Raw genomic sequence first — 144,179 nt, 5'->3', positions numbered from 1 at the left:
GATTACCTATTCATGCTCAACCAAAAAGAGTACCTTCGGGCAGCCACAGTTCTAACGCTTTTCTAATACAAATTGCGCGGTTTTACTCAAGTGTCTTCTCTTTTCTTTCTTTCTTCCTTTTTTCTTTTTTACAAGGCATCGGAGCGAAGATATCAATGCTCAACTTTCTGATTGTTGTCAGCAATCATTGTTTCAGTCAAATCATAATAAAGGAAGAGTTCCGCAAAGGCTAGAATACCAGAAACCAAATCCGTAAAACTTCTCGCTCGTAATTGAGCTTTGTCATCGGCCGGCCACCTTCGGTAATGTCTAGCATCGGGATTGGCAGGTATTTTTTCTTATGAACAATTCTTAAAATGAGATGCAAGCGAACGCCGGTAGGGTCGTAAAGGATGCCGGCAATAAAATGAAACGATATCAGCTTAAGGGCTGACTTTTGGCGCGCAAGATGTCAAACAAACTCTTTAAATTCAACTCATTCGCGTGTCGATACATGCGCGTCTGTGAAATAGAAGATTCCAGGACAGGCGACCTCGCAAACTCAGGCAAGCTGCCTAAATATGCGTCGTCGCACCCATCCACACACAAAAGAAAAGGGGAAAAACTAGTTCCAAATGAGGAAGTGGGAGCGGTATAGGTTTACAATCAAAGCAGCGAAAAGTCTAACATTTAGGCAAGAGGAGTGTCAGGCATCGACCGACGTCTGATGGCGGCAAGGAAGTAGGAATAAAAAAAAAGGAACTAGACTCGTTATAAAAACACCAACAAGCATAAGCTCATGAAGAGGGACAGAAAGAAAAGAAACGAAAACATTAGGAAAGGAAGGAATCGGGGAAGCCAGCCGGCGCCCCTGTTTTTCTTGGCCTTCCGAGGCCTCTCTTCACCGCGCGTCTCCGGAGAGAGTTTATTGCCTGACGTGTTTGCAGACTGTCGGCGTGATTCTTCGCCCTGCGTCTGGGATTTCAGTAGATGTGGTCGGAAACGGTGAATTCGCCGAGTGACGGTCTGACGTTATCCCTGCTTTCGCCCGACCCGTTCGCCATTCCTTTAGCACGAGCCAGTGGTTCGAGTGAAGGGGACTGTCAGTCCAGAGAGTGCTTGAGAGTGGCAAGGGTACCGGGGGCCACGTAAAATCGAGCCGGAAGGTGAGCAGAAGCGTCAGTCACTCAACGAAAAGAGCACTCGGCACCACTGGCAGCCCGTCTCCACTTGCCCCAAAGCCTGCCTGTATATTGGCGGTTGAGCTCCTTGGCGTCCAGGTGCACGATGGAAGGGGCGGATGCACTCAGCTCTCAAATATTCTGCGTGGTTTTCTACGTCACCTGGCTGAAAATAAAAAAGCACTTACATTTGTACAACACGAACTGAAACATCTGGTGCAAGGAGCATTCTCATATTAAAGCGAAGCTGTCTTTGCCGACCTGCCGGGCTTTCGCGTGTCGTTACATGCCTTGCTGGGGCGAAGAAGACAAACACGCTCCATAGAAGAGTACGGACGCTCTCAAACATGTAGTTCATTACGTGGACAAGCAGCTACTGTGCATAAAAGGCTTGACTACGCTTCATTGTTTTTACGAATAGGGTATTACCTTACATTCACGCCAATCTATCAGCTTTTCATTGTGCCTGTCATTATGCCTGTCAGTGAATGGGTAGAACTAAGGTAGAAAACATCTTGGCTACGACATATTTGCTAGTGTTTTTCTTAATTAAAATTAATTAATTATTTCCGCTGCAGAGCAGCTCTTTTTGTATAATAAACGTATCTCGCTCTCTCCCTGTTTGTCTCGCACGCTCACAAATGCAGGGCGAGCAGGAAATGTCAATATTTCTTGCGGTAACAGGCACCTTTTTACGATGACAAAGAGAGAGAGAGAGAGGGAGATCACTTTACTGAAATGCTGAGAGAGAGAGAAAAGATAAACGAAGAGGGAAAGTAGGGAGGTTAACGAAGGACGTGAGCTACCCGGCACTGGGGTGGGGGAAATGATAAGAATTCTGCGACGTATATGCAGGTGCCTACATGCTACTCTGCATAGGAAAAGGGATTGGGGACAGATAGGCCCTAGGAGGAGGGTGGGTGAAAAACATAAGAAAATGTATGATCATGGTATATACAGGAAGACAAAGGTGATGGTGTTGATGTAAACAGGCTGGGGCTTGTCAGTTAAGCCAATGTATTGAAGGAATATGAAAATAAATTTTAAGCTTGACGTTGCTTTCAATGAGAAGGTATTGTACCTTGTATTCTTCCTAGACCACTGATTCTTAGGAAGCAGATCTCATTCTGTGGAAACAAGTTATCTCGTCTCTCGAAGACCAACTCTGGGCCGTCCAGCGGGCCGAGGAAGCCGCCAGAGCTCAAGGGTTCCTGGCGGACACCTAGGCAGGGGTATTCGCACAAATCCCCGAATAACTCGCCGGATTATAAATAAAGTTATCATTCATTCATTTTCTGTTACCTAAACATTAAAAAATTCGTTCCACAGTTTCTAATGCACTACAGTTATTACATTACGGCTTTATGGGCTGTCCATTGAGACCGCGACGCGGCGGAGGGGCAAGGCCTCTCTGTCCCGACGTGGGAGCGGCCCGCTGCGCGCTGATCGCGCGCACCGAAGGACCTCAATAAAGTTATTCATCCCTACATTCATCCAAGACGGCACAGGTAGGAGGTATTGGTGAATACGGCGTTACGACGAAGTCGTGGATAAATTGTGTCAAGGTGAGTGGAGAAAGTGACGTTTAAACAACAAACTTCTCAAGCCCTTTCTTTACGCGTGGGCGTATGTTTCTGCCATTGCTGATGCGTAGCATTTTGAAAAATAAGGTAGCCAGAAATATCCGAAATGTAGGTCTCTGCGGACATCTAGATGCGCTTTTAAAGCGCTCAGCTTTCTTTGCCTTTTTCGGCCATTTTCTGGATCAGACATGCCATACGTAGGCGCCGATGGCAAGAGTGCGTGCCCTTGCGTATCCTGGTTGTGAAGAGGGCGAGGGGCAGGGGAAGTGCATGGAGCGAGGGGGGACTGTCGCGCGCGAGCTCTCCCGCAGAAAAGTTGTGAGGAGGGGTGGGAAGTAGGGGGAGAAAGGGGAAGGCAAGGGACTGTCGCGTGAGAGCTTTGTGCAGTGCTCGGCAAGAAAAACGTTCGTTCGTTCGTTCGTTCGTTCGTTCGTTCGTTCGTTCGTTCGTTCGTTCGTTCGTTCGTTCGTTCGTTCGTTCGTTCGTTCGTTCGTTCGTTCGTTCGTTCGTTCGTTCGTTCGTTCGTTCGTTCGGTCGTTCGTTCGTTCGTTCGTTCGTTCGTTCGTTCGTTCGTTCGGTCGTTCGTTCGTTCGTTCGTTCGTTCGTTCGTTCGTTCGTTCGTTCGTTCGTTTTGTGCTATTTCCTTACATTTACAAACACTGTCATTGGTTTCTGCACGTTTTTTTTTCTATCCCATAATACGTAGTGCCCAAGAATTCATTGGAATATGATAGCGTGACCAGCGACAGTGGTCATTTAATGAATGTCAGCAATGTCTCGGGTCATTCGATATTGTTTCACACTCCTTAAATTATTGACCAGGATACATGCCGATTTGTTACTAAAGCGAAAGCATTATATGGCTCATGAAGCGGGAAATCTGGTGGCGTAACCAGATATGGTACAAGTCACGTGGTCACAGCCGATCAACGGGAGGCGCGCGCCGCGTGGGCGCTGGGTTTCTTGAAGCACCACCAGGTGGCGCTCACCTCCGCGCATCCGCAGAGGTGAACGCTAGGTGACCATTTGCCACCGCATCGTTTCAAAGGGGAAGCCATTAAATCATCATCATCATCACCGTGGCTGTGGTGGCGCCAGCGAGGGAGAAAGAAAGAAAAAAGAACCAGAAAGCTTGCCTTCGCGCACAGCGTACGCCGTAAACCTTTCACTGCTAAGTCAGTAGCTGCGCCCGGCTCCTTTGGACGCCCACGCAAGTACGCGAACGAGACCGAGGCGTCATCGGAGAGACGTCGTTTCGCATTTGTCCACCCGCCGTGGTTGCTCAGTGGCTATGGTGTTGGGCTGCTGAGCACGAGGTCGCGGGATCGAATCCCGGCCACGGCGGCCGAGTGTGCCTGAATTTTTCACTAAAGGCTATTAGGGAAGACGGGAACGAGGGCACTGCTTTGCTTTGATTAGGTTGACAAGCACGAGAGTCAACGCTCAGCGCTTGTTTCGGTACATCTACCTTAGCTTGATAAGAGATGTGCGCGTCTATCTTCATGGCAATCCGTTCAAGGATAGTGCACAGTAAATGACCACAATGTTTTGTGCAAAAAGCGCTGTGCAAGACACGTTTTCCTTTTCTGTTTATTTCTTATATTTAGATGAATGAATAAAGAGATATATTCACCAAGATATGACGCCGGCTACTCTCTTTCGAGCGAGAAACGTGAAAATGTAGCGCAAGTCATTCAACATCGAAGAAATAAAAGGGGCGCGTTATAAAATGACATTTTGTGACCTCGAGCCTCCCAGAGCTGCTGCACATTCAGCCCCACTTACGACTAGTTCATTCTGAGAACTCTCGTCGCGAAACGTCAGTATGACGACTCGTGATGAAGAACTTGCTCATCGAGGAGCCCTCATAATAAATGACGTAAAACAGAAGCCCCGAGGGCAAACAGCTAAAATGTCTGCAAGGCCCTTAATGTCGTCTTCTGGCTACCGTCAGGCCCCCCTTTCCCTCACTTCTTTTTATTTTTTTCCTGCGCACTGGGTAGCCTTCAATAAGCTGACCATATAGGTGGGAATGGGCATCGACAATATCGTAATGCGAACCACCGATACGTGTGAAAAACAAATAAAGTGACTGCTGGATCCATACGTGCTCTTCTCGACGAAATGAAGTCCGAACTCAGTCGGGTGTAATAACGGCATAGTAGCAGCAAAACGGAGAGTCAATGTCACGGGTAGGTTCAAGGAAATTTCCTAGCTCCCTCAAATAGATTGCCAGGCTGAAGCAACGATGAAGCTGGCCAGGCATTCTTGTTATCAGCAGCACCCGTGTGGGATCCGGAGAAGACGGTTCGCGCAGTGCAATCCTTCTCATCAAGTCTTCTAGCTCCGCTCAAGCGGAAGGCACGGTGAGGCGTGAACCTGATTTGTGGGGCGAAGCAACATTCTTCGCTTTTCTTTACTCTCCCGACTCCTTTACACAGGGGAAAAATTGCTGAAGAACAATATACGTGGAGGTCGACGAGGGCTCTCCGAGAGGAGGATTATGAAGGTCTGCTGGGCTCCCTCTGCTGCTGTACAGCTGCTTTCGCTGTCGCCCATATCCTCCTGAAACCCGAAGAGTGCTCATAGACATGCACGCAAACGCCTTTATAACAAAGTGCTTGGGGCCTTCGATATAATTCGTTATACAGTTCACTTAGTTGTAAAGATCGCGCGCCGCACAGCTCACAATGGAGGTTATACATGTCATTTCGTTGTAGAGGCGTCCGTTGTAGAGGCTGTCGACTATAATAGCTTTTGAAGTCGGTTTTCATTGCCTGTCGACATGTATGTTAATAAGCGCGTCCTGGTAGCCTATGTGTGATTCATGCATTAATTTAAATAGAAAGAGTACAGCGGAAAAAAAAGAAAACTAATTCAGATATACTGAAATTACGATATAGTTTTTTTTTTCAGAATGGTTTCCAATGGTCTATAAAGCGTAAATAGCGTGGCTCAAATATAAAGGGTAGCTGAAGCCGTCTGGCATTACTGCCACTGTGAAGGCCAAACATTAATTTTAATTGTGTGGTGTTGACATGGCGAGAACTATGTGCCTTTGGGAGCCGGACACGTCAAAAACCGCGCAACTATGGGGCAACAATATTGCTTGGTAATTTCTGCAAGATTTTATGCTCCACACAGACTTTAAAGAGCGGGATGTCAGTGTGATTAGGAGCCTGCAACGCATTACAATATAGGAGACGACATTAATGTGCGCGCATTGTATTAAAGTTGTTATAGGGGAGATGACAGTTTGTTGTTGCGACGTTTTCTTCGCCATTGTGGTCGCGAAAACAGCGTCGATGGCATGAATGAGGCGCACATGACAATGACGAGCCTTAAACATGACACATGCTCAGAATGTAGGATGTAATTAGATTCAGGTAGTCGGTGGCAAGCGACGCCGTCACAATAAATTACGGAGTCGTAACGACAATGCAACAGTTCTTTTTTTTTCGTTTTGTGCGTGCGTGCGCGTGCGCGTGTGCGTGTGCGCGTGTGCGTGTGTGTGTGTGCGTGTGTGTGTGCGTGTGTGTGTGTGTGTGTGTGTGTGTGTGTGTGTGTGTGTGTGTGTGTGTGTGTGTGTGTGTGTGTGTGTGCGTGCGTGCGTGCGTGCGTGCGTGCGTGCGTGCGTGTGCGTGTGCGTGTGTGTGTGTGTGTGTGTGTGTGTGTGTGTGTGTGTGTGTGTGTGTGTGTGTGTGTGTGTGTGTGTGTGTGTGTGTGTGTGTGTGTGTGTGTTTTGCATATTGGCTCACACAATTCAGAGCGGCAAAGAGCCCGCATATCACCACTGCAAATCTATAGAAAAAGAACGTTCACTCTTTTGCGCAAGTCTCGTAGGTTGCCCCAAACCCCAACCATGACTTCAAAAACGACTCATCGAGGATGAAAAACGAGAAGGCTTTAACGCAGAAGCTTGTGGAAAGGTGTGAGCTTGCTGGTCACGCCAATCATACCTAATTTCAAGTGCAATATATTTCTTCCAAACGGACCTCCGCCACCCCCCTAAAGCACTCTATAAGGCTATATAAAGAGCTGCGCCAGGACCGCTCGTCAAACTGTCCTGGCACAGCTTTCTTCTACAACCCCTCCATCTGTACTGTAAGATGGGAAATAAAATGAAAATGAAAATGAAAACCATTGAATTATAGGCCGTTCACCCTTAGGGATAGAGCGAGATTATTTAAAAACAGGCAACCAAACAAGATGGTGGTCTCCATGAATGTGACAGAACATTTTTATCCCAGTAAATGAGTTCGGAGCCGAAAGAATCGCCGAAACCTCCTATTTCTTATATATTGTTTTGTGTGTTTTTGTTTTGTTTTTTTGTTGTTGTTTTTTGTTTTTGTTACGCCGATAGGTTCTAAAGAAGTAACTGCCGCAGCACATCATCAAAACCATAGAATAATATAGCCGACGAAGACACGCTCCCACCTCAAGGCGCTTAGTACACGACCTGCAAATAAAATACAGCACTTTTTTAAATTTTTTTTTCGTTCACAATGATACACACGTTCTTCTTCTACCCAGGCAACTGTCGACGCTTTCATGTCAAGCGAACCACTGAATATACCGCCGCGTTTGCAGTAGTATACTCGCAGACAACTTTGTCGATGAAGCGAAAGTTGCGCTTAGAGACGGAACCTCTGTGCGTGTGTTACTGTTCCAAGTAGTCCGGCCGAGTTTGACAGCACTTTCGGTTTCTTAGAACAAATACTGAATCGGCGTAGCTTACACGTGCGATGGTTTCGCATTTACCCTAACGCAGAAGAAAAACGCAGAAAGTTTGTGAAATCGAACCCTCAGTGGTGTACTTTGTCTCTATATTTTTTTCTTCTTCTTCTTTTGCAGATAACATGCTTAGGCTGTCTGTTCCCGAGCTTAAACTCTTGCAAATTTGAATCGGGGACCTTCTTTTAGGAGCGCTTTATCTTCTGCGCGTTTTAGTCCTCCAAACAGCTTTCTCTTCATTGTCAGTGAAGGTTTCCCGCGAAGCCACCCGTCTCGCGCGCTGGTCCTGGTCGTTAACCTTGGCTGGAGGACGTGAAAATATAACGGGCAGTCTAGTGAGACGATGCGATTAACTGCGGGCTTCCTTGCGAGATATGGGATCAGGTAGTGTACCGGACGTGCGCCAGTCATCTCTCTCGGCGGAAGAACGCTTTGTCATCGCTAGACAAAAAAAAAAGAAAAAGCGTTCTACGGAATAAACTTCACGTCTGAGTCAACAGCTTTGCTATTAGAGCTCCCGGTGTTACGCGTGAGGAGACGTGAAAGCACGTTTAAGATTCCTTGCCGGAACAGAATCTCTACAGCGATTAGCAGTAAATCCTTTCAGCAAACCCAGGTATAGCAAACACTTAGAACGCCTTCGTCCTATGTAAACACAGCTTAGATAATGTTGAACCAGCCATATACGTTGGGGGAAAAAAGAGAAAAACAGCGATGTAAGCGTTTTTTATCTGCTTGCCCCTATTACCATACGGAGACCGTTGTACCTTCGGTCAACACTCTGCATAATTTGACTGAGAGCTCCGTCGTATAGTTCAAGCGATTCATATAAAGATTGCATAGGGGAAATAAAGAAGCTAATTTTCAGGCAAAGCACCGGTGGGCATCAGAAGTTCTAAAACGGCCGCTGATTATCGCCCTAATTAACTAACAATGAACGCCACTGCAATTCTTGTCAAACTTTGGGGATGAATATTTCGAAATATTTTTGTAGTCGCAAGATTCGTGCCAAGTAAGCGTTCCTTTAGCGCGGACGGACTTCAATTCTGGGATTTCATCGTGTGCCCAAACGTATTCGAGTTTAAGATTCAGCTATGTGAAGTGTAGTGGCTAAGGAGCTAACGAGCGATTACACCCCAACCATGTTTTTCTTTATTTTTATTTTTTTACGGCTAGGCATTTTTCATGTGCATAAGTAAAAATCTGGGCCGATCCTGGTGATAGTGCATAAAGGGTCCAAGCGCAATGGCACATACCCCTGTGGACTCCCGATGGTGGGCTGCGGTTCCTGTAACGCGCCGTTAAACTACCCTTGCCCCACCTGGGAGCAGGGTAAGAACAGAGGTTCCAAGTGCTTGCGTATATAGTTTAATTTCCTTCCGCTCTCCCGTGGTAGCGGTGCCGTCCAAACGTCACGCGTGTATGCTTTCCTCCGGCTCCTAAGAGCGGCGGTCTTGTCGTCCACGGGAATCTGTATAAAAAACCAGAAAGACAAGTTGCCGTTCTCCATTTTGAATTTCAGTTCTCTTATGTCGTCGTAATGGGGAGGTGCCGTATAGTCCGGACTCACGAGGAGCAACGCGCCAACGTATAGAGCGACGTCCCGTATGCGCTTGGCGTTTTGTCACTACTTTCATCGGTGGTGTTTGCCGCCCGCCGGCGACGATTGTATTCTCGTCTCTGTTCCTGCCGTCGTTCTTCGTGGGCGCGTTGCTCCTCGGGAGTCCGCACTATACGCGAATATGATGGAATTAATATAATAATAACAGAGGTTATACGAGAATGTCTGTGCCTACCTATCATCACGATGATCACCGATCAAGACAATAAATGTGTTCGTATCTTTGTTCAAATTTCTGTGTCACCTCTGTGTCCTGTGCTAAACAGCTTCGCCGGTCATCCACCTTTACAGAGTGGAATATGGCTCACGATGTTTTGACATCCGCCCAGCAGGTATTGGGAAGTCACCTCGCCGAAACAGTAACCGCTTTAATTGCCTCTACTGCATTTATGTTTTTCTACGAAGACGTATAGGGAAGTTCGACAACAGATTTCGTGCGCTGGAGACGTGTTGCGGCGTAGTCGACCAGGAGTCTCACCAAGGGAACATCCAGGAGCGCAGCCTCCAAGCGGCCGTACACGCAGCCGGAGGCCGGCGTTGGTACAGCCAGAGCAGCTTACTGGAACATAAGTTGGATATATCGGAGAGTATAAGGACTACTCAGCGCGCAAATAGAGAATCGTTTGCAAAGTATTGGGCGGATTTCCGGCCTTGGCAACACAGCCCCGTGGTACTCGGAAAAATGTGATAATTCCCCTCATCGATGCCATTGGTTCTAACAATGCGCGGGGGTTAAATGTTGGCGGCACGCAGCACGCAAGCGTATAACTATACTGCTGCGTATAAGGGAAATAGCCTTGTCATGCTAACAGGCGTCTAACAACGCTGTAAGGGAAGCGCCGGCAGCGGCATTGCAGGCGTCGCGCCTCGATAGGCGCACAAGATGAGACCAGCGGAAAACTGTCACCGTTTGTCAGCGCCATGTGAAACGATGAGCTTTTGCTTGGCGTGCACTGTCCGTTCCGCTCGGACGAGTGTACGGACACAGCCTCTCAGCAGCAACACCACAGTTAGTGAGCACAACGTTCAAGCCAGCAGCTGAAGACGGAATGCTGAGCCGATTGAGTGGAATGTGATGGTGCGGCTACTTGGCTGCGTCGTTCTCGCCACCGACCAGACTGTGAGTCGTTTTCATCTCTGGAGACCTAGCCATCATCACGTGGGCCTCGCATGCGCAGTCTATGCCGAAACAGCGCCCAACGGGGAGGGCGGAGCCACCGATGGCGTGAATGCTCCCCCATTGTCCATGTAATTGCAAATAATTATCTGTAAATATTCTCGCGAAATGTTTCGTGGAGCGATTTCTGCGGTTTTCCGAGAAGATGGCTCACAAGGTTTTTTGCGGAAGTCTGTGGTTCGTCACGCGAGTGTCTCGCGGGGAATTATGGAATTCCCAGAAAAAAAAAAACTCTCGTGAATTGGATGATTTCTCAAACTTACGGTCTCACGTGTGAATGAATGAATTCTGGGGTTTTACGTGCCAATACCACGATATTATTATGAGGCACGCCGTAGTGGGGAACGCTGGATTAATTTTGACCACCACGAGATCTTGAACGTATCGCCCAAGCACGGGACACCGGCGTTTTTGCATTTCGCCCCCCATCGATATGCGGCCGCTGCGCGACCGGGATTCGATCCCGCGACCTCGTGCTTAGCAACCCAACACCATAGCCTTAGCTAAGCCACCGCGGCGGGTAGTCTCACGTGTGTCTCATGAAAATCAGAGGATGCGATGGATGCCATAGGGCTGCATGCGCTGGTATACCCGGCTCCACAGAACACCATCATAAATAAATATTACATTCCTATGGCTCCAGGAGGGCATGATGGCTTCCTTACACACAGCTTCAATGTCCTTAACTGTGCAAATTTGCTCTCGAGGAAAGCTTCTCGTAGGTTTTCCAGCTCGTCTATTGCACATTACTTTGTCGTTGCCCTTGATTCACGGCTTCTGGTGTACCCTTAGGGAAGCCGAACTGCTCAAAGTTAATCCGGAGCCACACACTTTGGCAGCCATTCCTTGCATCGTTGCGGAAACACTGAAAAACGTTTTCTTTTTTTTCTCTTTTCAGAAATGGCTTAAGTGGCTCGTTCGTGCTCTATATCGCGATCAAAGAGTTTTTATGAGTGCACATCGCCAAAATAAAACATTTTTATGTGTTTCCAGACATGCTAACTGTAGCACTAGGCCTTCTGGAAGTTGAGTCTCGCGAAATCTGCGAAGCAGAAGAGAGCTGAAGTGGCGCTTCTTGGTTATTGAAGAAAGATACGTTGCGCTGCATGGTACAGATGCAAGACAGTACAAAAAGAACATGGACAGTTAACCCTTCCGGTTGTTTTTGCAATGTTGGCTTTTGTAAGGAAGGGTTAACCCTTCCTATACCTGTTCCCAAACTCAAGCATATTCGAATATCCCAGAAGTAGCCAAGAAATAGACCGATTAGGCAATAGGTGTAGAAAAAGACAGAGAGAATAGGCATCAAGGTATCCTATCTGTGTCCAAGGGGCCACCGAAAGAACGCATACTCCGCAATACTCATAATGGATAATATAAACACGTTTGATAGCTTCTTGCTGAAACAGCGCTAGAAAAACCCTGACGAGAGATGAATACAAGGACGTACGCGCGTCTGTGTTTTTATGGCGCTGTTTCACCATGACGATATCGCAACTGGTAGCTCGCGCCCACACCCTATTAAGTTGCCTACGATAGACAACTTCATTAAAATCACCGAAGGCATAAACATGAAATGTCGCTTTGTTCATGACATTCTTATTGTGCAGAACATGAACTCTTATGCAAATTCCAATTAATACCGGAATTTTTTGGCACTAGTATGATAACTGATACTGAGTTTCGGAGTAACCAAGTATAAGAAATCCCGAATTTCTTTTCTTCAACTCTGCCTCAATTCTTCCGCTTTGCGCCAAGTAATAAAATCACGAAACTCTTGCCGCGAACTTCACGTTTGCGAGAACTTGACGTTCTTAGTTGGGCACACCATCTTACAGTCGTTTGTTTCAGCGCTTCTAACACTGTCATGTGTTTATTATGCCATCGAGCATTTTGAGCGCCGAGTAAGAAACGTGTACCCTTAATGCCATGCGGAGTTGCGCTGTGGTGCGTAGTGGTCAGTGGCATGCCAAGTAGTCGTTAGGCGTTATTAAAGGCGCGTGTCAACAAGCCACCCGCCCTCTTTACGCCAGCCCGTTCTCATCTCGAATTAGCATTGTATACTTAGACCAGCCATCTCCGACTTTCACGACAGCCTTTCTTCCGCGGTTCTCGTCTCCTTTCATAACTGCCGCCTTCTTTGTCCGAATAACTCATGTAGATGCAAAGCTATGCGTTGTATAACAACTAACCTTATATTTTCTCAGCCGTCCTTTTATCGTCTTTCTTCGGCTTCAATTTCAACTGTTACATTGTTCCATGATGAAATCTTATCTCGTATGCAATCACCATGACGAATTACTTGTTGTTAGGGAAGGGGAGTGGCAGTTGGAGCTAATTGATTTTAAGGGAAACGGTAAGGTGAACTGATATAATGTACAGGTTAGACTTTAGCTTCATTCTACGGAAAGATCAGTCAAATAATTGCAAACATGCAAGCGCGCAACTGCTACCGTCGCTTGTCATAGAATCGCAAGGTGAACTTCAAAATAATAATGATCATAGTGTATCTTGTCCTCGTCTTGTGAACAATCGAAACCGAGAGCGCCGCGAGCAGTTGAGCGTAATTTAGAATAAAATTTTATACGTACTGAACTGGACGCAACTCTCAGTTGCATTATCTGAAGAAATGAAGTCAGAATATATTGGTCATCTGACCGGAGGGGGGCACACAATATGATATATTCTTACTAACGCAGCACTTCTATCCCCGTATTCATAAAAAAAGCACTTACGCTCGACTGTCCCTAAGCACAATTGCCAGCCAATCGTAATGTTAGACACATCATTAGCGAAGGCGAGCGGACAATAGCAAGAAGCACTTACAAACGAATACTTTCTGAATTCAGCACCGATGTGTAAACACCGATGTTACGCTTTCGAATTGTGTGCACTGATGGATACTTATTCATGTACGCAGAGTATGTGCGCAGAAATTTCCATATTTATTTATGGTTCATTGTTCTCTTTTGCGATTTCCGAGTCCGTTTCGCAATGCGCGCAAAATTCCGTATTTGGTAGCGCCAGTGTCCACCAGTTCTTTAACGTGCACCTAAATCCAAGTACACTAGCGTTTTGTCATTCCACTCTCATCAAAATGCGGCTGCCGGGGCTGGTATTGAACCCGCGAGCTCTAGCTCTGCATGGAGAGCAACGTCATCAGGAAACATCAGGAATATTTACTGGCGTCTTGCGGTTCTTTATAGAGAACATTCACATAGATTCGCTTGAAGCGTTTGACCATCAACTCTCAAGCCAACTGGCCTGTCATATGAAGTCGGGAGCGCTACGTATTTTGCCTCCATCATACTATACCAACAAGCCCAACCTGCAACTTTGGTTGTTGAAAGTTAGCGCCAAATGTTTGTGCAGTCTGTGTCTTCTTTTGTCCTGTTTGGATTGCGCTACGCCTTTTGCCTCAATCACGCCTGTCATAGTTTGATTTAACCCTGCTCTGCGGCGTTCATCAACATAGATCCTGATATTAAATGCAGACTATTTTACATAGAGTAAATCCTGGGGTTTGTCAACTGTTCGGTATATAACACCGGCCGTTTACTTGAACAGGGAAGTGGCCATACACACTGTAGATGATTGCCTGACTGTTTGTCTATTGCTATTGCTATTTTTGTCTATCGCTGTTTTTGTCTATGTTTATACTTGTTTGTCTATGCAATACTATTGATGAGGATGGAACGACACGAACTGGCACGTACAGTCGTGAGCAAAAGTCTGGAGACCACAACTGCCAATATATATATATATATATATATATATATATATATATATATATATATATATATATATATATATATTACTTAAGTAATCCAGGCTGAAACCAAGTGGTCCAGCCTTCGTGCTCTACCACTTCGATCCATGTAATACATTAGATTAAGTCCACTTGCGTGGCTGTGCTAGAACAAATTAAATTTGGGGTAGGTGCCGTGGGGTCTCCAGACTTTTGCTCACAACTTTACACCAGCACAAACTCTGGAAACAACCTCTAGACAGCAATAGCCCTGGCAATCTCAAACTGCGTGGCGGGAACAATATTACTCACTGATTCTCAAGCGGCTTGCCGAAACTTTCAAAAGGGGGAGAATCTCCAGGCAAGCCCCACAAATCATCACAACCACGGCAAGGAAGCATCGACCAGATGTATGCATCGTTTGGACTCCGGGCCACGAGTCCCTGCTGGGGAATGAGGCAGCCGGCGCCTCTGCCCAAGCTCACGTTCATCGGGCTTTCTAACAAGACGCGCCAAGGAGGACGGATCAACAGCACTGCAACACTACATGCTAAACAGAAGAACTTACCCGCCACCTCATCCCAGCCTAACTAGGGAAGAGGCCGTAACCCTCACAAAATTGCAAACCAATGTCTACGTCCAGAAACTTGGAAGTTAACAAAGAAGCTCGAGAAGAAGTTAAGGCCCGCACAAAGAGCGATGGAACGAAAAATGTTAGGCCTAACGTTAAAATACAGGAAGAGAGCGGTGTGGATCAGAGAGCAAACGGGGTTAGCCGATATTCTAGTTGAAATTAATTGGAAAAAATGGAGCTGGGCAGGCCATGTAATGCGCAGGATGAATAACCGGTGGACTATTAGAGTTACAGAATGGATACCAAGAGAAGGGAAGCGCAGTCGAGGACGGCAGAAAACTAGGTGGGTTGGGAAACTTGCAGGCGCAAATTGGAATCAGCTAGCGCAAGACAGGGGAAATTGGAGACCACAGGGAGAAGCCTTCTTCGTGCAGTGGACATAAATATAGGCTGCTGCTGATGATGATGATGATGATGTACGTCCACGGTATCTTTTTGCACCGAATCTCCCCCACTGAGCACCCATATATCTGCACGTACTGTTATGGTCCAAACACCCTACGCCATATAAATGGGGATGTGTACGAGAACATGCACCGTAGACACCCAAACACTAACCAAGGAGCACTGTGAGGCCAAGCTAACAGACCCGCAACCGAAGAAACAGCGCAGCCTGATCTAATGGGCACGGGAGATTGCCATGGCCCGCGGCTACATGGAATAAGGAGGCCGCCCACCTAGGGCGCGAAATGCGCTAGCTCAGGATTAAAATTTTACTCTCTCTCTCTCCATCTCCACATTCTGTCTCGCGCTCTCGCGTATTACATTTTAAGTGCGCCAGCACGAAGGCTCCATAGCTGTTCCTGAGCACTACAATAAACACTTGATTGATTGATTGATTGATTGATTGATTGATTGATTGATTGATTGATTGATTGATTGATTGATTGATTGCTAATTATAGTAATAATAATCACAAATTGTCGGCCCTTCCACTCCGTTAAGATGAATGATATGCGAAACTTCTCCCTTTGTATAGTTAACCGTCCCCTTTGCCATAAGCTTTATGTTTACTGGTATGTGCCTTTGTGATTACCGAGATGTGCATTGTGTGTATAATGGTGACATCGATGAAAACAAGTTGGCAGTGAAACCACATGTTTATTGAACATCGGCAACTTCACAGGTCAATTTTTTGCAAGTTAGCAGAGTAGTCTTGTGATCGCTGTGGTATACTGCAAAGGGTTCGGTCATCTCGGTGCGACATCAACACTTCCAAGGCACTGTGTCGCTATTTGTCGGAGCGGATCACACTGATGAGGGACAAGTTGCTGTCGAACCACAAACGCTCAACGCGTTCGATGTCTCGAGTTTGCTCAGCGGCGTGGTTAGCAGCATCCGCCCGCCATTGCCGCTTGCGATTCTTCAAAATTAAATTGCTTCGAAATTAAATCTGTCCGTCACGTAAGATAATGAATGGCTCATACCCCTTAAGCAATGGCTCATACATTACGACGAAGGAAGGGAAATTCTACGCTGGAATGATGAGCGGCAACGGAGCCAGTTGGGGGAAAAGACGACGCTCGAGCCTTTGCTGATGATGACAGTTTCTGCGAACCGACACGGACCTTCAGGCTAGACATAGACAAGCTTCGCTTGTAATAATCACAGGTCAAAAGGAACATACTCCACTTGAAATTGTACGAAACTCTATAAATTGCAGTTGATTAGGAGACAAGCGTTAGCCCGATCAAAGGAACTGCCGATACTCCTTTGCTATTATAATGTAAGTGCAGGGTAGCCGTTACAAAGCGCGGAGTCTTTTACCGCAGCTTGCGTCGTCTCACTGCCCGGTGCCTTCCTTCCTTTCGTTATTCCATGGCGCCCTGTCGCCATGGTAACGCAAGGACATGGCTCATTACGTAAGGCATAACAGCAGTGCTGGTTTTCGCCAGTGGTGCTTAGATAAGCCTTTGCGAGTTTCGGAGAAACCCTGAGTGATCGACGCAGAAGCGGAGGAAAGATCAAAGAGAAACGTATAACGAACCAGAAACTGACGAAGCCGTTCTTGCTGGGCTAACAAAGTGCATCACTTCTCTTGTCTTTTGTCTGTATTTTTGTTATGTCTTGATGTTCACGCTCTGAATTACTGACATGGCGGGCTATCGACTTCCGAATAATGCTGCTGTAACTCATCGAACGAAACAGCTTGGCTCTCACCATCTATTCTGTGTTTCTCAGAAAATTACGCGGCGAGCATTGAAAGTTATGATGAAAAAGAGTGTTCTGCAAATTCCAAATATGTCACGAGGTGGAATTGACGTAGAGGGCCAAATTTTTATCAAAACTTTTTGTAACAACACAAGTAGTCATTCTTAACTTGGAAATGTAAGCCACTGCTACTCACCGACATTTATCAAGTATGCAGCTATTTCATAATCTCTCAGTGGTAAAATCTCTAATACTGCAGACAAACATTCTTTAACAAACGTTTGCTTCGCATTATATTTCTCTTTACGTCCTGTAGTGAGTGCTGGTAAGTGTTGAATAAGTTTGCATTTCGTTTTACGCCATTGATCCTTTCCTTAGAAGAAAACGGACGTAAAAAGCATAGAAAGCAGCATATGTCTTGCACACATTCAACGTGCTGTATTACTGCGTCCCCCCAGTACTGAACGAATGTTCTATAATGTGTGTTTGATTTGCTTATAGCGCCGGTTTTATATCCCGGGGTTGCCCAGATAAGTTGCACGAAACCCCATAAAAAATGAAAATGCCGATAGTGCAAGAAATTAAGCAAGAAAGAAGAGTTTCTCTTTCTGGATATTTCCCATTTGCAAAGCCTTTGCAAAGCCATTTGCAAAGCCATTTGCAAAGCCATTTGCAAAGCCATTTGCAAGGAAAGAAGGATCACCGGCTTCAAACAGTCAAGTACATTCCCACCTAAGCGAAACCTTCTCCATGTAGCGCAAACAGCGATGGGTACAAGACACGCGTTTAAGAATAAGGACAGCAGAGGGCTTTCCAAAAGTGAGAAAATTGGTGCTGCACAAGATAAGTACGTCGACAGAGCCAACTGCCCAACCAAATAAAGCAGAAGATCTGTTTTACCGAGGCCCAGTCACGGAAGTTTTTTACCACATCGTACAATACATGCTTGGGTGCTTTTTTGAGCTTGTACCCGGGAGTGAAAAGTTTTAACTTCTCTAGCTTTACAGACTACTCGCCTAAACTGCTGCCAGTCCTCTTTATCTTCAGGGAATTTCAAGAAACGCTTTTCACTGACTTCTAAAGAAAGTTAGGGTTGTACTCAACAGCAATAACGCTAACCGTCGTCACAAAACATCACAGGGCTGCCTTCTGATCCGTCATGTAGTCATGCCGGAGCATCTAATCCGTGGATTAAATTGAGTAAAGCGCATGCTATAGGGTTCTCTTAGCATGAGGCAGGACAAAACGCTTCGCTTACTTCGCTGTAGATCGATCGCACCTAATGACGCCTGTTGTGCGCTGCTCTCAAAGACGGCTGTCCGGACCACTGATCAGCAGCGCGTCGTTTGCCCGCTCAGTCCTATTATTTGGCTCTAACCGTGGTGAAGGCGCCGTTTACGAGGAATCAGCAGAATAAAAAGGAATAGGATCGGCGTGCATCCAACCGCGGAGAGCGCCAGGAAAAAGTTTTATCTTCGGCCTGCAGAAACTTTCGAGCAAAAGCGAGTTGGAGCTGTAATGGGTACGGACAGCCGCCACTCCGCAGGGATCGCGGAAGTTCCTGGCGTGAGACTCAAACGACTCCAGAGACCGTCGTAACGCACTTACACTTGACTTGAGTGCGCTGCCTCCCTATACGTAAGCGCTGGTATTCCCAGTACCGTCCTCCTTGTTAGTTTTTCTCAGCGATTCCGTAGTGCTAATTCGCAATTATTGTTCGAAATTTTTATCTTAGTCTGCACTTCATTAATCTTTCACACGGGCTCCAAACCTCAGCACAGGCAGCACGTCTTCCGTAAAGTGTAGTTAGCAGTTGTTTTTGCTACGCGCTTTACAATGCACCTGCATAGAAAAAAAATATAAAAAACTGTTCAAGATGGTGAAAACGGCCTAACTTCTATAAATAGTAAATCAAAACTTCCTCAGAAAGAGAAAGAAACAGACACCCGTTGTTTTACAACTTGTCGAAAAGACTGGCTCAGCGAGACACCCGCGCCAGACACCAACATGAACTGTATACGCCGCTTATTTTCGTGCGAGCCGTCAATGTCTTGTGACTACTAGGTCGCGTTCATGTACAAAGGTACACACAGCTGGCATGCAAGAAGCTATAGAAAGGATGGTACTGACAGTACACTGTGGTCCACTGACAACTGATTATCATCTCCGCTCCGTCAGCTTGCTTTATGCTACAGGAATCGTCGTAATCATCCTGTATGTAGCTTTTAACGATACCGTAACCAATGTTTTGATATCCTGTACTCTAAGCACGAAAGGAGTGCTGGCAACTCCTTTTGAGTTTAGTTTCTTTTCAATAATTCTGTTTCTCAATGGCTTGCGTTCATTGTCATTGACATGTGGAGAGGGCGGCGGTAGAAGAGGCGGGCTGCCCTTCCCGAGTGCTCCACCGCAGCCACCTAAACCTTCAGACGCTCCAAAGCACTGGCGCGACATCCCGTGCGTCTCAAAGAGCATTCAGCCATGAACGCGCGCCCTCAACTCTGCTGCACCTTTGCATCGGCGGTTAAAGACCGACCACCACCCACCACTACGAAAACGGGTGAAAGAGGTCAAGAAACCTCTTCGCTTTAATAGCTTCAGAAATTCTTTCTGTACTGCGCGAGAGTGCAACGTTTCGAACGTTACAGTGAACGACAAAATATTCGTGGTATACAACAGCCCCATCGGCTCAAAAATGGTTGAACCCATACAGGAAAGCGAAATGCCGTTGCATCACGAAGACATTTCTAGCGAAGCGTGTTACAGCATGCTCGTAAGCGCATGTGAACGGGTATACAATCGATGGACGCGTTCCTTAGAAACGGTAAATTGATTTTGCTGAATGGATGCGTAATACGATGTGCTTCAGTGTGAATCTTATTTCTGAAGAAAAAGAAAACATTCCCAGATATATGCAAATCTGAGAAACTCCTACATACTTTTTCAAGGCGTGGACAGAAGTGCTTTTCTCGATAATTGACAGTGCATTTGAGTTTTTGTGTAAGAAATCTGCTATTAAGTAACCAAGTTTCTGGGTGCCGTAGTTTGTGCGCAGCTTTTCCTTTTTATAAAACGTATGTCGCAAGTCGTGGTAGTGTTCTCTCCGGAAGTATTTATTTACGAAATCAGACGGATAAGTTCTCTTTGGTTATATGTTAGAGTCAAAAAGAGCGAAGCTATTTAAGGTAGTTAACACACCCTTCGAAAGCCCTATGGGTATGCTTTGCCGCAGCCCAAAATCTGCCTAAGAATTCGCGAACGTTTCACTCGTTTCGTGGCTGCGTCAGTTCTACCCTCCTCTCCTTACCTCCTGTCTACGATTCTATCTACCTCCTCTCTGGACTGTTGCACGTTAGTATGAAGGTAAGCGCTGTAGTTTCTGCAATGCTTCTGCGGAGGGTCACGGATCTATAGCTGTCAAGATGGCATTGTGGCGCCCTCACGCCGAAATCGGCACGTCGAAGACGAGCCCTTTCCCAAGCGAGTTCGCAGCGTCGTTGCTCAAACGCAGCCTGCTCCTCGGTGGAACGCACCAGGCGAGGCCTTCACATCCGGACGCCAAAACTGATCTGAAGCGATGGAAGCCTGGCGGAGCGTGCGCCAACCCCCTTTCCTACCCTTTCTCTCCCCTAGACCCGCATATATCCAATGCGGGTATGCGCCAAACGTGATTTTATTATTGTTAATCGTGACGTAACTGACGTTCAGGTCATGTTATTGATGTTACGACCTATCAGTCATGTTAGCCATACATTCGAACCCTTCCATGCTAATTTTGGTATATACCAAGTGAACGAGACGCGATTTTTCGACAGGTAGAGTTTTAGCGTTACACCATCACCTTGTAAGGCCATACAAGCTTCGCTTGAAAAGTGCTACACGCGCTTATTCTGGTTGTGCTGGCGTTAGGCAGCCGCAACAATCGCAGGAACGGAACGAGGCAATGTATTCCACACAAAAGTCATTGCAGAAATTTTGTTGTGTTTCCTTTGACTTGGTATGTCTTCAACAGACACTGCTGAGATGCAATTGAAAAATTAGTCAAGCTTGCACTGGAGGCACAATGCTGAAGAGGCAGCGGAGGTGATGGGCACCTAGCTAGTTCTGGCTTTTGGGCTAGGCTAAGCACTGCCAAGTCACCCCAGCATTTTCCGGAATGTATTGATTATTCATCGATTATGAACTAGCTACTGATTGGCTATCAATTGGCTATCGCAAGGTATTGGCCGCGTATTTGCGCTAGGCTAAGCACTACGAAGTCATCCCCAGTATTTCCCGGAATGTATTGATTATTTGTCAATTATCGATTTGCTGTTGATTGGCTATCGATTGGCTATCGCAAGGTATTGGCCACGTATTTAAGCTAGGCTAAGCACTACTAAATTATCCCCTACATTTCCCGGAATTTTCCGGATTAGCCATTGATTGGCTATCGATTGGTTATCGACGACTGACTTAGCTTAAGTAGCCCCAACCATGCTTAGCTAGACTTAGCCAGGCTCAGCTTTGCTAGTTCACAGGGGTATGTGCCATTGCACTTGGACCCTTTCTGCACTACCGCCAGGATCGGCCCACATTTTTGGATTCAGCAGAGACATTACGCCCGGCTTAAACAGCTCCGCTGTTAATAGCGTACAAAAATGTTGCAAGGGTATCACGACGCCATAATGCATCCGACTCCTGGGTACCTAAACTGAAAATGGAGAAGAAGTCATACATTTTTTCGATCATATGTGGTGTTTGCCATTGGCATGCCGGCTTCGATAAGGCTAAGAGCTTTCTTGGAGTTTTAGCGTAAAATCTTTCTTACGTATGCGGGCCATGGTAAGTAGAAACAAGTATTGTAGGAATCTTTTTCTTTAGGGCACTCAGTAATCACCAGTATTCTCTTTATGGGTTTACACCTTCATTCAATGCAAAAAATACAACTCATAAATGTCATGTCAATATTTGATTAGGTGATAAACTAGAAATCACGATACATTATTGTCTTAATCACGTATACGCGGCTTGTGAAAGGATAGCGCACACCGATGCCTCTTTAGGTTTTTCGAGAGGCGATAAGTTCAAGGCCAAGTTAAGATTTATCGTTCTCCGGTAAGCACTCAGGAGTTTCGCAGTTGCCGCAAATGCGGAAATGCGAATGTACCAGTGCCATTTCGTGCCCCGAGCCGAGAGCACGGAAAAAAAGGCCTCTCGACAAGCTGCTTCCAGCTAGACCGAGAAAAGGTAGATGAGGCTGACAAAAAAAAGAGCAACACTAAAAGAAATAAATAAAAAGAAACAGTTCAGCCAAGCGGAAGAGAGTGGGAGCGACGACAGAGCAAACGGCGAGAAAATTAGGCAGACTGCTCGACAAGGGCGCGGAGGCCATTACCGCCAGTGGCAGCCAATTCTTTTCGGGGGACCTTCGGTGGTACTCGCTCATGCACGTGTAGCGGGAATGGGCGTGAACGTCGCCTTTTCGCGCGCCAGCAGAAAGCAAGCAAGCAGGCATTGTGTTGGTCCAACCGAGGACAAAGGAGTGCGACAGGTGCAAGTGAGGGCGGAGCCGGAAGAGCGTGCGGCAATCCGTCAACGTCGAGAACTTCCTGTTCGCACTGTGAGTTCCCAGCCGACACTCCTGTGCTCTTTGTTCTGGCCACACGAAAAAAATGCGATGACATGCCGAATCTGGAACGCAGAATGCGGCTTGGAAGGGCCCGGAGTTGGGATATTGTCGGAAAGGCGCGAAGTTCTCCGTGAGAGTTGCGGCATTATTAACACTTGTAGAAGAGAGGCATGACAGATGCACAAAGCAGTCGTGAGTACGTTTCTTCGGGTGTGCTCGAAATAAAACAAGCACTCACCCAAGGTTGAAAGAAAACGAACATAGTATGTTGACGTTTCGGGGCCGCTAAGGGTCCCATTGTTGACAATGAAAGAGGAGCGCGTGAGGGAACGATTATTTATGTGTTAGGACGCACAGAGTGCGTGTGTATATTGAAGTGCACATCTCGAGAAGATTACACCACGCCTTTCATGTGCGTGTGTGTATGTGTTTGTTTAAGTGTGTTTGTGTGTGTGTGTGCGCACGTGGTGTCCAGGCGTGTATTTGCGAGCACGCCTTTTATAATTCCTAGTTAGCGTCACGCGCGATATTTCAAGTAATGTTACGTCACGAGCCTCGCTATTTGCTACCTAGTGGACGACGCCTTTTTTTTTTGTGTGTGTGCTCCCAGCACTAAGCGCAAATTTATCTGCCAAAGCTTTATGAAAACCTGAAATGGGGAGACTCATTGTTGTCCTCCTTTATTTGTTCATTTGAACGGCTTCGACAGGTAAATAAAAGAAGCTTCGACTTCTGACTGTCAAAGGAAAATGCAGCCCACACTGCATTCTCGTTCTTTCAACCCAGCAATGAGGATGGTAAACGCTATACCCAGCGACGACAGAGAAATTATGAACGAGCGAATGGTAAAAAGGAAGCTCTGGAATAAATGATGAGGTAAGCTAAGGCAATAGAGTGATGTACAATTGATACTTTGCTTTTTATACACTTAAGGCTGCTACAAAACGTGGATAGCATCTATAGCCTTGGTTCCAACTTCTAGATACCGCCCAATCACTCATAACCCGCGCGAGCGTACATAAAAGAAAGGCAGTGGTAAAAAGTAGAAAGCTCTCTTCTTTTCGCAGGGTGACTCCAACAGAGCCAACACCCACAAAAAAAAGAAGAAAGAGATAAGATAATAAGGGACAGGGGCGCTCGCTCTTGCGAAGCTTGCCCACCCCGCCACTGGCATCGGAGCAACTGCCAGACACACTTCCAGGAAACAATCTTGGGAACAGCGCACACCGAGGTCTGACCATCTGGATATGTCAGTTCTTCGAAGACAGTCACGCTGCGGAGCTCTCCGAAACGCTCTACGTGCCAGTGACAGGCGGGGAAGCCACGCATGCGAAGCAGCAAGCGCCAGGATGGCAACAAAAAAGTGAAATAATAATAAACAACCCCCCCCCCCCCCCGCCTCTCGCCAGGACGGCAATATACCCCCTATGACAGCAACACCCGTAACCAGCCGCTGAACCAGCCGCCATTCGGTTTTATAAGACGATGCAAGCTCTGCTGTGAAGTCAGGTTTTCCCGCTAGTTTTCAGGCTGGCTTGTGACCGCACAATATTTAATCCAGCCGAAGGGTAGCAATGGTAGGTGCAGGTTGCAATATCAGTTCACTGCCTTTCAGCAGTACCGTGAGTAACAGCTCACGGGATTGCAGTCCAACCGAACGTGTCATACTCGAAAAAAAAATCGAATAAAGACAATGTTGTCGTCATCAACCGCCTTTTGAGTTCTGCCTAATAATTTTTTTGTCTTCGTTTTTTTTTTCACAACTGACGCCAGTTTATACGAGGTCACAAAATTACATGATGTCGATTTTGTGCTCCTGCGTTCGTCACCGCACTGCAATGCGCCTCTCGGTAACGGCTTCAGAGCGTAAGGAAACACGCTTACATATGCGCACATGAACTCACACACAACAAAATCTAAGAAATGACCCTCCTCCCCCTCCCCCCACCTTTCCCTCTTATCACACAAGCGCGCATGGTATCACATAAGCGTTTAGGGTACGGACGTAGTGGTATCGGTACCAATAAGTCCCAATTCAGTCCTTTTATTCAACTTTCTCAGTGTGACTTTATTACTTTCAATGTACTCGTACTTTCTCGTATTTCGGCCATGGTGGCGCCGTAAGAGTTGTCGAAGCTTGCTAACTAGTTCACCACATTTTATTGTAATGCAAGAAAGACCGAGCAGAACTAGAGCAAGGCGTTAAACACGGGCTTCTGGCCAGAAGCTGGCCAGAAGTTTCTGGCCAGCTTTTCAGAGCCTTCGTACATGTCATCCCGTCTTGATCATCGATTTAATGTTCTCATTCCTTTCTGGCATATAGAGGTTTCTTTGATATATGCTAGCGCTCCGTCCTTTTGCGCCAGTTAAATACTGTCAACATAAACCAACTAGCCCAATTTTCTGTTTTGATGAAGTACATCGTTAAATATTGTATTTGGCTCCATTAGAATACAGTGTAGTCCAACTTTATCGAAGAAAAAAATTAATTGGGGTCCGAGCAGGGACCGTCAATATCTTTGACATCACGGCGAGTTGGTGCCGGATATTCAAGGCGGCGTTTCATTTCCTTTCATCTTAACTTTCATTTTCGCTTTCTTTTTTTTTTGTATCAAGCCTCGTCTCAAGATAAATATTGTTACGCAAAAGCTACGGCAAGGACAGAGGAAGAGGAGAACGAAGTGCGCGTGTCTTGGTAGCGGCTCGGTGTCGGCGCGGCCCCGTATCATTAATTCATCTGTTAAATAAACGCACCCCATCGTAACAGTTTTGGTGGACGGTGCTGGGTACAACAACGGCGGCCCCGAACCGTGGCCGACGTAGTCGAAGAGCTGTTGCGTCTCTGAGCTTGCCAGTTTCACCACGCGACCCCGTATCACCCACAGACAAATGGTCTCGTCGAGCGCACTAACAGAACTTTGACCAACATGCTTTCGATGTACGTGGATTCCAGGCACAAAAATTGGGATGACATCTTGCCTTTTATCACATACGCCTACAACACCGCAAAGCATGAAACTACAGGCTACAGCCCTTTCTATCTGCTTTATGTTAGACCACCCCGCAACTTCCTTGACACCATTCTACCTTTTACTCCTCATGCGGACTCTTCTATTGCCCAGACTCTCTGCCGCGCTGAGGAAGCACGCCGCATAGCTCAGCTCCGTACGTTGGCATCCCAGGACCACTCCAAGATCCGCTACGATTCAAGACATAAGAATGTGTCATACGACAAAGGGGACATTGTATGGCTTTGGACACTACTTCGCAAGCGCGGCCTGTGCCAGAAGTTTCTGGCTCGTTACACCGGGCCTTTCGTCATCACCGATCGCCTAAGTGATGTAACCTACTCGATTGCTCGTCTCGTGTCCAATGGCTACCGGTCTAAGAAGACGCAGCTTGTTCATGTCGCTCGCCTGAAACGCTGTCATCCACGTGACTCCGAGTGGACGTAACAGTTACTCGCCCAGCGGGCTTCGTCTGTGAAGGGAGGAGTGTTACGCAAAAGCTACGGCAAGGACAGAGGAAGAGGAGAACGAAGTGCGCTTGTCTTGGTAGCGGCTCGGTGTCGGCGCGGCCCCGTATCATTAATTCATCTGTTAAATAAACGCACCCCATCGTAACAATATGGATCTTATCTGGTATTGTAGAAGCACAATTTATTAATACAGCTCAATGTATTTTCTCCCTTTAATATCCCTCTCAACGCTATTTTCTGTTATCCATATCGGGATACTTCTTGCCTTTTCCTTTTATTCCTCCTTCCCCCATATTCCTCGTTCCTTCCTTTCAAATAATTCTCGCACCGTTTGCGTTTCCTTAATGAAGTCAGACCTTGGCCTTATTAATTTGCAGCATCGAAAAAAAAAAGATTTCTCGTCTCTACCTCTTTCACAAGTTCATTTACCAAAACAACTCCCTTAAACAAGAATTCCTTTCAGAGCCTTCGTACATGTCATCCCGTCTTGATCATCGATTTAATGTTCTCATTCCTTTCTGCCATATAGAGGTTTGTTTGATTCTTTTCTGCCCAAGACCAGCGCGTAGTGGAACCGCCTTCGCCCCTCCAGAGTCTGCATCCAAGATGCATCATCCTTCATGTTTAACCTTACTGATTATGCCTTGAGTTCTTCTCCTTGAATACTCCTGCACAACTAGTTGTTTGAATGTATGTATTTCTGATCTATTGTTACCACCCTCTCCGTAACGCCCTCTAGGGCCCTGAGGGTACTGAATAAATGAATAAGGTAAATAATCAATTATTATATTAATAAACAAAATGTTCAGGGTGGCACACTAGGTGAAACCTCGGTAGCCTGCCTGTGTTTGTTAACCTCCCCTTAACCTCCGAAGACGAACGTAGCGTACGCCGTGTCACCTTTCTTTTGTCCGTCTTGTCAATGCTAGGTGATACCTTCAAGCGACACCAGTGAAACTCGTGGCCCGGGTTGACTTTCTTTGATTCAGGGATTCAGGGCGGAACCGCTGCGCAAAGTGTAAGTGACTATAAGCCAAGGTCAAGTTCTGCTAAGTCGTACTGGTTCCCTTGAAATGGTTGTTATAGCACTTTTACTTTCTTTTATTATTTTCAAACTTCTCTTCACAGGGCAGTATTGAGCCGAAAGATGACAATGAGGTGAAAGAAACACTCTATCCTCCTTGTGCCACCGTCTTGTAGCACCGAAAGCGATATGCTTCAGCCTTGATTGAGTCGGTGCTTCTGAACTGTTGCTCTGCTGGAATTTGTTGTTCGTCGTCTGTCCCAGATGCCTTGACAGAGGACGAGAGAGATGGTCTGGTACCGCTTTGCATAACTACGTGTGCAAGCAACAAGTCATATAGCCTGGGATGCACAGGTACATAACATGACAAGCTGTGCGGCCAGAATATGTGAATATTACCATGGCCGGAGATAAGGAAAACGCTAATAGGAAAGCTTCGGCAGGCTGCGATCACTTATGCAAAAGGTGACGGGATTTATTCATAGGACGCCTCGAACATGATGAATAACTGCAGCGATGACGTTGACAGCGGTGGCGAGACGCTGCACCGTAGCGGGGCAGGGAGCTGGAGAAACTATTTTATTCATGTGCCAATGTATTGCGTCTTTGCTTATTGGGTGATGCCTGAGGGTCTTCGTCTATGCAGCGCGGTGGTTGACATCCGAGACCTTACACGCGTGGGTACTGCCTGGTTTAGTTAACCCCTTCAGTTACGGAATATCGTGGATTGCCGATAAGCGTGTTAGAGTTACGTAATCTTACTCAAAAACGGTACACTTTTGCGTTTTGCGCGCGTTCGGTACGAACGGGGGCAAAACGCAAAAGTGTACCGTTTTTGAGTAAGATTACGTAACTCTAACATGCTTATCGGCAATCGTGGAACGCGGGCAAAACGCCGACAGCATCGAGAACAGTTGCGCGTTGCTGGTGCTGCTGCATGTCCAAGTTTATGCAGCTGGTAAAACTACTATCCTTACTCCGTATAGCTATCTACTAATTTGCTATCTCAAACGATGCTTCGCCTTTCGGGTGAAACTGCGACATTTTTTCTAACTTAACCACTCAACGCATGTTATGAAGGCCAAGTTGCAAAGAATAAGAGCCAAGCAGTCGCGCTAGACCTTGTGGTATCTCGCCAGCTTAGTGGCACTGCTCATAGCACGGAAATGCTGGAGAAAGAGCACCAAGTGCACGCCACATCCCTGTAAGGTTTTATTTATTTATTTATTTATTTATTTATTTATTTATTTATTTATTTATTTATTTATTTATTTATTTATTTATTTATTTATTTATTTATTTATTTATTTATTTATGCGAACAATTGTCGTTTTTGTCATCCTACACAACGTGTAATCTTTTGCAATGCTTACGTTTCTGCTGCAAACGGTCCACAGGCTATGCTGATTAGCAAACAGCAGTTCATGCAGATACACGCCGCGAGAACTAGATGCTGCGAAGTTACGAGGACGAAGAAAATGTCTGATGTTTCCCGATGGAAGAATGGGGAGGAGAGGCATGTGGCGGAGACGATTCTCACTTTTCTTATTACCAGCTAGAGGACGTCACAAAGGCGTTTTCGCATCTCCTTCACCTTCTTGTTCTTCATTTTCTTTACGTCGCACCTAGTTTCACGACGAGGCGCAGAAATTACTGTGGCAGCTCAAGCCGAAGTTCAATTGGCCATGGTCGTCACTGCGCGGCCTTCGGGCTCTCACCTTTACGGCCCACCTAGAGCTTTCACGTGAGACACGTGGATGCCATTCGGCTATGTTCCTGCAAAGGAGCTACACGGAACTGCACTCTTGGGCCAAAGTGCTGAGAAGACAGGCAGGCACTCTCGGGAGTTGTTCCGTCGCTACCTTCGCCACTGTTGCAGCCATTACTCGCAAAAGAATAGCTGCGTCTCCCGACCTCCGTCTATAGAGAAGCCTCTTAATGTTGCACAGGCAACGCGACTCTCGCTGAACATAGATGTGGGACTCGATTAACATGCCCTCTGATAGGTGTGTACCGCGTACTCGTTGTCTTCAGCGGCAGCGCTTGATACACTGTTTACTCCTTCCAAATGATCACTTCATTCGTCACTTTCTTCTCTTGTATTTTAGGAAACGTAAAAACAAATGAGAACACTTAAGCTTCGCCTTTAAGAGTGGAACGTGGTAGCATTATCGCGCCCCGTTCAAATTGCATTTTTGCTTTATGAGTAGGGTTCACTGCAACACCAGTGTGGGGAAGCCCACTTAAAAGACTAAGCTTAGACCGATCCCCTTAAAGTCGGCTTCACTTTTACATAAATGCATTGCTTGGAATACATTCTTCCAGGGGCAATGTAAGCCGTCTTCTATTTTTTATAATTTTATTGTTTGTTGTAGCCCCGAGACGCGCGCGTGTTCAAAACGCATTAGATAGGCTAAGTCCGAGTTTGACTTTGGCTGAGCTTGAAGGTCAGATTTACTGAACCAGGCGTTTTCTGGGTTTGTACCTGAAGTAGTAGAGGTATCGCTCTAATATTTCAGTTCGAGCTGTTGCATATCACGCTGCGGATGTTCTTCCTTCCTATTGCTGTTTAATACAGTAAAGTTCTTCAAATCATAAACCCGCAATCTGGTCTGCTCTTGTTTTTTTCCTCCAGTAAGATATCGACCTCCTACTTCCATACGTATCTACGTGAGTAAGAGATCAAAATAGCTTCACTATTCTCGCATACTTTTCTAAATGGTATACTAATAATTTATTATTCGTGATATCCACATTCGGCAGTTCTATGCAGGCAGCCCGTTCTCAGTCTTGTAGCTCTTCAGTGCATGGATGGATCGCTGGATGGACACACGGACGGACGGATGATGAAACAATAAGTGAAAATTGGTTTTCGCTGAAAAAAATGGACCCACGAACATGTCGTCGCCAGCTATGTCCACTCACCACCTCTCTATAAAGCCCTGGTTTGGCACATACCTCACATGAGCATGTCTATGCACGAGCTCTCGTCGATTAACAGCATGAAAAAACGCATAGGTTAAAATTGGCTTTCTCTGAAAAAATGACAAGCCCACGAAAATGTCGTCACCAGCGGGGTTCACTCACCTCTCTATAAAGCGCTGGTTCGACGCATACATTCCTCCCCATGCTAATGCAGGAGCTCTCGTCGATTAACAGCATGTATAAAGGCATACTTGAGGTTGGCTCGTCAACCTAAAGTTTGCCCGCGCAGCACCAGCGCCGAATGCTCCCCTTGCGCACCGAAGGAAGTGTCGAAGGTTGTCGCAGTGCCAGCGCGCGCCCGCGTTCTGTACGGCGCGAGCGCGCGTGCGCGTTGTTTTCGCGATGGCGAGCGCGACCTCATCAACCAGTAAATGTGGCACCCAACACTGTTGTGCTTTAGAATGCCACAACAGCCTCGAAAACACGAAAAGTCGAAAGCTGCCCGTGAAGTTCTACAGATTTCCGGGGAGGTGGTACGAGGACAGACGACAAGCATGGATAACTGCAGTGCGTCGAGTCAAGTAAGTCACAAACTTTCGCATTCGCATGCAATATCACGGTCGATCGATGAAAACGCAATATGCCTGTGTTTAGCGCACGGCCGTTTGTTTTAGTTATGTCACGTAGTTGAATCGTACAGAGACATCCGCCGTGCTAGCTTAGCGGTAAATGCATACGTGCTGCGCCGCTATATATATAGGCTCGACGACGCGAGCTCGATTCCCGGCTACGGCGGCCGCATTTCGATGGGGGCGAAATGCAAGAACACCCTTGTTACCGTGTACTTTGATTTTTGATGCACGTTAAAGAACCCCCGTTGGTCAAAATTATTCCTGAGACCCCCCTTTAGAAGCGTGCCTCATAATTTCTGGTTTTGGCACGTAATACCCGCGAATTTAATTGATTACTCTGCATTCACTCGCGATCGGCAAGGGCGAGCTCAAGCGAATTATTTCCCTTTTCCAAACGCTGCAACTTGAATTACTAGTTGTGCAGGTAACGAAAGGGGCCGCGCGCTACTTGTCTTTTGTATGGTAGCAATCCGTATTTAATGCAAGCCGCGGTCGTCGCGTGCGTCTGTAAGCAGCAGATCGTAACGCAACCGCTAGATATGTGTGCGTTGTTCGTTGTTTGGCCATGCTTTCTAGGTTCGCAATATCCAAGCATGATTTAAGGTAATGGCCACCTTGCACATTCTTCCTGCTTCACTCTTCCTGCCACGAATCTTCGTTTCGTGTAGTAGCCGGCCGTCGGTGCGAGCTTACTTTATTTGCGGCGGGGGCATTCACCCGACGAGCAGCTAGATTTGCTTTAATAATGCCTGTATCGCTAATGCTTGTGCTCGTGCTGCTGGTCCCAAGAAAATCGCTGGTTACCGTGGTCTGGGTTCATTTCGTGGAGCATTCTGTACGAGCCATTTCTCATGAGCAGTGAAAAGATACCTTGCTCACTAATGCGATGAGTTGCAATGACTCAAACATCTGCATCGAATGTGGCATGATATACATTAAATATTTATACAGCATCGTATAAGGCATTATGCGCATATGTAGTACTTACATTGTTAATTTTGCAGGATGCGTGTTTTGGCTGGTGCGCTTTGGGCTTTTGTGTGCTCTGGCAAGGAAACTGATTTAGCGTTATATTAATACAGTTCTGTTCGTGCAATGCAGTGATGTTATGTGACAAGTAGGCAGCACAAGTTACAGGCACTAGCATCTCCTAATCACAGTAGATTAAAGTGGTGTATAGTTTGCCAAAAACATCTTAATTTGTGATTTGCCTGAACCTAAGGCTGATAGGGTATAATGAGTTGTAAGCTAGGCCGCGTTGCTGAAGATGGGAAGAGGGTCTGTCTCGTTAGTATAGTGCCATGCTTATTGGTGTCTAATGCATATGTTCTTTCTGTGCTTCACAGTGCTGATGACACTCCCTGGGAGCCAAAATGAGAGCAGCCGTGTGTGCGCGGCAAGCTACCAACGAAACCAACGGCAATCTTCCCCGTCTCTGTACATCTCTGCAAGCGCACATTACCACTTTGTGACTGCATCATAGACAAATAAAAGCTGACTAAATTACTGAACTCGGTGTATATCTCTAACTCGACGTCGTATACGATCTTGTCGGGTAGCTGCGACACGCACTTGGCTTTCTCTGTCGCATCACCGTCCACAATTTCTTCAACGCCATCACGTGTGCAACCAGACGCTCCCCTTTCCTGAGGTTGCCGCCACGAAAGAAGCTGTCGGCGTCGGCAACATTCTTGAAACCGCATTGCAATCTTTGCATTGCTGTTCCGCAAGCAGGTGATCTGCCGCCGTCGAAAACGGAGCGCCGTGAGCACGAGCAGCGAAGGAAAGTGCGGGCGAAACAATGTAAACAAAGCGGAGACTGCGTCACGGCGCGACCGCGCTGCTCGACATTTACACATTGGGGGAGCTGTCAGGAGCCGCATTATATCACCGTCTGGTGATGGTTTTCTCGTCTCTGCACGCCTCATAGCGCACCGCATAGCGTCGATACGTACACATTTTGCATTGTAGTTGCATACTGCTGCACCGGGTGGCCCACCATGTGGCAGTGGCATAGGTAGCAGTAGGCGGTAGACAGAAAAGTGTTTAGGAAGATAAAGAAGATTAAGGAGATGCATGCAAAAATGCTAGAATGAAAAACATCTATAGCATACCTGATTAAGTGAAGCAGGTTAGGTGACTATATTTGTGACCGCCCCGTTTCAAAAGGGATGCCAATAAAGCAGCAGCAGCAGTAGCAGCACAATCGTATCGTGCCACTTGTCACGCAATGTGAGATGCGCGCATGCGTTGATACGTGCACAATTTGCAGTGCAGTTGCGTTGTATTGCATCAGGTGTCACGACACGTAGCAGTTGCCTGGTATCGTGCCACGAGTCAAGGAATGTGACATGTACTCCACGTAGTCTTGATACCTTTGTTTACTCTTCGGTACCGTTATGGCGCCTCCTCGCAAGGTATACGAACCGCTGCTGAAGAAGCGAATCGTAGATCTACGCGCGCGTCTGCAACCAAGCAACGTCGGGCTCAATAGACCGTTGTGCAGAGACCAGCGCAAGCCGCAGCTTGCCGTCGACCCAGGGCGGGCAGTTCAGTGCGTTCTCGTAAAAATGATGCAAAGAGACTTTGCCGTGAAGACCCTCTAGTGCGTGCTGCCGAAAATGGAGCTCCCTTTGAGCCGCTCCTCCAGCTTACGCTGTGACTGTGCTGCGTGTGCCGTGCAGGCCCTGTGACTTTTACAGCGAAGCTGCTTATGGCTAAGGTTCCGTGGATTTTTCGTGTGCGTAAGCAAAACCTCAGGTCCCGCGCGATCTCGCTCGTGTCACTGCTCGCTGCGTTCAGTCATCTTTTGTAGCGTGAGCTACACTGGCCGCGAGGTTGAGCAGTTTCGCGTGGCTCCTGAAGAGCCGTGCTGCGCATGCGCGAGGAGCAGTGACGTCATACGGCGCACAGCTGGCGCGCCGGGCGTTTTCGCTGGGCGTTTGATCGTTTGCGCTGGGCGTTTGCCAGTGTGGTATAGTCATGTAGAAGGAGAGCGAAATAGCTGCTCAGCGGCGCAGAAGAGCGGAGAAGCTTAACTCATCGGATCCCGAAGTAGTTGCCTGGCAATTAGCGGTTTGGCGTAGGAAGAACGAACAGAAGAAGGCTAAACGTGCTGCGACGACACCGGAGCAAAGGGAGGAACGTCTAGAAAAGCGGCGTCACCAGGAGGCTGAGCGACGTGCCCGACCATCTCAGCAGCAGCAACAACAAGACGCCGTCGATGACGTTAAGGTTCGCCGATTGACTGACTATACGGTGAAACTTAACGAAAGCGTCATTGCGACTCGGACCTTCGAGAAGGACTTCGTAAACAATCCGTTTGGATATGTGTGAGACGTGTGTGAAAGACTGTGGCGCATGAAAGACTTGACGCCGGTAAGTAGTGCCATGCGTGAAACGTTGAGTTTAGCGGCGCCGCCTGAGTGGGGTGAAACCATGACGTGGGTTTGTACAACGCGCAAGAACTTTCTCGTTAAGCAAAAGATTCCACTCTTTAGGGTTACCAATGGGTATCGTTACCCGCCCACGCCACCAGGTCTAGCGGTTCTGAACGATGTGGCCGAACGCTTACTTTCGCCACGGATTCCCTTCGTTTAGATCCGTATTGCTGCCAGTGAACTGCCAAACGTAGCGGTGCCCAAGGATGAAGTGTGTGACGTTCAGCTTGACGAAAGTGGTGTGGTCATCGAAGCCGTGTACGTGTCGCCGAACAATTCAGCTAAAGACACTATAGACGTAGTGGCTACGTCTATACCTTGTCGTGCGGCAAGTGAACTGTGTGTGGTGGCTGGTGACTTCAATCGTGCTCCAGACTCTCTTGGTGTTCCTTTGAAGAACACGTTTAACCTGGACTTAGCAAGTGTTCCAACTGTATACAGACGACCCAATGGGGAACCACCATTGATCTTGTGTATCACAGACAGACAATCAATTCAAAATACTGCGTTGGGGCCATAGAGACGGCAGCTGGTTACTACACTGACCACCGAGCCGTCTTTGTGGCTATAGAGAAGCAACCCGACGTTGAGCAACAAAAAAATGTGCATGTGTCACATAATGCGTATACCGTGTGTGTGCCATTGAAGCAGCAGTAAGCATGATAAGCAAGCTAATCCTAGACTACCAGGAAAGCTAAGGATAACCAGCTGAACCTTCGCTCACGCTACGTATATCCTGGCATAGCCGAGCTAAGCCACTGCTAATTCTTTTCCACAGCTGGCTCCTCGGCGTGAACGCACTTGTGCCACTGCTAGCGCGTTCGTCGTCGCCTTCTTCCACAGTTGGATCGTCGGCGTCCTTCGGAAATGCATGTGGAGTAGATTAGTTATCAATAGGCACCATTTTCAAGACCAGTAGACTCCCAGGTAGATAATAAAGGTTTCTCACAGATTTACCGCTGTGCGACCTGCGTCGGCAATGTCTACGTTCGCACCACCCTCTCTTTGTCGGCGTTCCAAGCGCTTGCGTATCAAGTTTCCTTTCCTTCCGCTCTCGCGTGGTGGCGGTATATAAACAAACCAGAAAGACAAGTTGCTGTTCTCCATTTTGAATTTCACTTCTCTTCTGTCGTCGTAATGGGGAAGCCGCGTATATATAGGCCGGACTCCCGAGTAGTAACACGCCTATAAATAGAGACGGCGAGTACAGATGCGAGAGTATATAGGATCGGCCCCGGCGGGCCGCGAACAGCAACTGTTCGCAGATCAAGGCAAATAATGACCATCGATCAAGATAGTAAATGTGTTCGCACCTTCGTTCAAAATTTTGTGTCACGTCTGTGTCGTGTGCTAAACAGCTTTGCTGGTCATCCATCTTCAGAAAGTGGAATGACTCATGATTTTTATTTCTTCTTTCTTTCGTGAAACTCCCTTTCATGTATCTCGCTGCAGTAATTGAAGGCAACGGAGTTTAGTGCCTGATTATAGGCACGTTACGCCTTGTCTAAACACCTGCTGGTTCTCTATTTCTGGTTTTCACTCCCTGATCTCCCTCCCGATGTGTAGGACAGCAAACCGAATAAAGCTTCTCAACCTCCCCCGCATTTACTTTCTTCCTCGTTACCTCTCTCTTTCCTTATCTCTCTATCAGAGATATGAGGCACTCAGACGCCTTTGCGTCCCGAAATTCCATTCTCAAGATAGGCATTCAAAGAGTGAATAATCAATATTTCTTCCAAAACTTTCATAGGATTGGAGCTTTCTTCTCGGATGCAGTTTGTAATGTTTCATTTCTGCAACAACTATTCACTCGCGCCCACTGTCAGGGCGAGAAGACATCTATAGCTATACATCAACCTGTTAAATTAACCCCGTAATGGCGGCGCTATAGATGGAACGCTGACCTTACCAAGTTTAGGTTTTTGACAACCCGTGGAACTGTTCCATAAAAAGACGACTTCGAGTTCCGTCTTAATGAAGTAGGTAGGTGGTCGGCGTTATTTGGAGACGCATTCATCCCAAGTTCATTCATACAGCCACATTCATATCCGCCAACTCCCGCCCCCAGCGCAAGCTGAAACGCGCGAGCACGTACGTGGGACTGTGTTCAAACAATGAGGGCAGTATACCCAAGTAGACTACAGCTGTTGTCGGTGTCAGCACGCGAAACGAGAGGAGCGGCAGTTTTCGAATGTGCCAACAGCTTGCGCCGCTTATATCTCTGCCAGATCTATAAAGTTGTTTTAAAAAATGAGCCCTACTTAAGTATATTGAAATCTCAAGAATTTTTTTAATATATATGCGCGTAAGTTGCATGATAACTTTTGCTATGCTATATGTCTTTTTATGACTAAAAATGGCTTGGTCGGTTCAAGACACGCTACTGGCGGACAAAATTTCAGGGGCCGCATTTACAAAGCTGTTCGCTCGCAACTTGTCTTTGCCATTTGCCAGCCGCATATCGCTAATACACGTTATGTCCAGCGTCAGGATTGGCTAGAATGTTCTCTTACGAACAATTATAGCGTCAGAGCTTCTTTATGAATACGGGGCTCAGCTTATTTCGTTACATAGTACAGTTACAAATTGAAAATGGAATGTAAAGGGCAAAATTTCTCATCTAAATAATGCAATTCTTCTTTTTATTTTAGTCGAAAAAAGAAACGGTGCATGCTATGTGCTTATTGCGGCACCTGGGTGAACGGCTTTAATTGGTGGCAATGAATCAGTTTTTATATTATTTTTATTCGGATCATGTCTTTTTGTTAACACATAATAAAAGCAGTGCTATGCTTGCCACAGTTCTTTCAATTTATTAATTTGAAAGTCCGTTAAACTGAGCTGATGTGAATTCCTTCCCCTAAATTGCAAGCTAAATTCACAATGCTTTCGTCTTCGATGATGTGCTGACAAACCTTCTCTTTGCTTTACGGCTCCGCACCAGCTCGAAGGTGTCGTCACCAGATTCTTCACTGCTGACATAGTACTGCATGGTGTCGTCGCTGTCAGTGTCGCTCTCGGTGCCGTTGCGCTTCCTGGAGGCAGCCGCCGCGGGCACTACCGAGTCCGGCGGACGCGCGTGAGAGTGCATCTCCACCGCAACTAAGCAGGAAACAGCAGTTCACCGGCAAAGTCCAAGAAAATTCACAAAAGAAGTAGAGCTCGAAGACTCGGCGTTCTGCCTGAAAGGCACTTCGTCTTGAAAACTTATATAGCGGAACCATGGCTCGTCGACAGCAGCAGCGATCGTTCCGGGATGATGTCAGAAGCGCCTCCATATTTCAGTGGAATGCGAGAGGCCTGAGGTCACGTATTTCGGATTTCCGGCAGTTCGTGTTTGAAAACCGCTTTCCTGTGCTGGTCATCTGTGAACCGAATTTATCAACTACCTTGAGACTATCAGGATATGAACCTTTCGTTTCAACCACTTGTGCCCGAAGTAGTAAGGTTCTGGTTTACATTCGCAAGGACCTTACGTATTTCGCCCAGCCCGTACCTCCACACGACGATAACCAATATGTCTGTGTTACTGTGAAAAAGAAGAGGCTGTCTTTTACACTTATTGGCGTTTACCTTTCCCCAACAAGTCAATTCGATAGCAAAAGACTAAAAGATCTTATGGCTGCGACTCACGGTCCTTGGATAATAACAGGAGACTTCAACGCTCACCACCAGATATGGGGAAGCTCCAGGATAAATTCAAGAGGCAGGTCACTCATATCCTTTGCATCAGGCAACAATCTGCGTCTTCTAAATGACGGAAGCCCGACATTTCTGCGAGGAACAACGTACAGCAGCTGCCTAGACTTAACACTGGTGTCACGTTGCCTAACTTCGAGAGTGCAGTGGTTCACTGATATCGAAACCCATGGAAGTGATCATATTCCGACCTATGTGAGAATCGATGGACTAGAAGCTACATTACCCAATATATCTCGCCAAATTGACTGGTCAGTGTTTGAAGATCTTGTGGAAGACGCATGCAAGAAACCAATCGCACGCAGGCTAGAAGACATCATTGCAGACGCAATGCACGATTGTACGCGTAGCTTCACACATTCATCAAAGCGTACAGAGTATGACATTGAATTGGAAAGACTTCGTGCACTACGTCGTCGAGCTGAAAGGAGGTACAGGCGCACGAAGTCAATTCTTGACCTCAGAGTAGCTCGGCGAATGCAAAAGAAGATACAGCGCCGGATGGATAAACTAGAAGATCAAAGATGGAAATGCTTTTGTGAGTCACTGGACCCCCGAAAGCCACTGTCCCGTGTGTGGCGTACCCTAAGGGGTCTTCGCTCATGTCCCCAGCAACGACACCCATTTAACGCCCTTGCTCTCCATCAAAACCGCCGTGAGATAGACGTTGCAGAAGAGTTTTGTGCGAAAGTCGCCGGCGGAACAGTTCTACTCCCTGACATGGTTTTAGGCGACATTCCTGGCCCACGAGATACAAGTATGGATGCTCCTTTTTCTATGGAAGAGTTAGAGGCTGCTATGGCGCTATGTCGGTGTTCGTCTTCGCCAGGGCCCGACGGAATCACATATAATGCTATGCGCCACCTACGTCGAGAAGCGCGACGAGAACTGCTCAACCTTTTTAATAGGTCATGGCATGATGGCGTCGTTCCACAGGAATGGAAACGCAGCCGCTTGGTACCGTTGCTAAAAGCAGGAAAGTCACCGCTAGAACTGTCATCATATCGGCCTATAGCACTCGCCAGCTGCGTCGGAAAACTCATGGAGCGCATGATCCTCATGCGTCTCGAATGGTATCTTGAACACCACAATATTTACCCCGACTCTATGGCGGGATTTCGACGAGGCCGTTCATCGATTGACAATGTCATCGATCTAGTGTCATCTGTTGAGCAGCAAAAGTCTTGGAAACGCTTATCAGTAGCACTCTTTCTTGACGTGAAAGGCGCCTACGACAACGTTTCCCATCAAGCCATCCTAGACGCACTTTTGACATTGGCACTAGGAGGGCGAGTATTTCGATGGATCCAAAGCTACTTGACACAAAGGTACTTGTTTCTACGCACAGAAGATGGTCCGACTACTGACCACTACACATGCCGTGGCGTTCCTCAAGGCGGTGTTCTAAGCCCTATTCTTTTTAACCTCACACTTCTTGGGCTGGCCGATTTCCTACCGGAAACAGTGAGTGTTTCGATCTACGCCGACGACAACTGCATCTGGGCATCAGCGGTGACTCGCCCGCAGGTTCGGGCAAGGTTACAGAAGGCAGCAACGCAGGCAACTGACTATCTTTGCACACAAGGCCTAACCATCTCGACAGAAAAATGTGCGCTAGTCGCTTTTACGCGAAAAGCGATGTCTGGTTATCCAGTGTGCATCAATGGCCAGCGTATCTCCTACAAAAGAAATCATCGGTTTTTGGGTGTCTTTGTTGACCGAGACCTCTCCTGGAGCCCTCAGGTTGCCCACTTGAAGAAGAAGCTCACATCTATGGTTCACGTTTTCAAATTCATCGCCGGTAAAGCGTGGGGATCATCAGTGAGCTCTATGCTACAGTTGTACCGAGCGCTTTTTATCGGCTTCCTACGCTATAGCTCTCCCGTGCTTGCTAAAACATGCAAATCAAATCTTCGAGCCCTTCAGAGCGTGCAAGCACAGGCATTACGTGTTTGCCTCGGCCTTCCGCGGAGCGCCTCAACAGCAGGAACAGTTATCACGGCTCAAGACCATCCGATCACGACTTACATGACCATCGACACGCTTAGGGCCCATATTCGCCACGTTTCACGGATGCAGATGCAATCAAGCTCTCTTGCCTCCCTGCCAGAACGACGACCACAGGCGTCATTCTCCAACGTGGTCAACATTCATAGTGCCTCCCTACCATCGGGGTTCACACCCTCGACACGTTCACCGTCAGCGTTGTGGTGTTTAAAACAACCTGAAGTGCGCCTTTACGTTCCAGGAATAAGAAAAAAGACGGACATGCCCACTTTGGCCTTGAAGCAAGCAGCTCTCGATTTCTTGCACTCTTTCTACTCTGACCGAATCCACATATATACGGATGGCTCTTCCACTCAGACCAGCTCCACCGGCGCAGTGGTTATACCATCACGATCAATGAGCATCACATACAAGACTTCTCACGTGACATCATCGACCGCTTCGGAGCTTGTTGCCCTCCGAGGTGCCATTGATTATATTAACTACCAACCGGCTAATCGGTGGCTAATATTATGTGACTCAAAGGCGGCCCTACAATGTCTTTTGTCAGCTCTCCGTCGCGGGTCCTGCGAACAACTCGTCTCGGAGATACGAGAAATGCACCACCATACGATCGCAAAAGGACACGACGTCGTGTTTCAGTGGCTGCCGAGTCATTGCGGTATCACCGGCAACGACATCGCCGACGAAGCTGCTAGGAAAGCACACGAAGGAGCAAATATTGTTTCTGTACCTTTATCAAGGACTGACGCAGCCGAACACCTAAGCAAGCTAGCGCAAACTATGACATTGGAGAAGTGGCATACAACTGAATTCGCCCAACATTGGTTGCGTTCTCTCGACCCATCTATGCAGCTGCGGCTGTTGCCTGGATTTCCGCGAAATGAGGAAACAATGCTGTGCCGCTTACGCTTGGGTGTTGCATTCACCAATGCTTACACGTGTTTGATTGGAATGGCTGATAGCGCCGAGTGTAATGCCTGCGGTGTCGATGAGACTATAGAACACCTACTATGCTACTGTCCATCTTTTCAAAACGAAAGACATGACCTCTGCAACGTTCTCAATAGGCTAGATAGAAGACCGTTCACTTTGAGCAAGATCTTGGGACCATGGCCTCGAATATCACAGCTGCAAAAAGCCACAAAAGCGCTGCTGCGATTTTTAAAAACTACAGGACTGAGTGACCGTCTATGACCCGGACTGATTGATAATCAGTGATAGAACAGAGATCTGTTGCTACGTCGGCGATATCAAGAGTGAACTTTCTATTCTTCTCTTAATCTCTCTCTCCCCTTTTTCATTCCCCCAGTGTAGAGTAGCCAACCGGGCTCAGTCCTGGTTAACCTCCCTGCCTTTCATTAAATCATTTTCTCTCTCTCACAATGCTTTCAATTCGCAAGTGTTCTTTCCAATTGGCCGGCCACATTTTTTTAATATATGCTTTTTAGGTCATTCTGGCGACTTTAATTGACGCCGGCTACTCCTTAGCATACAGAAATGCAAATAACGAAGGCCACATAGATAAATACATCCCACAAAATCACGCTCAATCTTGCTGTAAATTCATATAAATAAGTCCGACACTCAGTCTTAAAGTCATGTCACATAAGAATAGAGATAGGAAACGAACGCAAAGTCAAGTCACATAGCTACACTAATGTGAACACAAATAAGTACAGTCACATAACTAAAGACAGGGCAGGTAAGAAAACACGGAAGAAGTTCACACGAAGGCACATGAATTCAGGCAAAAAATGAAACAACGTCAGGCCAGATTAAACATATGCAGTGAGATTACAACACATCATAAGTACTCGACTCAATATTTCCCTAGAATATCACAGGCGTTCAGAAATCTCTGGAGCGCCATTAACGCTCGCCTTTGCAATGAATATGTTAGCCATGGACTTAGGATCTTCTTGAGGCTGAAGCGCCAGCCTATTGCTAATATTATGTACAGCATCAGGACTGGCTGACTTTTTTTTTTCACAAACAATTCGTAACAGGGTTTGTTTTCTGAATACGGGCCCATAAGCCTAACTCCCAAAGATTTTTTTCCTGAGTGTTCTTTGTCATTGGCCGGTCGCCTTCGGTTATTATATGTCCAACATCGGGATTGGGTGAAATTGTTTCTTACGAACAATTCTACCGTAAGATCTTTCTGTGAATGCGAGCCCAGATCTGCGCACCGCGCATACGAGGATGAGACACAAAGAAACAATAGCACGCGAACACAGCGCTGACTCGTAACTTCCTTTGCATGTCATCATTCTGTGCATTTTATGTAGAAGATCATGAATCACCAGCTCCAAGTCTCCATCCTAGCACAGAGGATGCCTTATCAGTGAAGTTCTTTGGTTTGCGGTGCATGATAGAGGAATGTCGACATAAGCTCTATCTCACCAAGGTGTTTTCCTTGCGCCAGCAAGGAACTGCTTCCTCGCCATTTCTTTTATAAATGCGTTTTATAAAACTTATCTCGCCGCGTTTCTGCGGCAGAGACATTTTGACAACTATTACAACAAATGTTGCGCAACAAGCGCAACTAGCACAATAGATATACCAACAGTGCGCTGAGTGTATTATTTTTTTTTTCGCTGAGATCGATAGGAACGAGGCGCAAAATTTTATGGATGTGGACACATAGTAAAAAGAATCCGTAATGTCGAAGTGAGATCGGTACGGCCAAACACATTTGCACGAGTCACAGAGGCAAAGCGCGGCTTAGTGAGTCGGAACAGAAAATGACTTCCGTGGGCTCAACACTGTCCTTCTTACTGCCTTGCAATCTGCCTTACTGTCTCTTGGGAAAAGCACAATGAATGAGAATGAATCATTGAACGTACATCACCATCAATCACTGGAAAGGACATCTAATCACTTTGCAGTTTCCTCTTTCCTTCTTTCCTTCTCCGCCTCTCTTTATTCTTCCCCACACAAACCACTATGCAAATGACCTTTACGCTTAATTCGCATTTCGGGCTGCAAGTACCATGTCTTCCGTATTCCAGTGCACACAATAACGTGCCTGAGAACAAGCGAAAGAAGCGAACAGCCGGAGCTGCTTCGTCGAAAGCCTTTGACTCGATAAAAAGCGCGCCGATGTTTATCTTGAATATCTTGTATTCCGTCTTATGCTAAGAAAAGCGCTGGCAACGTGCGTTATCGGCAAACCACGAAGGCCAGACTCCCTCCTTTGTCCGATCCTCTATACAAAAGCGTTGCCCGATCGAAGCTGTTCATACCGACGACGAAGAGGTCAGCTCATGAGAATCAAAGGACCAACAACAGCAACACCAAAGGACCAAGCAAAGTGGCTCTAGTTATGTGCAGCACAAGAAACCATTGCTTAGTGTTTTTCCTATCACTTATATATGTATCGAACGCACAGTAGCTGGCAGCATGCGCACACACGCTGTCGGACTTGACCTAAACAATCATCTAGCCCCTTTTCGTTTCTCCTGCAGATGGAGGTAGAGTTTCGCAGTTCCAATGCCTTTCAACAATGTTCCAGGGCCTTGTTCTTGCCAAAGGGAACCTGTCCTGCATTTTGTAAACATGGCCGCTCAAAACCCGAAAGGATGGGGAGTTGTTCTTTGCAGTGGTCCGTGACTACAGGTATACGTGCAAGAGTCGAGAGGGACAGGGGACACGCAAATGTGCGAACGGTCTCTTCGAGAAACCGAAATAGCGGACCTGCAGTTGCGTGTGGCAGTACCTCGTCAGAAAGCCGCAGCGGTGAACTAAACAATAGTATTAAATTTGGGGGTACTATGTGCCGAAACCACGATCTCAGTATCAGACAGTGAGGAACTCGAGATTAATTTCGACCAGCTGGGGTGCTTTAACGTGCACCCAAAATCTAAGCACACGAGCGATTTTGCATTCCGCCTGCATTGAAATGCAGCCGCCCCGCCCCGTCCGGGATCGAACCGGAGATCTCGAGCTCAGCAGCGCATTGCCTTAGCCATCGAACTGCCGCGGCGGTCTACAGCGGTGTACTGAAATGTACGCCAGACAGGTTTGTTAGAAATGATTGCAAAACGAAGCTTGTTATTTGTAAGTGTCTGCAGACAACTACAATTATACTCGATTTATTTTACAACTATTTCTCAATTTTAAGAACATAGTACCTAAACAAGTCGAGTCACATCTTCACATCACATAGAAATTCAATCTAAATAGCACACATCTTGGTGTAAATTTTGGAATATAGAACAATTACTTTGACTGGGACTCGTGTGCACATTTGAGGCCAGTTCTGTCGTCAATGCAATGCTTTGATGCGTAACTGAACCTCCTGTGTTGTCATGGTTTGTTCTACATCTAAAAATTTAGTGCCAATTTAGAGGTAAATGCGAGATAAATGCGTTAGTATTACCTCGCACCTCCTTGATATATAGTAGCCGGTCATGTCTATCACGTGACCGGATTCCCACACTTTGCACACATGTAGTTTTTTCCACTTTAACACTTTTAATGCTTACGCATTAATATATCAATCTTCATCAACCACCTGCGACAATAATAGAGCAGCTATAGTATTTGTGAAAAACATCCTCTGCAACGCGTACTTACTCGTTATTCAGCATACCCTAAAAGAAATAAATGGACGACATGATAAAATGAGGTGTGTAAAAAAATAATGGTGCTTTCACGCGCCAATATGTATGACGTAAGAACGCCGCTAGCACTATAGGCCCAAGCAGAACGGTGAACAAGTGATGATAGGCCTAGCGGTCGTGCCCGCGCAATACGCCTGGCTTGTCTTCTCAACATTCATACGTAGCGGGGGTCTTGTAATGCCGTAAATATGTTGGTTCGATTATGTCCGCATTTGCAGCATGCACATTAGCTGGGGATGGTTCTATAGAGCCCACATAGAGAATCATTTCCTAGCATTACATTTAGCAAGAGCGATGGAACGAAAAATGTTAGGCCTAACGTTAAGAGATAGGAAGAGAGTGGTGTGGATCAGAGAATAAACGGGGATATCCGATATTCTAATGGACATTAGGAGAAACAAATGGAGCTGAGCAGGCCATGTAATGCGTAGAATGGATAACTGGTGGAGCATTAGAGTTACAGAATGGATACCAAGAAAAGGGAAGCGCAGTCGAGGACGGCAGAAGACTAGGTGGGGCGATGAAGAACGCAAGACATGGGTAATTGGAGATCACAGGGAGAGGCCTTCGTCCTGCAGTGGACATAAATATATGATGATGATGAGGAGGAGGAGGATGATGATGATGATGACGATGATGAACAGGGCACTTTTTCTCTGCGGAGACAGGACCACATAATTAAGGATATGTAGGCGGGCCTGATTTTAACGTAAGAACTCTGGGAATACGCGGGAATGTGTTTCAGATTCTTTCATTTTTTTAGATTTGTAAGCCATTCCTTATGGCGGAAAACAGATACGAACCAAATAATCCCTACTTTTTCCGCGTGTACGTTTATTACGGTTTACTAAAGCTTAGAACAGATGGGACACGCGGCAAGATACGTCGAGACATTCGCTGTTTTCGCGGCTACGCAGTGGTCTCTTCTATCATGCGACGTTATGTCCAATAACAGATTGAAATCGCCACTGTGCAATTTCTTTTTCACCATACCACCTGTTTTTCCTTACCGTGGTTACGTCGGAAACTTTTCTAGTGATTTCAGTAAGCGCTAGTGACATGTTAGAGGAAATCGGACCAGATAGAGAGCGCGTGATCCCGCTTTCTGTGTCATTTTCAGTCGCGCAGCCGTACATATAAGCAAGAAGAAGCGGAGCAGATGCGAAAAGATTGAAGAGGCGTGCCAGTCAGTCTGACGCACGAGTATTTCGGTGCGAGTGTGTGTCGCAGATATGACGAGGACAGAAAGAAAGAAGAAAAAAAATAGCGGGTCGAGGCGGATGAGTTTCGGCAAATAGAAGCGCGCTCCAGATGGAGCCACTCCATCAAAGTGAGTCGCGAGTGGGCTGATATTCGCTCGGGAAATCTCTGCCGAAAGCGCGAAATCCGAAGAGCACAGGTGAAGCCATTGCGTTCGTGTGGATTCAAGCGCGCTTGTGCGCGTGCTTCATTTCCGGCTTTGGCTGCGTAGGGAACTAGACATTGAGCTGCGTTATTTCCGACGATTCCAGACGTGCGAAAACAACGGATATATCTCTAGGTTTTCTGTTTATAACTTCGTGCATATTCCAAGTTAAAAATTGAAACGGATATATATATATATATATATATATATATATATATATATATATATATATATATTATACGCTAGTTTTCTTCTGAGTGTTATTTTACAGCTCGAAAGCGGAACCACCAAGGACAACGCTCTCTCTTGTCTCGTCTATATTTGTTTGCTTCGTGCCTGCGCTGTAAAATATAGCACTGCGTTGAACCAAGTAGCCCAACGGCCCCCACTCTTGCGACTTTATTCAATCAATCCTTATTTGAATCTGCACTGCACCATAGTCTTGGCACTGTGAGGTGAAGCGATGTTGATACAGCGCGACACGCTCCCATATTGTTTACCTCAATCAAAATTGTTTCAGTGGACTTAAGAAACGCTGGGACTTCGGGGCTATACCTGGAGAGTTCAGCGTCGCCTGCTCTGTTCTTTCAAGTCGAATGCGAATCAGCGCGCCAAACTCCTTCACCACGAGAGCACGCCGCGGTTCCTTGCTTTGTCCTCGCTCAATTTTTCTCTGCGCATGCACTCAACGTTGCTGGAGCGTGATAGCTGGGCAGCGGTTGCGCTGCTAGGCCCTGTTATTCTGCACGCACCTCGCTCTGACATCCCGTTCGCAAAGAGAACATGACAGTTTGAGTCCCTCGTTCGGAGCGAGCGTCGCACGCGCGCACGGCAAGGGCCCCGCGCCCTTCGAAGAGAGTGCAGCTCCTCTTAGCTTAACGCACCGTGACAGCGGCGAGACCGGAACAACGCGGAGGCGGCAGCGTAACCAGGAAGCGGTCTGATGCAAAACCAAGTACGCAATCCGGAAATGCGCCTCTGTCTCGTTCAATTATCGTCACGGGATGCATGCGTCGTTTGGTAGCACCACTGAGCGGCTTGAAGCAAGAACTCCTTCATTGATTGATTGATTGGTTTTAATGGCGCAAGGGCCAGTTCTGGCCAAAGCGCGCCATCAAGAACTCCTTGCGCGTGTTACACCTGCCCTGCTTTACGATTGGCTGCGTGGGCACAAACTGTCAGTCAGTAAAGCGTCGTTCCTCGGTGTAGGCGGGCAGCTTGTTTACGACGCGGAGCGAGCGAGCGAGCTGGCGACGTCTGCGCAAAATGTACTGTGTTCGTGTTTTGTGCAAGCGACGCGAGGGTTGCAACCCACTCAAGGGAATTCGAAGGTTTGAGAAGGGGATGCCAGCTTAGTGCAAGCACGTCAACTTTAATGTATTTAAGACGACGCGCGCAGCGGTGAAGGGGGAACGACTAGGAAAGGGGGAAGGTATGGGGCGTATGTTTCACAGTACACCGTGTGAAGCGCGTGTGCTTAAATGCAGACCTTTTCTGCTACGCACGGTGGCTTTGCATGCACAAGAGCCGCGCAAGGGACACGGAACACACTAGGTATGTGCGGAAAGCTCTCTTGTGTAAAATTAGGGTGCCTGTAACTTGCTTTGTAGATCAGCGTTCGTGAGCCACCTATAGTGACTATTATGCACGTACAGCGGCTCCTCAATGCCTGACGTGCCTTAATTAATCGATATGTATCGCTGAAAACGAAAGTGAGTTAATCGAGGTTGAGGGAAGGAGAGAAACTTCACAGTGCGTTCTACGTGGTTTATGCGTAAATATAAACAACAAAGGTACTTTTTTTTTTTTTTACAGCGAATCTGTATATGGCTAGGTTCTGGCGGATCGCGTCCGCGCACAAGACGACGCGTAGAACAACAATTAGAAAAAAGAGGGCCGATCCTGTTGATAGTGCAGAAAGGGTCCAAGCGAAATGGCACATACCCCTGTCATGTGGGCTGATCCTGGTGATGTGCAGCAAAGGTCCAAGCTCAATGGCACATACCTCTGTTGCTCAAACGCTAGTCTATGACGATGCGCGTCGAAACGTCAATGATTACACGTAATAGTGTACCAACCAAAATATGTGTCTCATTCTCTCTTGACATAGCCATTTCCCTAGCGACGCAATCAGTTGCCCCTTGGACTCGATATGGAAAGACCCGTGTCGCTCGCTCCGAAGAGGAAGAGCGCGCCTTCAAGGAGCGCCGGCGCGCTTAACAGCGCAAATGGATGTGAAAGCGACGAGAAGCCGAATGCGCAGCCTCCCAAGGTGCTGTGGCCTATGGTGCAAGGTAGTGTGAATAGAACTTAGAAAATAGAATTAAACAAAACCAACAGCTTCGCTGATCTTCTATCTTCACATAGTGAGATTTTTTTTTTCGGACTGCATCAAGGTCGTCTCGCTGGCATTCCTCTTGCGCATGTCATGGTACGAGTAATGTTATCAGGCCCGCCAGCCTGCCGCCTCCTTGACTACCTGCAGTAGCATGGACGTGCGTCACTATTCCAACGGGATATGGAGAATTGTTAGTAGGGCTTCTTTATAGTAACGCGACAACTATGAAAGCAGCATGCTTACAATACGCCAGCAACGGAATACTGCTGTTGCGGACTGAATCCCGGTGCTTTCACAGTTGGAAACATCAAACAAGTGAGAGTATTATACTGCTGTAAAAAAAAAAGATAAGAATCGCACAGTATGCGAAGGAACGCAGCGGGAAGACAACTTTTGTAAGTCTGGCAACGACCAAAGTGACGGTGATCGCTGCCGAAGAGATAATGACTATTTCGTGGCTTTTAATTTGTTGAGGCAAAGATCGCTTCCTTGCAAATGTCCCAACATTGAAATTATGTTCGCACACGACGCAGCTCATTGCACATGTATGGCGAGGCAGCGAACAATACGTTCAGTTCATTCATTGAGCACCCAAATAGAACGGGCGTTCGTTTTGTTTGTCGAAATAAAAGCAGCGCAAATCCCATCACAAAGCATCTTATGATCATGTCATCTACACAGCAAGATCCCGTTTTATGGAGGCTATTATACAGCGAAGGATATTAATATTGCACTGAGAGCCGCTGTCAGCCAGACGCGCTCTATTTGCCGAAGCAGCTTAAGAAAGAGTTTGCGCGACCAGTAAAATGGTTTTCAATAATGAAAATGACCTCGCGAAGCCTTATCAAAGTTTGCAGTCATCCGTTCGATTTGGCGTTGCAGTTCATTTTTGTGCATACGGTCTTGCAAAAGCTAACGATTTCCACAAAGACAAGACATCGGTGTTCCTGTCGTACGAGGATTGTGTTAGTGCGGCTTTGTCTTCTGTCATCTATGAAGTCGTTCGTTCCGTCCTTGTAAATCTCTTAATGCTGGACCTTTTTATAATAGCTTGGTCATGAAGTGGAATCTTTCATGAGCTGGCATTTGCAATAGCCGGCTCATTAAAGCTATTAAGCATAATACTGAGGCAAATTTTGAAAAGCAGAGGGTGTAAAGGCACTGTTTATAAAGAGACAAGCGTGATAACAATATCGACCCGAAATGGATTGTTACGCAAAAATGGGTGCCTCTTCACCACACTTGGTCTTCCACAATTATATAAATAACATCCTTATTATTTGTCGTGTCATGTCCTAATCTTTTATTATATAAATAACATCCTTATTATTTGTCGTGTCATGTCATCTTTTGTCATATTCTTAGTGCATTCTTTATTAACAGCGCGTTAAGACAATGACTAAGATTAAGGACCCGAGATCCTTTGTCATTTGTGAAACAAAGGCAGAGTCACTGAATTTGCGGTCCTTCCCTTCGCTAAGAAAATAGCATGGGCTGAACGTGTGCCCTACGTCAACCCAACCATTCTCTTATAAACTCACATACTAATGCCTATTCATTTCCTTTATGGGCCAAGTTCCTTAAGTTCTTCCGTCATAAGCTGCAATATTCCAAAAGCAGCGTACGAGCATCTTTGTTCAATGTCGATTGATTGATTCGGTGTCGTTGGGCGCACTCAAACATGTTCCCTTTCACTTTGTAGTAACCAAGCAAATGTTTAGTACCACCCTTGCACCCTTTCCCCAGCTCAGGGTAGCCAGCCGGTCTGAGAACTGGCTAACTTCCCTGTCTTTCCGTCTATTCCTCCTTCCTTAAGCTTGTCTTTCTTAAACAAAATCAGTTGAACCAAAAGAAGTAATGCTATAAGTGAAAGGGGAGGGGGGTGCCGTCTATCGAAGAAGGAGGGCGAAAAGCCCACCACGACGGAGATGAGATGGGATGAACGGTTCCGCTCTCCTAGAGCGGCAGACAATGCCATCGTTTCTCTCACTTTAAGTAGCATACAATTTTGGTCCGACCCAGCCGTATACGACAGACACTCCTGATCTGTTCCGGGCAAAACAGGCAGTTACTGACCCCCCCCCCCCCCCCCCCCAGGCAAATTATTCAACTACATACACAGCGCAACTTCACAGCAGCGCGAGAACTAAGCTCAAACAAGTCAGAGGCTTTAACCTGCAGATCCAATTTAACGGGGTCCCATTATCGACCCAGGGTTCCATTATTGGTAGATAAACCTAGTCAGTGCCTCGGCTATTCGGTCATTACTAAGAGGCACGTGCACAACATTTCAGGTGTGTCGGAGGAACGTTGTTTTTAAGCGCAGTAAAAAAAGTACAGGATATAGGTGCAACCAATTAATGTTTGCTGTATATTTCAAAATAAAGGTTGGTAGCATAATAATTTAGGTTTGATAGCACTGGAAAGTCGCGGTGGCATCCATGTTCGCTCATTTGATGCCGAGGAAATGGAAAAGTCGGGTGAGGCGAATTCATCCATTCCATTGTAGTAGTTTGCGGCGAGGGGGGGGAGGGGGGGGGCAGCTGAGGATTGCAGTGCCAAACTATTTGGTTTACGCATGTGTTTAGCATGTTTGTACAATGCACTACATGAACGACAGGTTACTGATTCCTGCTAAGTCTCTGCTAGGCGTTTTGAGCATGCCAAACTGAACAGCATTTAGTATTAGGAAACTTCATTCTGGCTTTACACAAGCTATAAGCTCCTCGGGAAAAGCAAGAACCACCGTTGTCTCGCAATACTGATTGTCGGGCAAGTTGGTGTAGTTTGAAGCCGTATAGCGAATTGGGCGTGCAAACATGCACGCACGTGTATACACAGATAAGGCAAACAAACGGGAACAAGCTCCACTTGCTCGTTTCGTCCTAATCTCACTTCCGTTACGAAAACTTTGCCCGCCAACAGTGCAGGAGCGTGCCCTAATTCAGCAGAGAGCAGCGCTAAGCACATAAGCCGATATATGTATATACAATTTTGTCCGTCTCACCAGCATGCGTTTTAAAGCCCTCCGTCGCGAAACATAGTCAGTCTACAATCTCTGTTTTACCTACAGCGTTTCCCTGAGGTAGAGAATAAAAAATGTATTATCTACTTTCAACTTTCCAACGTGCTTTATCGCAATTTGTAGTTGCTCGTACAGGCGCGCATTCACAAAATATAATACCCTGGTTTTACGCGTTTTAACTCAGCATCTGTTCAAGTCTTCTCGAGTTAAAACCTAAAGCGTAGGATGCACCTTCACTATATATATATATATATATATATATATATATATATATATATATATATATATATATATATATATATCACTGAACTCCTAGGTTTCGATCTAGTCTGCGGCTACACTATTGTTGTTGCCTCTCCGTGCAGCTCAGCCGGTTCGGGCTGTTTGTATTTAAACTCCAGGAGCAAGACAATGAACCCAATCTAGACACCTCGCCGGAAGCTCCACAGGGGCTTCCTTTTAGTTATCTTTCAATAATGGATCTTTCTTTCTTTCTCTTTCTCTTTCTCTCTCTCTATCTCTCTCCATCTCTCAAGAATAGCGCATGTAAATGACGCCGTGTTGCGTGGATCACACTATATGGTCAGCTGGCATCGTGAAAGAAACGTAATAATTACAAAATATCACATTAAGAATCCACACGAATGGATCCTAGAGTAACTTGCGAGTAAATGTTATATTCCTAGCGATAAATGCTGATTAGGTCTCTACAGTAAAACGCACTGCAAGCTATGTAAGCACAAGAGGAGAGTTCTGAGTTCGTATCAGCTGACACTTTTCACAGCGGGGCAGTAGTATTGGTGCGGCCGTCAATAATAGTGTACACTATAGATGCGCGATTTTAACGCAGGCTGTAGGACATGAAACGGTCTCTGTGGTTCTGTGCTATAAAAAGTCACAGTTTCGCCCGACAGGGCGAAACTGTGACTTTATATCATATGTGACTTTATATGTGACTGTATATCACAGTTCCGCCCGACAGGGCGAAACTGTGACTTTTTGATTGCGATAGCAAAATATTAGGCAGCTATACGAAGTAAGGTTAGTCGTTTTTATCAGTTGCAGGAACTGCTGTAAACATTCGCTTACTAACTAAACAAGAACGTTGTCCCGCGCTCTCAGGCAAACACAAACACATCTCACTCGATGAACGCAGACACTTGCTGTCAGAGCGCTGGCGTAATGAAGAGCGGCAGCAGCGGCGAGCGGATTGCCCTTCGTGCTGCCTTTGGCTTCAACGCGAGCTTTGCGCGCGAGAACACAGCGCAAACGAAGCCATCAGTTAATTCCGGCCGGCTATAGCCTTCGAACCCAACGCAGGTTGCCTCGAAGATAGGACGCGCATGGACGCGCTTAGTCGCCGCATTTGGAGGAGAAGAGGAGATGCGCGCAAACCTGCCCCCTCCCCTCCTCCTCCTCCTCCTGTCCATACCTTCCCTATTGAAAAAACCCCGTATTCACCATAACTCCTATATCCAATAACATCATAGGACATATAGGAAAAAAAAATGTGGTTGATCCCTCTTATATAGGAATCGGTATAGAACACGAAAGTGAAACGTGTCTTCACAGAAGTAGTGTAATGTTTATTGCACATTGATATATAATGTCTATTGGTGTTTTGTGGCTAAAGCGCCCTTAGGCGTTGATGCACCCACGCTGACGCCTGGTGGCACGTCTCCTCCATCACGACTACCAACGTCGATGACCATGAGCAACCGTCGTGCATATGGAAGCTGCACTACGCTGCACACGCTAGCACAACGCGAAAGACGAAGCACGTAACTGACACACTAATACAACGCGCAAGACAAAGCACGTAACTGAATCGTCACCGAGTCAAATCAGCGCGTACAGAGCGTCGTAATTGCAGCCTCCGCGATCAACTTCAGAAACATTTTCAGAGCTAATTGCGGAGGCCACGCTCCGCTGTGCTGAGTACGGTGAACGCCACTACCAACGCCACCTAGGTGGCGTTGGTAGTGCTTCTTGATGCCAGCGTCCCTTCGAATGCTGGCATCGAGGCGTCGTAGTGCTGAGACCACCGAAGCGTTCACTGTCGGTGCGCGTTAGTGTCATAATGCAGTACTTCTCTTTTCTGCTCGTAGGCGGCGGCACCGCCCCGAGCAAGAGCGCGGGTACACGGAGGAGTGTTAGATATATAAGGCGCGTCTGTGTAGCTCTCTGCAAATGCGTTTGTGGCGCAATGGGTTAAACGCTCGGCGATCTATCGTCGCGGACCGAGAGGTCGTGGGTTCGATTTCGAAATTTTGCATGTTTGTGGAACTTTTTCTTCTGGTTTCTTTCTTTGTATTATGTTCTATGACGTATTTCCGTGACGGAAATACGTCAGTGAAGTCTTGGTGGACCCCGGCATAAAACACTTTCATGTTAAAACGGGTTTTGTATGGGATCCTATATGTTTCATATCGGATTATTGGATATGGGAGATATGAGGCATATGGATTTTTCAATAGGGTTGTCCCCACCTTCCTTTGTGCGAGCGCGAGAATACACGGCCGCATCAAGCCACCGTACTACACAACGTTACTAGAACATTCTAGTAACGTTGGTGCTACACAGCTCACCCTCGCAAGCTTCCGCTCGCACCTACAGCATATGGCGTGCGACCACGATATTATCGCACTTGGGCTTTATGCGGAACATCACGGCGACACCCACGCCTACGGCGGGAATTCGTCTGGAGTGTCCATATAATTGCTATCGAAAAAAAATTTATGAGCTGTGAATTATGAAAAATATTTGGCAGCAACTAACGAACACAATTAATACTAGCAACGTCCTTTTTCTTCCTTTTTATTGCGATAGCAATTATATGGACACTCAAAAGCAGATTTCTGCCGTCGGCGTCGCCGTCGCCGTCGGCGTCGCCGTCGCCGTCGCCGTCGCCGTGAGGTTCCGTATGACGTCATTTGGAGATGAAATCGTCGCCGCGCGCCGAACGCTGTATGTGCGAGTGAAAGGGCGCGAGGGGCGCGTCTTTCACGGGGAGTGAACGCACGGCGGAGAACAAACGCGCGTTCTGCGCCGTGCTCGCTTAAGGGCTGCAGAAGTAGGCGTCTCTTTTCTCCTTTACAATCACCATATATGTAGAGCAAACGCGCCTTCTTCGGACACGCGAGAGGCCGTGGGGGAGGGGGAGGGAAGGGAGGCGACGTTTAGCTGCGGCACCAAGTGCCTATTTATATCAGAGGCTCCAGCAACAGTCACCAACGCCGCACGCATTTTGAGCTAACGCGGGCAAAACGCCGATGGCGTCGACAACAGTTCTGCGTGTTGTTGCTACCAAAGCCACTCACCTTACTTCGTATGACATTGCTGTGTTGCTATCGCATTCATTGCTTCGCCCTTAGGGCGAAACTGTGACATTTTTTTTTTGGAAAGAGAAGTCCGAAAGGAAGAATTCATTCTAAAATTCAAATACGCAGTCACAAACATGTCTCTAGATGGTCTCACAACGTTTCTAAACGAGACTATGGTAATCTTTTTTATTATTATTGTGTTTTTGCGGCGCCTCATTGATAAGGTTTCGACTTCACTTTGTGTCTCACATACAACTGCGCTGATGCGCAAGATATAAAGCTAAGAATAAGGGTGTTTGTTTCTTCATGTACCTTATGCCGGGTTTATGGCCTGGTGAAAATGTTCGGAATAGCAGGTTTCTTTATTTTACATAGGCGTAAGTACAAGATATTAGAATATCCGTACTTTCTCTTAAATATAGTTATAGGAGAGCCTGCAGAAAGTGTTTCTACTTTGTAGCGAGTCCACACAAAAATGGCAACGTTCCCGTGAGCCGTTTACGGAGAGAAAGCAAAACTATGGAGTAACGATACGCAGCAATGAGTCACGAGATTTTCTTTTTATCCGTGCATTGAATACTTGGCCTTATCGCGTGAACATTTCTTGTACATTCTCATGGACCGTGTCGTGTAGTTCCACCTCAGTAATCAGAGATGTCGCCCCACAATATTCCTTTATATTTGCCTTTTTTGTCTCATTTCTTACCGGGTAACTATAGGTGCAAAACATTGCACTACAATAACTGATAATCATAATTGGTGTTTAACATCATAAGGCGGCATATTGGCCCTTGAGAGATGCCCAAAGTAGAATGCTAAACGGATTAGTTTACCATATTAAAAGCTCGAGTAGCACATAGCGGGCAGTTATAAATAGCACACAGGAAATTACTTAGCGCAGTATATACAAGAATGATGATCACACCACGTTGAGAGCAGCTGACTTAATTAGCTTGAAATTTTTCTTTGCACATTGAAGAACAGCAGCCCCCCGAAAATCGATATCACTTGATATCTGCGCTGTTGGTCTTGTTCTCGTTATATTCCTTGATTCGATTTATTACATTTCCGGCACCTGGCTTAGCAGAGGTGGCTCCATATTTTTCCTAATCAAGTCATTTTTCTCATTACGAAGTCAATACCAGCGCTTTGAAGCCGTACGTGTGCCGCATACCGATTGTCGAACGGGCGCTTTAATTACCAATGAATTTCAAGATATCGCTCGTTTTAAGTATATTCCGGAAATGTGGAGTGAATTAGCGGAATTCCTAATCCGACACCGAGTAGAGGCTTTATGACACTACTAATGTCATAGAGCTTCCGATTAGTGCCTGCTGTCAGCGACAACGGTCCTCAAGCGTGGGCGTCGCTTCCTTCTTGCTACTCCGAGCATATAGCCAACCTCGCAGGCCATGCAACCTCGCGTTGTGAACAATGGCGAAGCGCCCCACAAGTCACGCGAAACAAATCAAAGATCCTCCAGCGAATGAAATTGGAACGCTGAGGTAAACTACCGACCCAATGGCTTATATTGGGTATGACGCCACTGCTTCAACAATGCCGTAGATATTCATGCGGACGTTGGGGCACTGCAATGCGCATGCGCATTCGGCATCGCATCGAATGCTGATGATTGTCTTGCCACGACGCGCGTACCTTTTAAGTGTGCAAAAAGAGCGAAAATTGTCATCCACGTGAATATAGCACGAAGGTACTACAAAGGAAACACGCATGGGTTTCTCAGAAATATTTGTCATATTTAACTTTTGCATAATAAGCAACTGCGGGAACCACTTAATTATTTTCGTTGAAGTGGTTCCTCTATCTTGGAAGACCAATTTCAAACAACCTCGAAAGTTGCCCTTACAGTGTGATACATATCCGTGTACGCATGGTCGAATACAAACGAAAAGCGAGTGGGACGTTTAAAATGGAAACCAAAATAGGGCAGCTTTTATTAATTTGCCTTTGTGTAGGTAAACTAGTTGATTTTGTTTATGTGTGGTTCTGCTTATCTTACGTCAAAATGACATTGAAGCGAATAGCTATTTCACCTGCCCGAACTAACGTCGTTTTGTTCTGCTCTTCGTATTAGAATTCTGCTGTTATTGTCTCATTTTACCGAGGGAGTACTTGCATGGCGCCGCGCTCACGTCATAGTTAACGCTACATAACTATAACTGAAAGTAAAACTGCATCGACGACACATTACTAGCGTTGTCACTTGCCTTCCTGACTCATGAAGACATCTGTTCACCTTATTCGCTTTCTTTATGTATAAATATTTGCCCAGAAGACCGCCCACCTATTTCGCGAAAGACGTCTATAAAGCTGTTCAAACCAAAGAATATACATTTTTTGAAAGGGACTGCATGAACAGCTTCGCGTTTGAAGTCGAGCTGACCCGGACCCGACAAGGCCGCATTCACATGCATCTTGCCAATATGGCACACCACACACACACACACACACACACACACACACACACACACACACACACACACACACACACACACACACACACACACACACACATATATATATATATATATATATATATATATATATATATGATGTGCAAGCTAGGAATCATAAACCAATATTTAAAAATAGGCAAATGTCACGTGGCTGGCCAGAAACTAAGGTAATGTTTTTGCCGTCGCATGGAGATAATCAGATTATTTTTGCATTCCTCCTAAATTAATAATTAATCTTAATTCAATATTCAATCAACTTCTCAAATATTATCATTAGATGAAACGTGTCGACGAGGAAATTGTAGAGCAACATGACAAACAACCGATACAGCTTTCTGGTGCTCGATACGGGCTACATAAAAGTGTTTTTCCGAGCGTGAAAAAAGCCCGCGAATACTCTCAAAATGCCTCCAGCAGCATTTCCTTCAAGCGGCACTATCCCTCTTTCAAAAAAACGCCCATTCTCTCACGCCACCAGCTAGTGGCACAAATCCACCGGTCGCTGCAACTTACAAGCCGCGTCATGCGGACGCCAAACGCTTCCGACGGCTGCGCTAGTGTTGAAATGCTTCCACGCTCCTTCTTTTTGACTTTTTCCTTGTTGCGGAGGTACCTGGTGTCCCATGCAAGCGGCACGTCTCGAAACAAACTATAAAGTCCTGTCACGGGGTGTAAGCAGCCTGTGCGAGCGCAGTGTAGTTTGGCGTGTGTCGTTACTGTTATAAGGTGTAACACGATATCATGTAGTCGTATGCTGTTTTCGCAGGTTACTGATTTATTATTATTGTTGCTGTTGTTCCAGACTACGGCAGAGAAAGGCTACAGCTAACAAAGGTTAGGCGCTGAAGAACATTGCTTATCATGCATAGGGCAAATTTCAAGAAAATAAGAACAGGAAGTACTGTTACAGTGTACTTTCCTCTCCGACATCGAAGAGATATCCGCTACTCGGCAGTGATGTGTAAGCGCTGAGCTTTAATTCCTTCCGTTGACTTTCTTATTCCAACACAAACCAGATCGAATAGCTTCACCCTTGAAGGAAATTGTTTTCGTGAAACTGCGCACGCTCTTGATGGCTTGGTGTAATCGTGTCCAATGGTGCTGCTTTTTATCGCGCGCGTTCATATATATTTGGCCCTTATCTTCGTTTTCTCGTGCATATTTTTGTTCTGCTCAAGATTGCACCATAAGGGCATAATATTTCAATCGGCGTACAGTATATTCTTGACCATAAGTTCGCTGACTTTTTCTTGGCGAACATTTCCCACTTTGACAGTATCTATGTATCTATCTAGCCGCCTACGTCTTGGTGCTGTCATGGTCGTTTCGTTAACCTGGTATTTACCAAAATTGGCATACTATGACAAGACGGTATGACGAACATAAATGATAGGTCATGACATGAATGTCATGGCATGAATATTATGACATGTGTGTCATGTAGGTCATAAAAGAGCTGCCTGCGTCTTGGTGCTCTCGGAGTTGTTTCCTTAACTTGGTATGTAACTCGAATGTGTTCGCACACGGGTACTAAGTGAAGAAAACACTAAAGGATGATGATAGAAGTCATAGTCATGAGCACGACTCCGCAGAAATGACAATGACTCAGCATAAAAAAGCGGGCAAGTTTGCACTCGGTCGTGCAAAGCTTAGGCACAGCGAAAGTGTCAATCCTCAAGTCTTACTGGCTGCAACTGCTAGGTATTAACTTGGTTGCTGCTAGGTTTGCTACTTGGTTTAACTTAACTACGCATGTAGGAAGCTATTCTCGAGCGGTCATTTTCGGAGGCACCTTCCCTTTCGCGACATTTCGCGTGACTATGGCGCTGGACGCGTCGGCGCCTACAAGCGACAGCGTTCCTGGCAGCAGGAGGTTGTTTTTGGCAGGCAGGCAGGCAGGAGCCGTGTCTGTGTCGGGCGAAGCGAGCGCGCACCTGCGCCGGCGGTTACTAGGCAACGCGAGGTGACGTCATTGCTACTGCTTCGGCGCATGCGCGGCTAGGCAACGCGGGCGACGTCGGCAGCAGCTCTGCGCGTTGCCTCGTTGGTGCTGCTACAATTTGTTTCTCTCTTTGTCCGGTATTTTGTAGCGATGCGTTGTGCTTTATTCTATATTTATTTATTTATTTATTTATTTATTTATTTATTTATTTACTTATTTATTTAAAAATACCTTGCAGGCCCCTAGATGCATTGTGTAAGGGGGGAGGCTAAATCAAAGATAACTTGTAGAATAATTAGAATACACATGAGAATACACATACAAAAAATATCGTCTTACTAGTCTTATCATCCACCGCTCACGGCCGGCTGATCCCGTTGATAACGCGAGTGGACCGTCGCTCTGACCACTGACCAAGCTCGAAAAGCGTGTAAAGGCATTAGCATCGGAAAGGCATCGTTACAAAATACCGCCCTCTATCTCGCTCTCATTTCTCTTTCCCTCTCCCGAGTATTGCGCGGCGCATGCTCTCCTTCCCTCTCCTGAACGTTCCATGTCAAGGCAACATGTGCACGGCGCGGAGAGGAGGCGAGGCACGCTCCGCGAGGTGATTGCTAGGCAACGCAGTGACGTCATAGCTCTGCGTTTTGCGACAGCAGGCGCCACTTTTTGCGGTTAGCTAGACCAGCTTCGCTGTTAAAAGATTAACCCTCAAAAACCACTGAAATGGGTTCGGACTTAAATGATAGGTCATGACATGAATGTCATGGTATGCGTGTCATGTAGGTCATGAAAGAGCCACCTAAGTCTTGGTGCTGTAATGGTCGTTTCGTTAACTTGGTAGGCACTGATTTGCATAACATCGATTTCCACAGGGCGTGGGATCTGCCGTCGTTTTTCTTTATGTATTTATCTGTTTCATCAGTCTCTTCCTTGTGGAATAAAAATAAAATTGGCATACTTGTTTCATACGTGCACTCATTCAGGGAGAGGGCTCAGCCTTGTGTGTTTCTATCAAGCCATAAAGCGCACAACGGGCATAAAGAAGTCGAGCTTGAGGTTAAGCGCAAGACAGCACGTATGACGAAATAAGTCTAGGTGAGTTTTTATTCATTTTTATTGAAAACTGCCGGGGATGACAATGAATGAAATAATCAAGTTGTGTTGGTTGAAAACTATGGATCACTGCAATAAAGTTGCAATCGCAAACTTCGCTTGCGTGCTGCGCAGGAGAGCAGCAGGTGGCCCAATTCCGCATCGTTGCAGAAAATACAGCATGCCATTCAAATGAACGCAGGTATCCAGGAAGAAGCCTACGACGGAGATATAGTAAACAAATACATACAAATATTGTTCTGCTCAGGCCAAGGGGTATCAACATACAATCCATCACCGTGCATCATTTACTGCGTCTTGCAGTGGCGCGGTCTATCTCATTGCTCTCCTTTAACTATACAGTGATGCCAAAGCTAATGTTTTGTGAAGACCTCGTGCAAGCATTCCATGGTAGACATCGTCAAGATTCCGTGGTTTGAACTCGGTTAGCGTCTTATGTAAAACTGCAGTAGTTAGCAATGCTCCTGCGGAAAGATGTTTGCAGAACAAAACGGGCCGTTCAGCTGTTTATATGGCTACGAGAACTCCGAGAAACGTCTGTTAACCACTTGGTGCACACTCGCAGTGCGTGCGTGTGCGTGCGTGCGTGCGTGTGTGTGTGTGTGTGTGTGTGTGTGTGTGTGTGTGTGTGTGTGTGTGTGTGTGTGTGTTCGTGTGTGCGCGTGTGCGTGCGTGCGTGCGTGCGTGTGTGTGTGTGTGTGTGTGTGTGTGTGTGTGTGTGTGTGTGTGTGTGTGTGTGTGTGTGTGTGTGTGTGTGTGTGTGCGTGTGCGTGCGTGTGCGTGCGTGCGTGCGTGCGTGCGTGCGTGCGTGCGTGCGTGCGTGCGTGCGTGCGTGCACGACCTTACGTCGTGTATATATGGCAGAGACAATGATAAGTACCAATACACAGTATGCGTGACAAAAGGATCACGAAACATTTCAGGCCGCAACCTCACCTATGTATTGTCGTATGCTTGTCTAACTGCGCAACGATTTACGAACAAATATTTTCGGTTGACGTTTTTTCGACAATGTGCCCGCCTATAAGGCTCGATATGTATATGCGGATTCACATCTATCCGATTCACAGTGCACATGCGCCACACCGAGATGGAAATCCCGTTAAATCGCCGCACCTTGGTGAACACACAGCGTCTCGCTGTGTACTGAGCGCGCTGCTATCCGGCGCGCAGACCATCCAACTGAAATTCGTTGCCGTTTGTCCGCGGGGAATGCAAGTATTTTATGTTGCCATGGCGCAAAGTGGACATGACGTATAGTGGTTAAAATCCTTGACTTGAGAGCGCAACATAGTTTGTTTTATCGCGTATATTGTTCTTAACGTCACATTCTTTACTGCCGCCCAAAGTGGGATGGCCGAGCGAGCATGATGGGCAAACAACTTGCCTCATAGCTACTGTTCTCAGTAACTACACATCTGTGATCTGACATCCCTGTGCATAATTCGACTGCATGATCAATGGCTTCTCTTCCACAACGGCGTGTCTCACAGCCGCGATATACCTTCGTTACTGAATATTCAATAAATATTATTACCTCAATGAAATGCCCCAGTCACAGAACTTAGGGCAACAAGTTGAAATCATTTTTTTTTGCATAAGCCATATATCAAATGCAATTATATATTCAGCCTGCGTGTGTGAATAAGCACTATGCACAATAATCTCGCAAAAATATTTTTGTTCCTAGAATATGGGAGCTGCCGTTTTTATTCGTATACGTCACAGTGAGCGAAAGGCTCGTGTGTCTCGACAAATGTTAAAAAAATATGAAGGGATACGAGTCAAATGCAACCAAATTTACGGCAGCGTTAGAACCCCGTGCGACACAACTACTGCGTCGAGGTGAAACCCACGTCGGATAAGCCAAGTCATTATTTCTCCAAAGTGACGCGTACACCCGGCGACCAAACGAAGCTTTCCCAGTTATTCTGTCCCTAAGGACGGACGATGTCGGCCATGCACGACTTTGTCAGTAGATTCCGCCCAACCGGGAGGACTTTCTCACAAGTGCGCGTTCGGTTGAATCGCGCTCGAATTGTACCGAGTATACGAACTACTCGCAAAGCCACGCTCATTTCGTGCGATGCCCCGGGGCTTTGGGGGCGCAAGACAATTAGTGGTGGGCCTCTTATGGCTCACTCGGAACATGTCCTCAAGAGAGCGAACAGAGTGCGAGCCCGCGCGTAATTTCGACGCACCTCGCACCTCCTTCGCTCGCACCGTCCCTCGCAATCTCATTCACTTGCGCAATCTTTCAGAATTTCGAGTGGCACGATTGTAAATGAGGGCGCGCACGTTCGAAAGCGCTTCGCTGAAGCGCCAACGAGGTTCAACAGGCAAGTGCCGCGTATAAGCCATTATTGCGCCGTTTTTTGGAGGAACAAGTTTAACGCAAACGGTACCGTTAAGGACTACGACGTCGACCGCAAGCACTTGCTATCCTCTCGTCTTTCTTGAGTGGACACTGTCTACGTTCTTTGCAGTGTTGATGTGTCTCTTGTTGTCGGTTGGTGGCCAATAGTACTTTAGGCACGCTCGAATGATTGTGAAACGGCGCGGGTACAGCCTCGCCTTTCGTCAGCCTGTTGTGTACGCCAGTGTACACGCGAGCCCGCAATTGTTCGATCTCTGTACTTAAACAACGCGAAATATTGGCGGGGAGGTAGAGTAGAGAACAAACAGCGCTAACTACAAACTGGTCTTTTTTTCTTCTTTTTTTAACACGAAAGTGTTTTATGCCGGGGTCCACCAAGACTTCACTGACGTATTTCCGTCACGGAAATACGTCTCCGTCACGGAAATACGTCAGCTTACAATGTACACGAACATAATACAAAGAAAGAAACCAGAAGAAAAAGTTCCACAAACATGCAAAATTTGGAAATCGAACCCACGACCTCTCGGTCCGCGACGATAGATCGCCGAGCGTTTAACCCATTGCGCCACAAACGCATTTGCAGAGAGCTACACAGACGCGCCTTATATATCTAACACTCCTCCGTGTACCCGCGCTCTTGCTCGGGGCGGTGCCGCCGCCTACGAGCAGAAAAGAGAAGTACTGCATTATGACACTAACGCGCACCGACAGTGAACGCTTCGGTGGTCTCAGCACTACGACGCCTCGATGCCAGCATTCGAAGGGACGCTGGCATCAAGAAGCACTACCAACGCCACCTAGGTGGCGTTCACCGTACTCAGCACAGCGGAGCGTGGCCTCCGCAATTAGCTCTGAAAATGTTTCTGAAGTTGATCGCGGAGGCTGCAATTACGACGCGCTGTACGCGCTGATTTGACTCGGTGACGATTCAGTTACGTGCTTTGTCTTGCGCGTTGTATTAGTGTGTCAGTTACGTGCTTCGTCTTTCGCGTTGTGCTAGCGTGTGCAGCGTAGTGCAGCTTCCATATGCACGACGGTTGCTCATGGTCATCGACGTTGGTAGTCGTGATGGAGGAGACGTGCCACCAGGCGTCAGCGTGGGTGCATCAACGCCTAAGGGCGCTTTAGCCACAAAACACCAATAGACATTATATATCAATGTGCAATAAACATTACACTACTTCTGTGAAGACACGTTTCACTTTCGTGTTCTATACCGATTCCTATATAAGAGGGATCAACCACATTTTTTTGATAAGCACTTATCTATATGATAAGCACTGATAAGCACTTTGATAAGCGCTTTCACGCAAAAAAAAATGGAGAGAGCGAGCATGCGCACAATCTACAAACGTGTCAGTTGTGATTATCTAGGAACAAAATTTATTTTTCCAGCAGGGCGAACGATGGCGCACAAATAAAATTATCACCATCTTGTGCCGCTTCGGAATAAATTAGCTCATGTTACTCTGTGCTTATTAATTAAATAGTAATAATGGGCAAGAGTTGTTTGGTCAAAACGGGCGACGTAAAACAGACAGTACGAGGTCAACTAATGATATCGCCCTTAACCCGCCGCGGTGTAGTCCAGCGGCGATGGTGTTACGCTGCTGAGCTCGAGGTCGTAGGTACGACTCCGGCCGTGGCGGCTGCGTTCCCATTGAGTCTAAATGAAAACGAAAAAATGTGGTTGATCCCTCTTATATAGGAATCGGTATAGAACACGAAAGTGAAACGTGTCTTCACAGAAGTAGTGTAATGTTTATTGCACATTGATATATAATGTCTATTGGTGTTTTGTGGCTAAAGCGCCCTTAGGCGTTGATGCACCCACGCTGACGCCTGGTGGCACGTCTCCTCCATCACGACTACCAACGTCGATGACCATGAGCAACCGTCGTGCATATGGAAGCTGCACTACGCTGCACACGCTAGCACAACGCGAAAGACGAAGCACGTAACTGACACACTAATACAACGCGCAAGACAAAGCACGTAACTGAATCGTCACCGAGTCAAATCAGCGCGTACAGCGCGTCGTAATTGCAGCCTCCGCGATCAACTTCAGAGCTAATTGCGGAGGCCACGCTCCGCTGTGCTGAGTACGGTGAACGCCACCTAGGTGGCGTTGGTAGTGCTTCTTGATGCCAGCGTCCTTTCGAATGCTTGCATCGAGGCGTCGTAGTGCTGAGACCACCGAAGCGTTCACTGTCGGTGCGCGTTAGTGTCATAATGCAGTACTTCTCTTTTCTGCTCGTAGGCGGCGGCACCGCCCCGAGCAAGAGCGCGGGTACACGGAGGAGTGTTAGATATATAAGGCGCGTCTGTGTAGCTCTCTGCAAATGCGTTTGTGGCGCAATGGGTTAAACGCTCGGCGATCTATCGTCGCGGACCGAGAGGTCGTGGGTTCGATTTCCAAATTTTGCATGTTTGTGGAACTTTTTCTTCTGGTTTCTTTCTTTGTATTATGTTCGTGTACATTGTAAGCTGACGTATTTCCGTGACGGAAATACGTCAGTGAAGTCTTGGTGGACCCCGGCATAAAACACTTTCGTGTTAAAAAGGAAAAAAAACGCTCGTGTAGATTTAGAGAGAGAGAGAGCGACCGAAGTACGGCAGGGATGTTAACCGGAGGGGAAGATCCGGTTTGCTACCCTACGCTGGGGAGAGAAGGGAGGTAAAGTGACAGGAAAGTATAAAGAGAGAGAGAAAGAAATGGAGCACAGATACACAATCACAGTCGGTCACTATCACCGCACAGCAAAGTAGCACTTGTAGGACTATGAACATCAGTTCAGGCAGCGCCTCCTCTATTTTTTGTTCAGGCTACAGCCGCTTGCCTAAGTCTGTTGCCCTTAAGAAGCGCCCTCGTCGCCCTCCGCTGCGATGGCTTGTGATGTCGGCATTCTAAAATTATTTCCTCAGTTAAAGGTATTTTGTCAAAGTGCGATATCGCGATTGCGAGTGATCGTCTATGTAAATTTCAGCGGGGAAAAACACAGAGTGTGCGTGTTGAAGAGTCTTCTCGGTCTACCTCAGTCGTCACACGAGGCGTCGTTAGCCCATCCGACTTATGTGCACGTTGAACAACTCCAGGGGCGCTATAACGTAAAAATGATTCCAAACTGTTTTGATTCCAACGCGCCGTGGTTGCTCAGTGGCTGTGGTGTTGGGCTGCTGAGCACGAAGTGGCGGGATCGAATCCCGACCACGGCGGCCGCATTTCGATAGAGGCGAAATGCGAAAACACCCGTGTACTTAGATTTAGGTGCATGTTAAAGAACCCCAGGTGGTCCAAATTTCCAGAGTCCCCCACTACGGCGTGCCTCATAATCAGATCGTGGTTTTGGCACGTAAAACCCCATAATTTAATTTCAATTAATTTTTCTTTTCATTCCAAACTCCTGACGTCAAATTTACGTAACCACCGACGCAAGCATCGGGTGGTGACCCGCAGCGTTGTCTGAACAACCCAATCAAACACAAAAGCGATGCGTGCTTTAGTACAGTATTTGAAGTGCACCGGTTTAAGAGACCGCCTATAGTGCCCTTTACATCGTCCCACGTGTACTCATTCTATCCCTATTTTATTCTTTCTATTCCCCCTTTCCCTTACCCCTAGTGTAGGGTAGCAAACCGCACGCTCTTCTGGTTGACCTCCCTGCCTTTCCTCTCCTTGCTCTCTCTCTCTCTCTCCAAGCACTATCCTCGTTTATAGGAGGTCACCTTTGTTCGCTTTCAAAACCAATAACATTGTCTACACTCAGCGGTTTTTCTTATCAAATTGGCTGACAAGAGGCGAGGAGCACGCTCTAGTGGAGAGGGTTTCGATGGAGCCGAGCCAGCACCGTGAATATAGATAACCTCACGAAGAGGGTGGTGCCGGCTTCTCCGATTGGTCCGCTTCGCCTTACTTAGCTTGCGGTGGCTGGTCGAAAACTGCGGTGGTGTGCAACGCAAGGATAAGAATGCCGCTAAAACGAATCCTCAGCAAGGACAAGTTGGCAGAGCGATGTAGTCTGCATGCCGAAAGGGCTCGATAACGTTTTACTGCCACGCAAAAAGGTTTATCATGCAGAAATATATACATGCTCACCAGCAAGTGCGAGTAGCGAGGGCCTGAGCGATCAGCGGGCAGCCATCTTCTATTCCTTTCGTAACTGGGCAGTCTGTGGCTATTCAGAAAATTTTTTCGTTTAGTTCGGCATATTAATTCATTTTTCTTTTGCGTACACGTCACTTTGACGTGGCGAGTTTTCGCGGTTTTGTGAGGTCGCGTGACAGACAGGCGAAGTGGGCTTAGCCAGAAAACATTGGACCAATAGCAGAGGGCTAATGGTGAAAAGTCGTCGAATCAGGAATGATTATTTTTTTCGATTTAATCATGCATAATCAGTGTGTACACGTTGCATCAGATGAGGATCTATCGCTGTTTTCGTGACGTCGCGTGACAGACAGGCGAAGTTGGGAGTGGCCCGAAAATGTTTTGACCGATCGTGGAGGCTGATTGCAGAAATTGGAATCAAAGCAGTTTGCAATCATTATATGTTATAGCGCCCCAGGTGGCGAAAACTATTCCGGAGAACCCCGCTATATGGCGTGCTTCATAATCAGATCGTGGTTTTGGCACGTAGAGCCCCAGAACGAAATTTTTAATATAGCGCTTTAAAGAACTTAAAATACGTATATATGGTCCGAGCATCATAACGCGAAAAATGTGCTCACGAAAAGCCCGATTCGCCCAAACTTAGGCGCAGAAAAACAGGGGCAAACATGGGAATAAATCTGATCTCACTGGTGGTGGTGATGCTAGGAAGAGATAAGCGAAGGAAGAATCTCAATCTTTCTGTTCACGTCTGCAGGAACGTTCTTGGTGTTGTTTATTCTGCCGCGGCTTGCGTTTTTTATCACTTTTCTTACTCTTGTTTCTTTCCGCCTTCTCGTCTCTCCACCTCTTCGACGGAATCTAGTCGACGGGATTGAGTTACGGCGAATAAAGCGATTTCAGAGGCACTGCGCGCAAATCGCCGGGTCTCGTTTCCTGTTACGGTGTCGATTTTTTTTTTTTTTTTTTTTTTGTCTAGCCTCTTTCTACGTCTCTTTTTTTCTATGCAGCTGAAAACGAGACGTGGACATCAGAACGCGCCTGAGGATCGACATGACCAGAGACAAAAAAGCACGAGAAACCTGACGCTTAACCGCGCTTGGCTGAATCCGGAAGCACCGTTGCTGAAAATCTATCCACCCCCCCCCCCCCCCCTCCAGTCCGTCTTATATGATGGCCCAACTGCTGGGCGAGAACGGATCCCTTGAGATCGAGGCTCCGGTAGCGCCTGCTCCCATTTTATTATCCTTTTACTGCCCTTTTTTCATAATTTACTTTATTTTTTTTTTCAACCAGTATCCCTTTTTGGTACGAGTATGTCGGTAGTTTGTTACCACTTTTTAAGCGTCTTTATTTCAACCCTTACACGTGAGCTGCTTTGCTGCCCTTTCTAATTGCATGCAATCAGCGAGGCGCCTAATTCCCTTAGCTGTCCCCGTATTTGACCCCCCCCCCCCCACCCTTTTTTTTCAATTCTTGAGGTATACAGAAGGGCGCAATGCCTCGCTCGCAATGCCGGACCACCATATTTCCATCCTAGAAAGCTTCAGCAACTGTGTGCTCAGGATCTGCACCTGGTGCTTCCGGGTCAGAAGGACGACTCGCTTCTTTGTGCTTGTCTGGAATTCACTCATCACTTATAGATTCCATAGACTGTAGCTGAAGTGATAATGTCACGAAGTCATCGTCAAAGGCAACAGCACTATCGTACGTTGTTTATTTAGGTGACCGCAATGTATGTTTTTATATATATCTTTGCCCGATTTCCTTGAGTAAAACCTTTAAAATTACTTGCCCTGTTTGGGCGTCGTGTCTTGTTTTGCTTTCGATTTCAGCCCTTACGCAGCACAAAAAGTGTATTTAAGAGACGAAGTGCTTACCCTCAGGAATCAATGATTAGCCCGCTCCACTGCACAGGTAGATCGAGAAAGCAGAGCGCCTAGCAAAAATCACTGACAGAGTTACGCGTACGCGTACAAGACTATCACTGGAGATCAGTGTACGCAAAAGGTATCCAATGGTAGAATTACAAGTACTGGCGGGCCAAACGTAAACGCTTGTCGTTTAACGCATCTACGAGCACCTCTTGCCAAGACATGATAAACTGCACTTCCCAATCGAGACGTCGGTAGACGTCATTCAGGGTCGCACTGTAATAAAGAAAAATCCGCCTCGGTGGCCCCGTCGATGGCGTTGCGCCGCTGATCTTGATTGGGGCGTAACGCGGGCAACAACGCTCACTTACTTAAATTCAGGTGAACGTTGAACAACCCCACGTGATCAAAATTAATCCGGAGTCGTCCCCCATCACTATATGGCGCATCTCAGAATCAGATCGCGGTTCTGGCATGTAAAACCCCAGAATTCAATTTTATTTTATTGTACAGGTACACCATTCGTGGCATATAAACCTGTGCCACTATACACAGGCACTTCCTCTCGAAACTGCTTTACGCTGCCACAGGAGTTCATAATTTCGCTCTCCGAGCCTCAGATGTCTGAAAGACCTTCAGCTATACGTTTACTCGACGAGACAGTGAGGCAAAAAAAAACAGAAACAAAAGAAGAAAAATAAGCAAAGAAGCTATACGTCTTTAAGCTACACCTGAGCGACTGCAATGCGACAGCATTGTCGGGATTTTACGCCTTTGATTGCACTGCCTTCAGCATCGGCCATCGTTACGAAATCCGTCAAAACTCTTTCGAGGACACACATCCTGCGCTTGTGTCAGGGTCGGCCGGCTCACCTTTGATTACAAAGATTCCGGAATTGGTCGAGTTTTGACTACACCACCTCTGGGATCGGCTGTGTTTACTACCATTACGTGTTTCCGGGACCGGCCCATTTTACTCGATGAGACGCACGGCACGCCAAATCCCGGGCTGGTAGGCCCAGAAAGTTTCTCTTTAAAAAGTCTGCACCTGTTCCCAATGTCATGCGCGTCATTCCTGGCGTCGTCTAACTTGTTTATTAAGGTTCCGTAAAAGCTCATACACGCTTGACATAGGGCAGTGTCAATAAAACAAAGTGTGTACGGCAGTTTCATTTTACCCGTTCTTAATAAAACAAACAAACAACAACAGCAAACAGGAGCACATTAACACGGGTAACATTTAACGGAGGTCAGGTTGTTTTTAAAGCGCAAGGACATGCCTCCCTCTGAAACAAGGCAAACAGGATAAAAGAGAGAGAGAGAGGCAAAAGCATAACGCTGGCATTACAAAAAAATGAATTCGACAAGTCCTACATACTGGGCGTCAACGGTCAGTAAACGCTTAAACCATAAGTGTTTTGTGATTTTGTACAAATACAATTTCTTTGCATCGCTTGCTCCAGTGAAATACTGTCAGAAAGAGGGGTGATTGACGTACCAGCTAGGTTAGTGCGCTCAAATATGAGCTCAAGCCTTTTACGAACAATCAAGGCGCAATACGCTATAATGGGCTGTCTTGATAACGCATGCGCAGAAAAACTACGTCTTGTGATAAAGCTTTTGGATATAAACGACAGCTAACAACTAGTCTTCATTTCTCCAGCGAGAATAGATTTAAAGACACATTAATATTAACGATGCTGCGTGTTGAGAATAAAACGTCGTTATAAAGAAGACTGTTTGTTCTGGATTTATTAAGACGAAAGCCTTATATGCCTCATGGTGAGGTCTCCGTTTTAAGGCCGTTTCAAAACCGCGTCTTCGACACGAAATGGTCCTCTTAGGATAAGAAGCGATAATTCGCCCAAAACCGCGAGTGGAAGAATGATAAAGCAAGTGCACTGAAGTGATAATGGGTATACAGAGAGGTGAATTAAGCGTGAATTGATGGTGAAATAAAGGGTTCAAATGAAAGGTAATGATGAGATGGAGTGAGCTAAGATAATTAAGCGCAAGTGAGAGTGAATTTAGAATGAGTGTAGGTGAATCAAGTGGTGATAAGGCGGCTCAAGAGTGATAAAAATTGGAAATTTGGAGTAATAGAGCCAACCAAGTGTGATGGAAGTAAAACCGATATGATAGAGTGAATGAAGCAGAACCAAGCAGCGATAGAGTGAAGCAAGAGTGAATCAAATGTGAATTAAGAGCGAATCAAGGGGTTATGGAGCGGGGGAGTGACTTGCGAAAAATATATGTGAGATTTAAGGGTCCAAGTGATAGTGACTAAGTGCTGACACTAAGTGCTGAGTCACGGTTCGAGTTTTGTCAATCATTAGAAGGGTGACTTGCAAAAAACATGATGATTTGCGAAAATGACTGTAAATTGGGGTTTCAGAGGGATGATGACGGAGCAAAAAAAAATAGTCATCGTGTCATTGAGTTAGCGGCGCTCGGGCTGTCGCCTTCAAGTCGTCTTAGTTGTAGCATAAGGGACCCCTAGTAATCTTAAAGCTTGCACTCAGCGTGTGAACGAAGAGGCTTCAAAAATAAAGCACACATATGCCAATTTTGATTGAACTATAGCGTTGTATAGTTTCGTAGACTGACTGTCTGAATAATAAGATTCGTTTGATGAAATCGACCGGTTAACAAGTGTTGCTAGCTATGGAATTGATGCGTTCATTCCAGGGAAAATTTTGAGGATAAATGCCTTCCCTGATATTTCATTGTGGGCACCTTACCAGTATCAACGTCGGTGATGAATGAGTTGGCTGAACGTTAAGATGTCTGCAGGGTAAAAGGCATAGCCTTAGTTTCAGAAGCATTGATTGCGACTAGCCACTGTTCTCGGTAATAAGCGACTTCGCTGAGGTACGACTGCAAGGCATTAACGCGATAGCGCTAAGGGCCCCGTGTCGCAGAAAATCCGGCGTCGCCTTCGGCGTCGGAGAGAACACGGTAATCTTGCTATACCAACAATGAAACATCTGCTGAATGAAAGTTCTTGTTATCAAAGAAAATCTCTTCGAGGATACACACCCTGAAAAAGTTATTCCAAAGCGTTTTGCACAACGGAATTACTAAAGGCCAAATGTTTCTCTTGGTCGACTCTGCAATGTTCCCTGTCTTTTTTTAATTCATGTCATGCTTGAAGTTATCCGTGTGGATGATGATAAAACCGGATGCCAAGTTCCTGGCAGAAGGGCAGCGTAGTACGCCGCTCTTCCTTTTACTGTGAACTCGCTTAAACTGTACAGGCTCGAATTAATCATGGAGTGAAACAGCCACCCTGAAATCATCGACTGCATTACAGCCCTTCCACGTTTCTCTGACATGTTACACATTCTAACTTATTCAGCCCCGAATACTCATTTGCATAAAGCGAGCCTCGTCACTACGTTGAAGAAAACAAAATAAAAGTTAAAATGCTCAGTTTTTAAACTTTTATCTCCATATGCCGTGCTTCCAACCCGTACAATGGTTCTGGTATATCTCTCTGACGTTTGGTGGAGTTTGTAACCGCCATTTGGGAGATCTCAAGTTGAAGGCTGTTTGACGAAGGGCTCTTAAAGGTAAACTGCAACAACGTCTTGGGCCATGTAGGATGCCTAACTTGAGATATACATGCATAGGACATTGTGGACATAAAATAGTCTCCATTTGAAATTTTACGTTTGAAATATTAGTTTATACCGTTGGGCATACTTTCGAAATAAAAGAAATACAAGTGGGTATTTCATGAAAAGTTCGCAAAAATTGGCGTTTTGAAACAGCCGCTCCGGTTGCCTTCCCCTCTCACCCCCCCCCCCCCCCCCTTCGCTGTAAGATTTCCTCTTGCCTTCTGGAACAGTATCCGTCTACTCTTCACCTACGTGCTCGTTAATACTTGTTCCCAGTTAAACTAAGCTAGTGGATAGTCAAGAACTAATTTCTTAGGCATGCACCAATGTAATACCTTCTCATTTGCTCGGTTCGATACCATGCAGTTCTAGCGGACTCATGCGGCCTCTGTATTTTTCTTTCTTTTACTATTATTCTTCGGGAAGCTCTCTACCTCATTCAGAGTGCTGAAGCTTACCAGAAGTCTTAGCAGCGGCCTTCTCCTACAAATGAAGGCTTAGGGATGCAGCTTGCAGAGGTGAACCTGCAGCCATGGCAAGTATATTAGACCGAGAGCGCAGAAAGTTTCTGCAGTGTAATGAAACCGGATGGAGGTCAGCAATACACCAGGCGGTACGGGGGCAGCAGAGAAACAAGCGCAAGATTCTGCTATTCCAGGTGTATTGGATTTTCCAGTAACCGTCTGCGCGCAAACATTAATCCAAAAATTGATGGTTAAGGTGCGCTATGGTTCGTGTTATATCCTGCATGTTTCAATGTGCGCCTTAGCCCAGTGGCAGCGATGGAGGGAGGAAGGTGATTCCACTCTCTACTTGTCTTCGGAAGAAAAGAATGTAAAAAAAGATTAGTGCGGCACAAAGGAGTGCACTAAGTTTGGTCAGTGAGTGCACTAAGTTTGGTGTCGTGGTCAGGATCAAATCCAACACGTTAGCAGACGTAAGGCCTACTCTTGTTAGTTTGGCCACCAGTTGAGTGAAATTGAAATCTAAACATAGATTAACAAATAGTTTATTCTCGACGGTCATTTCAGTGTTTGTAGGGCCGGTACCTGACCAATCAATTTTAGGGAAGTTAAAGTCTCCTAACAGAAACAAAGGAGCATGCGGGAATTGTACAACTAAGGAGTTCAACGCGTCATGTAATAATTCACAAAAATCAGGCGTCGCGTTGGGCGGCCTGTAGCACACACAAAAAAGAGCACTCTGATGACGCAAAGGGATGTTCGCACAAACAAGCTCTAAGGAATAATTCACTGGTATCATATGTGACGCTAGGTTATCGGCTACTGCTATAAGTACACCTCCCCCTTTTCCGGTGCGACGATCACATCGATAGACACTGTATTTTTTATCGCAGTCAAATAGTTCGCTACTTGCTACTTCGGCAGAAAGCCACGTTTCTGTAAGCGCCACAACGTCAGCAGAGCATGAGTCAACGATAGCCGATAACGTGTCTCGCTTAGTGGTTATGCTTCGCACGTTTGAAAGCAGCAAGGATATCCTTCGTGGAACAGAGGGCGAAACGTTTGTTGTGCTAGGACAAGTAAGTGGCACGACCTGCAGACGTAGAAGCGGACGAGAAATCGTTTGAACTTACGGCACTGTCAGATTCTAGTTCACAAATACTATCGGCTGCTCGCGAGTAGACGAAGCACTTTTTCTGTATATATAATTTGTTGTAACGTACCGTGAACTGCTCCTTACTAGCCTTTCCGTATTCAAAAAGCTTTTTGCGCACACTTCTTGTAGCTTTGCTGAAGTCTTCATTAACCGACACGTCACAAATTAAGCCCTCAGTTTGGCTCTTGCGGCCAGAATGCCCTCGCGTAGCTTGGAAGACGCAAATTTGATTATGACAGGCCGGCACTTTCCCGGTGTGAATTTCCCCAGCCTGTGCGCACGAGATATGCGTTCGTCATCAGTACCCAGTTTAAGCTTCAACGTTGTATTAAGGGTTTTTACACACCTTTTCTTCACACTGGGCCCATGTTTCGGCAACACTGTCTTCAATGCCATGTAATATTAGATTATCTCGGCGAGAGCGATCTTCAAGCTCGTCAAGACGTTCGGTTAAAGTTGCCACTTGCGGTGACACGCCCAAGCACGCGTTTTCTCCAGTCAAGCGCATAGTGTCTTCTACCAGAGAAAGCCTGTTATGAATGTCGCAAATTTTTTCCTCAAGCGAGTTCTGCGCTTCTTTGACAGCGTTCAGAGATGCCATAACTTCATTGTGCTTTGCATCAACGTTCTTGTGAAGGGATTTTATCAAGGAAAGAAGTTCTTTGTGCTCTTTGCTTGGCTCCTCCTTTGGCGGCCCATTAACTCCATCACCGCGAGAAACAGTAACTTTGTTACATATACACACTCGGAGCACTTGTGGGCATGGAAGTACCAAACTTGCTAGTCTTTTACAGCGAAGGAGAAGAACCCACCTGCACGATAAAGCTCGATTGAGGCGGCTGCATCACTGCAACTCCATGGAGCGAGGGCGGAGGAGGCCAGCTGCTTTGTGCATACGGCGATGTGGAAGACCAGGTTACCCAGGCTGGTACTCGCGAGGAATTCATCGCAATGTTTAGAAAACACAGATGCCTGCACGATATGGCCGCTGCATCACTGCAGTACTTCCATGCTTTCAAGCTCTGGTTTGTCCTGTTAGCAATGTTGGACAACCCCCGATGTTTAGCTTACATAATATGGTCAGCTAGATGACGGGTCGCAAGATTTGAAAATTGGAATGACAGCCTCAGGTCCTAAATTCATAGATCGCGATAAACTGATGGTGCGCGTCTAACGAGTTGGCGAGTTCGATCGCGGCCATGGTGGCCACATTTCGGTGGGGGCGAAATTCAACAATCTTCCTGTAGCGCGCTTTTGGCACACGTTAAATAAATCCCCCAGGTGGTCAATATTAATCCGGAGCCCTCCACTGGTGCGTCCCTCATAACCAACTGAGCGATTTTGGGATGCTTATCCCGAAAATTTAATTTTAGAAACCAGCAGAAATGTGAGAATCCGCTTACTCAGTTACTTTCAGCAGCTTTGGACAGATTTCATTGGTCCGAGGGAACAGCCTGGGTGTCGCAAAAGAGCGCGTAGTCGGGGCAAGCGCCGCGTGTCACGCAGGCCAGCGAAAGAAGCACGACCGCCCCGCGACAGTTTCAACAGGGGGGAGGGGGGGGGGGGGGGGGGGCAGGAGCGCATACGCCTCAAGCAGCCGACGTGACCAACGTAGTCTAGACGTCGAGGCGACGGTAACCAGAGAGAGAGAGAGAGCGGGCGCCGAGGCACCCTCTTACCCGGCGAGTCGAGAGCGAGAGATTACTACAACGTGAGCGTGCGCCAACAGGATGAGTCATCACCCCCCCCCCCCTCGACGACGCTCCGACGGCGGCGGTCGAAGATGCGAGAATTGACTAGAAGATTCCCAGGCTTTGGCCATGTTACGGGATCACGACTCCGGCCGAAGGTTCGAGAACGACCGTCGAAGGCTATAAAAACGGCGTGCGAGAATCAGGAGAGTTCAGTACGGACCGCTCCGGTAAAGAAATGTAACGTGAAGACTGACCGCCTACGGAAGAAGGGGCTTCCCCGGCAAGCTAGTCGACGAGTTCATCGAGCGTCTGCATTTCCGGAAGAAGTTCCTTCTTCGAGATTTGCCCGAGCTACGCCGAGATCGTCTGACTCCAAGACCAGCACGGGTGAATACGATTGGACACTTAGTGTTCCTATTCACTTTGTACTTTACGTGTTGGACTCTTAGTGCTTGTCGTTAATTATTTTCCTGTGTTTTGGGAATACCCATCTGAATTATATTGTGTTGTGTCTAGCCTAAGCGTGAAAGTGTGTGTGTAACTGCCTTGTGTGAAGAATATGTTTTGTTGTGTTTTGACAACTCTGGGCTCGGACTCGGTCTTTGGACAGCAACCGACGTTCGCTGGCGCACCAGAGGGCCCATTACTAATTGTCCTTGCTTTCATGGGATTATTTTCGGAAGGTGATAAGTCGGCTTTGGAATTTGGTCCGGCGTTGGCACCTGGGTAGAGTTCTTTCGCAACGAGACAAGTGTGGTACTTTTCGGGACAGGGGGCTAAGTATTTCTTTCTAGCACAGCAGAACTTCTTTACACCGTAAGGCTCCTAAGCTGTCTCAATTCTTCCCATAAGTAAGTTGGAGCAATGCGATTGGCTGCCCCTTGCGACACAATTACAGTCCCAACTGATCGCAACTTTCAACTCTTTTGTTACATAACTATAGAAACTAAACCAAAGAAACGAATTGTTGACTGCAAGTCGCATTTTTTGCAAATGAAGTCGGACTTTTTTCCCCTCTCGCTGGCTTCCACTGACAGGGCTAGGCATTATTACAAAAGTAAGCGCGAAAGAAATAGAGATAGAAGCAGCTCATTCTTGAAAAGGGGTACTCTAATGGATAACGTCTCAAGAACTACACGATGAAGATGGCGATGGGGCTAAACTCGTTTCCTCCTACGACGTTCTCGCTCTTCCCCTGTCCTTGCTTTGATCAATTTCGCAGCGACGATAACAGCATCCGCGAATTCTACTCGACGCCTTGCCGTTTAACGGACGACGTGAACATCCGAAACCACCGCAGGTACTCGACCGAGATTGCGGCAAGTTTTTCACCGTTCAGCTGGTACTGAAGGGAATGAAAGGAAAGTCGGGTGCTCCTGGTCGGCGAAACCTTTTTGTTTGTTTGTTATTTTTGCATTTTGTTCATTTACTACTGTGTTTCTATAGCTTCTACGTGAGCTAGCTGTTTTCAGATTGTTCGGTCAAGAAATTTAGGATGACTGGCAGCTGAAACTTCCAAAACATACAATATCAACGATGTATTCACAGAAACAGCTGACTGCTAAGCGTCCGCCTGCTTTGGCGTGCACATTTATTTTTATGTCAGTTTGCGTTGCTTTAAAAAATATACACACGTCATTTCAATCTTCCTCACTGCTACTTATGCGCGTATGAAACAGTTGGCAGACGCGCATTTGAATGCACTGTAATATCCTCGAGACATTCTCCATAAACATAGCCGATCGTTGAGTTGTCATGGTTTCCAAGTTCTGTCAATCAGAGTAATGAGCAGCACAACTGCCTATAAATAGCCCTTAAATCACGGAGACCTTTGTTATTTCGGCCACCGCGGTTATCTCATGACGTATCTAGCATACCCGCAGCATCATGCGCTTTTCATGAAACCTAAATTCTTTTTCGGCAACGTGGCTTAGCTCGCCTTTTTTCACACCTAGAAGCACTGCTCCATACAACCTTTACTTTGGATAACTGCGTCACGTGACTGCAACCTCATGTGCTTTTCATACGGAATCCATCGAACCTATGGCGCCGAAAGACATCCTGTGTGTTGAGCAGACGGATTTCTCTCCCTTATCTATTTTATTTATCTATCTATCTATCTATCTATCTATCTATCTATTTACCTATATATTTATATATCTCTCTATATGTCTATCTATCTACCTCTATCTATCTCTCTCTCTCTATCTCCCTCTTCTTGCTTCGGCCTGTACTGCTTCTGCTGTGGTGCGAGACGCCCAAGAAGTCAGGCCTCTCTAGGAATCATTCATATGTTGTGCTCCCCCGGGGCAAGACGCGGTTTCCTTGTCCTAGTCGCTGTTTTCCTTTTGCGTACGCTTAGCGCCGACAGAGTGCCAAAATAAAAGGGGCACAAGAACGTCGGCACGAGGCACTTTGCCCGCGGAGGGCATCTATGGGCCCAGTCTAGCAAGACCCCGTTACCAGTGGGCCGGAAATGTCTCGGTGCGCCAGAAAGAGGAGAGAAATAGAGAGACACCTAAAAAAAGAAGTAACCGTGTGGCAGAGCCCAATTCCACATATCGACCCACGCTGCAGGTCCTTGTACGTGCTCGTAGTTCTATAAGAGGCAAGTGGTAGCCCGCGGCCGAATGAATCAATAGGCAGGAACGTATGCAGAGCATTGATCGGATTTCCAGTTTTTTCCGCGCAGTATAGCTTCCCTGTTGAGGACCAATTTGTATTTCCTTCAACAGGCGTAAGCATGTGAAGCGTGGACCGTTAGCGTGTATGTCAACATACGGCCTTAAAACAATAAGAGACTCCTTTTTGGCACAAGACAGGCTGCGTCCTGGTAGCAGGGATTTCAATTGTTTTGGTTTAATTTTTAATAAAAGTTTCATTTCGAGTTTTTAACAAGGAAGAGGAGGAGTAGATTTTAATGAAGAGAAGGGAGGAGAGGTCGGCCTGGAGAGCGTGTCTCTAGCCTGCTACTCCTCACTGGGGTAAGGGGAAATGGGAGATACATGGAGAGGTAGGTGGCAGGTGATTATGATATCGTACAATGAGCTACTAGTTACACACGTTGTCCAATACGTGGTTGTGCACTTTTCACACACTACACGCAGGAGTAGTGTTGTCCACACAAAACGTCATCGCACAAACACATTTCACACACTGCACACTGCACAGGTACTAGAGCCGACCGTCTAAGCCCGTCTCACACATAAAGTTCAAAAGTGACCTTATGGTGCGCTGGGCATGATCAATGCTTCTCCACGCGCCTAAAACCTTTGCTTCCGGAAAGGGTCGGGAGTCCAAACAGTCAACACTACGCTTTAGTGTCCTTCGCTCGGCTGCATATTGAGGGCACACGCAAAGTATGTGGTCTATTGTCTCGGGAGTGTGACAGACGCTGCAATCAGGGTCCCGTTCTCGTCCAATCTTGTAAGGGTATTTGCGAGTGTACGCCACACCAAGCCGTAATCGATAGATCAGTGTTTCCTGGCCTCTCCGCATCCGAAGTGGAAGTCGGAATCGCAAACCGGCGTCAAGTCTATGGAGGCGCTCTTGCCGATGTTCGGTGTTGTCCCATTGTCGCGCCATAGACGTTTTGATGGAGTTGTGTAGCAAGGCGTTGATGTCATAACGGCAAAAGGTAAGTTTTATAATCTCCCCGTCAGTGTGCACCATTTTTGCCTCCACGTCAACCTGCTCATTTCCGGCTATTCTACAGTGGCTGGGAATCCACTGCAGCGCAATGGTATGTCCGGATTGAGACGCCTCAGTAAGCAGAGCCATGATGTCGTAGATTAGAGGACTATATGCGCTTCTGTGATTCATATAATTGCTTATGAGTTGCAGCGCCGGTTTTGGGTCGCAGAACACTGTCCAGTTAGAGAGGTTTTGTTGCAGTATGCAGCGGACTGCTTCTCGAACGCCGGTCAACTCAGCTGCTGTAGACGATGTTTTGTGTCCTATCTTGAACCGCTGCGTAATCCCCATTGCAGGTAACGTGTAAGCTGCCGCGGAAGAGGTCTGTGTAACAGAACCATCTGCAAAAACATGTTCGGCATACCCGTACTTGTAAGCAATGTAGGATAACGCGAAATCTTTGAGACCCGCAAGCAGCATTTTCGACTTTTTCGTTATTCCGAGGATTGAGATTTTCACCGTCGGCTTTGCCATCGTCCAGAGTGGAGCTTCTGGTATGCCATGCGGTGCGAAGTCCGATGGCAGTAGATCCCGTTGCGACAAAACGGCGTCTGAGTAGGCGGCGTCAGGCCGTATACTTGTGACATTTGTCAGTGGATGATTACTATGCCTAGTTAGTAGCCTTAAATGCACTCGCATTGGCTCATGATGCCGATAAACTCGAGCTGGGCATGCGCGTGCCTCTGCAATAGTGCCCCATGTGGAAGTATATCGTGGTAATCCTAGGCAAATTCTTAGTGCGCGAGCCTGAGCTCCTTCAAGTGGGCGGACGGCAGATGAACTAATCCGAGAAAGTACAGGCGCGCTGTAGCGGAGGTATCCAACAAAAAGTGTCCGGTAGAGCTGCAGGAGAGATGATTGGGATGGCCCCCACGATTTTCCAGACATATGTCGAATGATTTGGGCAAAGCTGTCCAGCTTTTTTCTCAATGCAGAGATGTGTTTTGACCAAGATATGTCACGGTCGATGGTGACTCCGAGAAACTTGTAGTGGCCTACCGAAGGTATAATCTTGTCATCAATCATGACGGGGTAGCACGCCATTGACTTCCGCATAAATACCATGGCTACACTCTTTGTCGGTGAGAGCTGAAGCCCATGACTATTTAGGTATTGCGACGTTATTGACACTGCACGCTGTAGCTTCGTTTGTACTTGTAAGTGTTAAGCTCGTTTTAACAAGCATTTGCAATAGCTGACTGAGGCCGCAAGACAAGACGAGGACAAAGAAGCAAAAGGGACAGAACATGTGCTGTCATGTCTGTTCCATTCATTTTTGTCCTCGTTCCAGTCGGGCTTTACAAATCAGCTCTGTGTCCGCACCAACTCGCCCACCTATTTGTCCTTTTTCATTCTATTTGTCATTAGCGGGCCGGACCTTCGCTAATAATATTACGATTGGCTGGCGTTTGCTCCGACAAAATGTTCTAGAGTACATGCGTCTAATTCGACCTTTGGCAATAGTGCATGTGTGCTTCTAATCCGGTGAGCGCATTCATTTCACCTCAGTTAGCTGGCGTGAAAGGCCTCGTCCGTGGTTTCGACGTAAACCTGACTACTTCAGAGACATTGTATATGTCTTCAGTGGCAGGTGCAGTGTCGAGTTTTCGGTGTGGATGCGTCGTAGATGAGAATGAAATTACTACTGAATCAGTTATTGTTACATTTGCTGGATCAATACAAAGTGGAGCCTTTTCCCCTTGTCCTCTTGAGTGTGTGAAGTGTTGGCGTTATGGACACACCATAAAAGGATGCAGGTGTGCTCCTAGGTGCTGAACTTGTGGCTAGTATCACAATTTTAGGATTTTAAAACCCAGGAAGAAAGGTGCTGCCTCTGCAACGCAGTTCACTCCGCAGATTATTCAAATTGCTCCGCAACGGCACGGGAAATGCTAATTCTGGAAGTCGTCGAACGCAGACGTTGCTCCCACCGAGAAGGCATTCCCGAAATACACACAATAACTCAGAAATACGCTGGTGTCAAAACCCGTCAGAAGGCATCAACGGACGTGTCTTTTTCTCTCTCCGTCGCTGATGGGGTCTAAAGTACCATAGAAAAGGCCATGGAACATTCTGCCCGAAAGCTTTGAGAGTCCCTAGCGCAAGTAATTTCTATCCATATGGCGCAGCTTTCGACACACTTGCTACTACTAGTCAAGTATAATTTCCCAGAATTCTGAGCGTCCGCATCCATCCAATGAAAACGTAGCGCCTCTTGACACGTCCCAAGGGGTTCAGATTGCAGGACCATCTGGTGAGCATAATCAGGTTCAGTCAAGTCTCACTGATGACGCGCAAGTCTCGGGTGACATGCGCATGGATACCCGATCCCTTAAGCGATCCACATTCCCTCTGTCCAATAACATTAGCTCACATATGCAGTCAAAGACGAAGAAGTATACAGGGTGTCCCAACTATATATCACGCACTAAGATTTAAAAATATCCAAATGCCACGTAGATGGACAGAACCAAGGTTGTTGCTTGCCGTCGCTTGGGGATACTCACACTATTTTTTGCATTCCGCCTATTTACATAATTAGTCCTAATTAATTAAATAACTTATCAAGTAATATAATTAAATTAAACGTGTCAATAATAAAATTGTAGAACAACACGAAAAACTTCCTGATACAGTTTCTGTTGCTCAATACATGCTACACAACAGTGTTTTTCCGAGCGTGAAAGAAGCCTGCGAATACACGCGAGAATGCCGCGCGACTGGCCGCTCGAGGCACTTGTAAGCGTTTCCTTGCGCTGTTTAGCCACCCTGAATATATATATATATATATATATATATATATATATATATATATATATATTGCTCATACTTGCAGCGTTAGTTTCACCAGGCAAAACTCACATTATAGTATTTCTCTACAATATCTGCAACCTCCGACAACTCTTTAAGAGCAGCCAGCGCACGTTTCTGATGAGTGGTTGTTGACCACGGTCCCACCGGCTTCTTTAGGCTCATTGGCCTTCGATCAAGTCTCATGAAACCTTCATCTGGACGGTGTTCCGCGCCCGCGACATTATCGTCAGTTCACACAACTAACGCTCGCAGACAGCAACGTTCTAACTAAATGCACTAGATAGTTAACGTTGGCGGTGTGTAGACGATTTGGTGAAACCTTGACAAAGTGCTTTGTTTCAATACTTGTTTTTGGATTGATCGCTATGCGCTTATTTTCTCACGCATCACGGATTACATAACACCGCGTTCCCTGGTTCTAACATCTCCTAACACGTCCAAGGGAGTAAAACAAAGGACTAGAGTACAAATAAAAACTCTAACGGGATATTAAACTTGGAGAGGGAAATTGAAAAGAAAAAAGAAAGGTGGGGGGGGGGGGGGTGTATGAGGAGTCGAATAACTTACTTCAGCAGTGATTTAACTTCACATAGTACACGCAAGAAACTGGCCGTCTTTTTTTTTTTTTTTTTTTTGCGCTAGTATAGAGGGAAAATTGCAAGATCTTAAGCTCTTTCTAATTTTCTTTTCTTTCCGTTCCTCAAAGTGTTCATCATCTTCTTGCTGTGTGTATATAGTCTCGGCGTGTACCGCTACCCGCGACGTTTTACGAGTCCCTCGTTGCTCGTAACCGCGGCTCGTTCTACACTGAAGAATCGCTTGACTGCGCTGTCGCAAGCGTGACCCTTACCCTGAAACCACACTCCAGGGCTTAAAGTTTTTGAAATGTGGAAGAAACAATATTTATATGCCCCTTCGCCCGCCCCGCCCGACACGGAGAAAAGTATTTACAGCGCGCTAATAAAAAAACTGTTTTACTCGTTTCTTTTTGTCGACAATATTTGTTTCTTCTTTATAACTTCGAATGGAATAAAAAGCAAGATGGTGCAGTCATCTTTGTTATGACAGCCAGGTGGGGGGTATGCTCACCTTTGGAATGGTGTGCCTGCATGTCGTCTGTCTCTCTATCCTGCCCCGTTCTTTGAGCTGTTTCCATTCTAAACGCCATGTACAAACTAACCCAACAGCAAACCCTTTTGGGATCGTAAGCCTTTCACGGAAATCACAAAGTGAGAATCGAGAGAAACTCGCTTGCACTGGTACAGTTAAGAGAACATGGAAAAGTTGTGCCCCACGTTTTCGCAAACGATGATCGTCTTCGTGGGACTACTCTAGAAGGGTTTTCTTTTTTTTTTTTTAAGAGTGAATGCATTTTGACTGTCGTCAGGTCAACAATCTACCACTGTTGACAGGACACTCCATCAGCTAGAAGACCTTCGCCGAATTTCAAGAAATTTGCGTGCCGGAGCACGTGGTACGTGACTTCTCCTCGCATAGAGAAGCTACTGGCATACGCCCGCGGTGGTGTTCCTTCTACAGCGGGACACACACGCAGAAAGGAATAATGTAGCGATTCTATTCCAACCTTTCCGCGTTTCGTCGTTGGTCCGAGCCGCGCTCCGTCAACTTTATCGCCTTTATCGGCCGGCTGTGAACGGTAGATGATAATAAAGGAATAGACTCGAGCGAGAGGAATATGTGTCTTTATCGGACTTATCGGGGGTATGCACTGGCATCCTCGAGGAGACCATAACGATGCGTTAGCATTGTTAGGGTACTTCGCGCAGCTTTCAGGGGATATGTTAGTAACTATCTACGTTTGTATCTAACCGTTTTCCCGCCTACCTGGGTCATTTGGTAGTCCGTGGTCGAATAGGTAGCACATCGGGCTGCTGTGCTGAAGGAACGGGGTTCGAAATCAATCATCTGACCGCCTTGGGTCACTAAAAGTACGTGGCAATGTGTACATACGGGCCGCTCTTCAACGAACCTCTTTCACGTCGACATGGGTCACTGTAAGATGCGGAACTGGGTATGTACCGCAGTTCTAAGAAACTCTTTGACACGGACTTGGAGCACTGTGTCCGTGTCAAGAAGTTTTGGTCCATATGTCAAAGGGTTCATTGAAGTACCGTCCACTCGGTACTTCAATGAACCTCTTTGACGCCGACTTGGGTAACTAGGTATGTGCCACCGGATGTGTGCCGCTCAGCAATGACGTAAAAGATCCCTCAAAGCTATCGAATTGAAGTTAAAAACTTGTTACAGCGCTTTAATGACTTCATAACAAGTAATTTCGAATAATATCGCTTTAAGACTAAAAATAGACAGAGAGAATACGGTAATCTTGCTATACCAACAATGAAACATATGCTTAATTAATGTTTTTGTTATCAAAGAAAATCTCTTCGAGGATACCCACCCTGAAAAAGTTATGCCAAAGCGTTTTGCACAACGGAATTACTAACGACCAAACGTTTTTCTTGGTCGACTCTGCAATGTTCCCTGTCTTTTTTTAATTCATGTCATGCTTGAAGTTATTCCTGTGTATGATGATAAAACCGGATGCCAAGTTCCTGGCAGAAGGGCAGCGTAGTACGCCGCTCTTCCTTTTACTGTGAACTCGCTTAAACTGTACAGGCTCTAATTAATCATGGAGTGAAATAGCCATCCTGAAATCATCGACTGCCTTACAGCCCTTCCGCGTTTCTCTGACACGTTACACATTGTAACTTATTCAGCCCCGAATACTCATTTCCATAAGGCGAGCCTCCTCACGGCGTTGAAGGAAAAAATTAATTAAAAATGCTGAGTTCTTAAACTTTTATCTCCACATGCCGTTCTTCCAACCCGTGCCATGGTTCTTTTATATCTCTCTGACGTTTAGAGGAGTCTTCAACCGCCCTTCGGGAGATCTCACGTTGAAGGCTGCTTGACGAAGAGCTCTTAAAAGGTAAACCACAACAACATTTTGGGCCATATGTAGGAAGCCTAATTTGAGATATAGAAGACATTGTGGACATAAAGGAGTCTCCGCTCGAAATTTTACGTTTGAAAGAAGAGTTTATACCGTTGGGCATACTTTCGAAATAAACAAAATACAAGTGTGTACTTCACGAAAAGTTCGCAAAAATTGGCGTTTTGAAACAGCCGTTCCGTTTTCCTCCCCCTCTCCCCTCTCCCCCCCCTTCTCTGCAAGATTTCCTCTTGCCTTCTGGAACAGTATCCGTCTACTCTTCACCTACGTGCTCGTTAATACTTGTTCCCAGTTAAATTAAGCTAGTGGATATCAAGAACTAATTTCTTAGGCCTGCACCAATGTAATACCTTCCTCATTTGCTCGGTTCGATACCATGCAGTTCGAGCGGAGTCACGCGGCCTCTGTATTTTTCTTTCTTTCGGTGTTATTGTTCGGGAAGCTCTCTCTACCTCATTCAGAGTGCTGAAGCTTACCAGAAGTCTTAGCAGCGGCCTTCTCCTACAAATGAAGGCTTAGAGATGCAGCTTGCCGAGGTGAACCTGCAGCCATGGCAAGTATATTAGACCGAGAGCGCAGAAAGTTTCTGCAGTGTAATGAAACCCGATGGAGGTCAGCAAAACACCAGGCGGTACGGGGGCAGAGAAAAACAAGCACAAGATTCTGCTGTTCCAGGTGTATTGGATTTTCCAGTAACGGTCTGCGCGCATCATTAAGCCAAGAATTGATGGTTCGGGGTGCTGCTGTGGTCTGTCGTGTTATATCACGTGCATATTTCAATGCGCGCCTTAAAGCGCGCTTGACAATCCCCAGTGGCCTAGCTGGATCGAAGCCCGCGTTTGAAATTTCCAGCGATAATAGGTTCTTTCGGCTCTTGATGTACCCGCAAGATATACCATTACATGACTTCCTTAATTGCTTCTGGCACCTGCTTAGGTGTAAGGTAAATGTTCATTCATTGCTCGTAATTAGCAGTTGTAAGGCCGCTAACAGTAGCAATAAATAATTTTACTGAAAGCGCATTTCACGCACTTGAATTCCAAGGCAGGTCGTGATACTCAGGTTATCAATGCTATATAACCTTTTTTCTTTGCGTTTTTTTTTTATTTTTAGTTTACCCATCACGCATGCAGCAGTGCAAGTGTTCCACTATCGTCCCCCCCCCCCCCTTTTTTTTTTTACGAGCTTTTACAAAGCTTCAACAATGCCAGCCTATACAGAAGTCAAAATTCACACAGTAAAGAACAACAACGACGATATGAACGAGGTTCGACATTTATTCCAAGTTTCGTTTAATGGATGGGAAACCTATTTTCTAAGCTCTTCAGTAAATTTCCACTTGCGTTTCGGCATTATTCCACTTGCTTCAAACAACACTTGAGCGACAATCAACAGCTTGCGCGGTGCACTTTGGCATTGCTATGGCTGGTCAGTCAACGCATTGAGAAGCCCCTAGCAGCTGGTTCGTCAAAACGTAAGACCTCAGAAAGTAAAAAAGCCTATTGGGCACAACAGGACAGGTATTTCGGGACAACTCGGGGTTCTGATAGACCCCAGCAAAAATAGCGGCCCGCCTAAGTAGGGACGTCTTTTTTTTTTTTTTTTGCCCTATATAGCGTAACCGCAAGCGATAAAACAAGATACAGAAAAAAACACCCTGAAAAACACGTTGTCGGCTGCGGATCAGCCACAAACATGTCGACCGGCGCCGATTTCGGATGAATGGATGGGTGGGTGGATGTATGCTATGAGCGTCCCCTTTAAAATGGGGTGTTACGTTGCGCCACCAAGCTTTTCTTTTTTTGGCTATTTAGCCAAATGTCTTACCTGTATTTTTTTTAAACAGACAAAACTTCCCAGCATCAAACTTTCTGAACCGTTATTGGGAACAACGTTTTGTACAGCTCCCTTGTTTGTGGTCTCCCTAGTTTTCTGCCACCAAGCGCATACACCCTACGCTGCTTCCCTCCGTTAAAAGCCTATCGTTCAAGATAAGGTGGAGGGGCACGCTCCTTTTTCGTAATTACATTTCAGAAACTCCGAGGCAGTAAATAGCAAAACTATCAATCGGCAAGTTTCTCGAGGTCTTTTTGCACCGCTCAAAAATATCACGCGCAAAGAGTTCTCCCTCTGAATACCTATAAAACCACCTTGCGTTAAATCTGCCTTTTCCGGTCCCTTTGGCGGTGGCATCCTTGAATTTTAGTACGAATTCCAAAAAGAAATGTATAAAACACCTTAATATGCACCAACGCTTCCTACCAACACGGCGATTTCCGAGAAAAAGAAAGGAATGTGCAAACGAGGGAGGATACAAATATCCAAGAGACATCGGAAGAGCGCTTCCCTGAGGCAGCGGCAAAGCCTATAACCGCGGTTTGAAAGCGCGCGTCGTCCGCGCGGCCAAGTGTTCTGCGAAACTCGAGGACCTCTACGACCGAATCGATCATCAGGAGTCTGCAATCTTGTTGCCAGTTGTGCCTCGAAAGCCGCACGCTCAGGAAGCTGATTGCAGAACAAGTACACTCTCAGCAATGCGACGCGTCTGCGAGAGCTGTGCCTCGATCTAGCAGAGACCGAGGAACGCTGCGAACATTGTACAGACGCAAAAAAAAATATAACGTCGTTCACTTCTTGGTCGTCTCTCTTTTTAAGCTAGTCGATATCCAGGCACACTGCAGTATTGTTTTCGCGTTTCCAACCGTTGTGTGTTTCCATACATATATCTGAACCGTCGTGCGTGTGTGTGTGTATGTGTGTGTGTATGTGTTTGTGGGCTTGTATGTGTGTTTGTGCGTGCGTGCGTGTGTGTGTGTGTGTGTGTGTGTGTGTGTGTGTGTGTGTGTGTGTGTGTGTGTGTGTGTGTGTGTGTGTGTGTGTGTGTGTGTGCGTGCGTGCGTGCGTGCGTGCGTGCGTGCGTGCGTGCGTGCGTGCGTGCGTGCGTGCGTGCGTGATATTCTTTAATATTACTAGACTATTACTAGAATGTACTAGACTATCGTTTTCTTTCGTGCGATTCAGGTTCGTTCTGCAGCCAGCTATCGCGTCAACCCTCTCTGCGGCTGAACGAACAATTACCATACAGTTTACTATACAGTGCCGTTTATTTTTTAGTTTATCTGCCAAGAACACGCAAAAGTGGCCATGTCATACGTGCTGGATTTCGTCGCTTCCTGTCTATCTAATGAGAATAGACGCGTGGATGGATGCTTCAGCGGATATACCCAGATAAACAGAGTCTAAATCTCCGAACGAATCGAGGTCAGCACTACGACATTTCCTAAATGTACTGAACATACCTTCAGTACAGAATTGGCGTCCTATTTATGACGTCCTTCTCTTGCCTTGCCCCAAGTTGTTCTTCAAGCGCATCATTTCGTCAACGTCACAAAACCCGCATCGAAAGTTGGGCACCAACGCGCGCGCATTTTCAAAGTCATACAGCGCGAAATCAAATCTAAACGCTTACATGGGCACTTTGTGCGACAGAAATATTCGCGTTGAATAATTGAATTCGCACCACCACCCTCCCACATGTAATAGCATTTTCGAAAGCCAGTGAGCGACCCTGATTTTCAGAACATAATCGCAGAAACTCGTTACGGGAGATCCACTCTAAGCTGCGGCCCCCGGGCGCTACGCAGTCGGCCCTGGTTACGTAGAACATTTGTCTTTTTGCCATTTGATAGGGCTCGGCAGTTTCCTCGTTTTTTCTCTTTTTTTTTTTCTTGGAGTGCTCGCGAGTTTTCTAACTAATTAACAGAGTGCGTGGAACACGCCGCCACTCTGGTAGCCGTCAGGCCACAGCGTAAAGCCGAGCTGCGTGATTGCGTCCCGCTTCGAACTTCTTGCTGCGCGTGCGCGGGCATGTGTGGGCTGTCGCCCCTCCCCCCCCCCCCTTCCCTTCCTCCCTCTCAGCGCTTCCTGCTTTGCCGGAGGGCACGTTAACCGAAGAGGTCCTACCGCTGTCAGATGACGCTTAAATGAGAATGCCAATTAAGGAGCGCCCTAACCGCAGGTTCGTTAGATCATTCTCTCCCCACTCACTTTAATCAGCACTGACGGCCACCCAGGGCGGCTGATTGGCTGCCTGGAATTGTTGGACCACGAAACTATTCATTGGAGGGCAACGAACGCAGACCGCCGCGTGTTAACTCCGAACTCGTCGTTTCGTTTGAATTTCTCTACCACCAATGCGTATTGTGTTTGTTCTATAGCATATATTGTGCATTACTTGGTGCTTCATTTGTTGTATTGTGCATACGGTATTGCATATACAGTATACTATTGCAAATAATGTTTGAGACAGGTGAGAAAAATAGTGGTGAAAGAGGACGACAGCGATCGCTCCGTAGCCTTGCCTCGTCTGATGATCGTCATAAGTGGCGTAGCCGGGAGGCAGGCCATGTGGCGTAGCACCGGGCAAGTGCCGCCCCCCCCCCTCCCCCTCGAAAGTTTTGCCTTAGCATGAGGCCTTCCCAGCTCCTCCTCCGCCGGCGTGCTCTCCCCCTCTCCTCCCCACTAAAGAATTCGGGCTACGTCACTGCTCGTCATTCAAACATTTGCAAATGAACCTCTGTCGGGAACGCAACAGTGCATGTATGTATGTATGTATGTATGTATGTATGTATGTATGTATGTATGTATGTATGTATGTATGTATGCATGTATGTATGTATGTATGTATGTATGTATGTATGTATGTATGTATGTATGTATGTATATTTATGTATGTATGTATGTATGTATGTATGTATGTATGTATGTATGTATGTATGTATGTATGCGTTGTGCATAGTATTGTGCCCATCTATAGTACGTCTCAGTCTCATGCAGCATGGCACTGGACTAAGCTAATACGGTAGCGTTTACTAAAGCATTTCGCGGCACGTGATTGGCAGCCACCGGTGTGCCGGTCGGCAACCGAGGCGCCATCGAACCAGCACGATGCCAGCAGATATACAGATTCGAAAAATGATCGCTTAACTCAGCCTTAGCTCCCACAGCGCACAAAGTTCCGCGTACAGTGATATCCGTGGGGCCACGTTGCATCTACACTGTTGCCCAAAGGTGTGACGCCATCTCGCTGACACGGACTGGTGTTCTAAAGGCTCATTCACACTAGGCAGACACGACACCAATTTCAGACTGCCGACTGTTGGTGACAGCAGTTTACAGGACGGAAAACGCTGTGGCCAGCGGTTTAAAGGAAGGAAAACGCTGTCACCAACAGTCGGCAGACCAAAATCGGTGTCGTGTCGGCCTATGAATGAGCCTTAAGAAAAGCATCATCCTCGCAAGAACGAAAATATGCAAATTTCGGCAGCAGAAACATAACGGAAACATAAACATCTGGCACCTGGTTAGAGGGCTTTAACTACCTGCTGTACCAAAGGAACAAAAACTATTGTTCTTGTTCTTGTCGTCGTTCTTGTCCTTGTTCTTGTCGTCGTAGTTGCCGTTGTTGTCGTTGTTGTGAGCATTAAATGATGATGATGATGACCTTTTCTTTGGCGCATACCCACTCACGGGGATCGGCCAAGAGTCGGGCAGATTTTATATACGTGCTAAGTGAATAAATTTAGCAAATGTCTAATTTTGGTAAATATAATAAAGCGAATAAATTCTAATACAATTCAGTGGAGAATAAATATATAAGAAAGTAGGCATACAAGTACAAAAGGGAATAAGGTAATGATAAATGGATTAATATGATTAACAATGGAACCGGTTTGATTCAACAATGAATTTCTCTATGGTGATGCATACATTCCTGTGTGAGTGTCCAAGCACAGAAGCTCCGAAAGACAGCAGTTCCGGAGAGTTCAATGGCAGGCCGAGCTGTCGCATTGCAATTTGCAATGTTCTTTTTCTTAGGGAGGAGAAACGCCGGCAGTCCAGTAAGTAATGGTCGATCGTTTCGAATTCGTTACAGAAATGGCACAAAGGGGAGATCGCCAGACCAGATCGGTGCATGTAGAAATTTAGGCGGGGGACTCGACATCGCAGTCTTGTTAATGCCACCTCTGTTTGTCTGGATTTGCAAAAGTTCCTGCTCCAAGGGAATTGTAAGTGGTGCAGTTCGGAGGATGATGTTAGTTCTGATTTTGATTCCATAAGGGTGTATCTTCTAAACCTGGCAGACGTTATGAAACCTGTCGTTGGAAGAAGGGAACACACAGGGCCTGTAATAGAAGCATTTGCCAGGCTATCTGCCGCTTCATTCATAAATATGCCTTTGTGACCAGGTACCCATACTAATCGCAAATTCCGCAAATGACTTGGAACCAATGAGTGCAAATTTTTTACTATATGCGACTCGCCAGGAGCAGTAAGTGAGGTGCACAAGGATAGAGAGTCTGTTAATACTACCGCGGTTGTTGTGGGAGGCTGTAGCTTACGCAAAGCTAAGACAACAGCTAGGAATTCCGCTAGGAATATTGGAGTATAGTCGGGGAGTCGAACAGAAAAAGACCAGTCTAATGCAGATGAAAAAATTCCAACCCCGGCTTTTTCCTCACTCTGCGAAGCATCTGTGGCTATAATTACGTTTGTTTGGAGCTTGTCCAAGTGATCTTGGAGTAAGCCGTTAAGAATATGCCAGGGAAGTTGCTTCGCATGGTTGGGGTATATGTTATCATAAGTAATAACCAATGAATTTTGGATGCTGCTTACCGTGATTATATCGTTTAATCGTACATTTAACGGACTTAATAACGATTCTGTTTTATTCACCTGTGGCGTGTGAAACCGAGGCCACGGGACTCCAAAAAATAAAGCGGGTTGACCAATAAATATCGCCTGGGATCTTCTTATTGGTGATTCATAGAGCCTTATGAATGTTTGAACAGTGAGTATTTTAAATCTCATTTCTAGGGAAGGAAGTCGTGATTCCTTGTAGAGCACGGCGTTTGCTACAAACTTTGGCAGCCCCAGACATAAACGAAGTGCTTCCCTTTCCAGCAATAGTAGTGGACGTAGTTTATAAGTAGGGGAGCCAGAGAATAACACACAGCCGAACTCTAGTATTGGCCGGATATACATGCGGTAAATCATTAAAAGTGTGTCCCTGCGCATGCCCCATCGATTATTGCTAATCCTTTTCAATATCCCCATTGCACGGAAAGCTTTTGAGGTTATATTTTCAATATGTAGACGCCAGTTAAGGTTTCCATCATAAACAATTCCTAGGTATCTGACTTTTTCCACTTGTGGAATAGTGGAATGGCGGTACGAAAGGGATATCGTAAATGGGTCTTGTACCGGAAAGACAAGAACAGCGCTCTTATTTACATTAAGAGACAAGTGAATACTATGCAGCCAAGCTTCCAACTCGCATAAGTATTCCTGTAAGTACTCGTACAGTGCCTGAATATCATTTGCCGAAGCAAAAAACGCTATATCATCAGCGTAAACGTACGTGCATATATTCTGATGACAAGGAATGGAGCTTAGCAAGATATTAAACAAAAGCGGAGATAACACTGAGCCTTGTGGAACCCCGCGTGTTTGTCTGAATTTTCCTGATGCAATTCCACTTTGCGCACAGTAAAACTCCCTGCCCTGCAAGAACTCAGCAGTCCACGTTACGAAGTAATCAGGTAATCTAATTTCCTGCATCCTTTCTGTTAAAATAGGGTATTCCACACTATCGTATGCTTTTGAAATGTCTAATGTAACTAGGGCTGCACATTGGTTGTGGTAGCGAGCCAATTGAATTCTGCTTTCTAGGTCGACGTGTGCGCACCATATTGACATCCCTGGCCTAAATCCAATTTGACAGGGGCTCAATAATTCTCTTGTTGTCACAAATTCAATCATGCGGGTGTATAATAACCTTTCTATTAATTTTACAAAATTTGATGTTAGAGAGATCGGCCGAATATTGTCTAGTACATACCCTTTGTTTTGGTCTTTGAGCAGTGGAATCACCTTCGCGATTCTCCACACAGGAGGGATCCAAGCATATTGTATTGAGTGATTTACAGTATCTAACAGAACGTTAGGAGCGATGTCAAATAGAAGTTTAAGCATCTTAGTAGTGAGTCCATCCGGACCTGGGGCTGCAGCTGGTAAACATGAAACAGCCTCCGACAATTCCGACAAAGAAATCTCTTCGAAATCTTCAAATGTGCCCTGTCTTTGAGGAGAGGAGGGAAAACAGGTCGAGAATCGGACCTCCAAACCTCTCGCAATTACCTCTAGAGATTCTACTTTATCACTCTTGGTTAAAACTATTGACTCCAAGTTCAAGGGACGCGGAATAAATTTTTGTGATCTTAAAAACCGAAACAGTGCACGCTTATTATTTGACTTTGAAAGAAATTCAAAATGACGAACATTGTAATCATCTTTTGCCTTAGATACCGTTCTTTTAAACGTTCCAGCCATAAATTTATAGTTATTCCAGTTTCTCGGAGACTGGTTCTGCATGAGTTGTTTCCACGCAGCTTTCCGTCGCTTGTAATCCCGCGAGCAGTCGTCATTCCACCAACGCGTAGAAGTACTGTTCTTGCTAGCTTTTAACTGGAATTCTGATCTTTTGCGCGAAGTCTCTAAGATTGAGCAAATATCCTCAGCGTTCAATACATGATTTTCAATTGTTGATTTGAAAGTGGTCTGCAAACATTTTTTAAATCTATTGTAATCCACAAATGAGTGGATTCGAGCCTCCACGGCGGACTGCGAACCTATGATTTCAAACTTAATCGGAACGTGATCACTATTTGTCCCAACATTCACTGTTTCCCATGCTGATATGGAAAGACCTGGACCCGAAAATGTAAGATCCAGCACAGATCTAAACTGTCCGCGAAGAAATGTAACTGATCCCGAATTTTGACATAGAAAATTATTACTTGTTGCCCAGTCCCACAGACGCTTACCACACTGGTCTGATCTGACTCCCCAGGATATATGATGTGAGTTGAAGTCTGCAGCCAATACAATTTCTTTACCGCATTTTGCCAGAACTAAGTCTAGTGGGCGTGTATCCTGAACACCCGAAGGAAAATATACATTAGCCAACGAGAGGGGCCTACTGCCAGGGAGAGTAATTTCTACCGCTAAAATTTCACATTCTGGAGACATCAGCTGGAATGATATATTTGCCCTGTGGCAAAACTTGCTTGATACCATAATTAATAAGCCCCCTCCTTTAGACGGACGATCTAGGCGAAACGATCTAAAATCACGTAAACAAAATAATTTTTCAGGAGATAACCAAGTTTCTTGCAGTAGAATTATATCTGGACAAAGTTGATAAGACAGAACGTTTAAATCGGTAGAAGCAGCGAATATTGATCTGCAGTTCCACTGTAGTACCCTCATCTACCTTCCGGTGATGAGAGCACCGCAGAGGCAACTGCCTCCTCCAAAATATTAGATTTTGAGTTGACTTCAGAGAGGATTTTCTTAGATTTACTAATTGAGCGTAAAGTGGTATTCTCCAGTGGAGAAAACCTCCTTTTCTGAGCCCTCACATCAATTTCCATGTTTGAGGTATCCTGTGAATCAGAATTGACTGAGCTAGTAGTGTCTTTGCTTGAGGAACCTGGAATAGGCCTAACTTGTTTTATGAGAGATGTTGCAATAACCTCATCTTCCTGAGCGTGAGGTGTAGTAGCATTCATTTCAGAGTGCATTGGTTGAGCAGTAGCAGTCGGTAATAATTGCACTAGTTGTGAGGATACAAGGCCATTAAAACATTCCGTGACGCTTTCTACAATACGCTCCATGATTTTAGCCATAGACTTTTCAATCGCGTGTGCGATTACCTCTGACAGGGTTCCATCAGCGACAGCCTGGTGTCGTGCTGTCACACTCGCATATCCATGAGCTCTTTCCTTTACGGCCACAATGGCATCTCGGCGTGAGCAACGCCTTTTGTCCATAACTTCCAGGATTTGAATTTCTTGATTTCTAGCAGGGCAGTTAGAATAATCAGCCTTGTGGGCTCCATCGCAAAGGCAACACGTGTCCGATTGAGCCGAGCAGTCACTAGCGGAATGGCTCTCCCCGCATGTACAGCAGCGAAGGCTAGATTTACAACCGCCTATGCTATGTCCGAAGCGCCAACAATTGCGGCATTGTAATGGGCGCGAGGCAAGCGGATCCACTCTGAAGATCAGAGGCCAGACCTTTATCTCAGTGGGGCAAGATGTACCCGCAAACGTGGCAATTACTGATTCTGTGGGTACACGTGCATTGTCCACTAGTCTGTTGCACCGGTAAACAGAAATTGCCCCAGCCGCGGAGAGCTTTTCCAGGGTCTCTGCCGGACTTGAATTCGAGTCCACACCACGAACTATTCCCTTGGTACAGGCAAGATGCGGAGGGATGAAGGCACTTACTTGCAATGATCCAAATGATGAGCACTTAAGTAGGTCATACACGCACGCCTGGTCTGGCGATCGGCAAACAATCCCACCCCTGCCAAACTGTCGTACATCGGTAATGTGCAAGTAGTGATGCGTGGCCGCCTGAAGCTGCGCCTGCACTGCCTTTGGGTTGTTTAGCCGGATGGTTCCTCCATGCAAAGGCACCAGCGCCACAGGAATGCTGCTCACCCCGCTACGGAAGAAAGCTTCAAGAGGCATTTGATCAGGTGGTAGGGAGGCCGACCAAGGCGGAGATCGCCCCGGGCCATCCCCCGGAGAATTTGTCGACATCTGTGGCACTATCTGACTATATAAAAATTAAATTTCTCTCAAAACGATACTTAGCACCCACAATCAGGGAAATAAATCCGCCCGACACTTAGCCGAAACCCCAAGAGCTCACAGTTCGTAGAACCGGGCTCACTCGTCCGCTTCTTCTGCTTCTTCTTGTATGTATGTATATGCTTCTTCTTGTATGTATGTATGTATGTATGTATGTATGTATGTATGTATGTATGTATGTATGTATGTCTTGTGAGCATTAATTTACTCTTCCTCTTCTTCCTCTGTGTGTATTCATCATCATGGCCAGCGTCATCCTCTACAGCGCGCGGCCCGGCTGAATAAAGCGTCGAGGTAACAGCTGTCTCGCATTATTATTATTATTATTATTATTATTATTATTATTATTATTATTATTATTATTATTATTATTATTATTATTATTATTATTATTATTATTATTATTATTATTATTATTATTGGTGGTGGTGGTGGTGGTGGTGGTGGTGGTGGTGGTGGTAGTAGTAGTAGTAGTAGTAGTAGTAGTAGTAGTAGTAGTAGTAGTAGTAGTAGTAGTAGTAGTAGTAGTAGTAGTAGTAGTAGTAGTAGTAGTAGTAGTAGAAGTAGTAGTAGTATAGAGAGAGGACAGGTGACAACAGCAATGTAGTTTTACTGTACAATAGTACAGCCGCCGTGCCCGTTGAATCGACATTCCACTTTCGGAGATGCTGGCGCCCTCTTTGTTCAGAGCAATGAAGCGATATTAGCTTTCACTGCGGCGGAGCATTCAAAATTTAAGGCTTCGTTTAAAGCAACGTCTGACGATGCCTGCTATTTTCTGGAAGCAATGTCTGCAGGAGTTAACAGTGTGCCGCACGACACGGTAACCATATAATTCAAAAGTTTCTTTTTTCGTCGTCATTTGAATCAGAAGTGTCTTAGGCGTCATTTACTCACGTTTGCAGTGCTATGGGAACTTCTATGAAAATAAATGTTGCAGCCGCTGCACGTGTAGCTGAATACCGAGAACATCTTGAGGTAAGATAAGAATTTGATCGTTTGAAGTGCGAGTTTCACTTCGTGCAGGCCGTTTCACTTCCTTCGGTAGCTACGCCGTTGCTGCATAAATTTTAATGAGCATCAACAAGCAAATGTAATACGCTAAAGCCTCCTACAATGCTTTTTTTTTATATGGTGGAAATTGGCTGTTCTTATTGTGTAAGGGAGGGTAAGATGGCTCTCCAACATGGCGAGCGCCAGTGATCACAAAGCAAGATGGCTATCGGCATGCGATAGTAGTAGTGTCAGAACGCGCGCAGCTACTCGCCCAACGATATAACACAATCGAGTAAATCTTTTCTGCTTACTGCCACATGTTGGGTACATTTACGGCTCTTTTCACTTGTCTATAAGGACAAACGAGATGGTGTCTTTTATCCTTCGTAGAGGAATATATGTGTTGCTTGCCAGGATAGCTCTGTCGCTATGGTGCTAAGCTGCTGAGCTCGAGGTCGCGGGTTCATTCCCGAACTTGACTGTCGCATTGCGATAGGGGCGAAATGCAAAAAATGCTCGTGCACTTAGATTTACGGGCACGTTAAAGAACCCCAGGTGGTCAAAATGGATCCTCGTCTACTTTGTGCATCATAATCATCGCATGGTTTTGGCCCGTTAAACACCAGCTGCGAGCCCTGATACGCACTCTCATCAGGGAGGCACTCCACGGCCATCTTTCTGGACCTACGACGCTTGCAACCGTGCGCCCCGCTCCTCCTGAACTGCGTGACATCATCAAGGACGAACTGGCGTCGATTACAAACGTCCAAATGGACAAGTCTACTGCACCATATCGTCCGCCAAGTTATGCGGAAATTGCCTCCCGGCCTCCCTAGCTCGACCGTTCAGTCTCCACCTGCCGAAGCTTACCGCGACCCCCTAGCTTCGCTGGCAGCGAATACTCCTGCACAGCCGTACTACTCTCCGTGGCGGTCGTCGCGCCCTGTTTGTTTCTACTGCGGTATTCGCGGCCACATTTCTCGCTTCTGCCGTCGGCGTCAGCAAGATGAAAGGCGGGGCTATGCTACCTTTGAGCGAGACAGCGCACATAGGTTTGACTCCTACGTTCCCGGGCGTCACCCAGGTGAAAGGCGAGGCTATGACACCTTTGAGCGAGAAAGGATACCAGGGCTAGATTCGTACGTTCCCGGACCGTACACAACCTCTTCTGGTCGCTCTCCTTCACCTTCCCAGGACTTGGCTCGAGCATCCCGCTAGCCCCGGCGTCGCTCTCCTTCACCTTACCGCCGTTCCTCATCGCCCTTGCGTGCTGCTTCCCATGTTGTGGACACCCGGAGGAGAAACTGCATCGTATCGGACTTTCCCCAATTCCTCCTGCTCGCCCCGCAATTTGCTCTCAGTTTGTGTGGAAGGTGTTTCCGTCGACGCCCTTGTAGATACTGGAGCCGCTATTTCTGTTATACATCGTGAACTGTGCTTCCGTCTGCGAAAAGTGCAAACGCCGTATGTTGGTCCGGTCCTATGTGGTGCCAATGACGTTCCCATCTTTCCTACCGGACAGTGCACAGCTCGCGTCCTGATAGACGGTATTCGTCATCATGTGCACCTTGCGGTGCTTTCGACGTGCGCTCATCAGATGACATTAGGATGGGACTTCCTGTCCGCTGCTTCTGCACTAATTTCGTGCGGCGACCCAAGCATCCACATCAGCGACACCGAGACTTATCCCGTTTTCGATTCCCCGTGTCCCAACCTCATTGCAGCAGCGGATTTTATTATACAACCAGACGAAGAACGTGTTCTTACCCTTGAGTCAACAGACATTGTCGCCGGAGACGCATTGGTTGTACCTTCTCAGCGCTGCATTTCTCGAGGAGTCGCCATCGCTTCTTGCTTGGTCCGGTTCTCGAGTGGCTATGTCAACCTCACAGCCTTTAATACGACTCCTGAGCCACTACTACTGCCGAAAGGGTCTACCGTCGCCAAGCTCGCCGACGCTGCGCCGTTATGTGTCGTCAGCGTTTCGCCTGCCACATCTTCCGCGCATTGTACGCCCGCAGAGGGCCACACTAGTGCTATTAAGGCCACCTTGAGTGCGGATCTCAATCCGGCTCAGACGGATGCACTCCTCACCATTTTAATGAAGCATGAAGCTTCTTTTGACGTTTCTTCGCGAGGCCTGCGTCAGACCACTGTAACTGCTCATCGAATTGAAACAGACGGCTCTCGCATCATTCGCCGTCGCCCGTACCGTGTGTCACCTTCGGAGCGAAAAGTTATAGAACAAGTGAACGACATGCTGACACGCAACATTATCAGGCCTTCAGCAAGCCCTTGGTCTTCTCCTGTTGTGCTTGTTAAAAAAAAGGATGGTTCTGTGCGCTTTTGCATCGATTATAGGGCGCTAAACAAAATTACCCGCAAGGATGTTTATCCAATGCCTCGTATTGACGATGCTTTGGATACCTTACAAGGTGCCGAGTATTTCTCGAGCCTCGACTTGCGCTCCGGATATTGGCAGATTCCAATGCATGAGCAAGATAAAGAAAAGACTGCGTTTGCTACACCTGATGGCCTTTTCGAGTTTAACGTGATGCCTTTTGGACTGTGCAATGCGCCAGCTACGTTTGAACGTATGATAGATACAGTACTCCGTGGCTTAAAATGGAAGACATGCCTTTGTTACTTCGACGACATTGTCATCTTTTCGTCGAGTTTCTCCCAGCACCTACAACGTCTAGACCAAGTTCTGACGTGTCTAGCAAAGGCTGGTCTCCAACTCAATACTAAAAAGTGCCGCTTTGCAAGCCGAAGCATTAAAGTATTGGGCCACGTCGTCAGTAAGCATGGCATCCAGCCAGACCCCCCGATAAAATCGCTGCAGTGCTGCAATTTCCGCCACCAACCACACTTAAAGAACTCCGCAGCTTTCTAGGACTCGCGTCCTACTTCCGCCGCTTTGTCCGTGACTTCGCCACCATCGCCGCTCCTCTACACAAACTTCTGACTTCGAGCGCGTCCTTTGTGTGGTCGGACGACTGTGAAGCCGCCTTCCAGACCCTCAAACGACTTCTCACGTCAGGGCCCGTGCTCCATCATTTCGGTGCAACCGCCCCTACTATTCTACACACTGATGCCAGTGGGCATGGAATTGGCGCTGTCCTGCTGCAGCGGAATCAGAAGTCTGAAGAGCAAGTCGTGGCTTATTCAAGTCGTACTCTTTCTCCTGCTGAGCGCAACTACGCAATTACATACGCAACTACACACAACTACCATTCATAAAGCGGCGCGGCCCGCTCGGTTCCTTGCAACACCACCATCCAGACGGCGCTCGCCTCCGCGAAGCCACGGCGCGCGGAGGCGAAGGTGAAGAAAAAAAAAGAAAGTTGCGGTTGCCGGGAAGCGTGAGAAGCAGTCAGAGATCTTTGAATGCAATCGCCGTTCCACTCTTAAAGGGTCCTCCAATTTAAAAAACAAACTACTTTCCTTGTTAACATCGAATAGACATACCTATGACACGATACATCCAGAATATTGGAAATGCACAGCTGTAAGAACTGGTTACAGAGAATAAATGCTTAAGAGCACAATTCCAAAGTTACTTAATTCACACCATGAAAAAAAAATGTTCGCGTCGAGTGTTACAAGAAAAAAAGGATTAGCGAATTGCTTTGTAGTTTGTTGTGTTACTGAACATACGTTACAATGAAGTTGTGTATTCCTTTTGTGTGTTTTAGGAATGGGTTTAGAATAGTTTGTCCTTTTCTGATGTTACATGCTGATTGTACTACTGCTTTTGTAATCGGGTGACGAGAGCTTCGTCAAGCTGCTGCGAGCAGCTTTTTTCTCACCCCCTCTGTTCTGTACTTTCAAGGCACAAAGTAAACTACTTGTCTATTTGTCTAAGTAATGTCCGCCTCTCCGAATAATTCAGTTAATCGGTTCAAATTGGGATACTTGCCAGAAGCGATTTTAAAAAATTAGATGCAGTTAAAATCACCTGGTATATTCTACGATGTATATACCATAGCACGGTATATACGATAGCACGAAAGTAGCACTGTACTTTCGTGCTATCAGAATGACTCTGGTGCTACTGTGGGGTGGATGACAAGCTTTTTTTTTTAGTAAATGTGTCCCATGCTATAGTCCTGGGGACATGAAAATTTGACCACGCGAAAAGACTCTCAGATGCGAACAGATTACGACTTGAAACATAAAGGCGCAAACGACAGCAAAGACCAAGTGACTCAACAATCGGCCAGTTAATGTTGCAAGAAGTGAAAGTCTGGTCAACGTAAGCTAATGAGCACAGCTGTGTCAAAAGTGCGCAAGAACCATGCAGAAACAAGATATGACTTTTTGGCATATATGACTTAGGCTAATAAACAACGCGAGCCTTACAAGGATCTCATGCAAATGTAGTATTAGTTGCACTTATCTTATTCTCATGCATTAGACGAACTCCGTTCAGGAATGCCTCCATATTTCATTGCTCTACAGGCATGTAGTATGGGTAGCACGTATACATAGTACCGGGATTGCGTATCGTTACTGTTAAGTGTTGCTGCCTAGGGAGAGAGCGTTTAACATTATTTTACAAACGGCTCTCTGAGACAGAATTTCGTAACTCGACCGACGTGCGAAGTGTGGTGTAGTGGTCGACGCGGAATATCTCTCTGCCACGGTGACTTTGCTGCCGTTGTTGCCGAAAACAATGCCACCTAAAAGGCAATAATGTGCTCTGAGACTTCGAACATTTTTTTTTCAGTAAATTCTTATAACGAACTTATCATATTTCAATAGTGCGTCTCGATAGGAGTTTCCCGCAACTGGTGGACTCGCGATGGGCTTCACCTGTTCCTTAAGCCGGTGATCAAAGGCATACCGTGATAAGCATCTCTATACGTGCGACGAATAAAACGGCATTCGAGGGTGCTTGCCACGATCACGCTTCTACAAAACACGGGTAGTTTGGTCACACCAAACAGTCACCGAACAGATAAACGAAACAATAGCCAAGTTGTGAGCGCCAGCTCAGCCAAATGAACGTAAAGAAAACGTCATGCTCACGAGCTTCTCAGTGTCAATGAGCACTGTGTTTGGGCGACGTTAAGCGGTAAACACACGTCAATTTGTCGCACGTTTGCAAACAATTAACACCTAATCGTGTACAAAAGTTCTAAATGGTCCATTTCACGTAACAATAATCGCAAGAATTGTTGTCTTGTCCATAGAGATAACACATTTTCTCACCAGAGCGAGCTCACTTCGTAATTTCGATTTGGTAGAAGCCAGCAACAGTGAACACAAAACCAAATAAACGATCTAGCGTAAGTGCCGTCGGTGGCGCTCAGGGCAGCCTACACCGGGTGGCAAGGTTCATGGGATCGCCCGGTGTGCACTGAAAAGCCTCCGCGAATTCAGGCAGGTATTGCACTGGTACGTTGCACACAGATTCGTCGTCTTTTTTGTCACTGCCTTCGCACGCCACATAGCACAACGCAATAAAAAGCAGCTGCAGACCAGTGTATTTTTCGAGCCCCAGCACGGCCCTGTGCGAACCGTTAGCGTAGCTCTTATATGCGTCCACAAGCGGACCGTATCCGATCGCGTACGCTGTGTACATCTCGGGATTCTTGACCGCACCGAATGGCCCAGAGCGCACGCATTCGATCAGTGACCGAACTTGGGGCACGTTTTTCGCTTCCTCGTAGGAGAGGAGGAGCAGCTCGCCGAGGGCGCAAGACACCTGTGCCCCAAAGCCTCCGTAATTGAGAGACGCGGGAAGATCGACGTCAAAAAGCGGGAAGGACAGGGCGTATGGCATCAAGTGGAAATCGTGAAACTTGTAGGAGAGGTAGTAGTAGTCGAGCTTGTAGATGGCGCGAAGAACTTTTTCGATTTCCTCCATTCGTCGCTCGCGCACCGACTGCCGCCAGTTGCCTAAGAAGGAACTTGTCATGTGTCTTGCTCGAGCTGTTGCAGACGCGTTTTCCTCTTCGCTGGGCTCGAACTTACTGAATGCCCTTTCCAGTGAGCTCCAGTTACTGACGACGGTAATGTTCTCGTCAAAATAATCCCACTTGGAAAGACGCTTCGAAAATGCACTTCGCACGAGCAATGTCAGTTCCCTCGCGATGGCCTCCGAGTTTCCGTGGAGAACGTGAGCGTTGTACCTCGACAACAGCGCCTTCCTGGAGAAGAAAATGGACCTGCCCAGGCAGAAGGCCCCATGGTAGATATGTGCCAGACGAGGGCTCTGGTCGTAGTAGTTTAGAACGAGGTCTCTCTTTGTGAATAGCGCCGCAACTTGGACTGTGCACCAGGACACAAACGAATGAAAAGCGTCCGAACCGTGTTTCTTCCAAAAGTTTAACGCGGCCTCGAGGTAATCCGCACGCCTCGTTTCAAGCAGGAGGACATTCGCGACACTGACGTTATGTCCTTGTAGGATGGACACCCATCGGTATTCGGTGAGGCCTATCTCCGGAGCGTGAGACAAACCGACAGCTGCAGATGGGTGCTCATCGGATATCCGTGCGTAAAGTTCGCCCAGAATATCCAGCCCAGGTTCCGCGATGTCGAACGTCTCTTCGAAGCTTACGGCGACTGTGCCGTCCCGTTGGAAGGTCTTCTTCAAGAATTCAAAGTACGCCTTCTTCTCCCTTGTGTCTGTCAGGCGCTGCTGTTTTGTCAGCACGAAGAGGAGACACTTTCCAGGGTCAACGTCTATCTTCACGTTGCGGTCGGTCGGCGACACGTAGATATCGAAGAGAACGTCCCAACCTAGCTTCAAGGAGCTGTGCAACAGAGTTCGAAGCACGTCGGCGCCCTTGGACGGCCTGGGCCAGACGATGCCAGCATCTTCGAGCGCGGTCTTGACGGCTTCGAGCTCGTCGCTATCCCCATGAAGCACGCTGGTGCAACTGCGGTACACGGCGGTCGCCTGCTGCTCCTCGTTCTGATCCGCCTCGGGTATGTCGACACCCTGCAGCTCTTTAGTGAGCTTGTCCAATACGAAGTGGAACTGGTCTTCCCACACACTGATGCGGTGGCCGCGCTGCCAACCATCGCAAACGAAGCGCGTGAAGCTCGTGCACGGGTTCACCGAACTGTTGATGGACGCAAGGAGCCGACGCGAGTAGGCAAGGCAGGCTTCGGTCACGCACGTGTTGGAGGCGTGTAGTGTCGAAGACAAAAGGGAGCTGATGACCCACAGCGTCGCCAGCACCACGAAGACAATGGCTGATATCGTGCAACAAACGAGCCAGTGTGTAGAGTCGAAGCCCCTGGCCACCTGCGAAAGCTGTCGTGAAGCTTCAGTGAAAACGTGTGCCTACAGACTCGTCACCGACCAAATAATAACTCGCGCTGCATGTGATCTAAACAAACTCTAGAGAAAAGCGCTGTTTTTCGGGTAACGTTGTTGTTTTCAAGTTGCTTTACATATAAGCGTAATACGGACTATCGTAAACAGTCATGAACTTCATTTAAAAAGGAAACACTTGAGCTCGTGGCAGATAACCTCTTCCAGTTCGGACAACGGCGTATATTGTGGCCTAAGCTGAAAAAAAAAAGAGAGTTGCGCGGTTCTCTCATCTCCTCGCATACCTTTCGTGGAAATTGATGTGCGCAGTGCTTGATAGACTGGGCGTCCCTCCACTATCAGAACACAAAGCGTTAGGCCAATACTCCGAAAGCATCTTCGCATAGAAGGCTCATTGCTCAAGGTACTAAAGTCCACGGGCCTGCGTAATAGACTGCAAGCGATGCGTACAACTGTTCCTACCGCTTGATCGTGCACGTGGTTTACTTCATTGGGGCTGGTCTCTCTTTTTATCCCCGTACTCCCATCCCCCCATGAAGGGTATAGACAACCAGAACTACATCTGGTTAACCTCTTCGCCTTTCTATACATCTATCTATCTCTTTCTCTATCTCTTTATTTTTCAGTTTCATGGCAATTTTTTTTTTTTTAGCTAGGAAGCGTACCCATAGTCTTTGCAGCATGTCATGCACTAACCTTTACCAATGGAAAGTCAATTGTGCTGTTCGCTCATTCTATTCCGTGAATTTCGGAATGTTACCCACTTCAATACAATGTAAAAAAAACCAACAATGGCGCATGACAGCACAGGTAGTTCGCTTCATTCTTGACGGCCAACTGCCTGGAGAGGCTAACGGCTGCCCACAGTACACAACCGCGCCGTTTGTGGTATACGAGAACCAAGCGGGAAGAGGCGTTATGCCACGATCTTGCGCGCGCCCTCTCGTAAATCTCACGGCAATACTCTTAAACTGCCGTACGAGAGCAGCGGCGTACTGTAATACTGTTGTTCATTTGCGTTCGTTTAAAACAATATACGGACTACGCAGTTCCTGCTCGTATCTCTCTATAGTGGCAGTGAATTTACTGTTTCGTATGCTACAAGTAAAAATCGAAGAGTTCTCACAGGGTGATCTTGTAGCTCAGGATTTTGAGTCACTGTCTTGTTGAGCGGCGCCCGGAAATAGCGCATATAAAGCAACATAAAGCTGTATTGGGAGTTTTTCATTTGGCTCTACAATTTTCTCATTAACACTTTTCATATATTTATAATAATTGAGAACTTGAGAAACAAAACAAATTACCTTATTAGGCGGAATGAAAAAGAAATAATCTGAGTATCTCCAAGCGACGGCAAACAACATTACCTTGGTTCTGTCCAGCTACGTAGCACTCGCAAATTTTTAAAGTTTGGCCCAAGTTAAGTGAAACCCCCTGCATACATAGTCGCCAAATAGGTATCTCTAAAGCACCCGGAGCTCCCAGTCGAGCAACCCAAGATATTTGAAGGTGGTGGGGCACACCGGGTACGTTATATGGCTGTCTGTCATAGCGCGCGGTAACGTGACCTAGCACACGCTACGGGGGCAGGTGAGCGTGCGTCTATTCCTCTAGCCCGGCCCTGGCTGCGCAAATCTGCCCGCGCGGCTGAGCGCATACACGGTCCGCGCGCCCTATTTTGGAGGTCATCTACGGCGGGTCCAAAGTTTAAGGGCGAGCCGAGCAGCCTGGTGGTTTTATGCGCTGCTGTGTGTGTTCCCACGCACCTAGCGTTGGAGGTCACGTAGTCTCAAGTTTCCGAGACGCGGTTAAGCGAAAGGCAGCACGAAGCGTTCGCTGCCTGCTGTCGGCGCTCTTAATCGCGTCAGCGTTGTGATAGCGAGTGTTCGTGGTCATCAAGTGAGATGTACTCATGTTTGCCTGTGCGCACGCGACACCATGATTGGTAATTTATTTAGTAAGCGAATATTTGCTGCAATTTATACGACCAACAAGACTACAAACATTGTTTCGTGTAGATGTCTAATACTTTGCTACTGCTATCAATGTTTTGGCTTTCTGGCGGAACTGAGAATTTTTAAACTTTAACATCAGCACCAATGTCATTTTCTTGCTTCGTTCAAAAAAGCATTCTACATTTCTGTCAGCCTTGTTCCTCTGGAAATAAATTACAATCGACCGTCACAAGCGCGCCTCGTCGTCGCAGATAGCAGCTGCTGCAGAGAAGTGAACTGTTTTTATCACTGCCTCCTGACTAGTAGAAACTGGACATACCAGGCAAACTCTTTGAAGCCCTATTCTCTCTCCCCCAAGGCAAATATAGCAGGCTAGAGCGTGCTAGCTCATGCCGACCTTCAAATCCATCTCCTACGAACAATGATGCCAAGAAAGAAACGCAACGGTTGCTAAATTTGAGTGAAAAGAAGGCAAAAAATAGCGCAAAATACTTTAAAGTTGATATGATTATAAAAACGCAGATCACCGCATACTGCAGCGTCATCACCACTACAAAACCTTTGAACACTGCCGACTGTCCCCGAGCACGTTCCTGAAGCCTCCGTTCCCACCTGTTTCCGAATTGTATTAGCCAATTTTACTAGCAGGACTCTGGTGCGAGTTAGTTGGTTCGTGATCTTGAAGCAAACATTGACCAGCGCGAAGAAAACTAGACGAAAGACGAGAAACATGAAGAACACAGACGAGCGCTGACTTCCAACAGTTTATTTTGAGCGTCCAAGCAATATTTACACCCTAGCTTTAGCGAAAAAGCTGAGAAACCTTAACAGGCATACAATCTCTATGATAGTGAAACGTAACATATGCTAAAGGAACCATGTAAAAAAAGTTGTCGCAGTTTCTCCTGAAAGGCGAAGCATCAATTGCGATAGCAAATTTGTAGAGAGCTATACAGAGTAATGATATTAGCTTTATCAGCTGCATAAACTTGGACATGCAGCAGCACCGGCAACACGCGGAACTGTTGTCGACGCCGTCGGCGTTTTGCCCGCGTTCGCTCAAAATGCGTGCGGCGTTGGTGACTGTTGCCGGAGCCTCTGATATAAATAAGCACTTGGTGCCGCAGCTAAACGTCGCCTCCCTTCCCTCCCCCCTCCCCCACAGCCTGTCGCGCGTCGGAAGAAGGCACGTTTGCTCTACATATATGGTGATTGTAGAGGAGGAAAGAGACGCCTACTTCTGCAGCCCTTAAGGGAGCACAGCGCAGAACGCGCGTTTGTTCTCCGCCGTGCGTTCACTCCCCGTGAAAGCGCGCGTCCCTCGCGCCCTTTCACTCGCACATACAGCGTTCGGCGCGCGGCGACGATTTCATCTCCATTGACGTCATACGGAACCTCACGGCGACGGCGACGGCGACGGCTACGGCGACGGCGACGCCGACGGCAGAAATCTGCTTTTGAGTGTCCATATAATTGCTATCGCAATAAAATGTAATCTTTTCAAGCAGTGACAGTGCATACTGATGCATGTTTGATTCGCTTTTGTTTTGTAGTACGCTTCTATAATCTCTTTCTCTCTCTCTCTCTCTCTCTCTCTCTCTCTCTCTCTGTTTCATCTGTGGAGTGCTTCAGGAACTTTGTTTTTTCCAGTTCTGGCTTACACCCGCATATTTTACAATGGTTACCCATGTGACCGCCAATATTGCTGCGCACTGCCAGTCGGTGCTCGCGTGCTCTATCGTTGAAACACAGGCCTGTCTGCCCAATATAAGAAGGCCGCAACACAGTGGAATCTCGTAGCTCAGCGCACGTGTGCAGTCTATGATGAAACGATTTACATGCTGCAGCCCACACGTGCTCCTTTCTTTGCCAACAGAGGGCATCGTTTTGCCAGCTTGCACGGGGTGGAAAACAGCACGTTCGTGTTATACCTCCCAGCAATATGCGAAATGCGGTAAGATGGGAGATGCGGTGGAGGTGCGGGATCACGTGCGTTTGTTACGTTCCAACTGAGTTACCGGCAATTTTTCTTCTTTCCTTTCACTTTTGCAAAAGGCTTTCACAAACTTTTGTGACAAAGGCCGGAGGGTAGCCAGCATTATTTAGACAAATGATCTAGTTTTTAAAACTAACATTTGTTGTATGGTGACATGACTTATCGAGCGCGGCAAGACACGTTGTAGCTACCCCTCGTTTAACCAACTTAGAGTGGGCACAGTCAAAAGGAAGACGGCTCTTTGTTGTGGGTTCTTTGTTTGCTATACATAGGGTATAAATATTGCTTGGACGCTCAAAATTAGCTATTGGAATTCAGCGGTCGTCTGTGTGCTTCGTGTTCCTCGTCTTTCATCTCGATTTCTTTGCGCTGGTCAAAGTGTGCTTCAACACAATTTTACTAATAGACGATATAGCAAAACCTGCAAGTGCGCTTCACCAAACACCTCCTTTGGCGGAACCAAGATGGCAGACCTGGGGACTAGAATCGTATCATTGAAGTGTCAACAAACAGGACGGTGACATCATTCCTGCCGCCATCCATTCCTCGCACCGTCCAAGCTTTCAAACCACGTGTCTCAATTTTAACAGCGTTACTAGAGGGAACGCGGCCCTGTTAGTTAGGGCTAAGTAGCTGTGTGGGAAAGCCTGCTTACTGACTTTCGCATATGGTCTACTGGTTAATAAGATTGTTATACTTCTGGCGTAGCTTCCAGAGACTACCAAGCTAACTAGGGTACCACCCCTCAAACCGGTGCCGGGATTGAAAGCGATGCTACTGAGCACGTGCGACCGAGGCGATCGAGATCATATCGCTTACCAGAAGCAGCATTAACTTGCTTTCCCTGCGAGGCCTGGCGCTTGGCGAGGACGATGGCTGGTCAGTCGAGGCGGGTGCACTGTACAAGCTCAAGGGCAACTCAGCTTCCTGGGTCTTCGCAGACGGCAAATGTGCTGCCTGGGGAGCGCCGCCATTCGAAACCCCTCGGGGATGACCTGCAGCAGCGGTGACGCCTTCGGGTGCAGTGGAGCTCGTACTCTGGAGAGTGGGTCTGACTGCGGCGACGGCCGAAATTACGCGACCGCCTGTCCCTGAAAAACGCAATAGAGCGATGGTTGTTACAGACTGGCAAGTGATCCGCCCGACACTATAACAGCACGAGGCTACTAACGGATTTCCCTTGTAGCATCATGCTGCTGTCGTGTGGATGACAATTTTAATGCGTTCGCATTTTTAGGTTACTTCACACACTTACCGGGAGCAGTGTATCTATCTATCTATCTATCTATCTATCTATCATCTAATCGTTTTCCCGCCAGCCAGGCTCACTGGGTAGTCAGTGGTCGTATGGTTAGCGTATCGGGCTGCTGTGCTGAGGTAACAGGATTCGAAACCAAGCATCGGAACAACTTAGATCACTGACTAGATGGCAATGTGTACATACGTGCCGCTGTTCCACGAACATATATCACGCCTGCATGAGTCAGTAGACGCGGCACTGGGCAGGTACCGCTGTTCGAAGGAACTGTTCGACGCCGACTTGTAGTACTAGGAGGTATGTGCCACTCGGTATGTGCGGTTCTAAAATGAACCTCTTTGACGCCAACTCGAGTAACTATGTATGTGCTACTGGGAATGTGCCGCTCTGTAATGACGAAATAGATCCCCTTGCATTTATCCGATGCTGAGCGGAATCGAACCAAGGTCACAAAGGTTCCTCAAGGACAGCAACCCGACACATTAGCAGGCGGCGCCGCAAATGCACTGGTTGCGTGCCGCTTTACAATGAACGACTCCAACGCTTTAGCGAGCTGCGCCACGAATGCAATTGGTGTGTGCCGTCCTTCAGTGAACCTCTCGCCAACATGGGTCACTGAGTATGTGCCACTGAGTGTTCGGCAAGCGAGGGAACGATTCTCAGCGTTCGCACGCACCAGCGCGCCATGCATCTCGGAGGTCACGCACAGGGTTCGCGGCGGCGGCGCTAGATGGCACCGGGTGTTCTTAGGGAAGCGCGAAAGGGCAGTCCCGCTGCAGTACGCGCCTCATACGTGACTCGTTTCGACGGTGGCAATACGTTGTGTCGCTATACCGATTAAATGCTAACGGATAACCGTCGATACTCTTTAAGGCGAAAGCCTTAGATGGCTCATGGGTCGAAAAATCCGATGCCCAGCGTTATGGAACCAAAATTGCGTGCCACCAAATGGCACAAAAAGCCGCGACTATTGGTGGGAGTCGAACCGACGACCTTTGGCGTTAATTAAGGCGAAGTTAATTATGACAATGTGAATTAAGATAGAGTTAAACAAGGCACTCGAACCCGCAACCTTTGGTGGGATTCGAACTCACGACCTTTGATGTTAGTTAGGGCTAAGTTAATTAAGGCACAAATAATTAAGGTAGAGTTAATTAAGGTGCTCGGGCACCAAAATTCAACGGCACTAAAATTCAATGGCACCAAAATTGATGGCAGTCGAACCCTTGATGTTTGGTATTAAGTTATTTAAGGCACAGTTAAATAAAATAGAGTTAGGGCACTCGAACACACGACCTTTGGTGGGAGTCGAACCCACGACATTTGGTGTTACTTAGGGCGATGTTAATTAAGGCACAGTTATTTAGGCAGAGTTAATTAAGGCACTCTAACCCACGACATTTGGTGGGAGAAAACAAGTAATAGGCAGTAACAACGCATTCGAATGAGAATGTCAAGGAATTTAATGAACGTCTCGTGCGCGCAGGCTTTCGCCTTCAGCCTCTTTAGCGTATTCTAAAGTGAGTCAACTATTTCCTTTTCTCGGTGATCGTGTAGTTAGAATTTTGCGATTACCCGAAAAAGAAGGGCGACAGTAAGTGGGGTTTAAAAGGCGGATACAGTTTTATTTTCTTCCTATCTTTTACTCCTTTATGGAAGAGAGAGAGAAAGGTGAAAGAAAGACAGGGAGGTTAACCAGAGATTATCTCCGCTTGGCTACACTGTACCGGAGGAGGGTAAAGGGATGCGATAGGTCACTTGTAACCCGCAGGATGTGATGTGCTGACTAATAAGTACCACTCACTCACTCACTCACTCACTCACTTTCTCGCTCATTGATTGATTGTTTCACCGACCCACCGACTAATTGACTGATTCATTCATTCATTCATTCATTCATTCATTCATTCATTCATTCATTCATTCATTCATTCATTCATTCATTCGCGCTGTATCGGTGAGCTCCGGGTGAACTTTAACTACTTGGTTTTCTTTACCGTGCACCTACACTAAGTACTGGAATATTTTGCATCTTGCCCCGTCGTTTAACCGGTGTTTAACTGCTAAGAACACAGCGGCCAAGGACTGAACCCTCGACCTCAGTAGCGTAACACCATATCCAGTGAGATACAATGGCGCGGGTGTCGGAAATGCGTTTGTTGCGATCGCTGCTTCTCGGTATAGCATGCATCAGCCAGGACCCACTAAGCCGCATAAACTGGTACAGGCAGCTAGGAACCGCGAAATCATAGAGGCCGGTTCAAATACGATCAAATATATCTGTGCTATACCTACTTTGCACTGGGGTTTGCTGAGCGTCAGTGCCCACACTTGAAGGCGTTTGTATATTCGTTGAGGCCACCGACACGCTCTCTTGGGGACCTGAGCTGGTGGCTGCGCCGTCGGAGCCGCTGGGCGGATGCTTCCGTTGGCGGCCCGCGACCGAGCGTGGCTTCGAACCCTTGACTTCCCCTTTCTTCTTGAATGACTTGTTCCGCGAGGAGCGGGCCTCCGCGGAAGCAGCCCCGGACGAATTCATGGTGACTATAGCACGGGGAAGTGGCAGCGGGATGAAGCGAGCAACTTCGAAAGGCGTTCGATCGTTGCAGGGCTCGCGCATTGCAGGGCATTGCAGGGCTCGCGACTTTCGAACGTGGCACGAGAAAAAGCGATGGCAATGGCCCATGACCGGCTCCGCACGTGCCAAAATGCAAACACCCTGGGTGACGACATACTGTGTCTGTGCCTGGCTGCTGGTCGATTACTTCGGTATTCTGCAGTGAATGTTGATCCAGAATCAACAGCGTGTGCGCGGCCCTTCCCTATAACGAACAACCCGCGCTATAGGCACAGCCATCAACGTCCGCTCACGTTTCTTACAACAGTACAAACTGTCGACATATCTTATTCGCTGCCGTGTTCCGCACCAGTTATTCACATGTGCGTGACCAACTTCACGTCGTGGAACCATGGTGTTAAAGCATGCCGCTCAAGTTGTCTGGATCCAGTTCCTTCTCCATTTGTTCTTTAGGAAATGCATACATCGTCCTTCTTCAATGCAGTACAGTATATGTTCTCCAACTTGTGCCAAGTGGCATAACTTGTCTACTTAATTGGGCCATTAGGTACGTGCCAGTGGTCCTGATTCTGTCGTGGTCGTTACATCGTTGCTAGTCCATGCAGCTTCGTCATCCGGCGCCGTCGACGTACTCTGGTGACTCTGGTCATCATTTCAAAAACAGTTCCTTCTCCATTTGTTCTTTAGGAAATGCATACATCGTCCTTCTTCAATGCAGTACAGTATATGTTCTCCAACTTGTGCCAAGTGGCATAACTTGTCTACTTAATTGGGCCATTAGGTACGTGCCAGTGGTCCTGATTCTGTCGTGGTCGTTACATCGTTGCTAGTCCATGCAGCTTCGTCATCCGGCGCCGTCGACGTACTCTGGTGACTCTGGTCATCATTTCAAAAACATCATCCCATTGCCGTCATGCTGTAGTCGCAATGCCGCCTTCGTGGTTCTATCGACTTCCTTCCGTCTTCGTCGTAATCATACTATCGTCATTCAATCGTAATTCTGCCGCCGTTGTCATGTCATCGCCGTCATTGCGCCATCGTCGTACAGTCTTCGTCACGCATTCGAATTGTCATACGTTGTCGTGATGCCGCCGTGGTCGTTCCATCGTCGTCCTCCCAGCTTTGTCATCAGATTCTCGCCCGCCGCGCTGGCATAGCGGCTATGGTGTTGCACAAGGTCGCGGGATCGAATCCCAGCCGCGGCGGCCGCATTTGGATGGGGACGAAGCTCGAAAATGCCCGTGTCCCGTGTATTTGGGGAACGTTAAAGGTCCCCTGGTGGTCAAAGTTCATCCGGAGTTCCCCCCCTACAGCTTGCCTCCTAATCAAATCGTGGTTTTGGCACGTAAAAAACCCAGAATTCAATTCAATTCAAATCAAGATTCTCGTCATACCGTCGTCGTCATACAGTCGTCGTCATTTCCTGCTGTCCTCATGGCGTCGTATACTCACGCCGTCGTCATTATACCATCGACATCATTTCAGAATCGTCATTGTCATCTTCGCCTTCGTCGTTCCATCGATGGACATTGCTTATTCGTCACTTCCTTATTCGTCATTCCATCGTCGTCACTTCATCGTCAACATACAGTTGTCGCAACGCCGTCGTGGTCACGGCCAACCCTGCAGGCAAGCGAGTTTCATAGCGAAGTGCATGGGCCGATTAAAATCTTAGAATGACCCCTACAGATTCTAAAAGAAAAAAAAAGGTGTCTTCGGTAATACGGTGCGTCGCTACGTTTCTGAAATGCTGATCCCAGTAACGTTGACAGTCAACGTGAGATGGGTTCTGCCAGAATGTTCACAGCTTTTCTCTAAATTTCTGCGTATCCTGTTTCGCTCAACCAGAGCCCGCATTCACAAAGGCAGAAACCATCTCTGGCTGGCTGTTCACGTTAATGCGATTAGCGTTACCCGCCGTGGTTGCTCAGTGGCTATGGTGTTGGGCTGCTGAGCACGAGGTCGCGGGATCGAATCCCGGCCACGGCGGCCGCATTTCGATGCGGGCGAAATGCGAAAACACCCGTGTACTTAGATTTAGGTGCACGTTAAAGAACCCCAGGTGGTCCAAATTTCCGGAGTCCCCCACTACGGCGTGCCTCATAATCAGAACTGGTTTTGGCACGTAAAACCCCATAATTTAATTTAATTAGCGTTGAATCAGAGCGTAGCGACAGACCATATTACCGCGCTCTAAACGCTTCACGTATCAGGCGGGTACTGCAGCGGTGCTCCTCTCTCACGCTTCCCTCCAGACAGGCTGCACCGCCTTAATGGCGGTGCCGCGAAGTCCGCGCGTGGCTCGTGTCTGAATTATAATCATACTATATTTGTGAATGTAAATGGCGCGGGTTCCATTCCGCCCATCGCCGGAGAAATTAAACTCCTTTTATTTTATTATTGGTCAGCGGCACATGCCCAGTGGCATTTTGGCCTCGCGCGCTACCGATGGCGGCGCTGCGAACGGCGCTCCCATGACGTCAGAAAGGTGACTCGTCTTTGTCGTCTGCTATGCTCCGGCTTGAATATAGCTCCATATTCATGCGCTTGCTCGCGCTCTGACTGCGTGCTCGCGTAGCACGTAACATTTAAATGGGGGCGAATTTCAAACACGCTCGTGTGTACTTGAATTTAGGGGCTCAACTAAAGAACCACAGGTGGTCAAAATTAATCTCGTGTCCTACACTACGTGCCTGATAATCGTGTGGTATTTTTTACATATATATATTTTTTTTTCAAGCGAAGCTTGTATACTCTAGCCTGCGCCGGCGAGAGAGAGAGTAGATTTTAATGAAGAGAAGGGAGGAGAGGTCGGCCTGGAGAGCGTGTCTCTAGCCTGCTACTCCTCACTGGGGTAAGGGGAAGTGGGAGATACATGGAGAGGTAGGTGACAGGTGATTATGATATCGTACAATGAGCTACTATTTACACACGTTGTCCAATACGCGGTTGTGCACTTTTCACACACTACACGCAGGAGTAGTGTTGTCCACACAGAATGTCATCCCACAAACACATTTCGCGCACTGCACACTGCACAGTTCCTAGAGACGACCGTCTAAGCCCGTCTCACACATAAAGTTCAAAAGTGATCGTATGGTGCGCTGGGCATGATCAACGCTTCTCCATGCGCCTAAAACCTTGGCTTCCGAAAAGGGGCGGGAGTCCAAACAGTCAACACTACGTTTTAGTGTCCTTCGCTCGGTCACATATTGAGGGCACACGCAAAGTATGTGTTCTATTGTCTCGGGAGTGTGACAGACGCTACAGTCAGGGTCCCGTTCTCGTCCAATCTTGTGAAGGTATTTGCGAGTGTACGCCACACCAAGCCGTAATCGATGGATAAGTGTTTCCTGGCCTCTCCGCATCCGAAGTGGAAGTCAGAATCGCAAACCGGCGTCAAGTCTATAGAGGCGCTCTTGCCGATGTTCGGTGTTGTCCCATTGTCGCTCCATAGACGTTTTGATGGAGTTGTGTAGCAAGGCGTTGATGTCGTAGCGGCAAAAGGGAAGTTTTATAATCTTCCCGTCAGTGTGCGCCATTTTTGCCTCCGCGTCAACGTGCTCATTTCCGGCTATTCCACAGTGGCTGGGAATCCACTGCAGTGCAATGGTATGTCCGGATTGAGACGCCTCAGTAAGCAGAGCCATGATGTCGTAGATTAGAGGGCTATATGCGCTTCTGGGATTCATATAATTGCTTATGAGTTGCAGCGCCGGTTTCGAGTCGCAGAACACTGTCCAGTTAGCGAGGTTTTGTTGTACTATGCAGCGGACTGCTTCTCGAATACCGGTCAACTCAGCTGCTGTAGACGATGTTTTGTGTCCTATCTTGAACCGCTGCGTAATCCCCATTGCAGGTACCGTGTAAGCTGCCGCAGAAGAGGTCTGTGTAACAGAACCATCTGCAAAAACATGTTCGGTATATCCGTACTTGTAAGCAATGTAGGATAACGCGAAATGTTTGAGACCCGCAAGCGGCATTTTCGACTTTTTCGTTATTCCGGGGATTGAGATTTTCACCGTCGGCTTTGCCATCGTCCAGAGTGGAGCTTCCGGTATGCCATGTGGTGCGAAGTCCGACGGCAGTAGATCCCGTTGCGACAATACGGCTCCTGAGTAGGCGGCGTCAGGCCGTATACTTGTGACATTTGTCAGTGAATGATTCCTATGCCTTGTCAGTAGCCTTAAATGCACTCGCATTGGCTCATGTTGCAGATACACTCGAGCTGGGCATGCGCGTGCCTCTGCAATAGTGCCCCATGTGGAAGTACATCGTGGTAACCCTAGGCAAATTCTTAGTGCGCGAGCCTGAGTGCCTTCAAGTGTGCGGAGGGCAGATGAACTAATCCCAGAAAGTACAGGTGCGCTGTAGCGGAGGTAGCCAACAAAAAGTGCCTGGTAGAGCTGCATAAGAGATGATTGGGATGGCCCCCCCCCACGATTTTCCAGACATATGTCGAATGATTTGTGCAAAGCTGTCCAGCTTTTTTCTCAATGCAGAGATGTGTTTCGACCAAGATAAGTCACGGTCGATGGTGACTCCGAGAAACTTATAGTGGGTTATCGAAGGTATAATCTTGCCATCAATCATGACGGGGTAGCAGGCCATTGACTTTCGCGTAAATGCCATGGCGGCACTCTTAGTCGGTGAGAGATGAAGTCCACGACTATTTAGGTATTGCGACGTTATTGACACTGCACGCTGTAGCTTCGTTTGTACTTGTAAGCGCGTTAAGCTCGTTGTCCATATACAGATGTCATCTGCGCACACAGAGACCGAGACTGCGCCTATGAGTTCTTTGACGAGTCGAACGAGAACAACATTAAATAAGGTTGGGCTCAGTACACCTCCTTGAGGCACCCCACGGTAGACAGGATGGTTCCTTGTATGGCCGTCTAGAGTTGTCATAAATATCGTTCTCTCTCGAAGATAGCTGGCTATCCACTGATGCATACGGCCACCAATGCCATATTCTTCAAGGGCATTTAAAATTGCATCATGTAGAACATTGTCAAATGCACCCTTGATATCCAGAAAGACAGCAGCCGTCAGTCGACGGCGACGTTTCTGATGTTCAACAGTCGTTACTAGATCAATAACGCTGTCGATTGACGACCTACCCTTTCGGAAACCTGTCATCGCGTCTGGATATATATTACGCTTCTCCAAAAACCATTCTAGGCGCATCAAAACCATCCGTTCCATGGTTTTTCCTATACAACTGGCAAGCGCCACTGGTCTGTAGGAAAGCATATCATGGGGTGACTTGCCTGGCTTCAATAATGCCACGATCTTGCTTGTCTTCCAATGTGCAGGCACAGTTCCCGAGGCCCAAGATAGATTATATAAAGCCAGAAGCTCTTCAGTCGCTCGAGGGCCCAGATGGCGTAGGGTAGAATAGGTAATGCCATCAGGCCCTGGCGCACTTGAGTGTATTGAAGAAGAGAGCGCAGCACGTAGCTCTTGTAGCGTGAATGGAAGGTCGAGACGATCGTCCACTGTTGGGGGAGCGCACCTGAACAGCGTAGATACCGATGTTGTAGAGCCAGAGAGATGTAAGCAGAAATCTTCCGCGATTTCCTTCTCACTGCGCATCTGATTGATAGCCAGAGCTCGGAAGGGACGTCGTTGTTGTGGAGTAGATGGCAAGGCTCGTACAACATGCCATATCGTGGACAATGGTTTTCTTGGGTCCAGGCTGCTGCAAAAGTACCTCCAACGCTGTCTGTCGAGCTTTTCTAAGCGTCTTTGAATTTTCTTTTGCACACGACGTGACGTCCTCAAGTCTGATATCAATTTAGTTCGCCTGTATTTCCTCTCGGCGCGACGACGGACTGCCCGGAGATGCTCATATACAACATCAACGGATGTTCTGGATGTTCTGGTCATGTGCAGATGGTCGGACGCAGCAGACCGACGTTCAGCTTGGAGGCCAGCCCCCAACCGTGGTGGCAGAGGGGGCGGAACGTCCGTCATTGCTTTCGATACTGTACCCGCCACGGAGGCGTCGGTACGCAAAAAGTTGAATGAAAAACCAGAGCGAAGCAGGAACAGCAGCTGATCAAGAACTCGTCTTCTTCTTCTTCAAGCCCCTGCGCCGGCGATGTAACGCTAATAGAACCAGCTGCTATCAGAGCTGCACAGGTGGTCGGCACGCGCTCGTGCTCGGCATGTGCTCGTGCCACTGCTCCCGCGTTCGTCATCGTCGTCTGCTTCCACAGCTGGCTGCGTTGCCGCTAATCATTCCAGCGTAGAATTTCACTGCTCTTCTGTCGCAGTAATGGGGAGGCCGTGTTTACAAGGGTATGAGCCATTGCTTAAGGGAGTATGAGCCATTCATTGTCTTACGTAACGGAGTTATTTAATTTTGAAGAAAATTCATAGAAATCAATCTATAATGAACGCACTCGCGAAAGGGCTCGTTGTCTACGTGCCGATTCTAGCGTGAGGGATTCCGAAGCCCAGGCGAAACGTCAGCGAAGAGCCGGGGACCCCGAATTGAGGGAGCGCGATGTTGAGGCCAAACGTCAGCGTCGTCTAGCCCTCCAGGAACCCGACAACGGTGGTGCACTCCTCAGCAACGCTAGCACCAACTTCCCCGGTGTGATGGCCAGGTTTCAACGCGAGTTTCTCAACCGGAACTTCGAAGCCAGCTGCAGTGCGTGCGACCGGTTGTGGTTCGAGCACAACCTGGTACTCATCAGTGCAATTCGTTCGGAGGAACACCGAAAAAACACACGACCAAGCTTCGCTTACCCCATTTCCTCGACAAGGAAAGGGCCACTAACTTTTTTTTTTCATATAACCCCATCTCTCGCGGGCAGGGACACGATCTCGTGACTCAGTCATAAAACATCGCGCCGAGCCAGTAAATGAGACTCGTCACAGCTTTGAAAATGAAATAGGATCGCAGGGCTCATGCGTAAAATTTTGCGTTGACAAAGCGGCATTGTAGTTGAATGCGAATTTCACATTTTGCTTGTAATTCAGTAACTTGTGGTTGCAAATGGGAAACTTTTTCTCACAACAAAAGTGTCGTTACTTTACTGAGAAACGGTTTACCCTGAACATTAGTGGGACACCACGCGCTTTTGTTCCCAATTGCCAGGGATGCTTAATTTGCACTATTCTCTGCAAATAAATCTCATTACCCCCTTTCTAATGCAGAAAAAAATTGTTTGTTTAGATTAGCATAATACTATTTCCGTTCAACGCACTTCCCGACTACCGGAAGCCACTCTCAAAACATTATTTTATGAGCGCTAATAAAAAGTCGCAGTTTCGCCCAAAAGGCGAAGCATAAATTGCGATAGCAAGTTAGTTGAGAGCTGTACGTAGTAAGGATGGTAGATTTATCGGCTGTATAATTTTAGACACAGCGCGCACAAGCAAACATGGACAGACCACACTCGATGATCGCAGACAACCGCTGTCAAAACGCTGGCGTGAACAAGTACGGCAGCAGCAGCGAGCGAAGGTTCGTGCGGTCTATCGCTTCCACGGAAACTGAGCAAAAGCACAGCGCATACAAAGGTAGGCGCTGTGTACAGATCGCTTTCAAGATGCGGTGCGCGCGACCGCTCACAGCAGCGCACAGTACAAGTGCGCAGTTGCTGGCAGAGTAGAAGCCGCACCCCCTCCCTCTCGCGCTGCCTTCCCACTTTCCTCCTTTCGCGCGCGAGGTTGAATCGCCAGATCCCCTTGCGCCGGGTCGCTAAATGCACAGTTGGTTCCGGAGCACAACGGCGGTCCCCCTCCCTCGCTTCTATCCCCCCACGTCCTTTCGAGGCCGTGTTGGCCAGATCAGACCCGGTCGTCCAGGTGGCCATCTAACACGGAATCGTCAGCCCCATGCTTTTTGACGAAATAAAGCTTTCTCCGTCCATCCATCACGCGACGGACACGTCGCGTTTGCTCTCCGCCGTGCGTTCGCTCTCCGTGAAAGCACGCTTCCCTCGCGCGCTGTATGTGCGTCCCTCGCACATACAGCATACGGCGCGCGGCGACGATTTTAGCACCCTTATACTTTATACGGAACCTCACGGCGGCAACGACGGCGACGGCAAAAATCCGCTTGGAGCGTCCATATAATTTCTATCGCAATAAAAAGTCGCAGTGTCGCCCGAAAGGCGAAGCATCGATTGAGATAGCAAATTAGTAGAGATATATACGAAGCAAGGATAGTTTAAATGGCCGTATTAAGTTGTAAACATTCGCTTACTAACTAACTAGACAAGCATGGTGTCACGCGTGCACAGGTAAACATGAACACATCTCAATCGATGACCGCGAAAACTCGCTGTGAAAACGCCGGAGTGAGAAACCGCACCAGCAGCAGCGGGCAAATTTACCTGCGCGCTGTCTCTCGTCTCGCTTCAACGTGAACTAAACGTCGAAAACGGAGCGCATACGAAGCCACCGGCACTCAGCGCATGCACTTTGTCCCCAGCTCGGATCGCTTTGAATATGAGGCCCGCGCGGGCGCGCACTCCACCCGCATCGCAGATCGCTTTCAAGATACGGCGCGGTCACGCTGTGAGCAGCAGCCGACGGAGCAGAACGCACCCCAGCCCCCTCCCTCTCCGTCGCCTCGCCTCCGTGCCTCGCGCGCGAAGGACGACCGCGAGCTTCCGGCCTGCCTTCCTCCCTCGCGTTGGCTACATTGAGCCGCGATTTCCGGCTCCCCTCGTACGTTTTCACTCGCACACAGAGCGTACGGCGCGCGGTGACGATTTTATCGCCATTGGACTTTATACGGAACCTCACGGCGACGACGACGCCAGAAATGCGCTTGGAGTGTCCATATAATTGCTATTGCAATAAAATACTATGTTAAAATGCAGAAATGCCTATAAAGGTTTCGCCTTTACACGTCTGCCTCCCCTCCTTCTTTTCTTTGTGTGTTTAGAGGTACAGCAACTTATTCGGTATAGTTCCCAGCAAACCTAAAATTATCAATTTTCTTGTTCTAGCTTTCAATAGGTATGACCCGCTTACAGAGCAAAATTTATTGTAAATGGTTATCTAAGAAAAGGTTGTCGACTGTTTTTGTTACAAGATAGCACTAATTATCATCACTAGAAAAATCTAGCCCAGGGAAAGAAAGGATTACACTGAGCCGACTAAATGCAGGGGCGAGATGTGCCACGGTGGAAGTAATTCATTTTAATTAAAATTATGCGAAGGCCACTACTGCAGCTCAAGACTAACGTAATCTTGTTTTGCTCACGAATTTTATCCGCCATTGTGTCAGACGTTCCAGACCACCCTCTGCGGCAATGCCGCTAGACGAGTGCATGCAATTACGTACAGCAGTGACCACCTAGTTTCTTGAGAATGGCATCAACCTTCTTTCATGGTATTGTCACGTGCTAGAGAAGGCCTTTATAACAAGAAATACTGCACCGGCAGAGAGGAGCACTAGCCAAGAAGTTAGCCGACCCAAAAAATGTCACAGTTTCGCCCTAAGGGCGAAGCAATGAATGCGATAGCAACACAGCAATGTCATACGAAGTAAGGTGAGCGGCTTTGGTAGCAATATGAATTGTAGTAAACATGAGCTGATTAAGTAAGCAGGTGTGCTGCGGCGTAAGTAGACCGACATGAAGAGAGACTCGATGACCACGAGAAGGCGCGTGTGAAACGGAGGTGTTGATGAGAAGCGCTGCCCGTGGGCAGCGCGTGCGAAGGGACACCTGTAGTGCTGCACTGCCGATCCGGGCAGCATTGCATGTGTAGCGTGCGTTGGAAAATGTGGCCCGACTATTACTAACTGAATGAACAAGCGTGGTGTGAGCGCGCACAAACAAACATGAACAGATCACACTGAATGACTGCAGACAAAGACTGTCAAAACGCTGGCAGCAAGCACATACGCCGCCGCGGGCGAAGGTACGTGCGGTCTATCGCTTCAACGGAAACTGAGCGGCGAATGCACGGCGCATAAAGGTCAGAGCCGTGTGGAGATAAGAGACGGTGCGGACGAGCGACGAGCGCGGTTGTTGGGAGAGTAGAAGTGCGCCCCCCCCCCCCCCCCTCGCGCTCCCTCCGGCGCTGGCTTCCCGCTTCCTTGCTGGCGCGTGGGTGATTGAGTGCGTTCGCTCTCCGTGATAGCGCTCGTCCCCGCACGCTTCCGCTCGGGCATACGGCGCGCGGCGAAGATTTTATCTATAGAGAACCTCACGGCGACGGCGACGACGACGGCTACGGCAGAAATCCGGTTGAAGTGTCCATATAATTGCTATCGCAATAAAATTTGCTATGAAGCGGCGATAGTATGTATGCGCAGAGCCCCAGAAAGCGACGGACTGCTTTCTTGTCACGGCGAACAGGAAACGAGGCTACGGCGGTGGTCTTGTCAGGGTCAGGCCGAACGCCATCCGCGCTCACAACATGGCCGAGAAACTTAAGTTCTTTATAAACGAAGTGGCATTTTTCTGGCTTCATCGTGAGGGTAGCGGCGCGGAGCGCTTCCAGCACAGTCTTCAGACGATTCAGGTGTTCCTCAAAGGTCGCCGAAAATACGACGACGTCATCAAGATAAACGAGGCAAGTATGCTACTTCAGACCGGTGAGAACAGTGTCCATCATTCTCTGGAATATCGCAGGTGCAGAACACAAGCTGAAGGGGAGCACTTTGAATTCATACAAGCCATCCGGTGTAACAAAGGCAGTTTTCTCGCGATCTCGTTCATCAACTACAATATGCCAGTATCCGCTTTTCAAATCTATAGATGAAAAATACTTGGCGCGTCGCAGTCTATCGAGTGAATCATCGATGCGGGGCAGTGGATAGACGTCTTTTATTGCGATAGCAATTATATGGACACTTCAACCGGATTTCTGCCGTCGGCGTCGCCGTCGCCGTGACGTTCCGTATAGATAAAATCTTCGCCGCGCGCCGTATGCCCGAGCGGAAGCGTGCGGGGACGCGCGCTATCACGGAGAGCGAACGCACTCAATCTCCCACGCGCAAGCAAGGAAGCGGGAAGCCATCGCCGGAGGGAGCGGGGGGGGGGGGGGGGGGGGGGACTTCTACTATGCCAACAACCGCGCTAGTCGCTCGCCCGCACCGTCTCTTATCTCCACACGGCTCTGACCTTTATGCGCCGTGCATTCGCCGCTCAGTTTCTGCTGAAGCGATAGACCGCACGTACTTACCTTCGCCCGCTGCGGCGCATGCGCTTGCTGCCAGCGTTTTGACAGTCGTTGTCTGCAGTCATTCAGTGTGATCTATTCATGTTGTTTGTGCGCGCTCACACCACGCTTGTTCATTCAGTTAGTAATAGTCGGGCCACATTTTCCAACGCACGCTACACATGTAATGCTGCCCGGATCGGCAGTGAAGCGCTACAGGTGTGTCCCATCGCACGCGCTGCCCACGGGAAGCGCTTCTCATCAACACCACCATTTCACACGCGCCTTCTCGTGGTCATCGAGTCTCTCTTCATGTCGGTCTACTTACGCCGCAGCACACCTGCTTACTTAATCAGCTCATATTTAATACAATTCATATTGCTACCAAAGCCACTCACCTTACTTCGTATGACATTGCTGTGTTGCTATCGCATTCATTGCTTCGCCCTTAGGGCGAAACTGTGACATTTTTTTTAGTCACGCTGTTTAGCCACCTGTATTCAACGAAGAAACGTAGCGTTCCGTCTTTCTTTACTAGGACGACCGGCGATGACCAGGGACTTTTGGAAGGCTGTATAACATCGTCCTGAAGCATCTCTTCGACTTGCGTATGTATCGCGTCACGTTCTTTGGCCGAAACTCGGTAAGGCTGGTGTTTTATGGGCGAGACGTCGGTATACGTAATGATTCGGTGTTTCGTGATGGGCGTCTGACGCACCTTAGAGGACGAGGCGAAACATTCTTGGAATTGAAGCAGCCATTCGTGCAGCGCTATTCGTTGTTGCTCCGGGAGGGTTGAATTAATGTCTACTTTAAAAGTAAAATCGTCTTGGCGACGGTGACCGTGACTGCCGCCGCAAGGGCATAGGCATGTGCTGTTGAGACAGGTATTCTTCAATGGCTCTTCGTCTTTCACCGAATCTTGGCCTTGGCGAGTCGACGGCAAAACCCTGAAGTCCAAGACAGCGATATGGGCATTCATGGTATACATGTCCGGCTTCGCCACAGTGATAGCACAGCGGTCGCCTGTCTGGTGTGCGCCAGACGTCCGACTTCCTTGGAAGCGGTTGCCGATTCTCCAAGTGCTGGATCAGTTGCACTGATGGAAGTGTATTTAGAGGCTTTGGGCGCACGAAGCGTGGTGAAGCAGGAGTGTACTGAATCGCATCTTCCGCGTATGATGCGCGCCGGAGCTCCGTCGGCACAGGTGGTGTGACCTCACTGGCAAGCTGGACTTGCAGAGCATGCTGTACCTCGTTCCTGATAAGGCTGGATATGGCTCCCGCAGTAGGTTGAGGTGGGCAGTGAATTCTTTGCAGCTCAACACTCACCACTGATCGAATGCGGTCGCAGAGAGTGTCGATGCGATCTGATCCACCGATGACGCGACAGTGATTTGCCGGTCGTACACTGTTTATCGCTGCAGAAGCACTTTTTCCATTGTCGTGGCTTCTGTTAAAAACTCAGCCATAGTCTTTGGGGGACTCCGAACGAGGCCATCGAAAAGCTGCTTCTTAACCCCTCGCATTAAGTGGCGGAGCTTCCTATCTTCTGCCATGTCCGAGTCAGCTCGACGAAAGAGGCGCGCCATGTCCTCAACATGCATCATTACGCTTTCATTTGGCATTTGGATGCACGACTGAATGGCTCGTTCGGCGCGTTCACAGCGACATTGGCGTAACTTGCCCGCAGATGACGGCAAAACTCGCTCCACGACGAGAAGCGTTCACGGTTCTCGTACCAGGTACGAGCGCCATCCTCCAGGCTAAAGTACACATTCTTCAGCTTGTTCGTATCGGTCCACCTATTGAAATCAGCGACGCGTTCGAACTGAGCCAACCAGTCTTCGACGTCCTCAAGGATGGAACCATGGAAGACTTTTGGAACCTTCTGTAGCGTATAGTGAATAGCAGTATAGTAGTGCCTTCCATACCACTATGGTGTGTCGCTGAAGCTGTCTCGGGAAGAGGTGCAGGCTCAGGGGGGAATCCTCGGATTCTTCGGCTGGCTCGGTGAACAGGTGTTGCCACTGCAGGGACAGGGCTACCAGGAGGCGTGTGGGACCCTGGCTAGAACTACCCAGCACCTCCACCAGTTTGTCACGTGCTACAGAAGGCCTTTATAACAAGAATTACTGCACCGGCAGAGACGAGCACTAGCCAATAAGATGATGATGATGATGATGATCTTCTGTACAAATGGCACATACCCACCGTGGGGGATCGGCCAAGAATTGGGTGGTTTGGAGAAAATTTATTAAAGAAAGATGGCCTACCCAAAAACAACTTCTCTCCTTGCCTGAATACTGGCTCACGCTCGCCGCACCTTATGACCTGGTGGCAATATGCTTAATGTGTTGAGCAGCAACAAAATCGGAATTTCTGTGGCAAACGGAGTAGGCAACCGAACACGCAGCAACAGACAAACACACTAGCTATTTCAGCGCAGGCACTGTAGCTGAAGGCCAAATTCCGCAGTTGATTGTCAAGAAAGGGCCGACAAATCGTTGTCAGTGCGCCATGAAAACGGAACAGCAATGGCGAGAAGCCAACGCCGCACGCGCACGCATACACAACGATGACTAGCAGACGACGCCAGGAGCAATCCACACTGAGCATGTTGACGACTACTCGGCTAGATTTCGCAGGGAATAGCGTCCTGATACGTTTCGTATATACTGGTCAAAAAACCTGCACACTAGCTTTTCAAAAACTACAGCAGAGCCGGACGGCCGACAGCTTCAAGTTGCCTTCACGTAGCGAGCACGCGCGCTGTGCGGCAGCGGAGTTCCCCCAGTGACGTCACACGCAAGAGGGCGCCACTCATAGATATTTGGGCGAATAGGGCTCCCAACCTCAAGTTTGCCGACAGACGCCAGCGCCACTCCTTCCCCTAGCAGACAGCGGTGTAACCATGTATGAGGTCGCCTGCACCGTGAGGCGCTTGTGATGCCTGCGATCTGTGCAAAATTGCCTTCTCGTGCCACCGTTGTTTCGCTATCGTTCGGCGGTAGGGTACCCAAGGTGCCCGGTATAGTTACGGGGTGAAGTGCCACACCAGTGACAAGAACATCCGGGGCCTGCAGCCACCGGTCTTTTGTTCCACAGTTTCCCGGGTAAATTGTATGAAAAGGAACGCAAGCAGGCATAGATAACCGCCGCTCTCAGAAAAAGTAAGTCGGAATGCGAAAGTTAGCAGTTTTACTTAATGGTTGCCATTATTCGTGGCCGCGTTGTTGCTTCGCCTTGTAGCTCAGTCACGGCAGTTTGCTCGTGAAGAGAAGAATATCACTGCAGTTCTACTTCGACGTTCTTGGACGACCAAAAAGCTTTGACAATTTCGCCTCAAACCAGCTCGACCAGCTAGGCCAGCTCGACGCAGTGATCTTGCCACCAGGATGTTAAAAAATGTCACAGTTTCGCCCTAAGGGTGAAGCAATGAATGCGATAGCAACACAGCAATGTCATACGAAGTAAGGTGAGCGGCTTTGGTAGCAACAACACGCAGAACTGTTGTCGACGCCATCGGCGTTTTGCCCGCGTTAGCTCAAAATGCGTGCGGCGTTGGTGACTGTTGCTGGAGCCTCTGATATAAATAGGCACTTGGTGCCGCAGCTAAACGTCGCCTCCCTTCCCTCCCCCTCCCCCACGGCCTCTCGCGCGTCTGAAGAAGGCGCGTTTGCTCTACATATATGGTTATTGTAAAGGAGAAAAGAGACGCCTACTTCGGCAGCCCTTAAGCGAGCACGGCGCAGAACGCGCGTTTGTTCTCCGCCGTGCGTTCACTTCCCGTGAAAGACGCGCCCCTCGCGCCCTTTCACTCGCACATACAGCGTTCGGCGCGCGGCGACGATTTCATCTCCAAATGACGTCATACGGAACCTCAAGGCGACGGCGACGGCGACGGCGACGCCGACGGCAGAAATCTGCTTTTGAGTGTCCATATAATTGCTATCGCAATAAAACTCCTTGATCCCGCGCGATGTCCTCGTGTCAAGCTTGGCATGTCAACAAGGAGGATGAGGTCAGCGCCACGACGTATTTGATGCCTTTTGTGGTTTCATTGAATCAACAAAACGAATAAAATTTTAAATCCCTACTTTTACAATTCTCTCAGAGATATTTCAGTTTTAATTCATGGCATTATTATTATAAATTATGCAGTTCAGGAAAATTAATCTGTCTGTTCTGATTAGTCAATTGCACATTAACTGTAGTTTCAGAATCCATATCTAGAAGTTCAGGTGCTCAATTCTTGGCCAATCCCCCGAAGTGGGTACGAGCCATGTGCTCAGGACATCATCATCATCGTCCCATCGAATGAAGAAGAGGAGCTAGCGTGCAAACATGCTCGTGGCCCGAGCTGGGAAATTCGATGATCGAACTTGAGGTCAGAACCAACAGCCGCCATATAGCTTCCGCGTTAGTCAAGAGAGCCATCTTAGTCGCCCTTGGCCATCGCCGCTTACGTGCGAGAAGAATATTGAGTATTCGTCGTAAGACCTCCAGGCAAGATGAACATCAGCAAGGCAAGCACAAGCAGCACGCGTCCGCCCTCCAAGGCGGCTGCAAGCGACAGCCAGCGCAGCTTGGGCAAGACGTCCAAATCCTCTCACCTAAATCCGTCCAGCCTGACACATAGCAAGGTCTCCGCCGCCCCTTCCAAGTCATCCATGTCCTCTGGTAAGAGCACGTCTTCACGGAAAGGCATCGACAGCGACACCAAAGGAACGACGTCCGCGGCTTCTTCAAAGGTCAGCGCCAGGAGGAAGACCATAGCGACGAGTTCGCCAGTTCACTCGGCCAAGACGCAACGTTCAGGGCCCGTCACGGACACGCAGCACGCAGCGACCAACGCCGTCAATGCCAAGAAGCCAGTTGACTCGAAGACTACTAAGAAGGCTACGGCGAAGCACAACTCTTCGGAGGGCGCTGCTTTGCCGGGTGGCGAAGCAGAACCCCCCAACCATGTCTCATCCAAGGTCTCATCCAAGGTCTTGCGAAAGAACACCGATGGTGACAAGACCAAGAGTCAGCGTGACGCCGCGGAGGAAGACGTGGAAAAAAACGCTTTGAGCAAGACATCGGTCTCTCAAGGCGACAAGCCTGGCAATGCGGACAAAGGGAAGGCTTCAGTTGAGAGCAAGTTGCCCCAACGTAAGATGTCATTGCTGAGGATGCTAATAAAGCGCAAGTCGCTCGCGGTCCTGAATGCCGCGGGTGGTGCGCTGACCAGGCGTGCGCCATCTAAGCCTCGTCCTCAGAAGCCCAACACTCCGGTAGAGGTGGCAGTCGCCGGCAAGTCGGAAGCTGTGTCAGACGCTAGGGCTTCTCTTGCAAGACTTGCAGCTATGAACGGTAAGCGGTGAGCCGCGAGCATTGCGGCAACAGTTGTTGGTTTAGGAGTGGGCTGCAGCTGCCATGGGAAGGGGGGCGGGGGAAGAAATTAACCTACTTTCATCCCCAAGCAAAGCTTCCTTGCTAACTTTCTTTTATACCTTCAGTGTAATGGTCCTTACACCTATACACTGACATCACGACTCAAGGAAGTACACCGCCTTGTCATGACAGATGCCCATCGGAAATCGATATTGATTCAGACCAGTTCGTGATGCTGACTGCTTTACTGGTGATCTTTTTTTAAGGCATTCGTATTCTTATGGTACCTCACGCACTTTCAGGGGGCTAACCTTTAATCTATCTATGCCTCTAACCATTTTCTCACTTTCCTGGGTCACTGAGTAGTCCATGGTCGATGAAGCTCTTGTGCGGGGGGAACAGGGTTTGAAACCAACTATCAAGCCAACTTGGGTAACACAGTATGTGGCAAGATGTACATATGTACCGCCCTTCAAGGAACCTCTTTCACGCCAACATGGGTTAGCTCCACATTGAAAACGGTCCTTTCTGCCAACAGCAAGCTCCTAGCGTGTGACATATCAATGGTCTTGCATTACTATCAACTTATTGCTATCAAAGCTCTGTGAACGCGATCACCCTGCCCTGCTTAATTATTTTCTTCTGTCTTTACTGGCGCAGAGGAAAGCGGCCACAGTGAGTTGGACAGCCAGCAGCAGCGCTGCCTGGCTCTGGGTGGAGCGCTCTCGCTCACGTTGCTGGTGCTCATCTTCTTCAGCGTGGTCAGCTACATACTGCGCAGCGCCGCCCCGACCATCCCAGTGGCCTGCGAAACTGCCGAGTGCGCCGCTGCCAAGGCGTACGTCGAAGGACTGCTGGGGGACCCCAAGCTCCGGTACGCGTGCCTCGCGACAATCTATCCACTGACGTGTGCCGCAGTCCGCTCTCCTGAAAGAACATGTATGGCCAGTAGTGAGTCTTAGCAATTGTCCGTATATGCGTAATTACCATTCACGGAATGCAGGACAACCGGATATTTCATATTGAAAAGCCGGGTTGGTGGCATCATCTTCTTGCGCGGAGTTTAACCAGAAAGGACACGGCTGTTATTGCAGTAACTAACCGTATTCTACTCATCTGCTGTTGTGAAGCGTCTGCAGCATAGAGTTTCTCACTATAACACCTAGAGGGTAAACTGGCGACACCGTCTATGCGAGTTTCTTAAAGGGCTGCCGTGCCCTCATGGGAATGACGGGATATGTGTCTGCGAGGCTTGTGTTGGCTGGTGTTGTACGAGGCTTCGTCTAAAACGTGGATATGGCTACACAAATAACGCGTTCTTAAAATAAAATCTACATAAAAGGCTTTCATTCACCCATATTACATCTCTCAATAAAGTTTACTCACCTACAATGCAGCACCAAGCGAAAAAAAGCAAGAACAGACGACAAGTTGTTCCAAAGCGAGCGAGAATCTTGTCGTCTGCCCTCCAACTTTAGCAGCCAGCTGATACTTTTTACGTTTCATAGAATTGTTCATCCAATAGTATGTCCTCAGAATTAAACAAAACATGTTTTTGTGTAATAATAAAGCTAAATCAGTTTTTTTACGTCCTGTTTTAGCAGGAAATTAATCAATGTGGCAGACGGAATGGTGCTAGCCAGGCGCGTCTTCAAGGCGTTCTGGCTCTCCAAGAACGATGCCAATCCGAATCCACAATATACCGGCATTCCCTTGCATACCACGGTGAAGCAGCGCCACATTTCCTTCAAGGTTTTATAGTGTGAAACTCTATGGTCTGCAGCGACGCACTCGTCAACATGCTGTCTATTTTGTTTTACATTTCTTCGACGAGAAAACCCAGGTGAAGCGAAAACCTTTCGCGTGTTGTCTACAAAGCGTCACAAAAGAGGTCGCTACCAGCATTCCATGTTTACCGCAGCTCGGTATTTCCGTAAAGAGCAATAAGCATACGGTTTAGCTAAAACTCGCTATTACCCTTTACAGAATACCGTACCTTGTCATCGAAGACGCGGATGGTAGTAGCAACGCTGGAAGCGATATCGTGTGGCGGTTTTTTCAACCACAACTCGTTATAAACGTTACTTACACGATCACTGTTCTCACTCAAGGATAATTAAAAAAACATGGTAACGATTACGTCGCTGCCTACACTCCACTGGCAGCTTAGTCTCCCTGGCTGAATTTTGCGCCACAAGATGGTGCCACAAGCGTTGATGCTGCACCATGCAGCTCTCCAGTCACACAATGTTCCTGGAAAACGGCAATGCGTTTACGAACAGGCTGGACATCTGCATCTTGGTGAAATTCATAGCATTCAGACTTTCGATCAAGTGGCTGCGAATATCAACTTTGCATTTTGAAACAGCATGGCCGTCGTGCCGACATGAAACATCTGGGCCCATATTCACAATAAGCTCTTAAACTAGAATTGTTCGTAAGAAGGCGTAAGAAGGCGGCCAGTCAACGGGCAAAGGTCGCTTACGAACGAAGAGATTTGTGAATCCGGCCCGTGGTACCGGACTCCCAAGACTTGTCGCTAGTCGCCAGCTCCCACCTGAGAGCGAATCGCGATTAACGGAAACCATTGGCGGAGACGTCATGAACTCAAGAACCGATCGTAATGTATAGGGGCGATATATGCGGTCGTCCACTTTTGCGGATACAATCACACTCGCGAGATTCCGCGTGACTTTCGCACGTCGGCGACCACAGCCGACAGCATTCCTGGAGCTGTGCTAAGACATTGTGTTTGGCACTGGGCTAAGGAAGTTGTCACCCGGAGACGTCGATGCCTGGTGCTAGTCACGGGAAATCTCGTGACTGTCCCGCGAAAGTGAACGACCCAGAATGCCTCCTCAGGGACGCGATCTTGCAGCGATGCCTTTTTTGATGCCATTCCTGTTCACGCTTTTCCAGCTTCGTCAGTGGTCAGAGCGACGCTCTATTCACGTTATCAATCAACCTGGCCGACCGTGAACGGAATATAACAGTGGCACCGAATCGAACGGAAGGTGTCGCTATTCATTATACCTGCCCTGGCCTGGATTCTGGAGCCGAGTTTAGGAAGCCGCTCGAGCGCCATGGTTGATAACAATAAGGGGGAACCAAGGGCCCCGGATTTTCAGTAAAAATATTATGAGACCAACATTTCATTTACGGAAAGCATATGGAAAATAATATTTAACGGCGTAAATTAAGACGGGGGTAACTTCCCACCACTTTCGTCACACTGATGTGATCTCGGCTCCCACCTGCAGCAACACTGTCTTTTCTTCAACTTTCATTTCCCTTTGAAATGACTAGTAGCTTGAAGTTTACCTCCCACCATAAGTGTTGTTCTGCGAAAGGCGACGGCTCCTCGTTGCGCGACTTAGCTCGTGATTCCGCGCAGGTGCGTGAACTTCTACAATTACGTGTGCGGGCAGTTCATCGCGAACCACTCGAGCGTGAGCGACGACGCCTTGGAGCTCTTGCACAACCGGCTGCTCATGGACAAGGAGAGGACCCCGAACAAGATGGGAGGCCACGTGGCGGCACGCGTGTACAGCAGCTGCCTGGAATTCCTCGATTTGCGCGAGGCGCCGACCGCCACGATGCAAGAGGCCAGCAGGACCATCAAGTCTGAGCAGCTGCGCGGTGCCAGCACATTCGCACAGATCGTCAAGGTCGGTGTCCGCGGTGATCCCGAACTCCAGCTGCAACAGCCGTTTTCCGAAGAGCCTCGCGAAATTCGAAGCACGAACTTACGACGGGAGGGGGGCAATAGATGATCTGTTCGTTGATTGGATGAGTATCTGCAGCGCTGTTGGCTGTAAACCGAAAAGATTGCTTTGTCTGCGAACACACCATGACTATGACAGGCATGTCATTCAGGTGTTTATATTCTTATTAACAGTCCTGAAATAAATTACTCAGATAAATGCCTCTTTCGATAAGATGACCGGGTCTCCTCAAAAATTTGGTTGCGGACCTGTAGATGTAAAGTGCCGTCTAGGAAGTGTATTACGGTTAAGATTTTTCAAATTGGTTTAATACAAAAAGAAGTAGGAGAAATTGAAATCGCGTCACCCGCCCCGGTAGCCCAGTAGCTATGGCGTTGTGCTACTCAGCTATGTGTCACTGTGCTGTGTTGTACTCTCCCTGAAAGGCAAGATTCTCTGCCAGCATAGATACTCTCACCCATTGCCTCGACTAAGCACCCTTTTGCAGCATTCCTTCCCTGCCTTCTCCCATACCGGAGCCCCCCGAGGGTCCGCATCACGTTTACTGCACACGAGCCCCGCCTCCTTTATTTTTATGCTGTCTTTTTTCTTGTTGCTGCGCGACGCACTTCGCATTAGCGCATTTTGCGTTCAATTATTTACCGAATTGGCGTGCCATAATCGGTGACAATGCAGGTAGTAGGCCTGACTTAAAGGCTTGCTGATATTTGCTGATGGTTCTCGCAATAATCTACACAACGCAAAAGAAGAGGCGCATACACACTCAGAGCGTTAACTTGCAAATGAGACGTTTATGTGCGCGGCCGTTATTCACCGGCAGGGAAGCGGGGCTCCCTCGAGGGGTAGTGCCCACGGGCTTGCTTTTAAAATTCAACTGTTTTCGCGCTGTGCAGCTCGTTGATATTATTGCGATAGCAATTATATGGACACTCAAAAGCAGATTTCTGCCGTCGGCGTCGCCGTCGCCGTGAGGTTCCGTATGACGTCAATGGAGATGAAATCGTCGCCGCGCGCCGCCGAACGCTGTATGTGCGAGTGAAAGAGCGCGAGGGACGCGCGCTTTCACGGGGAGTGAACGCACGGCGGAGAACAAACGCGCGTTCTGCGCTGTGCTCCCTTAAGGGCTGCAGAAGTAGGCGTCTCTTTCCTCCTCTACAATCACCACATATGTAGAGTAAACGTACCTTCTTCCGACACGCGAAAGGCTGTGGGGCAGGGCGGGGGAGGGGCAGGGAAGGGAGGCGACGTTTAGCTGCGGCACGAAGTGCCTATTTATATCAGAGGCTCCGGTAACAGTCACCAACGCCGCACGCATTTTGAGCGAACGCGGGCAAAACGCCGGCGGCGTCGACAACAGTTCTGCGTGTTGCCGGTGCTGCTGCATGTCCAAGTTTATACAGCTGATAAAGCTGCTATCATTACTCCGTATAGCTCTCTTCAAATTTGCTATCGCAATTGATGCTTCGCCTTTCAGGTGAAACTGCGACAACTTTTTTTGTGAACGCGCGTTCGTCTGCGCGTGGCCCACGCACCGCCCATGTTTGTTCGCAGTGCCCAAACCCCCGGTGAGAGGCCCTTTAAAGATGGTCCGCAGCGTAAGGGCTGCCACAGCAGGATTACAGCTTCGACAGTTATTTTAGATTAACTGTAGCGACTGTGACTGTGAATTCATTGTCTTCTCATGTGGGTCTCACTCCAGACTCAATGGTCAGTTACTGGTAAGGTTTGTTTGTTTGTTGGTTAGTTTTGTCAAAAGCACGAGGAAAATGGGCTCTTTCGGTAGCTAGTCTACTACAGTGTATCTTCGCTGGGCAATGTGGGCAACAAGCCGCAAGCCCCTTCGGTTACCTTCAAAGGTAACACACACACACACACACACACACACACACACACACACACACACACACACACACACACACACACACACACACACACACACACACACACACACACACACACACGTACATACATAATACATACGTACGTACGTATTATTTAGCATGCAGTACTTTTCACGGCTCACCGAGGCTAAGAACTATGCCACGCAGATTGCTGTCCTATATAATAACCATATATCAAACAAACATATGATACCTGTATCATAATACCGTCCCCTCAAGTGCAATGATGAACGCTTCGTGATGAACGAAGTTAGTCCCGCAGAATTCACAGCATCAGTTATCTAAATATAACGCTGCTCTCTCTTTTATATCGAGGAATGCATAGTCATCCATTTAAATGATACTTCAATATTTCATTTTCGCATATTCTTCAATTCATTTTAATACGTTATTCAATGGATTCAGGTTCTGGTCAGCGTCTCTCTCCAGCGGGGTCTGCACACCGTGCTCGAGATCGGACTCGTCCGTTACACAGACGACGGGAACGTCTCGCTGCGCCTGTCCCCGGGCAGATCTATCATGCGCAAGTTCAACAAGGACACCCACGGCGACCTTGAGCGGAACCTGAAAGCCGCGTTTGCTTGGGCGCCTGAGGTGAGGCCTTTGTCGCACGACGCTCGTGCACGGCATTATGAAATTAACTCCACAAACCCTTGCTTATAAGTTATTTAATCGTTTTATTGCGATAGCGATTATATGGACACTCAAAGCGAATTTCTGCCGTCGGCGTCGTCGTCGCCGTGAGGCTCCGTATGACGTCCAACGGTGATGAAATCGTCGCCGCGCGCCGTAGGGACGCGCGCTTTCACGGAGAGCGAACGCACGGCGGAGAGCAAACGCGCGTTCTGCGCCGTGTTCCCTGAAGGGCTGCAGAATTAAGCGTCTCTTTCCATCTTTGCAATCACCATATATATAGAGCAAATGCGACTTCTTCCGTCATGTGAAAGGCCATGGGGGGACGGGAGGGAGGGAGGGAGGGAGGGGAGGCGACATTTATCTGCGGCACCAAATGCGTATTTATATAAAAAAAATGTCGCAGTTTCACCTGAAAGGCGAAGCATCAATTGCGATAGCAAATTTGTAGAGAGCTATACGGAGTAATGTTATTAGCTTTATCAGCTGTATAAACTTGGACATGCAGCAGCACCGGCCAAACGCAGAACTGTTTTCGACGCCGTCGGCGTTTTGCCCGCGTTCGCTCAAAATGCGTGCGGCGTTGGTGACTGTTGCCGGAGCCTCTGATATAAATAGGCACTTCGTGCCGCAGCTAAACGTCGCCTCCCTTCCCTCCCCCTCCCTCCCCTCCCCCACGGCCTGTCGTGCGTTGGAAGAAAGCGCGTTTGCTCTACATATATGGTGATTGTAAAGGAGGAAAGAGACGCCTACTTCTGCAGCCCTTAAGGGAGCACGGCGCAGAACGCGCGTTTGTTCTCCGCCGTCCGTTCACTCCCCGTGAAAGCGCGCGCCCCTCGCGCCCTTTGACTCGCACATACAGCGTTCGGCGCGCGGCGACGATTTCATCTCCATTGACGTCATACGGAACCTCACGGCGACGGCGACGGCGACGCCGACGGCAGAAATCTGCTTTTGAGTGTCCATATAATTGCTATCGCAATAAAACGTTGCGAGGCGAGAAGGTGCTAAAGACTTCCGACGCTGCTCGACGAGTGTCCCGTTCTAATCTCGTCGAAAACCTCCGAGCCGCCCCCAGAGGCACCGGCAACAGTCACCAACGCCGCGCGCGTTTGGTGCGAACGCGGGCAAAACGCCGACGGCGTCGACAACAGTTCTGCGAGTTGCTGGTGCTGCTGAATGTCCAAGTTTATACAGCTGATAAAACTTATATCCTTACTCCGTATAGCTCTCTACTAATTTGCTATCGCAATTGATGCTTCGCCTTCCGGGTGAAACTGCGACATTTTTTTCTCATAATATTGCATCCAAAATACTGTTAGTGAACTAGTCCATAACCCCCCTATGCGGAAAGCTCCGCCGTCCCTTTCGTTGGTAATTACGTAAAGTACAAGAGTTTTACAGCAAAAGTGAGCGAAATACATTGTACGCAGTAGAGCATTCAATTCCGCGGTTCCCAATTAACGTACGTATCATTTCTGATGCGCTCAATTTGACACTTCCAAACTGTGACTAAAGTGCGGGAATGTTAACGCAAAGCCCATAGTAGCATTTCTTGATATATACTGCATGGAGCAAGTTTTCAGTTGTGCGTAGTTCACGAAACCAATTACTAAATAATCACTGTACTAATTATTTTTAACACATTTCGTTGTTCTAGTGCACTCTCCACGGCTTGCAATAAAACTCACAGGGTCTCTTATGGTATCGCTAAGACGACTTGAAGGCGAAAGCCCAAGTGCCGATGCATTAAAGACGGACACAACAAGTACACATCCCCCCTTAATTCGCTTAGTCTACTTCGCTTAATCACCCCTCTTAATTCGCTTATCATCCTCTTAATTCGCTTACTCAACCTCTTAATTCGCTTAGACATCCCCCTTAATTTGCTTAGTCTACTTCGCTTATCCAGCCCTCTTAATTCGCTGAGTCACCCTCTCAATTCGCTTACTCATCCTCTTAATTTGATGTCTAATTCGGTTATTCATCCTCTTAATTCGCGTAGTCATCCTCTTAGTTCACTTAGTCATCCACTTAATTTGCTAAGTCATCCACTTAATTCGCTTTATCATCTATCTTTATCATCCATCTTCCTCGCTTACGGAGGTATGAGTGCTTACGGGGGTATGAGCCATTGATGATGATAGTTTTTGTACCTTTCGTGTCGTCTACGCGTTTTCGCTCAAAGACTGTGAAGGTCGACTGAACGATGAAATATCTAAAGTTTTCGCCTTAAAGAATTAACAAGCTGTTCCAATTTCCTATATGTGGAATGGTGTTTGGGCTCTTGGTAACGCTGCTAATTACAACCGTCCGCTCCAGGTCAACACGACTGCAGCCGTGAACCTCGTATTGACCCTCGACAAACGCGTCGAAGAGGCGCTCGCCGCCAGCGACGGCGCGCGCCACGAGGACGAAGAGAACGGGCCGCTGCGTAGCTTCGTGCACGACCTCATTCCCTTCGTCGGCACTGGCGCGTGGGTGTCCGCTGTGACGGCCTCCAACCCCGACTCCTTCGTCGCGAACTCCGAGACTCCGTGCTTTGCCACGGCCCTGTTCAGCGTCGGCGACGCCTTTCGCAAGCTGGCCGCGGTCGGCGTCCACAAGGCAGCCTCCTACCTCGCGGCGAACCTCGAGGCCGAGATCGCCGTCCTCGAGGACGCGAGGCAGAACCTCAAGTCGGACTCGGCTGCTAAACGCCGCTTCTGCCTCGACGTGACGCGCCGCTGCATGGCCTCCGCCTGGCATCCTTTGGCCGCGAGGATTCTGCAAACCTCCGGCCATGACGGCGAAGTCAAGGACATGTACGGCACTCTGCGCCACGTCTTCAATAACACCGAGCGCAGCGCCCTGTTCACCTGGCTAGACCCGAAGGTGCACGCCGCGGCGAACAAGCAGCTCGACGGCACCTCGGTGACCGTGATAGGCGCCGAAGAGGAGTCCCAACGTTTTGCCACCGACTACGCCGACTTCACGCCCACCGTGACTCAGGCGAAGGACTTCGTCGACGGGTACTTGAGCACCCTGAGACAGACCCAGAAGATGCAAGTAGTGGCGCCTCCAGCGCGTAGGCAGGTAGTGTACGCGAACATGGAGCTCACCGGCACCGTCATTTACGATCCCCGGCTACGCGCCCTCGTGCTATCGCCCGTCTTGCTAACGCAGCCGTACTTCTACGGCAGCGTGCTGCCGTTGCAATTCAACTACGGCACAGTCGGCGCCGTGCTGGCTGTCAGGATGGCCGAGGTCATCGGCACGGAAGGGCCGACTCGCAATGGCAGCAAAAGGACGAGCGCGTTTGGTTTGTCTTTTCTATTCATAAAAAGATAGTTTATTTATTTGTTCGCTGTATAGCGACTTAAAGACGCATGCATATACGTAACAGTTCATTACAGATGTCAATGAAAAGTGTGAGCTAACGTAGTGCGTATGACATGCTACTCCATAGCAGATTTGATTGGCATCTTCTGAAACGGCCAAATCATAATTCATTATGCTCAAAACTACACCGTATAAGCTCGGTTGTCAGCATCGCGTATTCAGCTCTAGATAGCGTCGCGTTTCTTCTACTTCACGCCATGTCGTATACCTTCGTGCCTATCACTGCAACAGAAATATTTCATTATTTCCTTAGCAGTTTGTTATTTGTAACATAGCTTGTGAAATAGCGTATGCAAGCAAAAAGACGAATCGTAGCGCATGCATAGCAGTGCCCAATATAGATCTCTGTGCCCGTTGAACGTTTCACTTTATTGTATTCGCTGCACTCTGTAGATTCGCTATGCGTGTTTGCTGGTCGATTGCTACAGGCCACCAGGACGATCCACCGGCCGGTTGGACCGCGAAGGCTTTGAGCGGCTTCCAACAAAGCATCCAGTGCCTCCGGGAGCTGCGTCGAAACCTTTCCCTTCCCTCCGGTCCAACCGACATGCAGCGGGAGCAAGAGAACATCTTGCTTGCCTGGATGCAGGCAAGGATACTGCGTTGTGAGGAGTCCTAAGTGGCTCTAGGGTTATGGGGGAAACGTTGGCAAGGGGCCCTTCCTCAACTTCGCACGACAGCTCATGGCAACCGAAAAAAAAATGACTTTCGGAAAACCAGAGCAATTGTACTTTGCATTTTCCTTGAAACAGCCTTTACGGAACGGCCCCGTTAAGAAAGCTTTTGAGATGGGCGCAGCTGCCGAAAACGTGGGGCGTGTTTTCCCGAGGACCGTATAGGTAACCTCGTATATATATATATAGTCCTGTGCGCCGCTTGGTACGTGTAATTAATAGAAGCCGATCTTCGCATGCTTTGTGGTAAGGACGCAGACACCAATCGGCGCCAGCTCGCAGGCGTTTAGTTTGCTCGTTTGCACGGCCCGATTCACACTTATATTAGCCACGTAACTAATATTCGGATGTGCTTATATTGGCCACGTGACCAACATAAGCCCGTCGACCCCACGACAGTGGAAAATACAGAGCGATTTAAGGACGTGACGGCCCTGCGCCACCGTACGTTGTCACCTTTGAAGAAGGAGCCGGCATTGTACCGAAACGTCGAGTTACCGCAATAAATGTTTTACAGAGAAGCCGTCAATTCGACTGTTAGAAGTGCTCTTAAGTGCGCTGTGTCGATAAATGTTAACTTTCTCGCTTAATTAGCAGCGCCACATGCAATTATTGAACCCTGGTTTTCGGTATTTTCATGCTTTAAACGAGGTTACACCGCTGTTCTCGGTGAACTAAATGAGATACTTTGTTTATGTTTGGTGAAACTCAGGGCCAGCTAATGGGCGATGTGTAGGCAAAGATCAAAGTGGGTGAACTAATTGCGGAATTAGCAGTAAATCACATATGAAAGCGATCCGGAGTGTCACAAGTTTGTTTTGCGAACAACGCAGAATTTATTCCGCGTCTCTGGGAGAACGGTGAACGCAACTGAGGTCACCTTTAGCAAAAATTGAGTAAAGGGTGTGACTTTGGTCAATGTTAGGGCGAAGTAAAATTTGTGTGGATGAACTACTGCCGTTGTGAAAAATCTTCAATCGTTGGTGCCCAATGTACATTTCCGTGATCGCTTCCTTCCGTGATCGCTTCCTTCCGTGATCGTATGTCTCGCGCTAATATCCATATAATTATCATCATACACCAAATATACTATGTATAGCCCTGCCGCAGGTTCTTCGTAGTTCATTATCGATTGCCACATACCAATGCCCGTACAGAGTAAGTCAATGCGTGACCATGCATGACAGGGCCTGCGTGCGGCGTACGAGGCGCTCCTGATCTGGTTCACCGAGGAGTCCGGCGACCCCGACGTCTTCAGCCGCTACTGGCACGCCGCGCAAGTGCTGTTCTTCGCGCGCTTCTGCCTGCTGTCGTGCGACGACGGCGGCGGCACACACCGGCGCTACACGGGAGCTCCGCAAGTGCCTCTGCGCGACCGCTGCCTGCTTCCCCTGCACAACATGCCGCAGTTCGCCGAAGCGTTCGAGTGCGCCGCCAACGAGGGATTCGTGGCCGGCGAGTGCCGACTCTGAGGCCAACAACTGTGCGGGTGGTGCAGCTGCGTGCGCGACTGCGGGAGACTTTCGCGAAGGCGCCAAATACTGCTTCGAAGCATGTATAGCGCGATGGTCGATGTTTATAGTAGAAGCCGCCACGTTCCTTTAACGAAGCTTTTCCGCAGACTGAAACTGTGCATATGTATCACGTGGAGCGTCAGGCGCTTTACTGTTCTGAGGAATGTTTCTGTGTAGTGTAAGATTTAGTCTCTCTTGTTGTCGTCTTTATACTTTTAATGCCCGTATTCGATATCCGCAGCTAGTCAGGGCCACCGCAATATTTGTAATTACGTACACGTTGAAACTCCTGCTCAATATAAAAAAAAGACTAGCAGTATGTCACGTAATAATTGGGATTAATCCTAAGCATGCCAAACTATAATGATTGGGTGGCTGGACATGCCTTCTATACTAACACGGTCGGTGTTGACAAAATAATATTTGTGTACACACACAGTCGTGCCTGTGCTTCCGGGTCGGTGCTTTGAGTGATAGAACGATGATAGTGATACCGTGCTAACGCTATATATACTGCACGTTATAACGGGCACATCAGACTCTGCCTCACGATTCTCGCGTAATTAAAAAGCATACATGCGGCTGTTTATATTCAGTTAGTCAGGCTCTAATGCGTGCAACATGTTTATCCAGGCATATTCTATGTTGCAGTACCTGTTGCGTGTTGTGCTAGAACAATTTTGCTACCCTTCACGTGCCGCTTAGGGATAAAAGCATTGGCACGAGCCGCATCGGGCCTCTTATAGTTCGTTCACTTCGAAAGAGCCGGGAGGATATGCATTTGAGTCTTGCTTCATATCCATTCGCGCTGTTGCAGCAGCTTGCGAACTGTGACACCAAAATAAACACATATACCGTGCGCTCAGCTGTTTAAGGAAACACTCATGTACGGCTCTCGCTTTGCCGTATCCGTAGATGCAAGCACGTGCTGAAGCTACGTCGAAACACTGCACAGGTGTGTAGGAAGGTTCCAGCGCCACCAACCAAGTCACCTACTGCAAAACCGGGGAATTGCACACGTGACAGAGGGGAAAATACGCACATGATCTACACTCGTTTGTCCCCTTTAACACTGGACCGCAGTGTACGTCTATCAGATATCCTCAGGACGGTATGAATGAGGCACCCAGCTCCAACTGAGGACAAGACGTTTTGTAGCCGTCTTGCACCAACCAAAATGAGCTAAAACGGCTACAACTACTCAAAGCTCAAAACGTCGTCTTGTGTTCGTCCAGAAGTCGTTTCGCAGAAGACAGCTAGAAGATGGTTTGTTAAGACGCATTTATATTTTGCGAAGATGTTTATAATATCATCGAGAAGCGACGGCGTCTGGAAATCTGGCTGATCTGTATTCGGTTATAGGTATAAAATATATTTCAGTGCTTTCCTCAGCTTTACACGGTTCTTACACATCTAGCGACCGAATGTCCACTCAGCCTGCCCTTAAATAGCATGAGTATAACCTCAACTCAAGGCCTATCCCTGCGATCTCCAATTACCCGTCTTGCGCTAGCTGATTCCAACTTGCGTCTGCAAATTTTCTAACTTCATCACCGACCCACCTAGTTTTCTGCCGCCCTCGACTGCGCTTCCCTTCTCTTGGCATCTATTGTGTAACTCTGATGGTCCACCTACCATCCATCCTACGCATTACACGGCCTGCCCAGCTCCATTTTTAACTCTTAATATCCATTAGAATATCGGCTATCTCAGTTTGTTCTCTCATCCACACCGCTATCTTCCTGTCTCTTAACATTAGGCCTAAAAGTTTCCGTTCCATCGCATTATGCGGTCCTTGTTCTCGAGCTTCTTTGTTAACCTCCAAGTTTCTGCTCCATATGTTAGCACCGGTAGAATGCGATGATTGTACACTTCGTCTTTTCAACGAAAGTTGTAAGCTCCCAGTCAGGATTTGGCAATGCCTGCCATATGCACTCCAACCCAATTTTATTCTGTAAATTTCTTTCTCATGATCAGGGTGCCCTGTGAGTAATTGACCTAGATAAACGTACTCTTTTACAGACTCTAGAGGCTGTAAAAGAAGGCTTACGTAGTGGTGTGTAATTGATTTGTTTGTTTGTTTTTTTTTAATTTGAGATTTTTGGCCACTTAAAGCGCTTCATTTATGTGATTAATCATGCTTTATGTTATGCGTGGTTATCACTTTTCATCTGTTATCACTTTTCTGGCCTTAATTGCCAATATTTCATTGATGCTATAATAGCAAGGTTGTAAGGATTGGGCGTTCCTTAGGTTCCTTAGGTGTGTTGTCAGCACAGCCAACCTTTTATTCAATAATGAAAAAGCCCGCCGGGGTTGCTCAGCAGCTATGGTGTTGGGCTGCTAAGCACGCCAATGCATTTCTCCACAAAGTTCGGGAATTAATATCTCGAAACTGGTGTCATCCCGAGAGTTCGTTCCAAGTGGATCCGCTTTGCGAACACCACGGCTACAATTTGTGAATTGCAATATGGGCCCTCCAGTGATTAGTTAAAAACTTAATTAGTGAATTTTTGTTGATTAGTCGATTATGCATTTCAATTTTTTGTGCAGGTAATGTCCGCCTCTTCGAGTAGACCAGCTCATTAACTACAATTGCGCTATCTGCCACAGGCAACCTTTAAGGATTTTTGAAAGTGTTTGCTGAAACACCCTGTATATGTGTTTGTATCTAACAGTTTGCCCGCCTATCTGGGTCAATGGGTAGTATATTGTCTAATGGTCAGTGGATCGGGCTGCTGTGCTGAGGTAACAGGGCTCGAAACCAACCATCGGATCAACTTGGGTCACTGAGTATGCACCAATGTGTACATACGTGCCTCTCTTCAACGACGTTCTTTCGCACCGACATGGGTCACTGTAGATATGCGGGTAGGCACCGCCGTTCGAAGAAACACTCTGACGCAGACTTGGAGCACTCAGTATGTGCGCACTCAGTTTGCACTGGTCTTCAATGAACCTCTTTGATGTCAACTTAATTGGGTCACTGGGTATTTGCCAGTAGATGTGTGACGCTCTTCGACGAACGTCTTTGATGGCAGCTTGGGTAACTGAGTGTGTACCACTGGGATTGTGCCGATCTACAATGACGAAGAAGAATCCTTAGATCTCTCGGATGCTGAGCGCAATCGAACCCACGTCACAAAGGTTCCTCAAGGACAGCAACCCGACGAATTAGCAGGCCGTGCCACAAATGCACTGCGTAGGTGCCGCATTTCAATGAACGCCTTTCACGCAAACGTTTCAGCGAGCTGCTTCATGAATGTACTGAGTACGTGCCGCTCTTCAACGAACATCTCGCCCACTTGGGTCACTGAGAATGTACCATGGGGTGTGCTGCAAGCGAGAGAACGATTCTCAGCGTTCGCAAGCAGCGGCGCGCCAAGCTTCTCGTGTCGGAGACCACGTGCAGACTTCTCGGCAGCGCCAATAGATGGGACAGAGTGTCTAGAAAGAAGGGCAGAGGAGCCCGATCACGTATATTGAAAATCTAGAAGGCCTTAGGAACCGTGGTTGAACGCGATTGGTTGAAACGCTTCTAGCGACGCTCTGATGTCACGCCGCCGTGAGGATTATTGCCTTCGCGTGTCGCCAACGGTAGGTTAGGTTAGGTCACGCCGCCGTGAGGATTATTGCCTTCACGTGTCGCCAACGGTAGGTTAGGTTAGGTTAGTTTAGGTTAGGTTAGCGGTTGCAAAGGGCATCGAGCGTCGCCGGCGGCGTTCATTCGTTCCAATCTCGTTCAACCGAGGTTGCTAAGGCGCTGTGCCTTCTAGATTTTCAATATACGCAGCCCGGTCGCCACTTGACGTGTTCCTCAGCGTTCGCACGCACCAGCCCGCCATGCGTTTCGGAGGCCACGCGCAGGCTTCGCAGCGGCGGAGCTAGATGGCGCAGAGTGTTCTTAGGCAATAAATCCCCTTGATAAATTGAAAGTAGCGACACTCTGCTCCCCGCAGCGCTTTCCTCCTCGATTCTCCTCGCACGCCGGCCGGCTGCGCACGGCACGCTTTTTCTCCTTGGCTCCCGCGAACAGGCTGCAGCATTCGATGGAGGTGCATGGTTTTGGGCCAGTTGCGCGCCCAAGTGGTGTAGAAAATCTTGAAAAATGGTGATAACAACATCGAGAATGTTGAAGGCAACGTTTATGAGGAGGTTGGTTTCTTAATGCCGTATGAATGAAGCATACTGATTTAAAAGGAGCTTAGAGGCGAGTTCTATACTCCCGACATATTTTCTGCCACACGACAAGATGCCTTACTTTGTACATCTGACCCAGTAGTGCTTGTGGTACATCCCCCTGTGTGTGGCTTTTTTTTTCTTCCATGTGCACCGCGTGTATTATATTCAGCGTGCCTTAATATAATGAATTAGTCGCGAGTGC

The sequence above is a fragment of the Dermacentor silvarum genome, chromosome 4 (genome assembly GCF_013339745.2).
Source record: "Dermacentor silvarum isolate Dsil-2018 chromosome 4, BIME_Dsil_1.4, whole genome shotgun sequence".
In the NCBI taxonomy this organism is placed as follows: domain Eukaryota; kingdom Metazoa; phylum Arthropoda; class Arachnida; order Ixodida; family Ixodidae; genus Dermacentor; species Dermacentor silvarum.
The sequence above is the reverse complement of the archived record's forward strand: the minus strand, read 5'-3'. Positions refer to the sequence as shown.